The sequence below is a fragment of the Drosophila busckii genome, chromosome X (genome assembly GCF_011750605.1).
Source record: "Drosophila busckii strain San Diego stock center, stock number 13000-0081.31 chromosome X, ASM1175060v1, whole genome shotgun sequence".
NCBI lineage: Eukaryota > Metazoa > Arthropoda > Insecta > Diptera > Drosophilidae > Drosophila > Drosophila busckii.
The window spans coordinates 8,705,177-8,846,908 of record NC_046608.1 but is presented as its reverse complement, the minus strand read 5'-3'; the positions used below and the strand labels follow the sequence as shown (position 1 = coordinate 8,846,908).

The 141,732-nt window shown below is 40.0% G+C and overlaps 14 protein-coding genes across 20 annotated transcripts in view; 7 read left to right on the top strand and 7 right to left on the bottom strand.

The window, feature by feature from the left end:
• Positions 1-1,787, top strand: part of LOC108606449 (putative sodium-dependent multivitamin transporter) — a 2,282-nt gene extending 495 nt beyond the window's left edge. Inside the window, exon 1 of the mRNA XM_017996563.2 lies at positions 1-1,787. This exon is cut by the window's left edge and continues 495 nt beyond it. Within this exon, the coding sequence (XP_017852052.1) occupies positions 1-1,729 (1,729 nt within the window). The 3' untranslated portion in view covers positions 1,730-1,787.
• LOC108606448 (nuclear RNA export factor 1) overlaps positions 1-11,004 on the top strand; it is a 12,416-nt gene extending 1,412 nt beyond the window's left edge. The window contains exons 4-10 of the mRNA XM_017996562.2: positions 6,549-7,070; positions 7,128-7,237; positions 8,867-8,903; positions 8,976-9,205; positions 9,274-9,451; positions 9,511-9,986; positions 10,049-11,004. Coding sequence (XP_017852051.1) covers positions 6,549-7,070; positions 7,128-7,237; positions 8,867-8,903; positions 8,976-9,205; positions 9,274-9,451; positions 9,511-9,986; positions 10,049-10,148 — 1,653 coding nt within the window. The 3' untranslated portion in view covers positions 10,149-11,004. The remainder of the gene's footprint in view (positions 1-6,548; positions 7,071-7,127; positions 7,238-8,866; positions 8,904-8,975; positions 9,206-9,273; positions 9,452-9,510; positions 9,987-10,048) is intronic.
• LOC108606453 lies at positions 1,983-2,885 on the bottom strand. Its single transcript, XM_017996565.2, has one exon. The coding sequence runs from the start codon at positions 2,727-2,729 to the stop codon at positions 2,244-2,246; it is 486 nt and encodes a 161-aa protein (XP_017852054.1). The 5' UTR covers positions 2,730-2,885; the 3' UTR covers positions 1,983-2,243.
• On the bottom strand, positions 4,695-5,109 carry LOC108606454. Its single transcript, XM_017996566.2, has 2 exons — positions 4,943-5,109; positions 4,695-4,887 (listed from the first exon to the last, which is right to left on the bottom strand). The coding sequence occupies exons 1-2, from the start codon at positions 5,009-5,011 to the stop codon at positions 4,747-4,749; spliced, it is 210 nt and encodes a 69-aa protein (XP_017852055.1). The 5' UTR covers positions 5,012-5,109; the 3' UTR covers positions 4,695-4,746.
• Positions 11,005-21,885: 10,881 nt separating the features above from the next.
• Positions 21,886-44,700, top strand: LOC108606750 (insulin-like growth factor 2 mRNA-binding protein 1). 4 transcript variants are annotated; one of them, XR_004458929.1, is made up of 9 exons: positions 21,886-22,301; positions 28,684-28,796; positions 29,340-29,637; positions 41,355-41,528; positions 42,098-42,472; positions 42,556-43,264; positions 43,351-43,506; positions 43,588-44,191; positions 44,270-44,700. XR_004458929.1 is itself a non-coding variant. In XM_033294612.1 (8 exons), exons 3-8 carry the CDS (start codon positions 29,525-29,527, stop codon positions 43,975-43,977), a joined length of 1,917 nt encoding a protein of 638 aa, XP_033150503.1. In that variant the 5' UTR covers positions 21,886-22,301; positions 28,684-28,796; positions 29,340-29,524; the 3' UTR covers positions 43,978-44,700. The 4 variants fall into 4 exon arrangements, 3 of the variants coding, with proteins under 3 accessions (XP_033150503.1, XP_033150505.1, XP_033150504.1); XM_033294612.1 differs by having other exon boundaries at positions 43,588-44,700; XM_033294613.1 differs by lacking the exon at positions 21,886-22,301 and adding an exon at positions 26,924-27,014 and having other exon boundaries at positions 43,588-44,700.
• A 9,142-nt stretch (positions 44,701-53,842) lies between these two features.
• Positions 53,843-56,522, top strand: LOC108607281 (monocyte to macrophage differentiation factor). 2 transcript variants are annotated; one of them, XM_017997977.2, is made up of 4 exons: positions 53,843-53,949; positions 55,184-55,449; positions 55,514-55,704; positions 55,767-56,522. In XM_017997977.2, the coding sequence occupies exons 2-4, from the start codon at positions 55,279-55,281 to the stop codon at positions 56,260-56,262; spliced, it is 858 nt and encodes a 285-aa protein (XP_017853466.1). In that variant the 5' UTR covers positions 53,843-53,949; positions 55,184-55,278; the 3' UTR covers positions 56,263-56,522. The 2 variants fall into 2 exon arrangements, with proteins under 2 accessions (XP_017853466.1, XP_017853467.1); XM_017997978.2 differs by having other exon boundaries at positions 53,845-53,949; positions 55,188-55,449.
• An 886-nt stretch (positions 56,523-57,408) lies between these two features.
• On the top strand, positions 57,409-60,857 carry LOC108607152 (HEAT repeat-containing protein 6). Its single transcript, XM_017997797.1, has one exon. It carries the CDS (start codon positions 57,455-57,457, stop codon positions 60,809-60,811), a length of 3,357 nt encoding a protein of 1,118 aa, XP_017853286.1. The 5' UTR covers positions 57,409-57,454; the 3' UTR covers positions 60,812-60,857.
• A 1,779-nt stretch (positions 60,858-62,636) lies between these two features.
• Positions 62,637-66,413, bottom strand: LOC108607231 (retinoblastoma family protein). Its single transcript, XM_017997908.2, has 8 exons — positions 66,122-66,413; positions 65,859-65,998; positions 65,594-65,782; positions 65,187-65,526; positions 64,040-65,107; positions 63,777-63,980; positions 63,559-63,711; positions 62,637-63,485 (listed from the first exon to the last, which is right to left on the bottom strand). The coding sequence occupies exons 1-8, from the start codon at positions 66,311-66,313 to the stop codon at positions 63,372-63,374; spliced, it is 2,400 nt and encodes a 799-aa protein (XP_017853397.1). The 5' UTR covers positions 66,314-66,413; the 3' UTR covers positions 62,637-63,371.
• Positions 66,414-68,635: 2,222 nt separating this feature from the next.
• LOC108606787 (rho GTPase-activating protein 26) lies at positions 68,636-105,099 on the bottom strand. Of its 2 annotated transcripts, none has more exons than XM_017997227.2 (12): positions 104,868-105,099; positions 79,477-79,634; positions 79,246-79,419; positions 73,898-74,113; positions 73,765-73,836; positions 73,646-73,697; positions 72,367-72,680; positions 71,957-72,287; positions 71,201-71,306; positions 69,707-71,134; positions 69,551-69,630; positions 68,636-69,484 (listed from the first exon to the last, which is right to left on the bottom strand). In XM_017997227.2, exons 1-12 carry the CDS (start codon positions 105,043-105,045, stop codon positions 69,384-69,386), a joined length of 3,210 nt encoding a protein of 1,069 aa, XP_017852716.1. In that variant the 5' UTR covers positions 105,046-105,099; the 3' UTR covers positions 68,636-69,383. The 2 variants fall into 2 exon arrangements, with proteins under 2 accessions (XP_017852716.1, XP_017852717.1); XM_017997228.2 differs by having other exon boundaries at positions 72,367-72,653; positions 104,868-105,098.
• A 4,271-nt stretch (positions 105,100-109,370) lies between these two features.
• LOC108606615 (clathrin heavy chain) lies at positions 109,371-120,025 on the bottom strand. Of its 2 annotated transcripts, XM_017996886.2 has the most exons (8): positions 119,922-120,025; positions 118,323-118,755; positions 115,226-115,433; positions 110,618-114,919; positions 110,380-110,546; positions 110,234-110,320; positions 109,935-110,170; positions 109,371-109,503 (listed from the first exon to the last, which is right to left on the bottom strand). In XM_017996886.2, the coding sequence occupies exons 2-8, from the start codon at positions 118,362-118,364 to the stop codon at positions 109,488-109,490; spliced, it is 5,058 nt and encodes a 1,685-aa protein (XP_017852375.1). In that variant the 5' UTR covers positions 118,365-118,755; positions 119,922-120,025; the 3' UTR covers positions 109,371-109,487. The 2 variants fall into 2 exon arrangements, with proteins under 2 accessions (XP_017852375.1, XP_017852376.1); XM_017996887.2 differs by lacking the exon at positions 109,371-109,503 and having other exon boundaries at positions 109,834-110,170.
• A 487-nt stretch (positions 120,026-120,512) lies between these two features.
• LOC108605866 (40S ribosomal protein S14a) lies at positions 120,513-121,433 on the top strand. The gene is made up of 3 exons (XM_017995677.2): positions 120,513-120,588; positions 120,818-121,056; positions 121,139-121,433. The coding sequence occupies exons 2-3, from the start codon at positions 120,820-120,822 to the stop codon at positions 121,355-121,357; spliced, it is 456 nt and encodes a 151-aa protein (XP_017851166.1). The 5' UTR covers positions 120,513-120,588; positions 120,818-120,819; the 3' UTR covers positions 121,358-121,433.
• Positions 121,434-127,775: 6,342 nt separating this feature from the next.
• Positions 127,776-128,785, bottom strand: LOC108607080. Its single transcript, XM_017997702.1, has one exon. The coding sequence runs from the start codon at positions 128,532-128,534 to the stop codon at positions 127,941-127,943; it is 594 nt and encodes a 197-aa protein (XP_017853191.1). The 5' UTR covers positions 128,535-128,785; the 3' UTR covers positions 127,776-127,940.
• Positions 128,786-129,563: 778 nt separating this feature from the next.
• LOC108607078 lies at positions 129,564-131,448 on the top strand. Its single transcript, XM_017997700.1, has 2 exons — positions 129,564-130,320; positions 130,374-131,448. The coding sequence occupies exons 1-2, from the start codon at positions 129,606-129,608 to the stop codon at positions 131,393-131,395; spliced, it is 1,737 nt and encodes a 578-aa protein (XP_017853189.1). The 5' UTR covers positions 129,564-129,605; the 3' UTR covers positions 131,396-131,448.
• A 717-nt stretch (positions 131,449-132,165) lies between these two features.
• LOC108607079 (E3 ubiquitin-protein ligase MARCH5) lies at positions 132,166-133,211 on the bottom strand. The gene is made up of 2 exons (XM_033294395.1): positions 132,710-133,211; positions 132,166-132,641 (listed from the first exon to the last, which is right to left on the bottom strand). The coding sequence occupies exons 1-2, from the start codon at positions 133,209-133,211 to the stop codon at positions 132,166-132,168; spliced, it is 978 nt and encodes a 325-aa protein (XP_033150286.1).
• Between the last annotated feature and the right edge of the window lie 8,521 nt (positions 133,212-141,732).

The window sequence follows — 141,732 nt, the reverse complement described above, 5'->3', positions numbered from 1 at the left end:
TCGCTTTGTTGGCAGCAAGAAGAACACCACAACGGAATATTTGCTGGCGGATCGCTCCATGGGTGTAATGCCAGTGGCATTTAGTTTAATGGCCAGCTTCATGTCCGCGGTAACGATGCTGGGTGTGTCGATGGAAATCTATCAGTATGGCACCATGTTTGTGCTCATCAATCTGTCCTATTGCATTGGCACGCCCATTGCCGCCTACTTGATACTGCCCGTCTTCTATCGCTTGAAAACGGCCAGCGTCTATGAATACCTCGAGCTGCGCTTTGGCTATGCCACACGTCTGGTCGCCTCCATAGCGTTCTCCGTGCAAATGATACTCTACATGGGCATTGTTGTATATGCGCCCGCTCTGGCTCTGGAGGCTGTCACGGGCTTGAATCAAGTGTTTTCGATACTGATTGTGGGCGTGGTTTGCACCATTTACGCCACACTGGGCGGCATGAAGGCCGTGCTCATCACGGACATTTATCAATCGCTACTCATGTTTGCGGCCATCTTCAGTGTCATCATTTGTGCAGGCATCAAGGCTGGCAGCCTCGATAAGGTGTGGAAAGCAGCCGAGTCAGCGGGACGCATTGATTTCGGCAACTTTAGCGCTGATCCCACCATGCGACACACCTGGTTTACCCAAATTATTGGCGGCTTGGCCACATATCTCTCCATCTACGGCGTCAATCAAACTCAAGTGCAACGTCTGCTGGCTGTGCGCAATTTGCGCTCCGCACGCGCCGCTCTCTGGTGGAGTCTGCCCATATTGTGCCTGCTCAGCTTGAGCACCTGCTTCTCGGGCCTGTGCATCTATTGGTATTATCGCAATTGCGATCCCCTGCTGGAGGGTCGCATTAGTTCGCGTGACCAGATCATGCCGCTGTTCGTTGTCGACACCATGGGCGGCTATACGGGATTGGCGGGCCTCTTTGTCTCGGGCATCTTTTGCGCCAGTCTGTCCACCATTAGTTCCGCCATCAGCTCGCTGGCTGCCGTCACGGTGGAGGATTATCTGAAGCCACTTATGCGCGGCTGTGCTGGACGCACGCTCACCGATAATCAGACCTTATGGTACTCCAAGCTGCTCTCGGTCTTCTTTGGCGCCTTGTGCGTGGGCATGTCCTTCATGGCCGGCTCCATTGGCGGACTGCTGCAGGCGGCGCTCTCCATATTTGGCATCATTGGTGGACCACTTTTGGGGCTCTTCACGCTGGGCATGTATGTGACCAAGGCGAATCAGAAGGGCGCCATTGCAGGCTTGCTGCTCTCGCTGGCCTTCTCCTTCTGGATAGGCTTTGGTCAGCCCAAGCCGCCCATACCCAGCCTGGAAATAAACGCCAATGACTGTCCCATAACAAAAACCTATGCCCATGATATATTTCTCGCTCGCAATGAGTCAGAGTCGGAGCCGGAGCATTATTTTTATTTGTATCGCATTAGCTATGCTTGGTATGCCTCCTTGGGTTTCCTCGTCGCCTTCATTGGCGGCTGGCTCTGCTCCTGCTGCTTTGCCGCCTGCAAATGGGATAACAATCAACGCATCTACCAGGACGCTGAGAGCAAGCTAATCAAGCAGGATCTCTTTGCGCCGCCCATTGCGATGCGCCTGCAGCGCAAGCAAATGCCAACTCTGGTGGTGACCACCTCGAGCAGCAGCAACAATAGCACCACCGATGCCACAGCGCCCGAGATCAATTGGCAGCTGGACATTTCACCCAAGCCAGCGCGTTAACTATTGCAAACTGAGCTTAGTTAGTTGAATTTTTTTTTTAATAAATCTATGGTTAAACATATTAGAAGAACTTACCAAGTAGAAATTATTTTATTAGTGAGCAGCAACTTGTAAATTTATTTGGGTTTTTTTTAATTAATTAGTGAATTGAAAATATTTATTTTTAGAGCGAAGCTTAGTAGCTGAGAATAAGTTTTGAATTCAACTATAAAGCGCAAGATATTTGCTTTAGGAATTAGTAATTAAATTTACAACCGCACAGATTATATATATGTCATATATATTTGATTTATTCGTAGTATTGCTTCAAGTGCACCATAAATTCACAATATCATTTGCTTAAAACACAGAGTGTGTGTGTGTGTGTGAGTGTGTGTTATGCAACAATTGGTCAAAAGGTATGATGATTCAGCTGTCTGTGAGTCGCTTCTCCGAAATGGTTTGGTTATCAACAGATTTTTATCAATAATAATAATTTTTAATACGATTTGCGGCTTCGGTTTTTGGGGCCAACTTATCCGCTGCGTGGCTGCTTATTGGCAATGCTATTGGCCATGTTATCGGTAGTGCTAGCGTTAGCGTTATCTTTGGCCCGCTCTGCATTCTGATCGGCGTCATCTTTTATGGCGCGCATTGCCGGAGTCATCGGCTCATAGAAATTGCGACTCTGAGTCATGTGCCAAAGGGCCAAGAGATGGGTTAGCTCCTTGTAGGTGAGCGTCTGCAGTGGCTGCTTCTCCGAGGTCTGGACGCCAGCTTCGCGCAGCTGCTCGACAATGGTATCGAAAATATTCAAACGCGTCTTTTGCTGCTCTGCAGTTTCCTGCTGTGGCTTGGCTGCAATTTGCAGAATGTGCGCCTGTTGCTCGCGCGGCTTTGTGGGCAGCTGCTCCACAGATTCCAGCTCGACCAGCTGCTCGGCATCGTTGGTCATGGGCCGTGCATGGGCCACAGACATGAGCATGAGCATGCCGAGGCAAAGGCAAAGAGCGAACTTCATGGCTGCGCACAAAATGTAAAAATATGAATTCTTCTTGCTGATAGTTGAAGCTATGGGCTGGCACTGACGACGACGACGACGACAACAGAACGGATCGCAGTACAGTTTAGTTTATGATTCCGCACGGGCCAGAGAGAAAGAGAGAGCGATCAAGCGAGAGAGAGAGAGAGAGACCCCTAACGATCGCTTAGGGGCGTTGTTGGTGGCCAATTTCTGTATCTGTTCCAATTTCTGTTTTTTATCAAGCACCATGTTCTCGTCAATGAGTTTGCTTTGTAGCTTTGACTTTAGGGTCGGCCGCGCGCTGTTGTTCAAATTATTTTACCCATATGTCTATATACGATATATGTATATGTAAAAAGCGTTGTATATAAATGATTGTGTGACGTCTCCCTGATTTGCATTTGCTTTAATTGCTTTTTGCGCTGTTGTTGTTGCTGTTGCTTGATTTAATAAATACAATTTCTGTTTATGCACGGATTGGATTCAAAGTGCAGACAGACAGACTGGAAATACATATAGATTTGTGCTGCTGGGTTAGCTAATTTGTTTACATTTTCGTTTATGTTTTATTGCCACACACGCACTATCTTATCTTGTTAAAATACAATGTAGCTAAAGCTTTTGCTGCATGGTTACCGCAGTTTAAAATTAAATTGCTAAAGGTATAAATTTCAATTTGGCGCTTTAAAAATGTTTAGCATGCTTTTTAGCGCAAAGAATTCTTAATTCTATTGCATACTTTACACATTCAACTAAGCAAAACAAAACAACAAACATTTGCAGTTATAATTGTAATTGTAAAACAACTATACTATATTTAAACATATATTGATATAGGCCAGAGCTTGGCTGTCGATCTTAAACAATTATTAATTAAATAGCGTAGAGTGCACTGTATTTGTTATCATTGATTTGTTGTATGCCAAATGGCTTTTGTGATTAGCGCAAATCAAACTTTGATTTATTATGAATAGTTAAGTTTGTTAAAATATTCCATTGACTTGTTGAGCAGTTAGCCAAGGCTGCACACATGCTGTGTGCAATGAGAATATGAATAAAGATTGCTATTTTTATTAACTTATGATTATTGTTATTGCTGTGGCTTACAAGCAAAAGCTAATAAGGTGCCTTAGTCAGCTGCTATATGCGATCTATTTTGGCAGCCCAAAAAACCCAATGGGCGGCGGCACTGATAAAGCAGCGAGCGAGCGAGACAGACAGACAGACAAAGAACAACTGAGTCACATTATATAAATGTGTGTGTGTGTGTGTGTGTGTGTGTATGTGTGAGCAGCTCCTCGGCCTTCAAGTGATGCGCATATTCGCCAAGTGTATAAAATATGCGCTGTTTGCTTCCTGTGTAGCGTGGCTCTGTGACTGGGACGACTGTGCAGCGGGGATCACAGCACACGACTGATGTCATCACTCAGCAATGCGAATGCGTGCGCTGCTGCTGCTGCTGCTGCTGCGGCTGTGGGCAGAGCAAGAAAGAGAGCGAAAGCAAGAGAGCGCGAGCGCGAGCGCGTGCACTTGGCACTTGGCTCAGTTCTTATCGCGCCCGGCATATATCATCGTTAACTTCTGCTCTCTAACTGCTGTAGCGGGGGTGGGGTGGGGGTTGAATGAATGCTTACTTCGAGAAGTTTTGTTTATGCATTTATTTATTTATTGTTTTTTTTTTTTTCGCTTATTGCTGTTTTCGTTTTCGCTTACAGTAAACTATGATTTTCGCATTGAATTGCACTTGAGGTTTTCTTTGGAAAGCAACAATAACATTAATGTGTATTAAATTCAACAATAAATGTACACACAGAGCTTAGTCATTATTAAAATATGCACACACACACACACACACACATACACATACATTGTATTGCTTCTTTTTTTTTGCCAAGCAAACACACATGTCACAAATGTTTTGTTAACAAACAAAAAAAAAAACACAAAAAAAAAAAAGTTAAGAGTTGAGTAGGTAAAATATTTATCGTAGTTGCTATATAAAAAATGAATTTAATTAAATGGCATCCGCATCGTCTTTGGTTGTTGTTGTCGTTTTGGCTGTTGTTGTTGTTGTCGTTGTGGTGCGCGTTAAGGTGAAAACACCCGTATTACCCACATTATCTATGGGCTGTGCTATAATCGTCGAGGTGGTGCTCTAAAAACCAAAATTAGTTAGCTGGCAATTTGTTAAAAAACCAAAAGCAACTTACGCCATTTTTAGTTTCCTCGGGACTCCAGGAACGCTTATCGTCCAAATCCTTAGAGCAGCAGCTACCCATGTTGTTGCTTGGAATGTGTTTGGTCTGTTCTCACTAGCTGAGTGTATATTGTTGCTTTAAGCTCGCACGGCTGTCAACAGCATAATGCCGTCCCAATTGCCGGTGTGCGCTTGTTAGCCAGCCCCAGTTGGCGACGCAGCCGTTGCTGTTAACGTTGGCAGCGCAGCGTCGTCGTCGGCGTCATCATCATCATCACTCATATCAATTCTAGAAATGCTCGTGCCTGCCACAGTGCTGGTAATTCTCATTGCTGGATTTATATATATATATTATATAGACGTATGTGTATCTTCGCATTGCTGGAGCTTGTGCATTGTGTGTGCCTTAAAAATATTTAATTTAATAAAGCACACGCACTCGACTCAGTCGGCGGCGGCAGTCACGTAATCAAAGCCTGCATTAAAAAAAGGCAAAAGCAGTTAAGTCTTAGCCTTTAGTTTCAGTCCTAATGCCAGTACGAAATGAAATCAGCTGCTAACAATACAATTAAGCAGTTAAAAATAAACAGTTATTAATTGCAATTGCTATTTATAGTAGACAAATGCTATACTCTAATTTCAAAACCAGGATATATTTGGTGACGCTCCCATTGGGGCATGAGCTACAAATATTGTTGGTTTAGTTAGGTGCGGCTCTAGGCGGGGTGGGGTGGGCTTGTGTGCTAGTTCTGCTTGTGGCTTTTTATCTATTGAGGGCTGGCATCATCATCGCCCAATTTATAACAAATAACTATAAGCATAGTAAAAGCGCAAAAGCAGCAACAAAAGCTCCACTGATTTGTGCAAATGACACACGGTTATCTCTATTTTCTGTCTGTTGGTTCTGTCTATTGCTTATCAAAGCATTGAACAACAAATTCAATAGTGTATAGTGTAGCTCTCTAACAAATTATGTGGATTAAAATGTTAAACTTGCAATGCAATTAGCATTTGGGTATAGGGCATTATCTATGGCGAGTGGGTGCGTCATAATAACAATTAAAATTGTTTATAATTAAATCATAGACAGTTGGCAGATAAGCGCGCGCACACACACCCCGCAGGCCGCATATAATTAAATCATCAAGGCTGCGACTCACTCAGTCTATATACTATATATATACATATGCAAATATTGAGTAATTGCGATTATAGCACGTAATAAAAAGCAGCGAGGTACACAAAACTAATTGAAACTAAAACAAACGATACGAAATCTGGAGCAGCAAGACAGCGAAATTGTCGTTTGTATCTTTTTATTGTTTACTTTACTTTTCTTACTTTCAATGAGAACATTGGGGTCAGCCCAGTGGTGAATTAGCTCGCTCGTCTAATCATGTGCGGGTCGTGACCGATTAGACAATTATATATGATATAATGATAATTGAATTGTAGCCCAAGCGAAATGCCAAATGTGCAATTATTTCAAATTCAGTTTGCGCAGCTGCTACTGCTTTATCAATGGGTCAATTGAAATGCTTGTAATTGTTAAATTATATGTTATGTTTGGCTATTTTTATCGCACATTCGATTAATTGGCAACCATCGATTTCACGCAGATATACAATGGCCAGATCTATGACAAGGAGACGCTGCTGCGTGCCCTATTGGCGGCCATGTCGCCGCATGTCTTCATCCCGCAATATTGGCGCACGGAGCGCAACTGTGTGCTCTTCTTTACGGATGACTTTGAGGTGGCCGAGCGGCTGCAGCAGCTGGGGCGGCACGCACAATTGCCCGATGGCTTTCGCTTGAATCCGCGTGTGCGCAGCGGTGTGCCGCTGGTGACCATCGATGAGGAGCTCAAGACCAAAATGAAGCTGGTGATGGCCAAGCGTTATAATGTGCCGACCAAGGCGCTGGACTTGTCGCACTTTCACACCGATCAGGATCTGAAGCCGGTGTTTTGTCCATTGTTTCGCGTCAATGTCATGTCCGTGGCACTGGACATTATAAGCGAGAATATACCCGATCTGGTGGCAATCAATCTGAATGACAACAACATGTCCACCATGGAGGCATTCAAGGGCATCGAGAAGCGTCTGCCACAGCTGAAGATACTCTATCTAGGCGATAATAAGGTAAGTGCTGCTTTGCTAGTCCTTTTTTTATTTGCAACGATTTGTTTTTTATTGCAGCTGCCCTCGCTGGCGCATCTGTTGGTCTTTCGTAACTTGGCCATTGGGGAGCTGGTGCTGAAGAATAATCCGTTGCGTTCGCGCTATAAGGACTTCCAGCTATTTGTCAGGTATACTATAATATGATTTGCTCTAAGGGAGCAGCCAGCTGGCCAGATATCGATATCTCAACGTGGGAACCGGGCTTAAGAGTTGTTGTAATTGCCAAGGATAACAATTGTGTGGCATTTGTATATCCTTTGTCGACATAAGCCTTGTTCTTTTCTTTCTCTCACATATTTTAGCCCATTTGCCTCTCTACCAAGGCTGGAAACTTTGGCAAGAGCATTTGCGAGCCTGCTCAACCCAACAGACAGTGCCCCAATAACTACTTTTGAGCCAGCAAATGCACTAGCAATATTTTGACCAAACATATTTGTTCAACAGACAGCTGGCCAGAAGTTTAGAGCAGAGCAAAAAAAAAAAAACATGAAAAAAAAGAAAGAAAAACATGCAAAAAAAAAAAACGCAGTAAGAAAAAATAAACAAAAAAGCTAAAAAGCCCAGCGCCTGAACATGGACACACCGACAGTTTACATTCAATAATATGGCAACGCTATGATACTAACACACACACACACAAAGTTGACGAACGAACGCGGCAACATTTCCGGCAACTAAGCAAATATGCAGCACAAAAAAAAAAAGAAAACAAAATATTTGCAACACCCAAAGAAAAACGCACGCACGCACACACACACACAGACGCACGCGCGTCGCATTCGCACACACATACACATAAAGCACAGACGCAGGCGCGCATTCAAGTCTGAATTCCATTTTATATGGAACTGACTGCGCAACGATAACGATTTTTACTGCGCTGTGTTGTGTATTGCTTGTTGTTGCACTTGCGACGTCGGCGGCGGCGGCGGCAACAACTAATTTAATTAAACAACTTGCGGTGCGCGCGCCAAGCCTGACCCAACACTACAACAACAACAACAGCAAAAAATTCAAACGAAACTTACAACAACAACAACTAGAACTGAGCTACAATTACGACTCGAACTGCACTTGGCTGGCGCAGGCGGCCAATTAACTGCGATATTCACCACAGCGGTTGAATTGTTGCGTTCGGTGTGGGGTGTAAGCATATTTTGCCAGCGGAAATGTTACGCAGACAAACAGCGTTGCCAGATCGATTCGACAGCAGACAGACGAAACATGAACATGCCATAGCAACGAGCTTTTGCATGCGCGCCGGGCTTAAGCTGCTGCAGCTGAAAAAAGTAAAAACAAAATACAATAAAAAACAAATGCAATGAAAAAAAAAAAGAAATAAATACATGTACTTAAAAAAAAAAAACATGCTCAAAAAAAATGCATAAAAATTTGGCCACCTTGACTTTTAAGAATTGCGCAGCGCATATTTGTGCTAATTTGCAGTACGTCTGCTAATTCAAAAGACTTAAATAAAGAATGTAATTCTATTAAACAAAGCTGCAAATTGTCAGCTAAGCTAAGTAAATCTGTTGTGCTGCAGGCAGTACGCAAATTGCAACTGCAACAGTCGCCAGCACTTTATAATAACTCAAAGCAAAAAGAAAATACATAAATGCATATATTTAACATGCTCTAAAATAAGTATTATAAATACTCACTATATATGCATATATGTCAAAATTATCACAATTTAACTAATGTGCCATAACAAAATCCAAATGGTCGCCATATCCAAACTGCCAAACTATTTACAGTGAAGTTCGACGCAAGTTTCCCAAACTGGTAAAGCTGGTAAGTTGCCCTAAGCATACAACACATCCAATCCAATCCAATTCAATCCAATCGTTCTATCATTTGCTGCAGGATGGTGAAACGCTGCCGCCACTGGTGGAATTTGATATAGTCGATAATGCCGCATTGCCCACGGCCAAGGCGTCGTATCTATGCGACAGCGGTGGCGCTGAGGTTGTGCGTCAGTTCTTGGATCAATACTTCAACATATTCGATTCGGGCAATCGGCAACCTCTGCTGGATGCCTATCATGAGCATGCTATGCTCTCAACTACAATGCCCTCCGCCAGTCAAGCGGGCAGGTAAGTCGCTCACTGTTTGTTGTTGTTGTTGACGGCAATTGATTCGATATTGATTTATCTGGCAATAGATTAAACAAGTTCTGGAAATTCAATCGCAATCTGCGTCGCGTTGTGCCCAATGAGCGCGATGATTCGCGCATACGTTTGCTCAAGACCGGTCGACTGGGCTGCGTCTCCATGCTGGACGAATGGCCGCACACAGTGCACGAGCGTCGCACCTTCACCGTCGATCTGACGATATACAATGTATGATGCAAAATGTTTGTGTAAACTGTAAACTGCTAATTAATTCAATTTACTTGCAGCCACAAATGATAGTGTTTACTGTCACCGGCCTGTTCAAGGAGCTGAGTGGCGATGGCGATGGTCCAGCAGCCAGCTCGGTGCAGTCCTATGAGCTGCGTCACTTTATGCGCACCTATGTTGTGGTGCCTCAAAATACGGGCTTCTGCATTCGCAATGAGACGATATTTATAACCAGCGCCACCACCGAGCAGATGCGCGAGTTTAAGCGCTCGCAGCATCTGCCCGCTCCGGGCGCGGCCAGTGCTGCTGGCTCTAGCATACTCGCTGGCAGGGCGGCCAGCACAGGCAGCGGCACAGAGAACTCGCTGCAGAATCGCTTGCAACAGAATCAGAGCACACAGAGTACACAGGTTGCCATGCTGCCACCAGTAGCTGCGCCCGCTGCCGTCGCTGGTCCGCCCAGTGAGGCTACCAAAATGCAAATGATTCAGGCCATGAGCGCCCAAAGTCAAATGAATCTAGACTGGAGTCGCAAGTAAGTCAAGTGTTTGATTGCTCAAGCAATTTGCCATATGCTTACCTTTTGCTATTTTGCAGATGCTTGGAGGAAACCAATTGGGATTACAATCATGCTGCGTTCGTGTTTGAGAAACTCTTCAAGGAGAACAAGATACCGGCTGAAGCTTTTGTCAAATGATCCGAACTGAAACCTAAGCCCGAAATGGCGGATAAATGTGTTTGAATATTGATGATTCACTTTTTTTTTTTCTATTATTTTTATTATTATTATTATTATTTTCCTTAATAAGCAACGTGCAAATATGTTCATTGTCATATTTTCTTCTTCATTTCTAATGCACATGTTATATGATATGTGATGTGTAGGCCACAAGCGAATTAATTATTCAATTCTTAGTAAATTTAGCATGTAAGCAGCACAAAATTAGCTCGTAAGCTCAAGAAGTTTAATTTCAAGATTAAGTTTATACTATTTATTTCAATTAGGCACGCTGCGGCAATGTGTTGTTGTTTTTGGCCACACTTATTGTAATATAAGCTTGCATATAAATACAAATTATAAATATACACAACTTCTAGTGTATATTGTTTTAAAACAATGCATCGCCAGCACGTGTTACACTCACATACATAGCAAACCAACAGGGTTATTGTATATAGTAAATGACATCATCTTTGCAAATCAATAATTAACTGCAACAGTTTAAAATTAATATTAACGCCTTTGCTGTCAACTCAATCCGCTTTTGAAAATAAACTTAAATAGCAAAAGACTTGCATAATTCACAAATAGCAATATCAAATTGAAATCTATGTGCACTTTTTTTTTAATTGTTTAAACTGTTGTTAGTTCTTCGGCTAACAAATCATGTTTGCAGAACAGAAGTATAAATATAAGTATCGCTAAAGATATGGAATATAATATGAATACATATTAATACAGGCATATGTTTTAGTAAGGACAGACCATTAAGCTAGCAGTTCACAACTGACAATAGATTAACAAAATCAAATAAATCAATTTATTAAATATGCATACGAATGTAAACAATGCGTTGTTTTTTTATTCTTAGCAACAGCAGTTCAACAACAGTTCCTGCTACACAGTTATACTTGCAATTCCAAAAGGACATGCATTTCTGTACTCCTCCTGGGCAGCAACAGAAACAATGACAGGTCCAGGTCGTTCGGGAGATGATTTTGAGCACTTTTCTGGCGCATTGTGGCTGAAATTTAATGGATAATTATAGGATCCCATATTTTGTTGATGGCAATTGTTAGAGTTTTCTCCTGTCAGTGTCGCAATCGAAAAATTTACGAACGGATCCAGCCAAGTTATGTCCAATTTCCTCTGACGTATTGCGTTTGTATCAATATGAATTTTAATAAGCTCTAACTCGGCGAAAGGATGTCTGATTTCAGAGATTTAAGTCTTGTTATGCTCGTAAGACGCATCCTAAGCAAACTGTATTCAAATTTGAAAAATTAAAGATTGTAGAATTCAAAATGTAATGATGCAACTTTGTTTCCAGCATCATTACGAGCATAAAACAATAAACTGTTAAGCAATCGATTGATTATTGACCAAGTAACGACAAAAAAAAATGCAGCAGGCCTAAGTTCTGTTTAATTTGAAGCGCCACTTGCTCAATCCCCAAGAGTCCAAACACAACTGACAGACGTGACCTACGTGCGTTTTTATTTATTCAGCCTCCCACGCATGTGAGCGTCGCTGCTCTTCGCTGCAACGTCTATCGATCGTAAGCGCTCGATCGCTCAGCGCGGGTGAATTTGAGCAGCGTCGTTTCGTTGCTTAGAAAGCGCCGCTCAGAGCTGCTGCTGCGGCTCAATTTGATCGTCGCCGTTTTGTTGCTTAGGGAGATTCGCTCAGCGCTGCTGCTGCGGCTGAATTGAGCGTAGCTGTTTTCTTGCTTAGAGCGTCGCTCACTGTGCATCGTACGAAGAGCGTAAGTGTGCTTCGCTTTGACTATCGATGTATGCAGACTTGAGCTAAGCATCAACGGAGTTATTTTTCAACTTGCATAATAACTAATTGAACTGCAATTTCATTAAATTCATAAACAAAGGACCTCAGAGATATTGCATTATGCAAATTGCTGCAAAATCCCAAATATAATGATACATATAATGAACTAAAAAAATTCCAATTTAAATGTTTTATATCATTTTATAAGAGCGTAGCATAAACAATTCAAATTAATATAAAAATAAGACAGTTTACGATGAAATATTAAGCTTTGATAAGCTCTAGCTCAGCGTCTGATTTTAGAGTCTTATGCATTGTTAGAATCGTAAGATTAACAAAACTACATTCAAATCTAAGATTTTCGATATTTTTGCCAGCTATGCAATGTTATCCCTTACTTAAATTTCTAAAATGCGAAAAAAAAAATTAGAAAGTTGTAGAATTATGCAACTTTGTTTTTAGCAGCAATACGAGCATAACAAAAATCGGATAATTTTGAAGAAAGTTATGGCATTTTGCTTTTATCAAAAATAGAGTTACATCAATAACAGAAGGGTTAAAGGCATCCGGGTAAGTAAAGAAAGTATTTGACCATGATAAAATATAAATTTTTAAATGGCCAATAGCTTTTGCTTTAAGCTTAAGGAAAGTGTTTGACCAAAAGCCTGTGCTGCAAACTAATTTTAATTTAATTTTTAAGTTCATGAGACCCCAAATAAAGCAAAATAATAACTAAGCTTGAAAGCTTGAATTAAAAAAGAACTAAATTCATTTTGAATATTAATTCAATTTAAATTGGAGAAACTGACGACATCTATGGCGGATACAAAAGGTAAGTAAGCTAAGTATTTTCTTAAATTAATAATGTTGTCTTCGATGAAATAAAATAATTACTTTTGTTGTTGTTGTAGTCTCGCATTAATCAGCAGCACGCGGCACTTATAAAAATTCAAATTCAAATTCAAATGACAAACAAAATTTAATATTCTTTAAATTTTATTATATGGTATGAACATATGCAAACGATTCCCATGAAGGGGCGCTTTTGCCCAAAGTCAAACAAAAGAAAATCAAACAATGAGCTTTTCTAGTTTCCCAGACACACAAACACACATACACACACACACATACACAGCTGGCCATAGGACAGGCCGGCAGGCTGGTCAACCAGTTGGTTAACGGCTGCTCAAGTACTGGTCAGTCCAAGAGGCGGTCAGCTGCTGGGCTGGTCCTGGGCCTGGGTGTGAAGCGTCCAAGGCGCAGCATCCGGATTGCCGCAGCTGCTGAAATGATCTTGAAAGATCTTTAACAATGGACAATGGCCATGAGAATTGCTGACTGCAACAGTTTCCTAGGCCCAGCTGTAGACCGTTAGCCGGCGCTTTTGTTATTCATAATTAGTTCAAATCTCATTGTCACAGCTGCTCGCCACTCGAATTCGGACATAATGTTTATGCTATTTGTGGGATACAGGTTCGGAATTTCAGCTGCTTCAAAGCTTTTGGCGCTTCAATGAGCAAAACCAGTACGTACAGCTTGTCTTAGCCCACAGATGCGATGCGCTAAGCTTTTCAAAGCAACTTTTTAAATTCCTTTTAATGAAAAGTAACGTACACTTTGTATGCATGTGTGTGTGTGTGTGTGTATTTATATGCATGTATGCATAAGTACTTAGCATGTGTAAAGAAGGCGCTTCAATTTGCCGTCCAGCCAACCAAGAGTCGTTAAGCTGCACTCTCGCACACATACACTCACACCCACACCCACAGCTACGCTCTGGGCTCTCTTGCTCTGTCTCTTTCTCGCTGGCGCTTACAGTGAACTCGAATACAAAAGCCGGCTGGCAAAGCCAATGCACGTGCTTTTGCTTTTGATTTTGCTTTTTCTATATCATGCATGTGTGTGTGTGTGTTTGTGTGCGTGTGTTTGTCATGTTGCACTTTTGCCTATGAGCGTGTTGTTGTAAATGGCGGCACTTGTTTGCCGATTGGGCACTGTTGTTGTTGTTGTTTTTGTTGTTGCTGCTGCTGCTACAAAATGGCTGCAGCTGCTAGTAACAATGGACAGTACTAATAGTAGTAGTAGTAGTAGTAGTAGTAGTAGTAGTAGTAGTAGTAGCGCTGCCTTTGCAAAAAGTAGTAGTGCTAAAGAGCAGTAGGCAGCACGGGAGAGCGCGTCAGAGCAAAAGCTTTTGCTCACTCCCTCACTCTTAGTAGCTCTGCAGCCATCTCTCTCTTTTTCTCTTATGCGCTCTCTTAATCGTCCAATCGTTAGCCAGCGCTGCCCCCCAACCGACAATATACTTACAAATGATTTTTGTTGCTGACTCTTAATGAATTTCGCTTTGTGTTTTTATATTTTTTGATATTTTGACATTTAAATTTGTTGCGCATCTGCGGCTCCCACACACACACACACACACGCACATAGGCATAGAGACATACGCAGCTGCCTTTGGCTGATACGCCACACCGCCTTGTTCTTATGCGCGCAAGTGAGAGGGCAAGAGCCTCCATATGCGAAAAGCAAAAGCAAAACGCGTGTCAACGCTGCTGCTGCCGCTGCTGCTGACGCCGCTGTCGCTGCTGTTGGTAATCGCTGATTTTAGCGTTTGTGCAAATGAAATTATTGAAATTGCCAACAACAAAAACAATGTCGCCATTATTGAGGCGAAGAAATGTACAAATACATACATCAAACACAAATACATACATACATATGTATATATGTACATATTTATTTGAATACTAACGTCAAAAAGAACATTTAATGTATACAGCAGCGGCTCTCGCATCTTTGTTCCACAATATACACTGAGAAAAACGCATTAAATACTTTGAAAATCTAAAATTTGTATGCTGAGCTATATTTAATTTTATGCATTAGAAATAACTTTTGAATGTGTTGTTATTTTAGCACAAAAATTATAAACAATATTTTAAAAGCGTTTGTCATTTGATGTCAATAGGCAATGTTTGTTGATTTATTTCAATATTAGCTTTAAGAACTATTAATAATTAACACTAAGCCAGACCTGATTGGGTTGGGTCTGTTTAACACTCCCAATCAATAAGCTTAAAAACAAAAACATAATTTTTAAATACTTTAAATTTAATTTGAAATATGTTTTGTTATCATTTTCTTTTATCGTCGACTGTTCATAGTTGACATTAAATAAATAAATAAAAGAATACAACTCTACTATAAGCAACATTATTTGAATGACATATTAATTATATGTACATATGTAATTCTAGCTATGAGCTTAATATATATAAAAATGATTGTATATATAAAATCGCAAATTAGTGCATGGCAGTAATTAGTTGCTTAATATATACCCATGGTGAGTTAATCAACAATTAATTAAACACACTAATGAGCATTATTAGCTTCTTGGCCATAAAGAAATGAATATCAAATATATAAATAAATGAATGCAACAAAAATGTATTAAAAATTCGCTTAATCGCTTTAGGCAAAACTGAAATTGAAAAATATCAGACTTGGTTTTAATCTACGGTCTGAAACGAGCGCTTGCATACAAATGTGCAGTTAGTAGTTGCTTATCCTTTGGCAGGACACACACACACACACACACACACCCCGAGAGACAGACGGGAGGATGAGGAGGCATCGCCTGACAAAAGTCAATGATCGCACGGCTGTCGGAGCCGCAAATATGCGAACAGAACGAAATGGGAACACACGAATGGCAATGGCAATGGGACTGGGCATGGGTGTGGGCAGGGGGTACGTGAAATCGCAATTAAGCGCTAAGGATCAGAGCGCAGTGCAGTTTGGAGTGGGAGAGCGAGAGCGAGAGCGAACGAGAGGATTCGCTCGTTCGCTTGAAATATTTTCGGCAATTACCAACAAAAAATAAAGAAGCGAATTAATGCCTGACACACACACACTAATACAACTAGCGAAAGGAAGGGAGAGAGAGAGAGAGAGAGGGAGAGAAAGTGCAGACTCGGGACAGACGCTACAAAGGCACGAACGAGGTAAAAATTTTGCACCTGTCCCACAAAATGCTAACGAAACGGCAGGACAACAGCCGGAGCCAACAAAAACGCAACAACAACAACAACAGCAACAGCAGCAAAGAGTAAACGAAATTAAGGATAAGCAGTGCAAGCACAAGGATCAACGACAAGCCGCGCGTGCCAAATTCACACGAGCAAGGGTCAAGGAGCAGCAGCAGCAGCAGCAGCAACTGCATGTGGGGGGGGACACAAAATTCCGGCTTAATTTCACGAAAGGTGCATGCACCCCGCCCCGCCCCTCCCTGCTTGCCACACAGCTCGTGGGTGCATCGGCTCGGCCACTGCTCCTAACATTGTCTAAGCTTCGCGTGCCGGTTGCTTTTTGTTCGCTCTCTCATTGTTATGCATTTTAAATATGAATTTTTTATTGCCGCCACACATGCAACAACGCCACGATATTTATCCTGCGCCTGCGCCAGCCACTGCTGCAACGATCCTTGCAATCAACGAGCTGCGATCTCGCTCTTGTATTTTTATTTTTTTATTGTTATTTGCATTTTGATGTTGCAATTGTTGTTTTTGTGTCGCTGCTGTTAACTAAATGCTCGTTAATACGGCGGCGTTAATGAGCATAAGCGCCCCAAGGAGTGCAGCCAGACACTTGGGTGGGCCCAAGCCAATGGCTTATGCTCGCCGATCAGGCGATCCTCTGGCCGCAATTGTCATTAACGTTGCACAATTAAATTATTTGCTGCTTTGCCTCTAAATAGTCAATTAACTGTTGAATGTTTGCAACAATTGCAAGCGAACTAAATGAGGCAACAACAAATACAAAATGAGTTCAAATTCAAATTCAAATATTAGCCAGTAATGTTTCGACTTGCATCAAATGTAAATATTATTTGACTGCATTTCGCTGTGCAGTTCATATAATTATTTTAAGTATTTTGGCACTTCATAATAATTGCAACACATTGGCGAACGCTGCCCCATAATTGTGCAGTGGACAAAAAAGAAAGTCACGCCCCAGCAAACGATACTGTCAATGCTAATCAAGTTAGCAGCCAATGTAATGGCCATAATTACTTAATTGGGCACAATTTGCAGTTGCAAGTAGCAGTTGCAGTTGCAGTTTCAGTTTCAGTTTCAGTTTTCAGCTGACAAAGCGCTGCAAGTGGCAGCTGCAACCAACAGCAGCAGCAACAACAAGAACTGAGCCGATTATGCAATCACAACATATTAAGCACTGATTAAGACACTTTGGACAACAATAAAAGAAGCATGAAAGCGAGACGAGGCAAAAAGGAAACTAAAGCAGACGACGCTGGCTGGCAGATCAGATTGCATATTGCCGTCCTGCAGTCGCGCCACGCGTTGCCCAAGGAGGCTGCAGCCAGGGCCAGGGGTTGCCAAGGCACGCGCTATTGCACTTTTGCCAAATGCAATGTTGCTTGCTCTTTTGTTGCTGCTGCTGCTGCTGCTGCTGTTGATATGATAATTATGAGAGGCTGGCCGCAAGGGATCGAATTGCAAGGCGAGGGGCAACTGCTTGGAAGTCACTCGAGCTGTCGAGCATCAATGATAGTGCAGCGTATTTGTGGCACGTTGCCAGTTACCAGTTCGCGTTCGCGTTCGCATTCGCGTTACCGTTAACCGTTAACAGCGCCGCAAATAAGGGGCAGACAGACAGACAGATCGTGTGCAGCAGGTGCAGCTGACACTGGCCCGATGTTGTTGATAAGTGCGCCAAAGTCAAGACGCCAGGACAAAATACACAAACTGCGCAAATAAAATAAAAAAGGAGCAAACAAATACAAAGCCAACAAAGGCTACAACGACTAGCAAATGCGCTGTAATGAAAGTAATAATATGTAAATATAACTGAGTTTAGTTAGTGGCTGCAATTAAAAATAAACTTCTGCTCCTTTGCGCCCTTTTGCTGCCAGGACATGTTAAGTAGGTTGCATGCGGCACGCTTTCTTTCTTGGCAGCTTTCTCAAGCTTATTGCTGTTGCTGCTGTTGCTGTTGCATCTAACAGTTGCTGCTGCTGCTGCTGCTGCTGCTGCTTTCGCGTGAGATTGTCATCACTGATATTCATAACTTTAGCAGCAGCAGAACGCGCATATTGAGGTCAAGCAATTTACATACCAACTGCGCATATCGATAACTTGTTATCGACCCGAGCGCTAAGCGATCTTAAGCCAGAACCTGCCGCATGCTGACAACAGCAACAGTCGGCCCAATGTTTGCCAAACAATTCAAGCGCTGCTACTACGCAGCGCATCCTGCCACAGGACACACATACATACATACATATATATACGATATACGCACAGTTTGTAGCTTACAAATCGTGAGGGTTGCAATCTAATGAAATAATAATAATAATAATAAAAAGGCAAAGGCTCGACGACGACTACAATGCAAGCTGGGCTGGCATTCTTTTGTTGGGGGTTGGGGGTTGCTTGTTTGCGCGACCGTTTATCATCTGCAGTCGCTCTGATCCTGCCGCCTGCCGCCTGCCGCCAGCGTGCGAGACAGAGATGACAAATGCCAATAGCGCGTAACGGGACACTCGTTGCTGCTCCGGTGGTGCAGCCAGCAATCCAGGCGAGCTCTGCTAAAGCTAACAAACCGAAACTACGCACAATGCGTTCACCACGCGCTAAGGGTTGGGGGAGGCGCTCAGCTCAGCACAGCGAGTGCGAAAAGAGAGGGGGTGGCTTTGATTGTGGGCTGGCTGGCTGGCTGGCTGACTGGCTGGCGCATAGCCCAAGTGAGGGTTACAGCCCAGCAGCGTCTATGGACTATAGCGCATTAGTTTAGTTTAGAATAGGGTAGCGCCGGCTGTAACATTCTCTGCCCCGTGCCGTATTTTGGGGTTGAAAAACTACGCAAAAAAAAAAAAATTAAATGAAAAAAACAAAAAGTGCGCGACCGAAATTTGGAAACGGGACAACAACGCGACGCTCTAAAAATATATGCACATTAAGTAAGGGAACGTCTACACACACACACACATTCTTTCTCTCAATGTGTGTGGGTTGGCAACAAACAGTGTTAAATTACGGGGTGCACTTCACTGATTTCGCAACATCTTTTAGCCAGCCATAGCCAACGTTTCCACAAGGTCATGTGTGTATCCATTAGTAGCTGTATGTGTGTGTGTGTGTGTGTAAATTCCAGAAACTTGCCCACAGCTAAGGCGTTAATTAGTCTCATTACTGCAAGCACTTCAAAATCTGAAGCTCTATAGCATTTCAAATGAAATTCGCTTTTAGCTGAAGTGCACTTGATTAAGTTTGCTGCTGCAATTTGAATGAATACAACAATTTAAAAAAATTATATGCAATCAGTCAAGTATTTTGAGCGAATTCTGCAGTCAGCTAAGCTCTTAACTTGAATTGGCTTGCCAACTTTGCTTGAACTTCAAGCTTAGCCTTTAGTTTAGCCTACGCCGGCTTCGCTTGTTCGCAACCGCAGCTCGACTGCGAATCAAGTGAATTTTCATTGTTCGTAAGCCGAGAAGAATGTTGAGTGGTGCTTTGAGTCTCCTGGAGAGCGATTTAAGCAATTTCCGTTTAAAATCATAACAGTTTGCCAAAAGCAGACATAACTCCAGCTCAGCAGGATAGCTGACACACACACACACAGAGACACACAAATAGTAGACAGTAGAATTTTCCGCATATTCCGAGCTAAAACTCACAGCCTAACGGTCGACGCTGCAGCTGGCGTCGCGTCAACGTCGCTGCCTTTGGCTACCCTTGACGTCAACAGCTCAGAGTTTTCCTCGAGCTGTCTTTGACTTTTTATCTTGTTATTCTTATTTTTTTCGTTTTTTGTAATTTTTGCTTTGCTTTCGTGACAAACATGTAATGAAAATTCGCTTTTCTCGCGCGCGCTCACTCGCTCGCACACTCTCTTGCTCTTGCTCTTGCTCTTGCTGAGGGCAGCGACGCGCGCGCTGCGCTCTCTCGCAGCTGGCTCGACAGCAGCGCCGCAGTTGGCGTTGCGGCCAGCGTCGCTGCCCAGCCATTCACATGGAAAATATTCGTTTATCCGTTTGCGAGCATTTGCGGCCAACGATTTTCATTCCAAATTTATTTTTATGTAGGAGGTACAGGTCAACAATGCCAAGGCGCAAACAGTGCCGGTGAAAAGTATGCAGACTAGAAGGCTAGAAGCGTTAAAGCGAAGGCGCACTTAAAATTAATTAAGTTTAGCAATACAAATACAAATACAAATACAAATGCGAGTGGCTGGGGCGGGGGTGTAAGCAAACTATTTGTAGGCAGTATGTTGTGTCCTAACGCTCGCTCGGGACAGCAGACGGTGCGGATAAATTCTGCCGGATAGACGCCGCTCACACACACACACACGCATTTAAACGCATACGCATGTCAGCCATTTTGGTTTGACGCCGCTGCCGCTGCGACAACAACAACGAGAACGTCAGCAGCAGCAGCGACTAGCTGATGAAGAAGAAGAATAGGAAGCAAAAGAACAATACGCACAACTTTCACTGTTTGTTGTGTATATGAGGAAAAATGCTAAGGCCGTGGCCGTTTGCTGCCAGCGCTGACCGCGCTGCTGTCGTCGCTGCCGCTGCCGCTGCTGCTGCTGGCAGTTCTGCTTCTGGGTGGATTTTCCACACACACACACATTTTCATTGAAACGTTTGAGCGCTGTTGCCAGTTTGCCAGTTTACTCGTCGCCGTGCCGTACGTTTGTTCGTTCGTTCGACTACTACACTCAGCTCAAAGAATCCGCAGACAGACACACACACACAAGTAAAGTCAATACCAAAAAAAGAAAAAAAAAATATATATATATATATATATATATAGTTAGAGAGATAGAGGTAGATATTTGGAAGAAAGACGTTACGAAAAAAAATAGTAAATCCGTTTGCTGCCGCCCTGTCAACGCTGCCATATGTATTACTATTAATAATTTTTTTTTTGTCTGTAATCTGTGAAAAATTCAAGTGAAAAGTGATAATAGCTACAACGATAGCGATACCGATACCGATAATCCCAAGCAGCTGTAGCCAACAATAGCAACAACAACAATAATAATAACAACAACAACAACAACAATAACAACAAAAACAACAACAAGCGCAGAAGAACGGTAAAAATAGTGAATCTTCTGCAATTTGCTGTTCTGTTATGCATCCAAATTAAAGAGTTTCTGTATTCCTAAACATTGTAAGCAAAAGAACAAGAATCTGAAGACGAATCTGACAGCAGCAGTAGCAGCAGCAGCAGCAGCAGCAGCAGAAGAGGAAGAGAGATTTAATATACATTTTCCAGCTTTCTTTAAGCAGCAAGCAATGCTGCTGCTGCTGCTGCTGCTGCCGTCGCTGCTGCCGTCGGCGTCTTACGCACTTATACACGCAACTGCTGCAGCTGCTATCTCGCTTGCACTCACACACACGCACTCAGCCCAGAGGCGCAAAAGAGCGGCGCTCTCTTTCTTAATTTCGATACTTACACCACTTACCAACTCACATTCGCCGTCTGATTCAGTTTTCCACTTATGACATGCCGCTTACTCCAAGTCCAAGTCCAACCAACACTCCATGTCCATGTCCATGTCTGTCACCTACACAAAAATCAATAAGCTGCTTCACATATACGAATTCTGTTGTTTTTTGGCATAAAATCAATCAAATTAAAGATTTGTGTCGCTCTCTCACACTCACACGTGCGCTTTACAACACTGCGCGCCTTACAATACTGTATTAATTTGTGAGGGAGTGAGAGCGAGTGAGAGCGAGCAAGCCGAACTTAGACAGCGTTTACTAAGCTGTTTGTTTTGTTCTCTCTGTCTGTCTATCTCTCTCTCTCTCTCTCTCTATGTTAATTTTGTTTTGTAAGAAAATCTCATCACATTTCACTCTTCAGTCTCAATTTTTCTCCATCAACAACAAAAATTATCCAAAATAAAAAATCCAAAAACGTTGAAAACACACACACACACACACAATACTAAATCCAAAACCAAACCAAACTCTTTGTGATGGTTGTACCCAAACCCTTTTCGGCTATATAATTATAAACATAATATCAAATACACATATAGAGTATATAGATACATACGTGCGATAGCGTTAGCTGCATTACGATCCAAGTCCAAGCAAATCAACCGGGAGCTAAGCCGTACTACAGACTAACTAAAGTTAAAGCCACTGCTCCACGTTTCTCAGCTTAGCTAACGCCACTGATCAAAAAAGTAAAAGTAAACAGAAGATTTTGTCCAATAGCCAAACTAGCTGCAAAATCAAACAGTCGATCAATCGATCAAGCGAATCGCCAGCGCCTCAGTCAAACAAATGGCAACGAGCCTGTAAGTATAAGCAACTCACATAAAAGGACTCTCTCTCTCTCTCTCTCTCTCTATAATATATACTTTGGCATAGCCAAAGCCAATGAACCTTAAATTGGAATGTGGCATTTCGTGTGCCTTGGGCTCCAATCCTCGTCATTGTTGACGCAGCTTTTGGGTAAAAATATATTTTTAAAACGATATCGTTTAAAATTGAACTGCACTTGTGACTAATGTCTATTGTTACATAGCCAGGAATGTCCTGCTGCTTTGGCAAAACAATTTGCTGTCATTTTTTTTGTTCAATTCGGCGAAAAATATGTAAACAAGCTGGGCCAATGATTCTGCAATTGCTGCAGCAAAATTTGCTGCCTGGCTGGCTGATTGGCATATAAAATACAGAAACAGCAGCCACATGTATTTTTATATTTACATATGTATGTGTGTGTGCTGTTGCTATTTTTTGCGTAATAGCTTACATTTTAAATGCCGAAGTGTTGGTGGGAGGGGGTGTGTGTGCAAAAGGGCGGGAGAGCATGCAAAAGACGCTTGAATGAATGAACTGTTGTCTGGCAGCTCATGCCTTGATGCCTTCATGCCCCTTGGCCCCCCCCCCGTCGTCGTCTTGTGTGGCGTCTGTGCGGCATGAGCTAAATTTAATGCATTCTCAAGTGAGAGCGAAATCAATTTAAAGTTCAACAGCCGCAACAGCAACGCGAGAGCGAGCGCGCCAAAATTAGATTAAGCATTTGGATTTGTTTTTTGTGTTTTTTTTTGCGCACAGACACGGAAATGAACAAGCGAGTTTAGTGGGTGAGCAGGCAGCGCCACGCGCCACGCCCCACGCCCCGTTTCGTTTGCTGATCAAGCAGCAAGCAAAAAGACAAAAGCTTATTTGCAGCTGGCGCGTAACTGTACCCGAAATACCTTAAGCTAGTGTCCTTGAGCCAGACGTGTTCGCGTAATAAGCTCAAGCTGTCTTGCTCACACAGCAAGCAGTTATATAATAAGCGTCTATGTGTGTGTGTGTGTGTGTGTCATGCTAGTTCCAACAGGCTGCAGGACCTTTGGCCCGCACTGAGCTACAGCCTGAGCTGCTTATTGAATTGCTTTTGTGTCTGTTCATATTCAATTGTTTAATGTCCTGTTTTTGCTCTATGTACGCTGTCTGTGAAGAACGAGTCCTGCGACTGAAACTGCCTGCCAGGCCACGCACAATAAATAGACAGCGCAAGCAGCTTTTGCAGCTTCGTTTCGTTTCGTTTCGTTTCGCTTATTCGTTTTATTTCAATTCACACGCAACTTTGCGCTGATCTGGCGCTTGCTTTTGCGCCACCATTTTGTTTCACTCTGTGTGTGTGTGTGTGTGTGTGGGCTGCATGTGCATTTGCAGGCCTATGAAATGTACGCGCGCACACACAGATAAACACAAACACACACACATACACACAGACAAACAAATGTATGCAAAGCGCTGCTGCTGCTGCTGCTTCAGCTGCTTTGTTTTTCATTGCATACTTTGCAGGGTTGCTGCTGCACTTGCTGCGCGCGCCATTTTCGTATTGCACTTGTTGTATGTGGCAGGCAGACAGACGCATTAACCCTTCAACTGCAGCAGTTGCAGCAGCAGCAGCAGCAACAGGCAACAGGAGTTTGCCAATTCGCTCGCTTAAGCTCTCTCGCTCTGTCTCGCTCTTCGCGTTCAACCAATAAGACGCTGACGCTTTGTCCACCCACTGGGCATAGGTTTTTTGCAAAGCCTTGCAGCGCTGACTGCAAGTGGCAGACAAAGTGACCAAATCATATACCAGTGTCTGTGTGTGTGTGTGTGCAACCCTTGTTGCTGTATGACCGTTGAACCCCTAACCCTTTAACCCCAGTGCGGCGGCCTGGGCTTTTGTGCGTCAAGGATGCACTTTTTGTGCGTGCGCTGAATTTATTGGCAAATAAAGAGGCATGAAAAGCTTTCGACTCTTAATTGGCTTGTCGCAGAGCGCTGCTGCAATCAAACTAACTAGCGACAGTGCGCTCTCGCTCGCACACTTCATTATGTGTATGTGTGTGTGTGTGAACACCCCTCGTCAGCCTTGCATGCCCATTAAACGTCAATTAATGTCACCTTCAACAACTGCAATTGCAATTGCGGCAACAACAACAATAACAATTATGTTGGCAACCCCTGCAAGGATCAACTCTGCACTTTTTGCTGCTGCTACCTTTGCTGATTTTTGTTTTGATTGCGACGCGTGCCACACAACAACAACAACAACAACAACAACAGCAGCAGCGCAACCTGCAGCCTGCAACAACAAGTGTGTGCCCAATTCTTCAATAAATAAATACGTGTTGCTTTGATTGAGTGCCAAGTGCACTTGTATAAAGCTCAACAGCTGCATGTATGTATCTGTATCTCCAACTGTCTGTGTCTGTGGCTGTGTCTCTGTGTGTTTGTATTTTATTTTTTGCGCAGCAACAGTTTGTTCTGTAATTAGAGCTTAAATGATGTCCTTGAGCTGCATGTAAATACGCAATACACATACACATGCAAATAATTATAACGCAAGCTTTTCACTTTTCTATAGCTACATACATACATGTGTAGTTAGTATTATAAATAAACTTAGATACATATACATATATGTATATTTGTGTTTGTGTGTGTTCTGTGTTCTTCTTCTTCTTCTTCGAAAAAGCTTTAATCGCTCTGTTGTAAGCTAAGGCGACATAAGTTGAACAAATGCGTTCAAAGCAGCTTATTACTCTTATTTATACAAAGTAAAAAAGCGCAATTAGTTAGTCGTTTTTTTTTTTTTTGCTTGTATATCAACAAGTCCTTTTTAGCTCAAACTAAGCTTTAGCCAAATTGGCTTGCCTTTTATTCTTTGCTCTTAGCATTTGTACTTATTATCTAACTTATCAATTACCGCTGTTGCTGCGTTCCTTATGTACATACTTATACATAATATATATGCATATATATATATATACATATATTTATGTATATATGTGCAATTCAAATGCTTATATTCAAGTTAAAGTTGCCTCCTGTGCTTGCTTTTGGTTTGTCTTCCCTTTCGGTTTCATTTTTTGGCTTCATTGTTGTTTTTTTTTTCTTTTTCTTTCTTAGAACTAACTGCTCTACATGTATATGTGTGTTTGTGTTTCTGTGTGTGTGTGTGAGAGTTTGAGCCTGTGCTCACACGGCTGGCTCCGCAGTTCACTTCCTTTGCTGCTTCCTTTTCCTTTTAACGCCTAAGCGCCGCCGCCGCCGCAGTCGCAGCCGCAGCCGCTTACGTCGCAATACACACATACATATATTTTTGTCTGTATGTATAATTTTTTGGCAACGCCAACGTGGCGTCGACAGCGACGCGTCGCAATATTATCCTGGCATCTGCTCTCACACAATTAAACTCACTCACACACACACACAGACGCGCGCTTATTCCCTACGCTGTTCTGCTGGTAACCGTGGCCAAAGCTCCCGTTTCAAGTTCCAGGCAACGCGTGTGCGCCTCACAGCTCAAATTCGGCTCTGAGTTTCATGTTTGAGCTAAAGTTTTTTTTTCTTTCTTCTCTTTTTTTTTGGCAATTTGAGTTTAATTTTGCTTCCAGGTGTGCTGCTGCTGCTTTTGGAGCCGCGCAGCTTTGATCTTAGAAACAGATTTTGACAATCGAACAAGCTTTACTTAAATTCAATTTAACATACATATGCATGAGTTACGATAAAGAATGTTAAGCTTTTATTTTATGCCTAAAGCAAAAGTCACTCTATTTGGCGCTCATTCATTTTCATTACGCTCATACCCGTTAAAATTCGGCAAAAGCCCAAAAACAACACACACATGCACACATACACACACACACACACATGCTAAGAGCGAGAGAGAGAGAGGCATTTACGAAAACATCGCACATTGCTTTTGTATTTGCGGTGTCTTTCGCAGTCGCTGTCAGCGCTGCTGCTGCCGGCTGTTGTGAGCGTATGTATCTGTGTGCGTATCTTTGCATGCGAGCGAGCATAGGAATTTCAGCTAAGACACAGTCAAAGAGAAGCGCGTCGGCGTCCAAAAAATATTTGAGTGAAACTGTTAAGTGATAAATTTACGCACTCACAGCTACAGCTACAGCTCTGCCACTGCCTCTGCCTCTGCTGCCGCGCTAAGCTCTCTGCCCTGTGCTTTGCTGCTTGTTCGCTCTTTCGCTCTTTGGCTGTTGCTGCCTTGCTGCCGCTGCTCTGCCGCTGCCGTCGTTGCCGTTGCCAAAATGCCGCATGCACGTCGTCGTCGTCGCTCACTTTTTGTATTTGGAAACACAATTTCGTTCCTTCATTTGTATTTGGAACGCCGCAGCAGCAAGAAGGTCGAAAGCAAAACTTAAAATTTTTTTGGGCAGCATATTTTCGGCAAAAAGCTAACACAAAAAACAATAAAAAAAAAAATTGAAACCGCAAAGCAAAGTTTAAAATATGCGTTAAAACGTGTCGTCGTCGTTGTTTTCGTTCATTGTTTTTTTCTCTGTTGAGTGTTTGTTTGTAAACAGTTTTGTTTTGCTGTTTGTTGCAACGACTGCAAAAGATATCAATTTGTTAAAGCAAAAATATAAATACAAATTTACAAAAAAACAAAAGCAAATATTTTAAGAAACCACAAAGTGATCTTGATCTGCTGCTGCTTCTTCTACGTTAGTTCGTACATTCGCTTGATCGTCGTCCGTTCGTTTCTAAAGCAAAACGTAAGCAAAAAGAGCGCGCACTAAACGCAAAAAAAAAATACATAAGAAAGAAAAAAAAAACTAAACGAAATCTAACACAAAATAGAAAAGTAAAATCATTCACAGCATAGCATAACATTTATGTATGCATGCACACACACATGTACATACATTTATGTAAGTGTGTGTATGTGTGTGTGTGTGTGTAATGCGAATTAATGAAATAAGCAAACTACCGTTAAATTCGTACTTACTTCTTGTGACAACAATACTATAACATCAAATAGTCGTGTTGGCGCTCTCTCAGCGCTTGTAAGCGGCGGAGGGGGCAGGGGGGACAGCTTATGCGTACGTTGCGTGCGTGTTGGGGCATGGGAGAGAGGAAGAGCGCAGCAAGCAGCAGCTTTTACTTTTCAGTGTGTCTTTTAACTTTTAACAGTCTTACATTCTTTTTGTTTGTGTGCCCAAGTGTGCGTGTGTTTGTGTGTGTGTGTAAAATTTATATTTAGCATTTTTTTTTTACTTTTTGTTTTAGTTTGTGTTTGACTTACCGTTTATTTGTACGCATGCATGTACACTTATCGATCTTTGTCTTGCTAAGCATAAAAGAAAACAAAGAAATTCTTATTTATGCTTTTTACATAATTTCTTGAACAACAAAAATACAATTACAACAAAGCAGCAGAAATCTTAAAGCAAAAGCAAAAACACGCGCACTGCAAAATCAAACAAAAACAAAAAGTAAACGCAAAGCAAAAACAAACGCAATTTGTTTTTTAAAAGCGCTCTGACATCATCTGCGCCAAAAAAAAAAAAAAAAAAAAAATAACAAAATCGACTTGTTATAATCTACATAAGATGACAATTTTAATTTTATCGACCAATTGGTATATTAAGAAGTAAATATGAAATGCATAAGAGGGTTATAGGCAATGTTAAAATCAATAAAAAAACACGAAAAAATTTTTATTTTTATTTTTTCTTTTGTTTATTTTATTTTTTTTATGTATTTTTGTTTGCATAGCTCTGCTGCTTGTGTGTGTGTGAAGCGCTGTGCTTTTTGCATTTCGCCTTACTTATTCACCACACATACAAAAAAAAATGCCAACAACAACATTAGCAATTGCCGAAAAAGCAACACCAACGCACGCACGCACGCATACAGGCACACGAACCTGGCCCAAGATCAAAGTCAACATGACAGCGTCGGCGGCGTCGGTGGCGGCGACGTCGACAGCAAGCAACAGAGAGCAGAAGAGAAAGAGCTCACTCAATCGCATACATAAATCTCTTCTAATGCTGCGCGTGGTTTGCTCTCTCACTCTCTCTCTCTATCTTGCTCATGCGTTGACGCCAACTGTGCGCGCGCCCACTCAGTTAAATATTGGAAGCTTTGGCAGCATATATTGATTGCTAAGCAACATGTTGCTATGCCTGCGAGCGCGAGCGCTCTCGGGGCAGTGATCGCAACAGCTGTTGCTGCTGCTGCTGGTGCTGGCGTCGACGTCGTCGCAGCAGCAGCAGCAGTCGAGACCGACTGCAAAAGGCGTTTTGAGGGTTTGTGGGCTGCTAAGTGAGACTTTGTAATTGTATTTGAAGCACTAAATATTGCTATAGGGCTATTTTTATTATTATTATCAAGCGTTTGAACTTTGTCACTAATTTCTGTTTGTTTCTGCTCACATTACAGGTTTTCTTTCTAAGTACATTTGGCCAAAATTGATACAAATTTAATTTCGTTTCGAATCGGACATTTTGCGGCCATAACAACAACAACAATAAAGTTTTGCGTTCGCGAAAACGGTAATTAATTCAAAACTTAATTCAATTACAAGCAATGCACTACAACAACAACTACAACTACTACTACGACAGCAACAACAATAATAATAATAATAATAACAATCATACAAATATTATTGATAATTATAACAGCAATTGCAACTAAATTAAAAGTTAGCTCTCTCGAATCGCAAAATAAAAAAAAAACATAGTACGCTAATTTAGGAAGGAGGCAAACACACGCCAAGGACATGAATAAAAGTTAAAAATAAATAAAAAAAAAAATACTGAGCGCCAAAATTCAAACTCTGCAAAACGTCCTAACTTTTTTTTCCAAGCATTCCACGACTAAAACAGAAACATTCGGCACTAACGAAATTCTAAAAAAACAAAAAAAAAAAGTGTTCTAAAAACCCAAAGTTCGAATAATTATTTTTAAAATCCAATACACAAAGAAAGAGAAAAAACAAGCACAAATAATAATAACTATTATTATTATTATTATTAAACGTATACATATATAACTATATATATACATATATATTTTTTTTGCACGAAATCAAGCCAAAATCCTGCTAATCCTTTAAAACGTAAACGAAAACGAAAAGTGTGCCCAACAAAACGCAAGAAACCAAATAAGCGAAAGTTCAACAAAGCAAACAAAACGCAACGCGCAACAACAACAAATTCAAAGTTTAAACATTTCGTTAATAATCATTGAAGCCCAAAGCTTAATACTGAACGACGAGATGGCTTCCGAACTGGATCAATTCGCCGATTTGGAATTATCAAAAGAGGATCGTGAGCAAATCTTCGATCCGCCATTGGATCGGCAGCAATTGGAAGGTGCTGGCACCTCAAGGTATTTATGCAATAAATTAAATTATTATTAAATACGCATATGCAAGAAAAATATGAAACAAATAGACATGAAACAAAATATATAACTAACTCATCTATGCATAAAAACCAAAAACCCCAAGATCCTTTCTCCAGCACCAAAACCCACAGAACAGCAAGCGACGCTGTTACTGTCTCCCCCCCAGCCCACTACTCACTCTCACACTCTCTCTCTCTCTCTCTCTCTCACTCACTCACTCTAACTCTAATGTATGCATGTAATTTACAGGATATTAAGTAGTTTGAGTTTGTGCGCTGTAGTTGCTTAAAATCGAAACAAACAAACGCTCAACGCTTTTTAGTTAAAACTAAAGCTGCCCCCCCACCCCAAAACCAAACTAAACTATATTTTGATATAAAAAAAAAGGCAGCAATCTTGTTATTTCTGCTATTTAGCGTGTGCTTTTTTTTTCATTGCCATTTTCTTGAGCAGGATGTGCAATCCACAATTGCACAAATTATCACGCCAAATAACAGAAGACTTGCCTCTTCTTGTGGCACACCCTGAGATCCAGCTGACTGACTGACTGACTATGTGTGTGTGTGTGTGTTGTGGCCTAGCTAAAGGCTATTTTGGGCTAACTGCCTCCCCTGCTTCTGCTTCAGCCCCTAACCCCTTTTGAATATACAACGCTGCTAAATAGCAGCTAATTTCCTGTGATAAATTGGGCATATCACAAGAAAAAGCAGCAAAGCTACAAAAAAAAAAAAAAAAAGTGGCTCTCATCAGAAGAAGAACCCAAGGCTCTAGCCAAGCGTATGTTACCCAAGCTGCCGCCGCTGCTGACCCTTATCAAGCGTTCGCGCCGAGTTAAGCTCAAGTGGTGTAAGTAAACACTGAGCTAGGCAGCCAGAGCAGAACTCTAGTTATTATCATTGTCACATGTACAGCATCCCTAGTTCCCTCCCTCCCTGCCTGCCTACTAAGCAGCTCGTTGCTCCCCCCCCCCTTACTACTTCCATGTATACACGATATATTATGCGTGTGATCTGCCTGCTACTCTATATGCGATATATATAGTGCGTACTAACGGGGGAGGAGAGCGGCGCGCGGGCTGCAGCAGAACTCGTTAGGGCAATTTGATATTGCGCATACGCACTGTATGTTAAACAGCATTTTAAACACGTTGCTTTGTCTGTCTTGTCTGTTGTAGATCTTTTTGTATCTGTAGCAGCTTCAGCTTTAATCCGCAAAAGAAAACATGCCGCCGCCGGCGCTGCTCTCAGCTCTCAGTTTAGAAACCCATAAAGAATAAAAATGAAATAAAAATAAAAATTGAAAGGGTGCACACACTTTGAAGAAATCAGAATCAGGTTTCACGCGCCCCTAGCGCATTTTTCCTCATTTCCTTAGATTTTTTGCTTTTTTTTTTTTTGTGCTTTCTGTTGGGCAAATTGCCAAACGAGTTTCTCACATTTCCGTGCTCTCTGGCTCCCCCGTGTCCTTTTTGAGCTGTCAAAATTCTATGCAAGCAGCAAAAAAATGCAATTTTTTTTCCATTTTTAATTATAGAATATCCTTGCTGCTGCTGTGAGCATCTTCTAATGTTTGTTCACTTTGCTCTTGACCAATTTGTCTTTCACCCCATTGCCGCTGCTGCCGTTGCTGCTGCTGCTGATCTGCATGCTTAGATCTAAGGATCTAATCGCAGCAGCAGCCCCTCGAGCAAAGTGTGTGAGTTCGCTTTGTATCCTTGGCTGTGAGCTTTTTGCTTTTGCACTCTAATCTGCAGCGCAGCAATCAGTTGTAGTTAGGTTGTCAGGCTTTTTTTTCATCTGTATGTGTATTGCCTTCTATTTGATTCCCATCGATTAACAAATGCTGTGAGGTCCTTTGCCTGTTGCCTGCTCCCTATTGCGCTTTGATTGACAGTCAAATTAGTTGGCGTTTGAAACGAGCGACTGAGCAGGCAACAGGCAGCAGCAGCAGCAGCAGGAAGTCTAATAAACATGCTTACCCTTCGACTCAGCGAACGGCTGCGAGCGTTACGCATACGCCATGTGGCGTGGCTGGCAGCTGACCTTGATAGATACGAGAGCAAGTCTGCAAACGTGTTTAATGCGCGAAATCAAATCAAATGTTGTGTGTGTGCGCGGGGGGGCGGGGGGCTTTACCTACATTTTCTGCTGTTGCTGCGGGGGCGTCAAGGGCGTGGCTGTTGTTGCTGTTGCCCAGCGGAAGAGCAGAAGGACGCCGAGTTTTAAGCTTGTTTGCTTTTTATCCCACATACTTTTTGCTGTTTTTTTTTTTAATTTTTACTTTCAAATGCGAAACAGGATGCAAATTTAAGGCTCAGGTAGCACAGCCAGCGTTAGCTATGTGTGTGTGTGTGTGTGTGTGTGTGAATGGCAGGTAATCCTTTGCTTTTGCTTGCTTGCTCGCCTGCTGAGCTTGTCAACTTACACTGCCCTGCCCTAACCGCATTTTAAAGCTGTGTGTGTGTGCGTGTGTGTGGGTGGTAGGCGCTGCTTACAGCTACACACACATACATTTGTAGCTGCGCTGCAGCTGCGCTGCCTCGTTGTCTGCTGCTGCTCAGCTTAGCTGCAAAACTAAAAAAAAAATACAAAACACATGCAAAACTCAAAGAGCGACAAACACACACACGCACACATGCATGCATGATCTGTTGTGCATGTGTGTATTTTTATTTGTGGCTTACTTGATTCTCACGTTCCGCTTGTTTGTACTCATTTAGCGTTGTGTGCGTTTGATCCACATTATTTCGGTTTCATTTTTGTTGCTGCCGCTGCTTCTGCTGCTGCCGCTGCTCTGCAGCATTTTTGTGTGCTCCTTTTTGTGTTTGTGTTCATTAGAAATTTCCAAGAATTTGACGACACACACACACACACAGATACAGCTACAAACATACGCTGAGATTCGTGTTACTGCTGGCTTAGTTTTTCAAGAATTCCTGCCGCTATATAAAGAGCCCAAAGCAGCAGCAGCAGCAGCTATACGAGAAGAGTTTTGAAATCCGTAGCAGCAACAAAAAAGAAAAAAATAATAAAGGAAGCGTTAGGCAAAGCGCTGAGCTGAGCAACAACAATGCAAACTGAAGCGAGCTGAATGCTGCCCCCCCCCCCCCCATGCCCTCTTAGGCATGTAAATAACATGAATTTTATATGCATACGATATTTAATTGTATGCTTATCAAAAATACAGTTAAAAGCGTTTGCAGCGACTCAAATTTTTGTTGTAGCTTAAATCGAAATCAATTGTTTGCTTTAGTGTTTCAAAAACTTATTTAAATATGACTTAAATGCAAATGAAACTGAACTGCCAACTGTACACTTAAATTAAAAAACATATGTGTGTGTGTGTGTGTGTGTGTATCCTTCATTTGTATGTATATCCTTACCCACCCTCAACAGCGCGCATTATTTACATTTCATTTTGGCCAACTGTTGTGCGCGACACGTGCAACAATCGCCGCCGCCTGCTGATCACGATCATATTTTATTATTGTTGCTTGGTTGGCAAATTCCTTTGGCTTGCTTGCTACTTTCTTCAACCGTTATTTCACCGGTTGAGCACACACTTTCTTTTAGTCCTTGCAGCAGCTGCATTCGCAACCCTTCCCTTGATCCTTGCGTTCGACACGCACCAGCACAAACGTGTCCTGCTGCGCTTGTAAACTAAAAGTTATCTGACCATTGTTTGCTCTCGAAGCCAGAGCCACTGATAAGACAATAATACGTTTAGCACAAAAGGGAAGAAAGCCTTTCCCTGGCGAAATTAGTTAGCAGGGTTGTTGTGCCGCCGTCGCCTGCAGGGATCAGTTAGCTAATTTGCACAGTTCCTGCCTCGAACAGCTGCCAGACAAACTAAAGTGTAACTGACTGACTTACACTCACTCTCACTGCTTTCTAATGCCGGCCATAGACTTCTTAGCTTGGCTTGCTTTGAGCCAACTAAATCCCATTGTTTGCACTTAAACAAATTGAGCAACTCTCTTATGTAAATACATTGTAAATTTAAAGCATATTGTTATTGTTTTGCGTTTACGCTAGTTAAACAGCTAATCTATTTAAGCAGCTTTAAGCACGCGCCGCCTGCTTTAGCTCTCTCTCTCTCTCTCTCTCTGTCTCGCCCTCTGCCGCTGAATTTTTGGCAACGCTTCGCTACGCTGCGCGCTCTTCAACTTGCTGCTGCTGCTGCTGCTGCTGCTGCTGCGCGTTATCAGCAGTTCTCGATCAAGCCAAAGCCAAAGCTGAGCTAACCAGGGCGGCTGACCAGCAAGCCGGCCGGCCGGCTGTTGGCCTGGCTCTAAGCTTGCTACTTGCTGCTCTTGCTGTTTTTTTTATTGAGGCCATTGAACTACCGAAAATAAAGTTGAAATACATATGTACTATGTAGTTCTTTATTAAACTTAAGCTCTTGTTGTTTTTACCGTTTTTCTTTTATTTATTTAGTTGGCCGGCTTATATTATTTTTGCGGCCAACATATGTTGCAATACATATGTATGTATGTACATATGTATGTAATTATGTTACTGGTTATGTCAGTGTTGGCAAACGTGCCGGCAAATTGGCCAACGCCAACGTCACAAAACAATAAATGACCGGAAATAACTAACAGTTGATGCGCTGCCGGCGTCACCGAAAATTGAGCCAAAGCAGCAACAACACAACACGCATACATACATACACACATACACATGCATGAGCGCAAATCATACAAATGCGTGACGTAATCAAAAGCAAGCAGCTAGTACAATTGTTGCACTTCTCTCGCACAACAACAACAACAGAAAAAACGAAAACAACGTAATGAAAACGAAAGAGCGCATCAATACACAAATAACAACCTGCCCTATAAGAGAACTGCACATGTACGTATGTATGTATGTATGTACGTACATACATCAGCTTGAGTGAGCGAAGAGAGACGATCTGATCTGTATTTTTGTCGCGACTACAATTTATATGTTCGCAGGGTTGTCGAGTTTATTTTGCATATTTTATAGAACATTATTAATATATGCATATATTATATATACATGTACATTTGCATATAATTTGATATGTATTAACAGCTGTGTAATGTAAATCTCACAATAGTATCTGCTACGTATCAGTAGCGCTACCAGATACACCCAAGTTGTAGCTCTGCAATCTGGCAACACCATTATCACGTAAACGTAACGTGCATTGGAATTTCTCCTACATTTTGGTTGACGTTGCTGTTTCTTTCTTGCCATTTTCCCTTTTTTTCGCAAGTGTTGCGCTCGCTAATCATATGAACCTTTGCTCACCAACACACACGCACATAGCCACAAGAAGAGTATACAACAACAACAACAACAACAACTATCAAAGTGACGACTTTGGCGTTTTCATATGTGTGTGTATACATGCATGCATACATGTATGTACATATGTGCACACATAGCCGGCTAGCTAGTGGGCCGCTCTCTCCATCTCTCGCTTGCGCTCTCTGCCTCTCAGCTTTTGAACGGTGCTCCAAAGCGCGCTGCCGCTGCGTTTTATTTCTTTCTTTTTTTTTTTTTTTGTCTTATACTTTGTCGTCCCGTCCCGTCGATGCCCGCTTATGTTGGAATTGGAATTGCCGCCGCTGTCGCTGTTGCGCTTTGCTCTTTGTCGTGCCAGTTTTAGTTTTCAGTAGTTAAATGCTCTTTGCATTTTGCGGTCGTCTTTTTCGGAAATACACGACGTAGTTGCACAACAACAACGACAAGCACACGCCACAACAACAGCAGCAGCAGCAACAGTCATAATAATAATAATAAAAATAATAACAACAAATGTATAACAAGAGCAACAAACAGTAATTCAACTACTCGGCAAAGCAAAAGCAAAAATTATAAAATATTTTACGCCTCTGTGCCTGTGTTTGTGCGTGCGTTGTTTTTACACACTATTTTTTGCTGTTTTTTTTTATTTTCAATATTCAGTCGCTGGCCGTCGTGGGCGCAAAAACAAAATTGTGTTCGCCTTAACTTAGCTTGAAGCTTTAAGTGATATTTACATACTTATTTTATATTAGAACTGCAATAACAGTAATTCAAAGAAAACAAAATCAACAACAACAAATTAAAATACGCTGTGTAAAGTGAGTGTTATTAGCAGACCGCAACAGAAAAAAAGAGGGGGAGAGAAAAAGAGAGACCGAAAGAATAAAAAAGAAAAAAATGCTTGACGTTAGACGGCAAAAAAAAATATATACATATATAGTGTCGTATCGTCGTTGTCGGCGTTTGGCGTAGTTTTTTGCAAGTCAACGATTTCGGGTTTTTTTTTCATCGTTTCCTTTATCTAAGCAAATACATACAGACGCGGCTTTGCTTGTGTGTGTGTGTGTGTACACATACATGCTTACATATGTTATAGATAGGCAAACAAACTAAGCAAAAACTACATACATACATATATGTATGTATGTATGTACATATGAATGTGCATATGTTTGTACCGTTATGATGACTATGACAAACCGGCGTCAGAGATTGTACATGTTGAGTGTGTTTGTGTGTGTGTGACAGTTGTTGCTCTCTGTGTTTAGTCAGTTGTTCTTTTAAAAATACACACATATGCAGTAAATTCAAGATTGGCAAAAACCAAACGCATGACAATGAAAATCAATTTAACTAATTCACAATTTATATGCATACATATACATACGTATGTATGTATGTATGAATTTAGACGCGCAAAAGCAACAAGCAAGTAAACTGACCTACTTCGCTTTACTCTGACTTGCGTGTGTGTGTGTGTAGTTGTTGATCGGATTCTGTGCTCTCTTCTCACCTTCAAATACAAGAGCGCGAGAGCGATCACAGCATGCCTGGCTGCCTGCCTGCCTTGTTGTTGTTGTATTACATACATATGTACATACATATGTATGTATGTAACATGTGCAGCGCGTTCGTGTGTACTCTCGCCTGTCTGGGCCAAAGTTTTTAGCGCTGCCTAACGACATTCTTTGCTCGATCATCAATGTTGTCCATGTGTGTATGTGTGGAAAATGGGCGGCATTAGTGCCTTACGTGCTTTTCCACTGCGTTTCGTGCTAATAAGTCAGACACGTACACGTATCACGTTAAAAACTGTTTGTGTTTATGCACCCACCCACCTACCTACCACCTAAAGTAGTTCAATCATATTTTGGCACACACACACGCGTGCATTCTATAGATAGTCGATAACTTTTTTGCGCTTTTCGTTTGCGAACATGCATGTTGAGTCATCATACATACATACATACATATTTACATTTGTACATAACCTCGTTGTGCCATTGCTACTGTAAATCAAAGCTCATAAGGTACGCGTGACTGATAGAAAAACAAAAATGTAGAAGAAGCATTGCTAAGCGATGTATGTACGTTAAAAAAATTCATAATCATATCAGTATTAAATTCTGCGTTTGTGATTAACAAATTGAGCGACCGCCACTACTCTCGCGCGCGCACACACACAAACATACATATGCATATGTATATGGCCAGTGCTTAAAAGTCGCTGACATCAACATTTCTACATACAAACATACATACATATATGTACGTCATAATGACGCCAAAGTGTTTTTCGTTGTATTAGTGCGAACCACGCGCGCTCTTTTTCTTCTGTTTCACGCTCTTTAGTTAATTTCTTGATATTTTTTTTTTGTCGCCGCCGCGCTCTTAAAGGTCTGCAGCAGTTCAATTTTTTTAAGCTGAAACAACACAAAACTCAAAACCCTTGTATAAAAAAGTTGAAGCCGCGCAACAGTGCAACTATTATTTAACATAGTAGTGTAATTATTGCTTGCAATAAACAGAAACACAAAAGTTAATTAACGAGAACCAGACAAAATAAAATCAGAAATAAAAATGCATAGCAGCAACAGCAATTACCCTCAAAGCCACAGCAACAACAATAGTATCCACAGAATTACAACCAACAACAACAGTAATAATCACTATTATCACCAACAACACATACAACAACAACAACAACACCACCAACAACAGCAACAACCACAGCAACAGCCGCAGCAGCAGCAGCAACACCTTCATCAACAACAACAACTACAACCACAAAATACGAAAATACCACGTTTCTATGATCGGTGAGTGTCTGTGTTCTGTTCTCGATAATAAAACACAAATATCAAAGCCTCTCATTTGAAAGTCGCCAGATTGAGAGAGAGACTGGCAATGTGAGACTGTGAAAGAGATAACGTTTCCGATTTCGCCATTAATAGGCGGAAGTCAGTCGTCTGTTTATGCATATGTATTTGTATGTACATATGTGTATTTTAGCAGTGATGTTAATGACACCACACGCTAAATATGAAATGCGATCTCAAATGCGATTCTTCAATTTGCGGGGGATTCACAATATCTGACTTTTATTATGGTCATAAACTTTTTGCAACTTTTTTAATATTGCAATATTTGCAAAGCTTAGACATTTATCAATTTTGCTCATAATTTAGGTCAGCGCTTCACCAACTGCATATTTGCACATACGACCAACAGCACACACACATCTATATTTATGGGTAGCGATATAACATATAAAAATACATACGTGGTCGTCTGAAATAGACACATTCCAGTTCATAGATAACATCAAAAGAGGGGGCCCCAAGCAAGGGTGTGTGTGTGTGTGTGTGAGCGTTGAAGGGGGCGGGGATCCGAGGCGTTGCCGGCGATAGATAAGCGCAACAAATGAACTGCAGAAAGAAATGAAGAAAAGTTTATTAGCAGAGAGAGAGGTAGAGAAAGTGTAGAGACAGCAACAGGCATTCAAGCGCTAACGGTAAATTGCAATACCCATACGCGAAATTGAGCAGAAAACTAACTTGTGGAATGTCATGGAAATAGAACGTACACTCATACGCATACGCCTTGCCTCTTTAAGCACAGCAGACTCTCTTACGCTCTTATACATGTGTAAAACTGCATGCATACATATGTGTGTGTGTGTGTGTGTGCCTATATGTATGTGCTTGTATAAACATAAAAATACAAATGCAATCGAACGCAACAGATTTCTTACTTTTTCATTCATAAAAATATCAAAAATACAACGGAAACGAAACGTACACACACATGCATACAAGCATACATACACACATGCCTTGATAAAAGCGAGAAACGCAAAAGAAAGCGATGCAACATGCAATGCATCTGTGTGTGTGTGTGTGTCATATGTGGTATTTGCATGTGTGTGCGTGTTAGCTAAGCTCATGTACCTTACACTTGTATTTGTGTAACATGATAAGAGAACAAATAATACCAAAGGCAAAAACGTTTAGCGTGCGTGTTGTTATTGATTGCGTGGCTTTATACTTGTGTGAGTGTGTGTGTGTGTGTGTGTGTAACGTGTGCATTGCAAACAAAACCAAAAGAATTCACTCAGGTGCTGGAATTTATTTATATACACATGTATAAGAATACTTCTGTGTGTGTGTGTCTGTGTGCGACAAGCAGAGGTCATTGCTTAGCTGAGGCGCCAGCAGCGTCAGTCACATGTCAAATAAAATAAAAACGCAGCGTGCGCTCCCTTGTTTGTTGTTGCTTTTGCTTTGCTGCTGCTGCTGTTGTTGCTGCTGTTGTTCTGTCTGCGGACTTACAGACTTGGCTAATGCTGCCGCCCATATCTCCCTCTCTCAGTTGTTCATCTCTGTTTTTGTTTTTGTTTGCATGTTGTTGTTTTATTTTTAAAATGAGTGCAAATTTCTCATTGGTAGTACAACGGCGTCAACGAACTGCAACCGCCGACATTTGCATGTTGGCGTTGTTGAGGCTGGACATGGGTGGAAAGTGAGACACACACACACACACGCCCCCTTACCCCTTAGACATTCCACCAACCAACACTATTGCCCTGCTCTCAATTATTTTTTTATTTTTTGTTATTTGTTCACTTGCTGCACACATTGTGTTGGGTGTGACGCTTGCGCGTTTGCTGCTCGAACTGTACGCAACAGTTGCAAGCAGTTGTGTTTACAGTTGCAGAGCCAGTGCTGCTGCAACTGTGCTCGCATCTTTGAAATACACATGCCAAGACAAGCGGCAAGCAGCAGAACAACAGTCTAAAGACGAGAAAAGAAAAGAGCAGCGGCAGCAAATTTTGCGTTGTCGTTTCGACTTCAATTCCTGGAAAAGGCGCAAACAGCAAGAATAACAAAAAATAAAAAACAAATAAATCCAGACACAAACAAATATGGCATAAAGTGCAGCAGCATAAAGATCAAAAGCAACATCAGCTCAGTAGTGAGAGAGCAAGCGAGTGAGACAGAGACAGACGAAATGGAATGGAATGTTGTACATAAGCATGTGTGTGTGTGTGTGTGTGTTGATGCTGTGTGTGTGTGCAGGAGTGGGAGTGAAGCTTAAACGCAACGATTATACGCTCAATGTTTACGCTCTCTTAGTCACACATGCGGACAGGCTCTCTCACTCTCTTACGCTTTGTGCTCTCTTGTAATGCACGCGCGCAAAGTTTTGATTTCATTCATAAAGTAAAGTGTAGGCTACACTACTACACATAATGCGTTTATTTATTGATTATTAAATGACAGCAACTATCAAAGCATAACAATATTAAAGAGAGAGAGAGCGAAGAGAGTGCATTAAAGCTGCTCAATACTATATTTTGTTACTTTTGCCGACTTTAAGTTCGAATTGCAGGGCAGTACATACATGCATAAATAAATATGTATGTGTGTATGTATATATGCATATGCATAAGCTGGATTAGGCTAACGGACGAGTGGCGAAGGCATCGACGTAGTTCGGCTCTTTGCATTGAATCTGCTTTTTGGCGTTTTTGACGTTCGGCAAAGGCAAATGCCGGCCCGGCCCGGCCGGAGTGAAATTACTTCCAAGAAATATAAACACGATATTAAATGTGCAACATTCCAGTGGCGGCGGCAACAGATTGAGATTTTTTTCACTTTGCAGCAAGCTCGTTTCTCGATCCTCGGCCTGCCACTGCCACTGCCACTGTGTGTTGTGTTTCACTTGCTGCTGCTGCTGCTGCTTTTGTTGTTGCGCCAAAAAGTAGCACGCAGCAAAATTGCTTTTTTTCTCACAATTTGTTTTTTATTGCTGTTGTTGTTGATTAGTGTGTTTGTTGTGCCGTTATGGCAACAGGATGCTAACAGCTTTGGCTCTATGTAGATTTCTTAAGCTCTCTGCAAAAGTATAAAATGTAAGGCCTCAGACTTTATCTTTGATTTGCGGACTTAGCCTCGCTCATAGTTTTGTCATCTTAGTTGTGTACGCTCTCTCAATTTCTCAATATCATAATATACACCGCCCCTCATATTTTCCCCCCGCCTCCTTCCATACGAACGCTATCTCTCTCTCTCTCTCTCTCTCTCTCTCTCTCTCTATACTTCTCTAGATGTTTGTTGCACTGTTGAGATTCCTTTACTGACATACTGCTCTCTTTCTTTATTTTCATTCATTTCTTATTAATTTTCTTTTGTTTTTAAATATATTAAATTTTAATTGCTTATCATTTGTGTATTTTAATTTTGTTTACTTGCTCATTTCACATCTTAATTTTTTCATTTGTTTTGCTGCTGTTATTATTTTTTATACCCTACAACTTTCGTTTGTTTATTTGTTTTTCTTTTTTTCTCACTTTTTGTTTTGCTTCTTTTTTGCGTTTTTTTTCTTTGTGTGTGTGTTCTTACGCTATTTTCTTCACAGTGTTACAACATCAAAAATCTTAATAAGCGGCATACCGCTGCAAACACGTTTCGAAGACATCGAACCGCTCCTGAAGCCCTATGGCATCGTCAAACAATGTGAGGCTATTTCTAGTAAGGATCAAAACTCTCAGACAGTACATATAACATTCGAAAATACTGAGCAGGCGCAAAGGTATATACAACTAAAATATACAAAAATCCAATTTTAATCATAATTTACTATTAGTAGTAGCATTAAAGACAAAATACCAAAAATTTTGTATAGTGTAAAGTTAACTGTACTTGCCAGCAGTGAAAGATCTCTTGTGTTTACAGTTATATATATATACATACAATGCATATACATACATACATACCAGAAAGCAAACAGCAGGCATATCGATAAGTATCGATCGTAGCTAAAACGATTTATTATCGAAACACTGCGCAAACTTTATATATAAACATATTGTAAATAAAGTTCAGCTTCCAGTCTCCCAGTCTCCCAGTCTCCCAGTCTTGTGTGTGAATTAGGGAGTGTGCAAAGGGGGGGCGGCTTGTTGTTGTTTTAACTGCTCATCAACTACAATCGATAAATCGTTATCGCTATCATACACGCATAAACATTTCATATAATTCCCAAGTGTTTCTTATACAGCATGCAACCTCATGTATCTATTTGCTATCTTTGTTTCAATTCGCTTGCCTTAATATTTACCCTTCGATTTTCCTTTTTCTTTTTTTTTTTTGTGGTGCCTGCAGAGCTGCTAGTGGTCTGAACGGTGTCGAGTTTGAGGGCAGTAAACTGCACGCAGAGCAACTGGATAAGAATCAGCGGCGCAGCCAACGGAATCAGCGCAATCCGTATCCGGGCATGCCGGGTCCCGGACGCCAGGCGGACTTTCCGCTGCGCATTTTGGTGCAAAGCGAGATGGTGGGCGCCATCATTGGACGCCAAGGCAGCACCATTCGCACCATTACACAACAGAGTCGGGCGCGCGTTGATGTCCATCGCAAGGAGAATGTTGGCTCGGTGGAGAAATCCATAACGATTTATGGCAATCCGGAGAACTGCACCAATGCATGCAAACGCATATTGGAGGTTATGCAACAGGAAGCGCTATCCACGAATAAGGGGTGAGTGCCAAACGAGAGAAATCTATTTCCATTTCGATTTCCATTTCTATTTCCATTTCTATTTCTGTTTTGCCGTTTTGCAGCGAGATCTGCTTGAAGATTCTTGCCCACAACAATCTAATTGGCCGCATTATTGGCAAGAGCGGCAACACGATTAAACGCATTATGCAGGATACGGACACGAAGATTACTGTTAGTTCGATCAACGACATCAATAGCTTCAATCTGGAACGCATCATCACTGTCAAGGGCTTGATTGAGAATATGTCGCGTGCCGAGAATCAGATCAGCACCAAGCTGCGCCAGAGCTACGAGAACGATCTGCAGGCGATGGCGCCGCAGAGTCTCATGTTCCCCGGTCTACATCCCATGGCAATGATGTCGACACCGGGCAACGGCATGGTCTTTAACACGAGCATGCCGTTCCCCTCGTGTCAAAGCTTTGCCATGTCCAAGACACCGGCCAGCGTGGTGCCGCCGGCCTTCCCCAACGATATGCAGGAGACGACATATCTATTCATACCGAATAACGCTGTTGGCGCCATCATCGGCACCAAGGGCTCTCACATCCGCAGCATCATGCGCTTCTCGAGCGCATCCCTCAAAATTGCGCCCCTCGACGCCGACAAGCCGCTGGACCAACAAACGGAGCGCAAGGTCACGATTGTTGGCACACCGGAGGGTCAGTGGAAGGCGCAGTATATGATATTTGAAAAGATGCGCGAGGAGGGCTTCATGTGTGGCACCGATGATGTTCGTCTCACTGTCGAACTGCTAGTTGCAAGCTCTCAGGTGAGTAGCCAGCCAAGCCCCAAGCCCCAAAACCAACTCAACCAATCTATTGCAAATCTAATACGCTCTCTCTCTCTCTCTGCCAGGTTGGACGCATAATTGGCAAGGGCGGACAGAATGTGCGTGAGCTGCAACGTGTTACAGGTAGCGTCATTAAGCTGCCAGAGCATGCGCTGGCGCCACCTTCTGGCGGCGATGAGGAGACACCTGTGCACATCATCGGCCCATTCTATAGTGTACAGGTAAGTGCAGCCCCCACCCACCAATATATAAGCATACGAGTTCATAATACACATTCGATCTCCATCTCGATCTCTTTGCAGTCCGCACAGCGCCGAATACGCGCCATGATGCTATCGACGAATCCGCCACCAGTGACCAAAAAACAAAAAGCTGCCAAAGAACAACAATTACAACAGCAACAACAGAACCTAGCCATCGCCGCGCCAAGTGGGACTCAGCAACAACAACAACAGCAGCAGCAGCAGCAGCAATTGTCGCCGACGCAGCAGCAGCAGCCGCTGCCGCCGCAATCGCATCACCAATCACCGGTAGCGTCGTCTACGGCGCCACCTGCACATCATCAGCAGCAGCAGGCGTCGTCGACAGCGTCCTCCCATCAATTGCAGCAGCAGCAGCCGTCGCCGCCTCCCGGCAATGCCGCTCCGGCCGCCAATCAGCAGCAGCAGCAGCTGGCGAGCTCACAGCAGTAAACATTTGCTGCAGCTCTGGAGCGTATTTGGGGATGGAGGGAGGGGCATGAAACACCACAAACAAACAACAGCAAGAACAACAACAAAAATATCAATAGATAGCCCCACACTCACGATAAGGATGCGTTAGGACTTCAATACAATCGAACCACTTTGACTACTTGGAGTTGGAGGAGAGCCCCTAAGAGAGCGCGGGCAACCACAGCCAAGAGAAGTAATAGCAGTAACATAAACAGGATAATCAACAAGGAGCTCACTCTCTCTCTCTCTCTCTATCTCTCCCGTATAACAGTTGCAAATGCCGTTAAGGTCGTATATAACTTTTGAAATTCATGCGAGATAAATACTGTAAACCGTAAAATAAAAAAAAACAATCAAACAAAAACGAAACTAAACACAAAGGCCTATAACGGTAACTGTTCAACTGCATTGTAATTGCAACAACAACATCAACATCAGCAGCAGCAGCAGCAGCAGCAGCAGCAACATCAGCAGCAGCAGCAGCAGCAATTATCATAACAAAAACACTAAAAATTCTACTAAAACAGCGCCCCCCTCCCCTGCAGCCAATAAATACACAAAGAAAACAAAAGAGAAAATTAACATTAACAACAACAAACAAAAACAAAAGAAATTTAAGTTTACAAAGTGAAAAGAGAAGTGTTGTTGCAGCGCAAAAACAACCACAAGAAAACAAAAAAACAAAAACAAACCTAAACACAAGAAAACAAACAAAAATTTAACATCAAATCCAACAAGTTGAGAAGTCGTAACAGCAGCAACATGCGTTTTATATAAAACTAAATTTTTTTATGAATTATTTTATTATTATATATATTTTTTTTTAATCACCTAATAGGCGTACTTTAAGTGAAGCAAAGCAAAGCAAAATGCAAAAAGAGAAACATAAGGAGCGAAAACGAAAAAGAACCAAGCTAAACAATTGGTTTGTGTGTGTGTTAAATTTTTGTCTTAAAGCAAAATTTCCTTTCTTAAATTAATTAATTGTATGCATAAAAAGAAAACAAAAACAAAAACGAAAAAAAAAAACAAAAAACAGAAAACATTTTATAAGTTCTCAAAATTGGCTTAAAGCAACAGCAAAATTTTTTGAAAAATTAAAGCTATGTTATTTTTTTATTTTTAATATTTTTCTTCTTTTTTCTAATTTTAATAATGCATTTGAATTTGAAATTTGACATAAAAGAGCTCACAAAGAATGGAATACCAACCAAAATTTCTTCAAATTTAACACTAAACACAAGAGGTGTTCAATTTTACAGTGGGGCAGGGGTAGATGGCAGACTTTTGTTCAAACATAAATCGTATATATAAACACAATATATAGAAAACAAAAACTGAATGTAAACTTAGCTTATGTGTAACAGAGTCAGCATACATTAATTATTATATATAGCGTAAATACATTTAGCATGCCAACACACACACACACATATATATACATATAACTACAATCCTATATATACACACACACATAGATATAGTTAAGCTGTGTCTTTTTACACCAATCAAATCAAGCAATGTTATAATGTGTACAGAGCTGTATAGTAGTTGTTTCAAATGTTGTTAAAACAGCGCAAGCGATTTGAGTATGAGAAAGTTAATTGTTGTTTATATTTTGTTTGAGATGTTTGTAGAGAGAGAGAGAGAGAGAGCGAACTACTCTTAGTTAGAGGCGAGAAGAGCAGAGGGGAGCGAGCGATTGTTGTAATTTGCTTGCCTTGAAGCAAAAAGAGACAAAACGAAACTTAAACAAATAATAACGGTGCTGAAATGTTAATTTTATATACGCGACAAGTGTCACACATAAAGTGTTATAAATTGAGAAACAATAATAGCAACTAAACGAAAACTGTTATACACTTTGATGGGCAATGGCCGTTAGATTGCCCCCCATAGTTTATACGAATAATTCTCATGTATACACTTAACGAAAGCAAAGCTAGTGCGAGTGTGTATAACAGTTTAGACTCTACCCTACCTACCAACACACCCACCCACCAACACACCCACACACACACACACACACAGCTACTGCTATATAAACTGTAACTAATGTAACTGAATCAGAGCAACTAACAATCAAACGTAAAGCAAGACAATAGCCCAATTTTGTTGAAACTATTTTATTTCTTTACTTACATACATAGTATAACATATTTTTTGTTTTATACATATTACATTACATTACATTACATACTTACATACATAGTTGCATACGCATATTAAAACAACCAACAAACTTTGCATATTCTCTTGTTTTGTTTATTTTTTTTTTTTTATTATTATTTTGTAACTTAAGCGTTAGGACTTAGGACACATAGATCAGTCTCAGTTGAATTTGTATAACCCCACAAAACTGTTATAAATGTGAGCACATTTAGACAAACCCAAAATCAACATTTCGGCCAAAACATATTTGTTTTTCGTACAAGCAAAATTAGCAAACAATTGAAAGAACATTTACTCTCAGAATTAAACAAAAACAGCAACAACAACAACAACATGCATACATTTAACAACAAATAGCGAGTATACAAGCTTTTAGGGTAGAATTTTTTGACGAAAAAACCATAAAAGAAAAATCGATTGATGAAGATTGAAAAAGAAATTAAAATACCTCAATGTAAGTGCATTATCTTCTACGACAAAAAAGAAAAAACAAAACTAAAAAAAAAATAAAAACTATAAATGTAATACAAATAAATCAAACGTTACAAGTCTAAAGTAAAAAAGAAAAAAAAAACTAAAACTAACTAATATGTGAGCGAAACGAGAGAACATCTGAAAACCTAAACAAAGCAAAACAAAAATTAAAATGAATATATTTTAATGCTAAAATAACAAATATGTTACTTATTTAAGCGATGAATACAAGAAACAATAAGAAAACATAATAAACATTGATGGACACACACAGAACAACAACAAATAACAACAAACACAAAAACAACAACACTAACAGCTAAAGAAACATTAAAGGCATATCAGCAAATCAAGCAGGGAAATTAATTTCCCAACATTTGGAACGCAGCAAAATAATCAGCAGTTTGCCTTATGCCAGATCCAAATCCAAATCACAAGACAAAGGCCAGACGCACACAGATCCTGAACAGAAACAGAAAACCCGAAACATAACAGAACAGAACAGGAAACAGAACCAGAGAGAGACCCAATACGGTATGAACAAAGTGAAATTGTTAAAGATTTGGTTTGCTTCATTTTTCTATTTATTTCTAATTTAAAATTGTTTTTTTTTTTTTTTGAGAGACCTATGCATAATTACTATTTGTATAGCCTGAGACAATTTAAGTTACTTAGGGTAGGGCGGGTGTTTTGTGATTGTGAGTTGTATATATATATATATATACATATACGAAAGAAATGATGAAAAACAAAAGGGATGAGATGATAATTGGAACACACAGAAAATATATATATTTATATATATATGTGTATATGTTGATGCGTAAGGAAACTTTGTTTTGTTATAATTGAGAATGTTTTCTTTTTTTTTTTTAATAATGATAATACTTAACGATATACATATAAATATATACATATATATATAATTAATTGATTATTTTTGTGGCGTCTTGAAGTTTGCGTAGCGCATAGGAAAAAAATGTCCAAAGTTGTCAATACAAAGAGCATATATTAGTATTTCCCATATGCAAGCAAATATTTTTTTTTTTCTGTCTTTATGCATTCGTCAGCAGTAATGATATCTATAGATTTGCATGCTTGGTGGATAAGCCTAAGCATTTTATTTATACATAATACATACATACATACATACATATGATATGTATATGCATTAGTATGTGTGCATACTACCAAACTATAACGAAAAACAAAAAAAATCGTAAAACGAATTTTTATAAAAAATTCCAAAAAAGTAAACTAGAAAACGACAAAAAAATTTTTAAATTTTATACATAATTCCAGTTGCTGAGGCGGGAGACGGACGAACGGACAGATGAACGAATGAAGTAAAAGAGAGGAAGAGATCGTAAGCGTATAAGAGTTAGCGAGAGAGAGAGAGAGAGAGAGAGAGAGAGAGAGAAAGTGAGCAAATTGGTTGAGTAAACTAGCTAAGAATGCTCTGCTTAAACGGGGGAATTACCAAAACGAATAAAATTTAATAATAATTACTATACGGATTATGCAAAGTGCATAATTGATAAAGACAAGTGCGCGTTGAAAATGAGAACGAGATGTTTAGAGAGAGGGAGAGAACGAAAGAGAGGAAGAGAGAGATAGAGCAGCAGCATGCAAAGAAATTATTTTTTAGTATTTAGAGGCTATTTTATATCGTTATTAAAGCAGGCAAAGGAAAGCAGTTAAGAACTCTAGTAGAGACAGAGAGAAAGAGAGCGAGAAAGAGAGAGTTGGAGGGCGTTGTAGAGAAATAGCGGGAGATAATTGAATGTCGCCAATGTGGTTTAAAAGAAAAAGAGTTGAATGAAGATTAAATTTTAACTTGCAAAGTTGAAGAGAAAAACTCAAGAACAGCTGGAGCAGCCATAAATCGAGCATGGCAACCCTATTTGGCAGGTACAGTCGGTAACAGTAACAGTGAAACAAAAAATAGAGTTGGCTTATAAAGAATTCCTTCAACATGATTCGTTGCCTTCTGCTCCATTCAACTAATTAATGCTTTGTGTTTTTTATTTTTTGAGTAAACTTTTCAATATGTTTACCCTCTTACCACCCACAAACAAACAAACACAAACAAACACACACACTCACACACAGACATGAACACAAGGGCGAAGATTTCCACTAGGCCCAGCAGGTTTTTCTTTTCAACACGCGCTAAAAACAAGAAAACTTCTATCCAAGAGTTGAAAGTTAAAATTTAATTTAATTCTGAAAGTACTTTTTTGTGTTGTAAGTTGTGCCAAGTACTGATAACGTTTAAGGTGTGATAAACTCGTTTTTAAAATTTAACAACTATTTTAACTACTACTAAAACAAAACGAAAAAAATTTCAAATGAAACTAAAAAAAAAATTAATTATTTTTTATTTTTATAAAATGCTTTTGATGTACATTTTTACACACAAACATTCATACATACATACACACACTCACACACACACACACACATATATATATATATACAACACGCCCAGACTTCAAAAGTACTTTGACATTTCATTTGACAACAACAACAGCAGCAGCAAGAGCAAGAAGAAGAGCGCAACAAACATAACAACAAGTTGCTTTGCTATTACCTTAAACAATTTAATTTATGCGTAATTCCTTTAATATATAATTTCTTAACGTAATCCTTAAAAGTTTGTACACCTTGACGAAAACTTAAGAATCGTTTGAAAAAAAAAAAAAAAATTATGAAAATGCTAAAAAAAAACTTAAAAAATGAAAAGAATTTGAAAAGAAAAGTTAAGAGCATACTTTATGCGCTAAAGGGCATATTTTTTTATATACATATATTTACATATTTACATAAAGTTTTTAGCGGTACAAACATCGTGAGTACAAATCAATATAATTTCTTGTTTGTTTTCCCCCTCTTATTATAAAAACGTTTTTTAGGGACTTTCTTAAACACACGAAAGAGCATTTGTTTTCAATTGTTAGGCGAGTGAGAGAAAGTTAGCAAAGGGGGACGGAACAATTTTTTATACAAAGATTTAAAAATGATAACGATATAAAGCGAGTTTTTAAAAAATGAAATGTAGGCTTAACAACAATCAGCCCGTTAGCCAGGAAGCCAGTAAGCCAGAAAGCAAGCAAGTTAACACCGAGCAAAGCAGCAAATAGCCCAAAACGCCATCAATAATAACAACAGTCGATAGATAGATAGGAAGAATACGAAGGAACGCGAAATACTAAAGAAAAATTATATTATTTAAAAGATCTAACAAATAGTAAAACTCTAAACAACGCGCAAGAATGTTAAGCATAAACAGCAGCGAGAAAAGTACGAGCATAACATAATAAGCAAAGAAAATGAATATTAAATAAAATAAAATAAATTCGGGGGTACAATTTGTTTCATAGAAATAGAAAACAAACTAATTTTGATTTTAGCTTACCAAAAGAGCAAGATTAGGAAATTTGGACGCAAAACAAAAGCAAGACGAAAACTGAAACAACAGATTCAAGAACTACTCGGATGCGACACAACTGTACTACAAAAGCATATAAAACAAAATATGAAACGTAATGCATTGGAACAAGAAAAGAATAAACAAAAACAAAAATTTGAATTAACTGAAATTCTACATACACACAACAACAATTACAAATATTTTTAAAATATAAGCAAACAAAAAAAAAAAAAAAAGAAAAGAGTGACAACCGTAAACTCAAACACTTACACATAACTGAAACTAATTGTCAGCCATAAGCGTTAATATGCATACAACAACAAAAAGTTGCATACTAAAATACATTTATAACATATACACACACACACACACACACAAAAATATATATACAAATGAAAAAACAAGCATACATACATATATTTGAAGCGATCCCTACATTTATTGTCTATGTATTCAAAATGGAAAAAAATCAATATACAAGCTACATACATATATGTATAAACATAACCTCTAAAACAATATAATATAACGAAAATACAAACATTTAAAACTATATATATATATGTATTGCATTATAATAATAATTTCCATAAAATGAAAATTCGAAAATAGTGTGCATCGAAACGAAATGGAAAGTGAAACACGTTGGACCAAGAGAACCAAAACAAGTTTTATGTTTTTATAATTCAATTTAATCTTTGTCAATTTGTTTATAATTTTGTATATCTATAGTTTTTGCAAGCATTTTATGGAATCAGCTTCCATTTCAAAAATGTATTTAATAATCTTATTTTTAAATTGTAATATTTCATACGGTAATCAACTGGAGACTGAGCTACAACATATATTTAGTTACCGTTATGTTTATTGCATTTGAAAACAACAAAAATATATATAAAAACAAAAAAAGAAACAAACTATAATCAAAGTAAATAAACTAAGTTAGTCAAGTGGCCAGTTAAACACACACATACACTCACCAACACTCACACACACATGCAAGTCAATCAACACACACACACACACACACACACACAAATATATTATCTACTTAATCATTACAAAATCTGCGCCACTTTATTTTTATTATCATAATTATTATAATTTTTTTTATTATTTTCTAATTGGTTTGCTTAAAAACATATTCCTTAAAATGCAAAATTCATTTAATGTACATTTCACCATCACCCAAATCCCCAAGTCCAGCTACATAGTATATCCCCACAAAGTGTTTACATATATATTTATATATATAATTCTAATACATCCAGCGAAACGGTTTGCCTGTGTGATAGTAGTTTATAATTTAAGCCGTTCGCTGGACTCGCCACAGCATCCAACGTATATCCCACATCCCATTCGACAATCTGTCAATCAATCAATCCATTTTCGCATAGCATTTTAAAGGAAACCCATCAAATTATCTACAACAAAAAAAAAAGAAAGAAATTATTAACACGAGAAACAGCAACAAAAACATTTAAAACATTAACATTTTCAACTTATTTTTACTTTAAAGTAATGTTTAATGTACCTATCCTGTAGGTTAAAGTTTTTTTTTGTCGTCGTCGTTTACAGTTACAAACTTAAGTTTATTAATCTACATAAATAATTTATCTACATGCTAATGTAGACATTGTAAATTATATCTACATTACAGAGGTAACTCTATATATATATATATATAAATATTATAATTTTAACAAAACAACAAAAAAAAAAACAGTAAAATATTATTAAAAAAACCAAAAAAAATATACCGAACGTGTTGATTTTTTTTTTATTCGATTTATTTCGATTTTTGTTTACTTTTGCTTTTTGTCTTACAGTTTACGGTTCTATTCCATTAACTTTCGATAATCTGCTTATAGACGAAATGTATAACGGACCCAAAGCTTTTAATATATGTAATAATCCATGTCTATAGCTACCCAACGTGTATGTATGTGCTACTCTACTATCCCCACGAAACTCATGTCGAAGCTTCAAAATGAAGCTTAATCAACTAATTATGAATTTAATGTAAAAGAACAAGAAAAAAAGAGGAAAACGAAAAGTGTCCGAAAAGTGTGTGTAAGTATTTATAGACACGTACATATATATAAAAATATATATACAAAAACACCTACAAATATTGAATAATATATACTAAAAAAATTTAAAGAAAAGAGAATTAACTACCTCAGATTTGAATATTTCTATAGAAATGTTATTAAATGTATTTGAATGGCAACAAAACTAATGGAAAAAATATGAAAAAAAAAATAAAATAAAAGTGTAAGGAGAAGAAAACCGAAATCAAAGCGTCATACAAGTTTTAGAGCTGCATTTATATATTAGCACGAGTAAATACAATACTATATTTATACTATTAAGTGTACGTTTTGCATATTCCTATATAGTTAAATAAACCTAAAAGCAAAATGTCTCATTAAACAAAATACTATACAAATGTATGTATACATAAAAACGAAAGAAAATATATATACTTACATATATAAAATAATAATAACAAATAACAATAATTTTGCGTCCATTTTTGTTGTTTCCTATACAAGAAAAGAAAACAAAAAAAAGCGTACAAAAAAAATTAAACGAAGCAAGCAAACTATTAAATGTATAATTGTTTTAATTGTGAATGTAATCAATATACTAGCTGGCATACATGCAAATACATACCTACACACACACACATACACATACATACATACGAAGCTCTAACACATACTTACTAAATTAATTATACTCAACTCGATGTATGTTTTGCAACAACAATTGGATATGCAAATTATTATTACTAACACCATAAACAAGCAAAAAGTATCTAACTAATAATTCAATAAGAAAGCTTTCTCGGTGTCAGTTATGTCATAGTTTAGATTCAAAACCAAAACTCAAAAAAAAAGTCACAAAAAAATTATAAACAAAATTATGAAACATTCAATAATGAATGCATATGAATTATTTACATACATACTACTAGAATATGCCAGACCCATCGTGTAAAACTGTGCATTCAGTGCCAAGTAGTCGCATGTCCTTATATTATGATGATTCAATTTCAATTTCAATATTCGAAGCGTTTGCTTGCCATTTCAAATGCATTCGTTAAAGTATATACATTCGTTATATTGTGGTCAGTCCTATGGCGAATAATAAAATTGAATATAAATGCATATTTATGTTCTTTATTCAACTAGGCTTATACTTTTTGGTGTAATTAAATGTTAAACGCTTGCGCCCAATACATAAACTATATGAAAAACTTTACTGCATTTACTGGAATGTTATGCATATATTAATTGGAAAATTACAATACAATAACAACACGCAGCATTCTAAATACCACAGGGCTAAATTCAACATTAAACAAAACTAAAAAAGTCAAAAAAACAAAAACAATTCGAAAACCAACTAAAAATTTGTGTAAAATGTGTGAAAAAAAACAAAAAGAAACCGAAATGAATTTACTCAATAAATGAAATTTCGTATACACAGTGAGCTTTTTCTTCCCAAGTCTCCAACAGCTAATGTCCTTATAGGAAATAGCTTTTTCCCAGTTCCATAATAATTTAGCTTTTGATGACAAAATCAAATCCACAGTGCTGTAAAGTCACTTGTTGCTAAGCAAAGTTCTGAACCTTTCGTATCAGCTGCAACGATATATCGATGAACAAGCAGCTCAAATTCACGCACGCTGGTCACACCTTTTGAGAACGGAGGGGAAACAGTGTTAAGCATCGTCTTCGAGTGCAACTTACAATATAATAACAATAAGTGTGTATATAAATACAAAATACTCGGAAATGTTGAAGCCGCAAGCAATTAAACCGTATGAAACATTAATATAAAGCATTTGCAGCTGACTGTGTGTGAGTACCGGAGTTTTGTGTAATTTTTGTTAAGGGTAACGCTAATGTTACAATGTAAACAAATATGTGTGAACATGAATTATGAATTAAAAATGGTCAGCTACCAAGAAATTTACGCTGATATAGTTGCATATGTGCATGTGGTTGCGTGTTGATGCAATATAAATTGATTTTGCAATCGAACTGGGCAAAAACCCAATCAAAAGCAGCTATACAGGTGCACACATACATGCAAACGGCGACACGGGGATGTAAACATGTGTATGTATACACACACAGACACAGCTAATTCATTTTAAAAAGACAAATTACAAAAACAACTTCTCATAATGCTGACCACCCCCAACTGAATGGGCACGTGGGTGTATGGCATGTGGGTGTGAGTGTATAATTGCTGGCAGGTGGCCGCTGTCAGCGACTGACCTTGGACTCAGTGTCCAATCGGGTAGCTATATTTAGATTGGATCTGGCCACCCCAATAGACTTAAGCTCATGTCTTAGCCATTGAATTGGACTTTGCGCTCGTTCGAAATTCCATAGCATGCCTGAGTTTCTTTATACTTAGCTAGCTGGCATGATAAGCTGCAGACATACATACATATACATATGTTTGTATGTATGTATGTATGTTTGTATGTATGCGCATATATGTATGCATGTTATGTTGGTGTATTTGTAAGTAAAGATGCTTTAAAAGTGCGCACCAAATGCGTTATGCAAATCAGAAGCTTTTTCGATTGACAGCGGGTGGCACCAATAGCGCGGTATGGGTCGAGGGGAGGGAGAGCACATTAAGGTGTTTTGTTAAGCCAATTACATAAATTAGCCGCCCAGACAGATTTTGTAAATTGTTTATAGTATATGGGGATACACATTGCATTTACTACAAACATTCGTAGTATGCGGCGCATGTAACATAAGCTAGCATCAATATCAATAATCCGCATCGGACAGCTTGAATTGCGCGCCGCCGCGACATTGGGCTCGCCGATAAGTCTTTATAATTTTAGCGACAGCGGCAGTGGCAGCGGTAGCGGCAGCAACAAAAACATAAAACAATAGAAGAACAGTGATAAACAGAGTAGGCAATCGGCAAGTCATCATAAATTTTGTACTGTGTGTCTGGGTTGCTTAATGACCGATTCGATTCGGTGGCAAATTTAAGCTCTTTACTGTATTAATCGCTTCACTAATCAATTTAACAACATACTCATTGGATTGTACTCGACGCTAGACAGCGGCAAATGACATTGGAGCTCACTTGCTGAAACCACTTGTGGCAGAACTGATTCGCGGTTTAGTAAGTGCCCTTGGGCCAGCGGAAGTGCGATGAATACGCTGGTGCAGGACATTAAAAACAAATACTCCTTTTTGGATAATCTCTTCAGTCACGTATGGAAGTCTATTATTAAATCGAATTTAAAGCTCAAGCAACAACTGCGCAGCATACACTGGAAGAACGCCAAAGCTAAGCCTGGCTGTGCCTATCAGCCCACTGAGGTGACTTTCTCAATCTTTTACACATCAATTGTGTGAACCCAATCTGAAACTCTTTGTCTTACAGATCGAGCAGCTTGCCAATGTGATTACGCATGGAATTTGGATAGTGCCTGCCCTATTTGCGGCCATCAAGCTCTTTGAGCGTTCCTATAACTCTAGCCAGTATTTGGTGGCTTGGATCTATGGCAGTGCTCTCTGCATGCTCTTCACAGTGTCCACCTTCTTTCACTGCTCTTGCTACTGCTGCGAACACAAGTGAGTCGAGTGTTAGCCTAACCCTATTGCCAAGCCTTTAGTTAACGCTTTTCTCTTTTTAGGCCGCCAGCCAACTACAAGTCTTGGCCACCATTCAGCTGGCAGACCCACCGGGGATTGAAAAATGTGCTGCATAGGTGTGACCGTGCCATGATCTATGTCTTCATAGCGGGCTCATACTTTCCCTGGCTGACGCTGGAGAACACCAATCACTCGGCCCTACTCTTTTGTATGGAATGGATAATTTGGCTAATGGCCGCCGTTGGCATTGCCTACCAGCAGCTTTACCACGAGCGCTACAAGTGCTTGGAGACGTTCTTTTATGTTCTCATGGGCCTGGGTCCTGCGCTCGTTGTTATGTCCAGCGGACACCACTTCAATGGCATGGTCCAGCTCAAGTACGGCGGAGCCTTCTATATACTCGGTATTCTCTTTTTCAAATCGGATGGCTTAATACCAATGGCGCATGCCATTTGGCATCTGTTTGTGGTACTCGCGGCTGGCTGTCATTATTATGCAATATTAGTACACCTGTATCCAAATGATTCCAATACTTAAACTTGCCCGGGTGCAAGTGTAGAGTCACATATGTAGTTCACATTTACAACGTTTTGAATGTTATATATGATTTTATCTTTAAGTTTTTTGGCTTAAGGTGTTTTAACATCTAAAACGAATTCCTTCCTACCATCCCACAACATACATAAGTTACTACTCCGATTTTAGCCAAATTTTCTCAAATCATATAATATTATGTATACAAGTTGATTTGTCGAATTTATTTTTTTCCTTATGTCAATGTTTCTTTACGGATTTATATTTATATATACATATATATGTATACATATACATATATAAACATTGTAGCTATTAGAAAATTTGTATGAGTAAGTTAGTAACAGATTCTTGTGATCAATATCTGCGGTTTTGCCAAAGATACAAAAAAGAAAAGAATAAGGAAGGAAAGCATGAACAACAACAGCAACAAACAAATTCTCAGCTTATATTTTTAATGTACACATATGTATACATAACGGTCTTCGATTTATACAGACCAATTGATATATTCTATATGCGCTCATCACAACTATTATATACGTATATTGAATTAGCTTTAGATATGATATATTATATAATATTGTGTTTGAACATGAACTTATACAAAACTAACATAACACATGAACGTTTACTTCTACGCCTTTCATACACTTTAAGCCCGCCTAGATATATATACATACTTAGATACTTATACATACTTATTGAAATATCTTTACACAATATGCATATAAATATTTATATTGGCAAAGCTAATCACGAACCAATACTTGTGACTTGGTCGGCATTCAGGCTCAGTGTGCAATTGCTCAGGGATCACGCTGGTCAGTTGGGTCAAGCGGTTAAGGATAAGTTAAAAAGAATGGTAGTATTTTGATTACCAGTGTATTGACTCATGATTAGTTTGCAAAATTATTATTGTACTGCTGCTTGTGGATTCTTATACAATAAACTCATTTCGTGGTAGCAAAACTTTTCGAATCGCCTTTTAAAACAAAATGAAATGCGCCAATTTTTAACAGCGAGCATTTAGCAGAAACTGTTAATTATTTGCAACAGTGTGGTATAGTACCATACAGTAATGTGGCGGCATGGCGACATACATCCATCGCTGTATAATCGACATTTACATTAGGCATGGTCAGCAAATTGGTTTCACATTTACTTTAAAACAAATGTTTGCCTTTTTATATTAATGGAAAAAGTGGGAAGAGCCTATGAGGCACTTATATATAATATAAATGAACGCGCGCGTAATGCAAACCCCGCACAACAAGCGCATTATCAACGACAGCTGCAGTTTCTGCGCAGCGTCGAAAGTCAGACTGTAGCACGACCATATGGTGTTAAGCTAGCGGCGCAGCTAGCGCAGCTGCTTGACGAGGAGGTGCAACAATCAAATGTGAGTACAGATGAGCCATTGAATCTTAATGCATGGCTTACCTGGTTAAACGAGCTGTTGCTGAGTCGCAAGCTGGAGAATGCGCAGCCGCTGCTCGAGTGGATGCTGCGGTCTGTCGCAGAGAAGCAGACTCCTGATACACTGTGCTGCCTGTTGTCGCTGCTTAAGCCACTTACAGCGTCACAGGCACGCATGTGTTGGGCACAGTTGGCGCCAATAAAGCCGCCTGGCACAGTGGAGACGGCACTGTTGTTGGTTCTCTGCCAGGAGACAGTGTTTGCTGCTCTATGTCTAGGAGAGACACCACTGGAGAAACATGAAATGGAACTGAGTGCGCAGCTGGCGACTGCGCTGCTGGATTCGCACTACGAAGGATGCTGGGCGAGAATGCAGACGCCGACGGCACTCGAGGAGGAGCAGCTGACATTGCTGTTAACGCATACGCTGCAGCTACTGCAGCAGATTGCAGCGCATCATGAGGAACTGGCGCTGGAGCAAGCACCCGAGTTATTAGGACTCGCCTTGGCCAATTTGCGATTCGGAGCGGGTGTCGAAGTTGGAACAGCGACAATCAAACCACAGCTACCACATCGAGTGCAGCCTGCACAGCAGTCAGCAGCTTATGACCAGGAGGAGGAGGGCAACGCGAGTACTCAAAACACTGCAACGACAGGGCGACGCGTTAAGTCGCGCAAGATGCGTTCCTTGGCTAAGCACCGCGCCAACAATAACAACAGCAGCAACAGCAACACCAGCAACAACAACATGCCTGACAACAGCCATTCCGTAGCTGGCCCAGCTGGCGGGGATCGACTTCTGCAGCTGCTGCTGCACAACAGTGACTACGGCAGCAAGACGCCTAGCGGTGATTCCGACTGCAGCGCCACTGCGCAGCTGGTGGGACAGAAGCAGCAACGTCAGTGCCAGGTGAAGGTGCGCATGGCCGCGCTACAACTCCTCGGTGTTGTCACCAAGCAGCTGCCCCGACGCCAGCTCTATGGCTACTGGCATGCACTATTTCCCAGCGTTTCTGGTGTCACGACTGTACCTGCCGGCGGCTGTGAGGCAAAGGATCAGCTACTGTTCATTGGACTCTCGGATACCAATGTGCGCTGTCGCGCGCTGGCACTGCAGCTGGCGGCACAGCTTCTGTATGGGTCAAGGACGTACCTGGGACAAGCGAGCAGCGCTGTTGCCCCAAGCAACTATACACCGTTCTCAGTGAGCCTGGCAAGCAGCGTGCTGGAGGCGTACCGTCTGCTGACGGCCATATTGGTGCGGGAGTATGCAACGCCAGTGCTGACGCAGTGTCTCAGGTGCTTGGCGGTGCTGGTGCAGGCGACGCCGTTCGAACAGCTGGAGATGGGCTTTGTGTATGAGTTTGTGCCGCTGGTGAAGAAGCTGGCGGGTCATGCGGACACCAATGTTAAGGTATCGGCGTTGCTGGTGATGGAAATGCTTGTGGCAACGCCACGGCTTACGCAGGAGATTGCTTGTGCCATTGGACTGCCGCTTAATGAGCGTGGTCGAAGCGTGGCCAAAGTGAGAAATGCTGTTCAGCAACAAGCGATGGAGCAACAGGTTCTAGAGCAGCAGTTCGAACAGCTCTGTCACTCTGACGACGAGGAGGAGGAAGTAGAAGTAGAAGCTGATGAGCAGCAGGAGCAAGAAGAGCAGGAGGCGCATCAGGACACGGAACAGTCGGCATGCTGGCCACGCATACCACGCAACTCCTGGCTACTACGTCTTGTGCTACGATATTTGGACTGCCCCTCTAGCCCAGCGCCGCTGCGCATCGAATGCCTCCAGGTGCTGCTGGCCATGGCCACGCACTTTGCGCTGCTGCGTGAGCATTTGACGCGCTTGGCCACGTTACTCAGTGCCGCTTTCGAGGATGCCTCGCTGGATGTGCGTCTCTACGCTGCCCGCTGCCTAGACGCCTTGGGCTATCAACTGGCGCGCCAAGAGCTGCAGCCAGCAACACAGCAACAGCAGCAGCAGCAGCTGAACTTCTGGCTACGCATGCTGCCCTCCATCTATGCCGCCTACACGGGCGCAGCAACGGCGACGCTCAAGTGTGCGCTCTGCGATGCACTGGCCAACATTGGTGCCAGCAACTTTGAACGCTTGCCGCAGCCGCAACGCAATGGGCTGCTGGCGTTTCTCTGCGGCTGCAGCAGCGACGATGCCGCTGAGCGTCTGGTGCGCGCGGCAGCGCTGCGTGCGTTGGCTGTCTACGTCATGCTGCCTACGCTGCGCGGGGATCTGGTGTTTGTGGAGCATGCCGCTGAGTTGGCGCTACGCCTGAGCGCGGATCAGCAGCTGGCGGTGCGCATCAAGGCTGCCTGGGCGCTGGGCAACATTAGTGATGCCTTGGTGGCGCCCAGTCAACAACAGGAGGAGCGCATCTCGCAGTCGCTGCTGACTCAACTGATTGAGGCCGCCATTGCGGGTTGCTGCGATCATGATAAGGTGCGCGCTAATGCAGTGCGCTCCTTGGGCAATCTCTTGCGTCTGCTGCCTGGTGAGCAGCAGGCGTTGCTGCAGCGCGGCATGTCCAAGCTGCTGGATTGTGTGCGTGCGGCGGGCAGCGCCAAGGTCAAGTGGAATGCCTGCTACGCCATTGGCAATTTGGTACGCAATCGTGCGCTCTTTGCCGCCAGCGCTGGATCTGCGTCAACGCTCTTCACCGCGCTCAGCCAACTGATCGTGCAGCATGCAAACTTTAAGGTGCGCATCAATGCCACCGCCGTGCTGCTGCAGATCGAGCAGCGTGCGGACTTTGGCACACACTTTGCGGCCGTATGGCGCTCACTCATGGCCGCCGTCGAGCGCTCCAATGCACTGGACACCTTTGAGGAGTACAATCATCGCGATGGCTTGCAGCAGCAACTCTGCCTGGCCATGGCCCATTTGCTGGAGCGTGTGCGTCCAGATGATTTGTGTGCTTGCGGGAGTGCGCTGGAGGCTCACCTGGATGTGGTCAGCAGCACATGGCGCCGTGTAGCGTATCGCATTGTGCCGGAGCAGGCGACACCTTTGTTCACCTGCAGTCTGCTCCTGCAGCAGCGTCTCAGCGGCGGCACCCTGAACAGCGAGCAGCGCAATGCCCTCACATTCCTCGCCAGCACTCTGCGCCTGGAGAGCTAACAATCAAATGATATTTATACTAAGATCAATAAACTGTATTTATGCAAGGATGTGCATATAATTTTTCAAAATGACAGACCACGAACTTGCAAAGTTTTATCCAGCAAGTTCGTCCGTTATCCTTCCGTTTCAAAAAGGACACGCACTTTCATTCTCCTTGGCATCGAATCTATCTAACTGCATACCAGGATATTCAGAATTGAAATTTAAAAAAAATTTCTGAAAAATTCAGGGGGGTTTGTCGTGCAAAAAGTGACCGAAAAACACAAAATGTCCTTTTACTCGAAAACTACAAGGACTACAAGGATGTTCTTTGGTGTCCAGATATTGCTCCTTGAAAGCTTTCAGAATATACTACTCAAAGGACGAAAGTCCTTACAGGAGCGGAGAAAAACAGCTTTTTCTGTATACAGAAAATACGCCATATCTCCCGAATCCTTGCAAGGATCAGGACGAAATCAGTGCCAAACGATTCCTTTTTAAAAGGACTATCAGCTGGGTGAATGACATCCGGATTGTCCTTGTAGTTCCGGTGGAAACAAGGATTTTGTGTTTTTGGCCACTTCACTCGCGCCCTGAGGCTGAAAAATTCTAAGTTGATGGACAATATGATGACATCTTACTTTTTTGATGCAGGTCGATGCAGTCTCGTCCTGTGAGTGCCGGGAACTTAGAATTTTGGAAATGCGGCCTGATCCTGCGAGATATGGCCACTTTTTTTTCTAGGGTTGGCCAGTGCTGCCAGTGTTGCATACTATAAGCTGGACAATAGCGGAGACAAAGCAATACTGCCACATTTATTTTTTTTTTTTTATTTAAGAAATTATATCAAGGATATGTGCACTGTTACCTAATTGGGCAACTTAAACAAATCAGAATAATAATAATAATAACAAAGGAATAGTTATGAACAAACATAATAGATATAAACTGAATATAAATTGAGGATATTAGTGCCTAGGATATAAGCGGATATGAGATCATTAGGTCAAGACCCGAGCCAGCAGGTCTTGAGGGTGGTGTCGTTTTAATCTTCTCCTGACTGTTGTGCGATGACTCGGCGTTAGGCGTCTAGCTAGGCTGTTCGGATGAGCTCCAAGTCGCTCCGTATATTTTTTGGCAATTGCTTGGATTCTGTCGCCAATTTTTGGTACTTTGAGGTCGCGCTCGATGTCCGCGGTTCTCATGTACCATGGAGCTCCTGTGATCCTCCTCAATCCTAAATTCTAAGTTCCCGGCACTCACAGGATGAGACTCTATCGAACTGCATCAAACATATATGGGGTCATCTAATTGTCCATCAACTTGGAAAATTTCAGTCTGAGGGCGCGAGTGAAGTTGCCAAAAACACAAAATCCGTATTTTCTCCGGAATCTACAAGGAACTATCCGGATGTCCTTTCACCCAGCTGATAGTCCTTTTAAAAAGGAATCGCTTGGCACTAATTTCGTCCTGATCCTGGCAAGGATTCGGGAGATACAGACGTATTTTCTGTATACGGAAAAAAGCTAATTTTACTCGGCTCCTGTAAGGACATTCGTCCTTTGAGTAGTATATTCTGAAAGCTTTCAAGGAGCACTATCTGGACACCAAAGAACATCCTTGTAGTCATTGTAGTTTTCGAGTAAAAGGACATTTTGTGTTTTTCGGTCACTTTTTGCGACAAACCCCCTGCAAATTTTTTCAAGAAATTTTTTTATGCAATTCTGAATATCCTGGTATGCAGTTAGATAGATTCGATGCCCAGGATCACGAAAATGTGTGTCCTTTTTGAAACGGAAGGATAACAAAGGAGCAGGACGAACTTTTTGTTGAATAAAGAACACAACTGCGCCCTGTTAAAAAACTTGTTTTTTTTGTAAATTTTATTGAATGTATGTATGTGTATACATAAGTTACATAGCAACGTTTGTATGCATACAAATGCCATGTAGAATGGTGTTTATGTTTAGATTTTTACACTTAAATTTTACTTTTCACTAATGTTCTTTACTCTTCAGTTGTTATGCCAACAATTTGTTTAAAGTCAAATCAGTATGCATCATCTTTGTATATATTATGTATATATGTAAACAGTGTGCTATATATCATGTTTATATGAATGCTTGTATCGTATGTATGTATGCATATGTTTGGCTGTCTATAAAAAAATTATTTAAGTGTTTATAAGAAGATGCAGTTACTGTGTTAAATTAAAATGGCAGGCTAAACATTACACGAAAAAAAATAATAAATTTAAAATTAATTGTTATAATGTAGTGTGTACGAGTAGGAGATAGTTAAGATAAAAATAAAATTTAATCAAGGTGAAATTAAAACAAAATATAAAATGATAAGCGCTCGCCGCTGTCAATTAAAATAAGATTGCATATGCCACGTGGCAGTTGCCATGCCGCTCGCTTACATGCCTCTCTTTGCCACCAAAGCCTGCAGCGTAGCATCAGCATACCCCCGCCCTCGTCTGCGCCTAACATTTACCCCTATCCCCCAACTCCCTATTTCCCTCTCTCAGCTTATGCATCAGCTACAACTATCAGCGGCAACGTTTACTTAATATGACCTAGGAGCGACGACGCTTGATTTCAGCAGTAGTGGTTACAATTCCGGTCTCGTCGCCAAAGCGCAGCATGCGCTTACCATTGCCCAGCACCTTTTTGTTCATATCCTCCAGTTTCTGTGCAGGGGACAAACAAATATTTATCATAAATAAATTTATTTCATCTAAATCTAACTATTCACCGTCTCACCTTGGCCGGACTGGAATTAATAACGTAGACGAGCTCGTCGGGCGAGCGTTGAATCTCATTTTTAGGCATTTGTGTGACAAAGAGTGAGTTCGTCAGCTTCTTGGCCACCACAGCACGCTCGGTAGGATGCGGCGATAACAGCAGATTCACCCTCTGTAATATCAAAACAATAATTACATATAGGAAGCGGCTTTTGTTGCAGTTGCAGCGTCACTTACGCCATCCTGTTCGTTGAGATTTGTAATACAAAAGTCGGTCATGACTCGCACATATATGTTATTATAAAAGTGTATAATATCTTTGTACTTGGGCTCGCCCTGCTCGTTGACGCAGAGCACCTCACGGTAAACACTGTTCACTGCCTGCGGTTGGTTGCGATAGGCGCGCATAATGTCACTAAATTTGGTTTCCATTTTGGTCACCTACAAAAGGAATAATTAATACCATAAATAATCAGATTGGAGTAGAGTGGCGTGCCTACCCTAACGTAAATATATATTGCACACATTATGATTTGGTCGAGATGGCGATCTTGCATCAAGTGGATTTGGTTTGTTATCGTATGCTCGAATATGCTCCAGATTTTGTCAGGCTTCTTCTCCTTCTCGCATATGTTGAGCTCGGAACAGAGCTTCGAGATGCGCAGCCAGCCCAGTCGATAGACTTTGCGTAGAAATATCTGAAGTGGACCCGCTGCCTCGCCCTCGTTTACCTCCTTGTAGGTGGGCAGTGGCGTCGGTGCATTGGTAATCATTTCCCAGATTTGCGTTTTGTGCTCCCAGACTAGGCGCTCCAGGCAGGTTTCCTCAATCGAATTGAGATGCTTGATGAGACTGCGCGTCAGGCAGCCCTCGTGCTTGCCGTGACGCACCACAATCTCAATAATCTTATGAAATTCAAAGGCGCTAATACTGCAACATTTCAGAATCCAGGGGAACTTAAGGTCCGTGTTGTAGGCCTCGAGCACCAGCTCAATGCAGCAAGCCATGAGCGTGTCATTGAAGATGTCCAATGAGATCTTGTGCATTATCTGCGGCTTGTTCTTAATCTCGGCGCGCAATATCTTATCCAACAGATAATAGAACAGCGACTTGGCCAGGCGGAAGCGATTCTTTGCCTCGCTGCGCATTGGATAAGCCGAAGTAAACTTGCTCTCTATTTGCTCAACGCTGTTGGTCATCTTGGCGATTCCCTCCTCCATCGCTTTCTTCACAAACTCGGTGGGCTCCGTAATGCAGCTAATCATGGAACTGAGCTTCTTAACGTTGTTTGTAGCATTCGTCACAGGCTCAAACTTTTGCTCGGACATCACAGATTGTGCGGGCAAATCTTGCTTGCGTGTCAGCGGCGTGCCTGGCGGGCGTAACGCTTGCTCGGTTAGATTGTTATGCTCGTTGGCGTCCAGCTGGTAGACAGTTAAGATGCGCTCATCAAACTCGCCCACGCACAGCACGTACTGCTCGTAACTAAAGTTCAGCGATTTAAGATTGCGCTCAAAGTTCTCATTGGCGACCAGGCCCAGCAACGTATCCTTGTTGCCAAATATAGTCTGACAGAGATAGAGAAAGGGTTAGTAGTTGTTTAGTGAGTTTAGTTTTTTGGGTATTCTAGCGAACGCGCTCGCTCACCTTTGCTTGGAAGAAACTTTGCATGATTTTGTTAAATACAGTGGCCTTCATGGTCTTGGCATCCTCCACCATATCGCAGAAGTACTTGAGTATGCAATGATTACGCGCGTGCGTCTCGTCAAAGTCCGGCGAATTCCAGTTCGCTGGCAGTCCCTTGAATTTCGGATTGATGAGATCGGTGCGCTTCTCGGCCAGCACATTGGAGTAGATGAGATTAATACAGCACATCATTAGATTGAACGATGTGACAAGATCAAGAGTCGTTGTAGGCTTTTGGTTCTTGGCGCAAAGAAACAGACGCCAGCAGATATCGTCTAGCTTAATATATGAACATTTCATACTGTAAACAAAGAAAATTACATTATTAAATAAATATCTGTGTGGTGTATGCTTATGCTGTAACCCACTTGGACTTTGAGTGCTTCTTTTCATTGGGTGGACAGAGGAAGACTTGATCAAAGATGACGCGAAACTGTTTGTAGATGGTGAATGTGATGCTAAACTTGCGCTCCAGCTCCTCGATCTGTTTTATAAAATCATGCGACAGATTGGCCATGTCGCACCACAGCTTTATCTTGATCTTAAAGTTGTAGATGCTAAGAAAGCAAAGGCAATATTAGTTACAGTTGCTGTAATCGGAATCTGTGGTAAGTCTGATGATGCCCAACTCACCTCATTTGACAGCTGCGCAGCAGATTGTTTAATGGCACACAGTTGCCCATGACAACTGCATCTTGTCCACCGACCGTGGGCGTGGTTGATTGGCGACAGGCTGCGAAGAGAGCGCAGCAGAACCAATGCAAGATCTCGCCCTGCATGGTAAAGAAAATGTAATTTGTATTTTCACATAGACCACGTACACCTGCATACACTCGCACACATGTACATATGTACATGCATGTGTGCATGTGCCTGTGATTGCATTACGCACTCACCTCAAGCGAATAATGCTGCAGCACTTTTTTGAGCATCCGATAGGCCTCGTCCTCGGTGGGGCGATCCATGTTGAGATCACGGCACAAGTTCTCAAATTTACAACGCATGCTCTCCTCGCTCTCGTCCATGGAGGCAGTTGTTCTTGCTACCACCTCGGCGCCGAGCTCCTGCTCCTGCACATCGTTGCTCATTGTTACCGCTTTGCAATTTTAACCTGTCCGCAATGCAATTTTCACCAATTGTTTCTATAAAAATATAAGTGGCTGCTGACGGCAGCGACAGCAGCACCTACAGCAGCAGCAGGAGCAGCAGCGCGCGCTTTTAGTTTGTTAAATGAGCAACAATAAAAAAATACAAAAAAAAAGAGAACCGAAACGTCAACGATGAAACTTGTGGGTTAAGCACAGTGGTTGCATTGAATTTTCTTGGGATTTCGCTGATGCGTTACACTTTCTGTTGTTAACTGCGTTTTGCTTTTAGTTGTTAGCGATTTGTTGTTGTATTTGCTGCACGCACCGCCTAGACTTGCGACGTATTAATTAAGAATTGTGTCAATTTTTTTCTCTCAACAAAAAGGCGCGAATCACGGTTGCCAGACAGTTGCAAAATTGTTTTGCGTAAAAAAAAATATTTTGGCGCCAAATTTATTCTAGGTCCCAGAACATTGCAATAAATGTTGAAATATAAGAAATAAATTAGATATTACTTTTTAGCAAACACTTCACCAATTATGCAGGCTATAAGCTACATTTGGTATTTATATTTGACGTAAAACTGTCAGCTATCTGGCAACACTGCGATAGGCATTCACAGATGTGCGCTGAACAGCTGTTCGATGTTCGATTAGCCGGGAAAACGAGCGCGAACTGTGCATTTTAACTCAACATTTATACAGACTGACCAAATATGTTTAGCACATGCAATTTAAGTTAACATTACGACATTGCTTTGGTTATTAACAGACACAATTTACTATTCTTTTAGTTAATACGTATATATTAATTTTGAATTGGTCAATGTAAATTTTAAAATTGCGTCATTTACATTTAGAAAATGGCGTCTGGAAATATCCTTTGTAAATGGAGTCTTTTAACTTCCCCTTCTTCTCTAAGCATATGTATGTACGTATACATATTTTGTATTTAAATATATACACATGTTTGCAACATACATATGCATTTGCTTAATTACAGTATTTTGTTAAAAGAAATTCAGGATTTTATTTAATAATTATGGGTTTTTATTATATATTAATATTTTGTTGTTTTCTTATTTTTTGCAGGCTGTTTATTCAATTTTTGGCAACATGTTAACAAAAATATTTTGTTTACATATACATAGACATAGGCATAAAGGTATTATGTATGTAGTATATGTTTAGTTAATATTATTAAAGTGCTTGCGTTTGTGTAAGTGTGGGTGTGTGTGTATAGGTGTGTTGGTGCTGGGTGGAATGCTTGGGTTATGTACAACAAATACAAACACACAATAGAATGCATCTAATATTTGTTTAAATATGCATTTTCATTCTGGTGGGTTACAATTATAATGCGGGCGTTTAATTATGCCATATATAGATAGTAAATAGTTTATATATGTTAGTCTGAGTCTGTTGCTAATATATTTTATCGTTGTGCATTTGATATGGTTAGTCCGGCTTCATTAACCTGTTTGGATTGGGAACATTGCATATATGCACATACATACTACATATGTACGTACAATATAAATAGTCTATATATGTATATATATATGGATATTGCCAGTGGAATGTAGAATCTGTGTATACATAGACTATATGTATGTATGAAGATTGGCGGGGCTGTGCGGTGCTTTCAGCGGGTAAATGGACTCTGCGTACTACTTAATGTATTTAAGTATGTATATATCTTATATGCTGCTATAAAAGTCAACGAAATTTGTTTATACTTTTTACTAGTATATATGTATGTATGTATGTATGTATGCGTGTAGTTCAGCTGCATCTCGAACTGTATGGAATTTTAATGTTTCTTGCTGATATTTTAGTTGAATTCTTTGTTTTTATTATTCTCTTTTTACAAAAGATTTGTAAATGCAAGTGCTTTTGATTTATGTATATACAAAATGTTTTGTATTTCATTTTTATTTGTGTACAAAATGGTATTTTTCTTTCTTTTATATGTATGTGTGTGTGTGGTGTGTGTGTGTGTGTGTAGTGTATAGTATGTTAATTTTTTTTCTGGAAATTTGCAACTGTGTACATTGTACAGTTTAAATATATATGCATATTTGTTTAATGCTTTCATTTCATTAATTAATTAATTAGTTTATATACATTAAGTGGTATACAAATAAAAAAAAAATGAGTTTGTTTATAATTAAGCAACAAATACAAGCGTACAACAATAAATTATTAACCTTTTGCCGTTTACTTGAGTTTTCTTTCTTAACTTCTGCTTTACTTCAATGTGTGTGTGTGTGTGTGTTTTTATAATATAATGCATGTACTATATATGTAGCTGTATGTATATGTAAATGTGGTAAAGTATATATGGTATATATATATATATAGTATGTATGTATAGTTGTATATAAATTACATTAAAGTTTGCCGCTTTATGTGCGTCTCGAACTTGAAATTTGTTCCTTTCAAATAAAACAATAAATAAGAAAATAGTATAACTGCTTCATCGGTTTGTAAACAATTAACAAATGTGTGTGTGTGTGTGGCTATAGCTTTAGTTATGATTGGTAATACAATTTTGTAGTTGTTGCTGTTTGTTTTTGTTTGTGTTGATTGGTTGTAATACATTGCTAAAGTAAACTGGTGGCTTTTATGGCTTAGACTTAACACTCCACATTAAGTTTTAAGTTTTACAACTACGTTTAAGACTAAAATTAATTATTTCTTTCCTTCGTTCTCTTTCTGTTTATATACTTTACAAATGTATATATATGATATATATATATGCATGTGTGTATGTATGTATGTATGGGTGCCTCAAACAAAACATCTCTCGCTTGCTGGCTTGCTTGTGGTTTATACAATTTTACAGTTGCGATTTTGGATGGCGCTCTTAACAAGTAGAGCCTTAGGCTAATACGACTTATGGTGCTACTAGTACTAGGTTAAACGCAACTAACAATGCGTGTGCGCGATCGAGATACAGCTAAGGTTACTATATAGTGCGAAGGCGTGAAAAAGACAGAGATAGATAGATAGATAGATCGATAGGTAGAGAGTGAGCGAAAGAGAGAGAGAGAGACAGAGTACATAATCTAATGGTATGGCTTAAGGTGCTCCACGTAGTTCTCTGGTATGAGGCCCGTCTTGCCGTTCAGCGTGCCCTGCAGCCAGCCAGGCTCATGTGAGAAACGCACTGAAACGAAAGCAAGTGGAGCAAGTGTAAGTGAAGTGAGGAGATCGAGCGTCAGTTGGTGCTTACCATTGGTTATGATCTGATTTGGCTCAAAGGACAGCTCGCCCTCGCTCTCTCCCATACAAGCATAAAGCGTGCGTACGCGCCTATAAAGAAATTCAGAGAGTGACAGACAGTTAACAGCTGTTAATTAACAGCGCGCTGCTAAGTGCTTCAACTTACGCTGTGCCTGCGGATAGATCACGCTTAATTTGGTTCAAGTCGCGATTGCGATGCATTTTGGTTGGCGCATAGTCGGCGCTCTCGTTGGTGGAGCCGCTGCCACTGAGACTGCTCAGTCCGGCGCCGCCTATCATCGAGGGAGCGGCAGTGGCTGTGACTATATCATCGCAGGTGGAGCCGAGCAGCGTGGAGAGCGACGAGGCTTGCGACGTAATTGGATAGTCAATGGAGCTGCGCGGATTGAGCAGACGCGTTACATTGGCGCTGCTGCCGCCACCGCCGCCGCCACCGCCACCGGCAAGTAAACCAGTGCCAGCAATGACGCCGCCTGAGCCGCCAATGACGCCGCCGCCGCCGCCGCCACCAATGCCCCCATTGTTGGATGAAAGCGAATCGCAGACGCTCTCATTGGAGCTGGAGGTGGAGGCGGCGGCCACAGGCGAATAATGCTTGCCCTGGCCATAGCCAAAGTGGCTGCGCTGCACGGGCGGATGCTGCTGCGGTCCAATGGCAACGATGGCACTGCTGCTGCCCGAGCTCTGCAGCAGACGCTCCTTGCGCATGGCGGCCGTGGGCGGGGATACGTTGTTCATGCTCAGACGATTGCTGCCGGCATTGGCGTTCGTATAGATGTGGCTGCTGGACGCCGACTGGGCCACTGGCGTGGCCGTGGCCATCAGATAGTCCGCATGCCGCAGATTGCCGCTGGTCGCTGTCGCCGGCGTGGCATGATGCGCCTGCAGTCCAATGCCGCCGTTGGTGCTGCCAGCTCCAGCGCCCAGTATGCCGTAGACGGCGACCGCTGCATCTGTGCCGGAGCCGCTGCGTCGTCCGCTGATGTCGCTTTGCGTCATCGCATGCAGATTCTTCATGCTGCCCATTTGTGCCGGACGTGCTCCGTTGGTGTTGGCAACAACGGAGGCGCCGCCGCCACCGCCACCTCCATTGCTTGGTGGGGTGCTGCTGCTGCCTACGCTGGGCGGGCCATGGGCGTAGATCATGCCATTTGGAATATTCTGCAGGCTGGAGGACATGGTGGGTTCCGTGTAATTGGATTTGGTCACCACGCGGTAAACCTTTTGCTGCGGCGAGTACATGGAATTGCGGCCAACGCTGCCGCCGCCGCCGCCAGTGGATGCGGCTTTGCCCACCTGGGAGGCGCGTGGCATGCGGGTGGGCGGACTGCTGCTGCTCGGATGCAGACTGGCCGCTGTGCGATCAGCGGTGACCGCTGTGGTCACCCCGCTGCTGGGATCGTTCTTGAAGATGCGATCGTAGTTCTCAATGAGTATATTGATGACAATGTTGTTGAACTTGATGTCCAAAATGGCAGCCACCGTCTCCTCCATGGGACGCAGCAGTGTCGGCCCAAACACCACGCCCAGATTGAACACCGACATTTTGTTCTTCTCGTACTTGCGCGCCACTCTGCGCAAAAGCAAAGCAAAAAACGGTTAGAAATAGTAGTTAACAGTTAGAAAATGAAATACGCACTGAGTTAAATGCTTGATGACCATGTCGAGCATCTCAAAGTTTGGCTGTGGCAATTTGTAGACCAGCTTGTGGACTTCGTTCACGCGCTGACTTAGGCTCTCTTTTTCTGCAGATAGTGAGGGAGAGAGAGAGAAAGAGAGAGAGTTGGGATTAAACTTATTAGTTGGATTTAGAGCAAGCTAATAAAATGTTAACAACAATTAAACTTGAATACAAAATATAACAAATATATTCAAATTTGATTGATTGAGAGGTTTTTAAGCCAATTTCGATATTAATAATAAGCCATAATGCAATGTTGTAAGATCTTTCTAATAAAGTTGGCTACACTCATTTCAATTTGATTATCATTGTGTCTAATCTAATTTGAATAAGGGCATTAACTTAATAATTTATACAGATATGTAACAAATATATTCAAATTTGATTGATTGAGAGCCAATTTCGATATTAATAATACAATGTTGTAAGATCTTGCTAATAAAGTTGCTTACACTCATTTAAATTTAATCAATCTGTCCAGTCTAACTTGAGTAAGTGCCATTATCTTAGTAACTTAGTTAAACTAGTTTACACATACTTCATTAATTCAGTAGTATGCACACAATATAAACATTTTACGATTGATTGAGCAGCAATTCGAACTCACAAATAAATTGCGGCTTACATTTTGCTAGCAACTCTCGCTAAACAAAGTGACAAATGCTTATTAATTATTGTAACTTATATATATATATATAGATTGGTAACTCTTACTGGCTGCCTCGATGAAGCCGCTGTGGTAGTGATAGGTCATGAGCGGCTCGTGCAGATTGCGCAGATACATTTTGAGGGCGCTCGCTATGGTGTTGCTCTCCATGAGATCGCGGTACTTGTCATCGCTGAATACGTCCTCCGTCTCCTTGCGCTCCATGCCCAGGGACAGCAGCTTGTTGATTTTGGTGCCGACGCCGCTCTTGCGATAAATGCCCTCGTCCTCGAGCCCACGACTCTCCAGCACTTGAATGCAGCGGCGCACAAACATAAACCCGGTCTCGTCCAGCTGATACGCCTCGCTGGCCTTCATCTTGCCGGGCGCCAAGTAAGTCTAAATGGATAGAATAGAGAGTGCATGAGTAAATGGCAATGGGAAATGAATGAATGAATGAATGGGAAGTGCTGCTTACTGGCTCCGTGCCGTCCATGGCGCTTAGCCAGGAGCGATGATCCTTTTCGCTGAGCGCCTGAAACGTATAAACGATGCCTGGCTTCTCCTTGAAGGTCAGATCGAAGCAGAAGCGTTTCTCGAACTCCGAAGCGCGACGCTGGCAGCTGAACAGTGTCAGCTTCTCGTCCTCACGCGCCTCCGGACGGGTGAAGCTGTGATTCATCTGGTTGAACTGCAGCATTGTGAACTCGCGCTTCTGCTTCTTGAATGTGCAATAGTATTTCGTCCATGTTGCTTTGAATGGCTCTAAAAGTGAGATTTTCAGAAGGGAACCTAAGAAACGTTTTGCAGTTGACAAATTTGTGGTTGTGTTTGTGTGTGTGTGTGTGTTTTGTTTGTATGTGTGTGTGTGTTTTTGTTGGTTGCGTAGTCACAGTTGCAGTTGATACCAAAAGCACAAGAGTTGGAGTTGGAGAGTTGGAGTTTCGGGTATACGAGATATATATATATATATATATATAGAGAGAGAGAGAGATAGAGAGAGATAAAGTAAACAACAAGAAAGAACACACAATCAAAAAATTATATTGAAACCCAGAGTATTGAAAAACAAAATTGGCAATATGAAAAGTATATTAATGCAATAGTGTGTGTGGGTGTGTTTGTTGTGTGTGTTTGTTTGTGTGTGTATGAACATGAAAAGAGCAAACAATAATCGTTAGTTATGTTAGACAAACAAGCAAAAAAGATATAACATCAATTATAAGCCTTGGCAATGAGTTCGATTTGGCAACAAATTTGAAATTTTCAAAGTGTAAGTAGAGTTAGTAGCATTCCAAATTCGTTTGGAAATTCGCGCAAATAATTTGACAATATTTTAAGCTTAAGCACTGAGAACTGGAATTGTCATAAATCAATTTTACTTGTACAAAAAAACAATAAAATGAGCAACACAAAACCAAATTTCACTTTAATTCTAGCAACGACAGCTCATATTTGACTAACACAACATTTTCTAGGAACACAGCTCATATTTTCATTTTAAATTTTGCGGCATAATTAGTTTTAGCTCTGATGAATTTCATAGCGAGTCAACGAATAAAACCGCAGCCGATTTGATTTCAACTTGAGTATTTGCACAAAAGTATGCTATGGTAAATATGAAATGCACTTGCTTAGCTCAGTCGATATTATTTATAAACAAATGCAAGGCAATGCACAATGCAATTAATTGCTCTCTCACTCATTGCCAATCATCACAATTATATTAAGCACACAAATTAGAACAGAGAACTTACTCTTTTCCATTAAAAACAAATAGCCGCGTTTGGTGAAAATCTCCTCGGACTTCTGTGAATTAATTGTTTAAATTTTAGCTTAATAAATTAAATGTAATGTAATGCAACCTGCAACTTACTGTACGCTTTTCCATGTACTTGGTTTTTAGTTCGGTGACTTTTTCGCGTGCTTCCTCGAAATTTTCACGCGTCTGTCAATGAAAACAAATAAATACACAAAAAATAAATAAAAGCTTGCGCGCCGCCGCTTACCTTTTGGACTTTGTGTCGCAGATCCTGCAAGTAATCACTGTGATCCTCGGCCTGCTCGTGAGCGGTGTGATAGAACACAAGCCAGCCGGATATGAAGGCTAAGAGAATTTCGACAAACTCGAATTTGATGCGCTCCTGCACCTCCTGAATGCGCAGTACATAGCTCAGCGACTCCTGTATGTATTCGCGCTCATGCATGCCCAGACTGGCATCGGCCTGAAATCAAATAGCAGCACAGCACATATGTTAATGTAATCTATGTGTGTGTATGTGCATATATGTGTATTTGATAATTGCAGTGCCCAGTGGGCAATTCGCACTTTGACCTTTATGCCAATCGTAGGTGCAAACGCCCTACAGAGCAGCAGTAAATTGCTATAGCTGTCTGCTATCAAAATTAGTGCGTCAGCCTTTATCAAATGACATTTAACATTTCGGATTGGAGCTGCTGCTGCTGCTGCAGATGCTGATTTATCATTTACGCATATGCGCTGAACTTTGAACTTTTTTGTTTGCTAACTAGGCATAAATGCAATTGTGTGCTGCTGCTGCTTAAGGTCAACATGCCACTGAACTTTAGCCAAAATTAGTTTGGCTAGCATAGCAACATAACAAAAAGTAAAAGTAAATAAGCTAAACTGCATTTTTTTTAGCGGCGTTTTTAATTAACATTAAAGCAATTGTTAAATTAGCGCACTCCCCCCTTGGCAGTAAATGTAAACTGCAGTTCAAACACCTGTTAATACACGCATACTAATGCAATTGTGTACTTGATAAGTTGGCTGCTTAGCTAAGACACTCACCATAAATGCAAACAGCTGCCGCGCGCTGCATTTTGACAAACGTAAAGCGCATTCGCTAAAAGTTTTGCATTGTTTTTGTTTCAACAACAAAATAAGCAGCACATAAAAATGCCACACAATTGCCTAAATATGGCTTGTTATAAATAAACTTGTTTCTTTTTTCTTTTGCTCACTCTCTTGCTTTGAGGCGAATATTTTTCTTGCCAAATGGGTACACAAATAGTTTTACATATTGCACGCACTTGTTTGGCAGTTTAGTTGAGCTTTGCGCATATTGTTCTTTTATATTTTAACTGTACTTATGTTGTATTAAATGCTTGAGCTACTGTTTGTTTGTATAGCAAACGTTTTGATTTAATTTGCAGTTGTTTTAGTTTTGCTAACAATTTGCTACGCACACGCATACACAGACATAAACACGCATTACGCACACAAATACAAGCGCAGCTGTGTTATGTATGCGTATATATGCATACAAATACAATTGGCAGCTGGCACGTGTGATGCGCACACCAAAATGCTGCGCAAAATTTTACATGTATGTGTGTCAAATTTGTTGTTGTTTGCCAAAAAAAGCAAAACTGTTAAAGCAGCAGCAGCGTTAACAGCGACAAGCTGCAGCTTTTAACTCGCGGCTGCTGCTGCTGTTAATGTTAAGCTTAATGTTAATGTTAAGGCTGCTGTTATTTTACAGCTGTGCGTGGGTTGGCGCCTGCGCTTAATGCTGTTAAGCAGCTAAGCGGCAATTTTAATGCCCTAAATGGGCTGCACATAAATAAAATATAAACAATAAAGTGGCTGCTGGCCACTTTGAATTACATGCAGCACACAGCTTCAAGTGCGTTAAGACGATTGCAAGCAGGCAAAGCACTTTGCTCAAGTGGCAAATTATATTACAAGTTGCAGCAGGCACTGTGACATTTAAGTGGCACACACACATGCACACAAAAGAAGTAAAGCCAGCGTAGCATACTTTTGCATACACGGTGACTGCTCTCAGTGACAAAAGAGCGAGGGGGGGCAACTCTCTCGCACTTCGATAACTTATCGTTCGAATGTTAACAAGCTGCACTTGCTTTTGAAAAACTAATTCGAATGCTAAGTTCGCTGCTCAACAGCTTTAAAGCTCAGCTGGCACTCACTCTCTCGCTCTCGCTCTCGCTCTCTCTCTCGCTTTATGCTGCGTGGGCGTTCTATGCGACGCCTACATAAGGCGGCCGGCATTTGCGCTTGTTACTAAATATAGCCCAAAAAAAAAAATCAAATAGCTATGTATACAGTTACGAATTCGCACAGCTAAGATACATAACATGGAGCTGAGACGCTGCCTGGAAGCCATCAGCTGTAAATAAGCTGCAACAGCAGCGCGTTTTTATTTTGGCGCGTGTTAAAATTAGCCAACGCGCCACGAACGTCAGCCCTGACATTTTGCGTGTGGATGCTGCATGTGTGTGTGTGCGTGTGTGTGTGTATGCGTAGGCGTATTCAACGTGGGCAACTTTCTTTTGCGCAACCATTTCCATTTAATTACGTTTTATTGGCAAAACGGAAATTGTGCTCAGCAAACTGAAGAACACTTCGCTTGATGCTGCAGCTGCTGCTGCAGATACTGCCACCCCTGAGCGGAGGCGACACCAAACCACCCACCCACCCACTCAGCACATAAGACGCATTTTCACACCCTTCAAAGCTGACAGCTTAACAAAAGAAACTGCCAACTGCAGCATATGATAAGGCACAGCGGCTGAGGCAGCGAGGGTGGCATGTGGCATGTGGCACGTTGCTTGGCATTATCTTAACGAGCTGGCAGCTGGGCTGGCTGGCTGCAACTTTCATTTTAGCCAAAGTCAAATGCTGCTTTAATTTTAAGCTCAAATTTATACTGCAATTACTTTTTTTTTACATAGAGACGCTACTAAAAACTAATATGCAACAAAGTTTGCTCATAAATAGACAAACAGCTCAGCTCAGCAGACAGTAATAGGCTTAGCGAAGCCAGGGCAAAGCGCATTAGCAACATAGCAGAGCAGAAAACAAAGAGTATGGAGCATAGAGTATATGAGAGCATAAATGCAAAACAATGAGCCAAAGGGCAGCACACAAAGTGAAGTTAAAGATGCTTAGAGCAGCAGCAGCAACCCTCAAATGCAGGCGCTGCCACCCACTGGGCCCCGCGACGCCGCCCACAGTTGCCGACGCGTGACTGATAACAAATTGTGTGGCTTATGGCCCGGCAGAGCGACCGACCGGCCGGCCGGCAAAGCCGTCTGCAGCAGACTTGGCAAATTATGTGGCGCAGGATACAACAAAACAGGTACGCGCGCTCTCGCTCTCGCTCTCGCTCTTTGCGCTACGCAAGGTGTGAGGCCGCTTTACGTGACACGCATGCCGAAGCGGAAAATCAATACGACAATTGCTTGCATTGCTACAGATAAACCCATTAGAAAGAGAGAAAGAGAGAGTGAGAGAGCGAGAGAGTTGCAACTTCAATTGTGTGTTTGCTAACAAATGTTAGCAATCAAGTTGCCGCCGCCCTACGCAAGCTCAAAATACATTTTGATTGATTTCTCGGCTTATGCTCTGACCCATTAAGCCCCAACTCTAATATGTATATAGGCCTTGCTACCACTAAAAACGCAAGGCTTATTAATATTTAATGACCATTGGGCCGGCTGCCTTTGCTTCAATTAACTTTATGGCCCGCCCAACTCAAAGCGCAGCGCACATTGCATTCAAAATCAAAAGCAATTTGAAATTGTATTAGAATTTAGTTGGCTCAAACTCAATTCAAGAACTTTTAGCTTCGAATTTGTTTGCTTCAGCAAAATACGCACCAAGTTTCGTTGCGACCCAATTGCGAAAAGTGCATCTGGCTATTGATTCCGCAGAATTCGTGCCAATTGCCAGGCAATTACACATGTTCAATATGCAATTAGACAGATTGGTCAGCAACGTTAGCAACTTCATGCCACATGTGGCAGCAGTGGCAGCAGTGGCAGCAGCTATCTGGGCTGGGTACGTTGCAGTTCGATTTGCGATTTGGCTGCATCATTAGTTTACATAGAGAGCGACGAACAGAGGCTGGAGGCCGGAGGCTGCGACTGCCAACTGAGCATTGCTGACTGTTTATATTGGCCGCATTTGCTGTGCTAAAATTTTAACTGTGTTTACACAGTCGCTGCAAGCAGTTTGCTGACTGACTGACTGACTGACTGTGAAGTTTATTGGCCCTTAAATCGAGGCCAAATGACAATTACATTTGCAACTATAAAATGTAATGCTCATTTAAATTTTTAAACATTTGCTCGCATTAATAATTTGGCGCTGACCGGAAATGCCTTTGGCCACAAAATGAAATTACACTGCGCGCATGTCTGTGGCAACACAGTATATAACGTATATATATGTATACAGTTATGTACATAACTGAATTTCAGACAGGATCTAGCGCAGGTCAAATTGCAAGCGCAAGCTTTTGCCTTTTTTTATTCCCATTAATATGCAAGTAGCTAAACTAACACACACACACACACACGCATACATAGAGAGCAGTAAAGTTGGCAGTAAAGTTGCAACGTTGCACGCCACATTATGTGGCATATACATATATATTAGCTGAGCTTATGTATTTGGCCCACACTGCTCGTTGCATCGTTGCCAAAGTTAAAGCTTTGAGCTCAACAAAAGTTTTGGCAAAAAGTGCATATTTCAATTTTAGCTATTTACACTAATTATGCATTTGAATTGCTTTAATTCTGTAATTCTAAACATATTAAAGTGTATGCTATAGTCAAGCAGCAATATATGAATTTTAACTGTTTACACTATTTATGAATTTAAATTGCTTTTTACTGTTTGATCAATGCTAATTATTAAGTCTAATTCTACAAATATAAAAGTGTATGCTATAGTCGAGCAGCATGTTATATTATTAAATAATATAGCAATATTTTAATGTGAGCTTTAGCGTTATTTTTGGCTGAATACATAAAATTTACTTATGAATAAAAAATTTGTTTTGAATTAAAATGCAGCTATTTAAAATTTTAAAGTGTGTACTTTAGTTTCAACTTTTAAATAACTGCATTTAAATTCAAAAAAGTGTATACTTTAGTTAGACATATATTTTTTATTGTGCATTGCAATAATTTTCAAGTGCTTTATAAATTCTGTAAAGTGTATACTTTGGTCAGACACGCTGCTGCACACATAGAAACCGTTATATAGTTGCACTGTGGGCGTTTATATACAAAATGCCAACTAAATATTGATGTAGCTTGTCGTAGGTCATGGAACTCTTGCCTTTGTATGTATTTTTTTGAAAACTGTGCTACATGCACACACACACACACACACATGTAGACATTATGTGCATGTGTGTGTGTGTGGCAAGCATTGGAATTGCAAAAACTACTACTACAAGCATTTAAGTTTGTGTGTACGCTCGGGGTTAGCTCTAAGGGTTGACTGACAATATATATGTATATATATATATCAATATCAAGTGCAGAGGCTACAGTTTGAAATTAAAGTCTAAGCACTCACCTCTTGTATCGTATTTTCGGGCTTTTTGGTTGACATATTTAGAAAACGCTCCTGCGACTGACAGAACTTTTCAGTCTTCTTATCAAACTTCTTTTTGTTCTCCTTAACGCCGCCGATTTGTTTCTTGCGAAAATCCTCCAGCGACTCTATAATATGCTTGTCGGCAAGCGTAAGCTGCAAATATGTTGGGTAAATATAAAGAAATACATAGTTAAAAGTCAGTTAACTTGCCATTTTATCGCGTTCATCCTCAATGGTGCCGATGATGTTGCCAAAGCGCTTGAGGCTCTCGCAGATGACATTCTCGTCATCGGTCTGAGCAGTGCCGATGCACTCAAAGTTGAAGTCGTTGAGTAGAATGGCCAATTGTTTCATTCGTGTGGACAGCACTGTAAACAGGAGAGTTGCAAATGCAAAGTTAAAATGCAATCAAATCAAAGCGCCATTGTTATCAGACTCTGTAGTAAAGTGTGCGGCGCACAAAGGTTTCATAGTTCGCTTATATATAGACGCTATAGCTGTCGACTGTGCCTTGTCCTTTGTGTGCTTTCTCTTCACAACAGCAATTCAGAGCTTTTGGCACTTTCTTTTCGCATGAGCATTTATTCCAGGATCTTCAGCCTTTAAGTTATCACACCTATCGCTCTCTCACTCTTAGTCGCAATTACAAGCCCAAAATAAAAACTAAAGCATAAATTCTACGCCAGTCCAGCCTACCAAGTTGCCTTGTCAGATTTTTTCTTCTGATGAGCCATATAGCAGTTTTTAATAGCGTCGTCGTCGTTTTGATTAAAAACCATAAAAAAAAAGTTTAATAAGCCATAAACCAAATGACGGGGGCCGCCCAGACGGCCCAGACTATTTAGCTGCTGGTTTTTGTTTCTTGCCTTGTCTTTTATTATTTCTTTCTTTCATTCGTAGCTGCTGCTGCCGCATTTAAAAAACTTCTAAACTTTCTTTGCTGTCTTTGATTGGAATTCATTTCGATTCCAATTTGTAGGTGAAAGTTTTATAGTTTTATATAATATACACTTTGCTTTCTAGTCAGTCAGCCAGCCGATCAGGCAGGCCAGCGCTTTATTATTCTAATTCGTAATTATTGTTGTTATTGTTTTTAGTTGCTTTTGTTGTCATGTAAATAAATTCAAGGTCGCAGTTTGTGGCATTGTTAAAACGCAAATATGGCAATAAAAGCAAACACAATGCATACCCTATAAACAGCAACAATTAAAAAGAACTTAGCGCAATGCGTAATTGTTTAATATCTAACAACTGGGTAACTGCAAGTCGAGCATTTTATTTTTATTATTGCATAAGTCTCTAATGTGCATCCATGCGTAGCTGTTGAGAGATCTACATACGAGACTCCAACTATATATGTAGTTAAATAAATTGTTAAAACACGCAACGCATTTGTTATTGTTTTACATTTTTGCTGTTGTTACGTTACGTTACAAACGCTTAACCGAATTTGTCTCTGTCTTATGCAGCTACTAATTTGTTAATAACGTTTTACATATGCGTAATCATTTTATGATTTGATAATTATTCGCTTCACATGCGTGTGTTAATTTAATTTAATAGCCATTTTGCCACTTAACACAATTTACGCTTTTTACTTGACTTTAAAAATTCCCAACAACTTGCGGTGAAATTAGCCAAAAAAGAAACTTATGCATTAAAGTTTAAACGAAAAAAAACAGCAACTTGTTTTCAGCAGCAGCGTTATCTAAAGTTCTTTTGTATGTGTGTGTGTGTGTGTGTACTATGGGTGATTTGCGCAATTACTCTGCTTCATATTTATAAAAAGCTATAAATGATAAAAGAAATAATCATATTGATTGATTCAGTTTCGTTGCAGTTGTGAAAAGCTAATTATGCCAATAATAATAGCGCATAAGCATCATTTATTATGGACTAACTTGCTTAAACTAGCTGCATCGATTAATTGCTAGTAAATATATATATATTTATTATGCTGGCGGACAGTCATTCCCACTGCTTGCTTAACCTGCCGACAGTTCAGACACAACTGACCTGCCAGTGGCCTCGCTTAGCATCAGCCTCACAACTCACACACACATTTGAATGCAAGAATAGAAGCTGAGAGCGCAAGCCACGCAGAACTCAGAGAGCGAGAGCGACAATTGCTTCTAATCAGCCCACGCGTAAGCAGCGCTGCTCTGCTGCTCGCGTCGCGATCGAGAGTAAAGCGTCGCTGCTGCTGCTTTGCATTGTACGTTGGGGTTGGGAGCTTCGTTTTGACTGCAGTTAGACTGCGCTGCCGCGCTCACTCTCTCTCTCTCTCTCTCGCTCTCTAACAGCATTGAAGCTACGCGCATGTTTGCATTGATTATTGCCTTTAGCTAATTTATTTATTTGCAGTGCATAAATTAGTAGCACGCCTAATCGATATTAAAGCATAAATTCTATAGTGCATTTAACTGTAAATCAAAATCAAAGCGTAGAAGAGACAAGCTGGGCCAATTAGCACGCATGCTTGAATGGCTTTCAATTGGCTTTGTAATTAGTTAACTGAGTTACAAGCTAATGAATCCTGAAGTATGTCAGCTCATCACTGACTGCACTGGACTTGAATTGAATTGAAATGCCAAAAGTCCCACATACAACAGATTTAAATATAGGTCAACGCACAGAATTTTTAGCATACGCAGCCCAAGAGTAACAACAAATAAAAACGAGGCGTATACAAGAGTTGCATACCCTGTAAAGTTTGAAATAAAAGCAAGCTTAGCAAATAGCTAAATGAATAAAGTAATAAATTCAACAATTTGTAATTTAAGCAATGCATATACCCGACTTGCAACATTTTGTGGCTGCCACACACACACACGCGCGCCACAAATTACTGCGTCTTTGACTTTCAGCTTATTCTGTTTCCTTTTCTGTTGCGCATGCGCAGCCGCCGCCGCCGCCGTCGCTGCTGCTGCTGCTGCTGGCGTTGGCGTCTTTGGTCTTTGGTCGCCCCAACAGCTTTTAGCGCTCTTGGGCTCTTTATTTTTGCTTCATTTTTATTTTGCTTTCTGACTCTTTTTATTCGCCTTTTTTTGTTGTTTTGCTGCTGAACAAATCTTTCGACATGGCTAAGGTCATTTCTCTTATTTTGGCCTACATTTAGCTTATGTGCTTTTTTTTTCTTTCTGCCTGTGCGTCCGTCCGTCTGTCCGTGTGTGTGTTTTGTTGCACGCTTTTGGCAAATGTAGCCCCAGCTACATTTATGGCAGCTTTTATTTCATTTTTTTTTTTATGACATCAGAGAGATTCTGTGCTCGAGACTTGAGCGTTGATTAATTGCATAATTTCAGTTTAAATTACACAAATCATAAAGTAAAATTATTTATTTAAGCATACGCCCCATCAAGTAAATGCAATATTTCGCTCTCTCTCTCTCTATGTCTATCTCTTTCAGCTTAATATGGGCACCAAGCCCATTAATTTCAGCGCATTTATCGCAATCACGCACACAGACGCAGAAATTAATGTCCAGAGTCCAAGAGCAAATGGAAATTGAAGCATTGTGGGGATTTTTTGCTTAATCAGAGCGCTCGATTAGGTTTTATCAATGCTAAAGCATTGCAAATAATTCTAATTATAATGCGATTTGTTTAGCAACAAATAGCAGGCAGATAAATGTAATAAAAGAGCTAATAATTGATAACAGAACAAGCGCACGGTCGCTCTTCTAAGCGATTCTCACAAAGTTAAGCATAATAAAAAATGTTTTTAAATTGTTATTTAAATAGAATTTCAATTGCTTTAACTGCTTTTGCCAAACCAAACTATAGCATAAACTGTTATGTTATATAATTCTAAATTGCTACAATATTATAGCAGCTTTAATTATAATTCATGCAAATTGTGCGCATAATTTAAATGGCAAATTGCTGTGCATAATACGCATTTATTTATAATAAATGCAATTTTAATTGTAATTTTCTTTAATTTGATTGCATGTCGTTCGAAAATTGATGTTGGCCAACGCCCCCCAGCCCCCACGCCACTGGCAGAGCGACAGAGAGAGAGAGAGAGAGAGAGAGAGAGAGAGAGAGAGCAGCAATTCGTTATGTTTCGAGTGCATTATGCGCATTTTGTTTATTTGTTGTGATTTTCATTCGCAGTTAGTCGCGTGTTTTCTTTTGCGGCTGCGCTTAACGCATCGCTGCGTTGTCTTCTGCTTCTTCTTCTTCCTCTTGTTCATTGTTGTTGTCAACGCTGTCTGATAAACCGTTAGCCGCTTTCTTAGCTGCTGCTATGTTTTTAACGCCGTCGCCGTCGCAGTCGCCAACAGCTCCACACCCTACTCGACGCGCTGCTCTCAGCTGTCCCTGGGGGCTGGCAGTCAGTCAGTCAGTCTGTCCGTCTGTCAGTTTGTCAGTCTGGCAGGCAGGCAGGCAGACCCAACTTTCTGCAACGCCAGCCAAGTCCAACGTCAACGTCATTGTAATTTGTCAAACGCCATGCGGCGTTTTATGGAATGCACACACACTAACACACACACACACACACACGCACACACACACTAGTGTGTGCCTCAAGCCGCAGCAGCAGCACTAAAACAAAAACGAAGCAAACCTTGCAATAAAGCAAAAAGAAAAACAACAACAATAAGTTTAGCGGTACCTTAATGCAAAAAGGGGCGTTGCCGCGCTGCCAAAGTGATTATGAAAAATGCACAACACGCGCAGCATCAACAACAACAACAACAACAATGCAACAACATAAATTAGCCCGCAAAAGAAACGAAGAGCTGAGCAAAGTCGAAGGCGCAAGGGTTTTGAGCTTGGGTTTGGGTTTGGGTTCGGGTTAAATATCCTTATGATCGATACGCAGTTGAATTTTGTGGCGCAGACGTCAATACAAATTACTTTTCAAATTATTCAAAATTAGCAAAGGGGTATATATATGTATTAAATTCAAATTAATACAGCTTAGCAAAGTTGAATTTCTGCAGCACTTTAAAAAGCGCGTGAGTCTGAAATTTCAATTTGCTAAATTGCAGTAACTAAATTCAATTCAATTAGCCCATGCTTAAGCAATTATTTATATATTCAATTGCTTAAATAATATCAAATATATTAAGAGTTATAACAATAGCTTACAAATTTAATCGTTTCAAAAAAAAAAAATACTGTCATTTATTGCTATAAATTCATTTAAATACAATTCGCGCACTCATAATTATGAGGCTCAAGTAATATACAGGCCCCTCCCACCCACACACACTTGAAATAATTCTATGCGAGGCATGTTGACAGTAGCAACAACAAAAGCAACAACAACAACAATCATAGACAAGCCAATGGACAATTGTAAAGTTTCATTGAACTTCTGTTTTAAGTTATTTCGCTCGTAATGTTTGCGGTCAAACGCAAAGACTATCTTTAGCTTTACCGCTAGCCCGAACGGCATATACATATATATAAGTATCTATGTGTGTGTGTGTAAATCACAAGTGCACAACATGTCAAAATAATAAACGAAAATAACTTGTCACTTCTTTTGCTGCCTGCCTAGGCGCAGAGTGAAAAGAGCGACAGTTAGACAAATAGACAAATGGACAGCCAGCTAGGCAGATAGATGAATTGGGCAAACAGACAGACAGACAGACAGACAAACAGTGGGCGTCAGCAAAGGGGTGGGGTGTGGGGCTGCCCGCATGATGTTCAATATGTCATTGCTCCCAATCTCTCTCGCTCTTGTTCTTGCTCTCTCTCTCTCTCTCTCTCTTACGCTTTAGCTGGCGCTTGTAAAATTGTAGCCTATATTTGATTTGTTGTTGTTCTTTGTTTATTTGTTGCGTTTGATTGACGCGCGTGTAACTTGACACTCAAAAAATAGAAAATAAAAAATTACAGATTATGCTTTGGTGTTTGTCATAAAAATGCTCAATATTTGTTTAATAATCATAAGCGCGCCACTAATGAATGAAAAGCTAACGGTGCTGCTGTAATCTACTTACATTATTGCTCATTTTCCACTCACACACACACACACACACACACACGAAAAGTAGAAGCAGCGAAAGAAGAAGAAATAAAACTAGTAAAAAACACGAAAAAAATTTAATGAACTTTTCATTTTGTGCTTAAGAACTTTTAATTGGATTTACCTATAAAACGTCAGAGAGCTCGAGCCGTGTACAATTGATGAAAATTGTTGTTGTTGTTGTCGTTGTTGTTGTTGTTGGAGAGCTCGCTTGCTCTAATTGGTTACGTCTACCTGCGATTTGAGGCCAAGCGAAAGAGCAAACATGTTGGCTGGGGAGGGGGGCATAGCTAATTAGGCGCAATTAACTGTAGCTCAGCCCACAAGAACTTGCAAGCGACAAAGGTCAAATCAACGAGCAGCAGCCGCAGTCGCAGCCGCAGCCGCAGCCAGCGCAATTGTTAGATTCAAGATAAACGCAGCCAAATCAGCCGTATAATTAGATCGGCAAGTCTAATTAACATTGCCAGCTTAGATTAATTACTGCAGATGCATCTGCGATGCGAGTTGGAAATTGAAAATAAAAAGTAGCACACAATATATAAAAATTGCGCTAGTGCAAAATAGGGACATATATATAAATAATATGCAGTGAGAGGGGGCGCAGGGGGAGGCCTGTGTGTTGGTTCAGTGCGAATCAATGGGGCGTATGCTTGTTATATTTATTGGTTCCGTATAAATACATTGCGCTCAACTTGTTGGCTACTTAATTTTTATAATTGCCGCACACTTGGCTCATGACGACAGCAGCTCGATCTACATTTGCGCTGCTGCTGCTGCTGCTGCTGCTGATGGGTAGCAACTCATCATCAGTGTCAGTTGCGAGTGACGCGAGAAGACATAGACACAATAGTGGGCGTGGGCGTGGGCCTTGCAGCAATTGTGGGTGGAAAGTGTTGGGCTGTCACTGAATTGTCAAGCACTGACAGCAGAGTCAGCTAAAGATACCCAAAGCAATTGCAAACAAACAAGCAGAGGCAAGCGAAAGTGCGAGAGCAGCGAAGAGAGAGAGAGAGAGAGAGAGATTTATGTTAAATAATTGTACGCATAGTGTACTGTACAGTAAACACACGCTTTATACAATTGTTTATTAATCAAACTCTGCGTAAATTTTGAATTCGAATTGGAATTCGAATTTGCGAGCTCTTACTGTAGCTACATCTCTTTTTGTATCTGCAAGATATCTGGCACATTGTATATATTATCATTGTCTGACTGTTTCCGTTATGTGCGCCCCCAAACGCTTTTGAACTAAGCTGAACTGAAGGTTGAAGGTGTGGGCAGCAGCAAAGAATGAGAGCAGAGCCAGTTGATTGAATGAAATGGGCGGCGACTCTTGGGGGGGTGCAACGAGTACAATAATAAATGTTGCCTTAAGTATAAGTGCACTGCTAAATGCTTATTAGTAACTGTATAATATATAAGCGGGGCACACACCTTCGACTTCTTTAGCTCTGCTGTGCAGTTGCCACACTCAACTCAATTAAAATGTGTCATGCTGACTCTCTTGGTTCGGTGGGGTGTGGTGGGGTGTGGTGGGGTGGGGTGGGGTGTGCTGCTGCTGCTGACAACTATGCAAACTATAATGAAGTGCAGCTGATTAGGTCATGCATGATGGCAAAATGGCCAACGACTCTGCCAACAATTTGCGCTGCCAATGACCCAAGTCGGGCAACGAACGCAGCAACCAACAACAACAACAACAACAACAGCAACAGCAAACAATTCCATTGAGCAACTGCCATTGACATTGCCCGGCGCATTGCGTAAAATTGCAAAACTGCAAAGCGAAATCAAATCAGGCGCTGCCAACGTCGCAGTCGCAGTCGCTGCCGCTGCCGCCGCAAGCTGCATTTTTATTTTGCAAGCGAATGTCAAAGCCACCACAGCGAACTGCACTGCACTGCACTCAACTCCCCACTCCCCACCACACACAGCCTAGACACAAACCTGCAGGCAAACGAGTCGTCAAGCCATTGAAGCGGCCAGTTTTGTTAGTTTAGACACTGCCCCCCACACCCCCCTAAAATACACCACACCCCACACACTGTGGGGGCTTTAATACTTATGTTAGTTTCAAATGCGTCAATGTGGAAAATCGTTTTCGATTACAAAGCGATCAGCATAACGCGCGAGAGTGAGATAGCAATAGCGGCAGTAATTTTATATATTTCACATGCTTTTGTAGTTCAGCGTAAATCAAATTTTAAGCAATATGCTGCTTTGCTTTAGTAAAATTAGACTTAACATTTGAACTGCTGTCTAAAATTTATAGCTGTGTCTATATATTAATTATATTTACAACTAAACGCTTTGTTAAATCAATTTGCATAATTTTGCTACAAATTATTGTTAAATATATTTGTTTATAAATATATGTGCAAGCGTATGGTACATAGAAACTTGTAAGCAAATAAAAGTGAAAATAGTTAAGTTATCAACTAATTGTTGTTGTTGTTGTTAACGCTTAATTTGAATATTTAACAAAAGAGACAAGAAAAACACACACAACAAGCAAATAAAAAGTCAAATAAAAAAAAAACAACAAATTAAGCATATAAATGTGTGTGTGTGTGTGTGTGTGTGTGTGTGTGTGTGTGTGTGTGCAACGCATAAAATTAACTTGCGCTTTTTATTCACCCATTTGCTTTCTCAAACTCTTGAGGCATGCCACGCTTGTAGTAGCTGGAGGGGGGCGGAAGGGGGGAACGGGCGCTGCTGCTGCTGCAGACCGAAGACGACGCTGTGGCCTCCATTGACGGGTTGCGCGCCACTTTGACATTTGCACACATGACCGCACTGAACTGTTGACTGTCGTTGTTGCCGCTGCCGCTGCCGCTGCCGCTGCCTCCGTTTACCGTTAGCTTTTGTATCTTGTAAGTTGCAAAAAGTATTTGCATTTGCGCTTTGTTTGCACAACTCCCAACTGACTGACTCATTGTCCGTTTTGTTAATAATAAAAAGTATGCTAAGCTAACATTAACTCTGCTTCAATATAAATAAAACAAATAATAAAACAAACTCTGCTAGCAAAATCAAAACTTTGCGCAGGCTTCAATTTAAATATAAGCAAATTTATATAAAAATATAAAATAACTTTGGCAGGCTTCAATTTAAATATAAATAATTATTGCAAAATTCAATCAAAGCCAAAACTTTGGCAAGCTGCAATTTAAATATAAATAAATTTATATAATTTTTTTTTTGCATTGTGTTTGCTTTAGCGCTTTTTGCTTTTTACTTTGCATTTGCCATTTCATTTCAGTTTTTGCAATTAGACGGCCATTTTCATTCATAATTGCCACATGACACGCATAAGTGGCTCGATCTCTGTCTTTGCACAGACTGCGGGGGCAACAGGGAGGGGAGGGGGCAACGCCAACTGTAGCTCATCATTGGCCAAAACCTTATTATGATCATTAGCAGCGGCGTCTGCTCGTCCGTCCGTCCGTTCGTCTGTCTGTCTAACTTTAAGTGAGCGCAAATTAGTTTGTAGCTGTAGCTTTTGAATTCGCAGCGTTCTAACTTATTAATTATAATTATTACGATTGCATTTGCTTTGCTTTAATTGAATAAAATTATATATATTTATTGTTTGTTGTTGTTGTTGTTGTTGCTGTTTATTTGTTTACAGCCCCAATAGTGTCGGCAGCGCTGAACTGAACTGAAGGCTGTGGATGGCTCAATTAGAGCGTCTCTATTCAAAGGAAGTTCCAGCGCATAGAAAATTGAGTTTTTTATAGCCTTTTGGCCAAGGCTGAGCGAGCGAGCGAGCGAGCGAGGCCAGGCCAATTCCCAAGCGTTTGATGGGGGCTAATGATGAAGCCACGCAGGCAGGTCCATGGCCAAAGCCAAAGACAAGACAAGTTGCAAAAATTAATTGCGAATAAGGCAACAACAATAAGCAGGTGAAGTGCCACTTGTTGAAGCTTTTGGGGGAGGGGGGTGGTTGGCAGTTGCATGAGTTATATTGCATATCAAAACATACACTGCAAGAAAATAAAGCGCTTAGATTTTTGTATTTGCTTAAAGCAAAATTGTTGTATTGTTAGCAATATATTATAAACAAATGTGTATACGGTATATATTAAGCTATTTATATTTTGTTAAACTAACTGCATAAATTATATAACTCATAGTTTAATAAATACTTGTTACTGCAATTAAATTTAATTAAATGAAATACGCATTTGCATTTTGCGCAGTGTGCGTTTCTCTCAGTGCTTATGCGACCCTCTGGCCGCCCTTTTATTGGCGTCGTGGTGGGAAACTGAAATCCAAGACACTAGTCCAATGTTTTCTATTGTTTAAAGTTGTTGCGACTTTGCTGCATGTTAATTAACAATTGCAACTCACACGACATACAAAACACACACACACACAGACACACACATAGACAAAGCGCAACACACTTAAAAGCCACACAACGCAGTTTTGTTGTTTTGTACATTGAACTTTAAATTGGCCGCCATACAAACAAAATAAGAAAAGAAAAAAAAAAAACAATTTGAACGCACGTCGCTTGTAGCCAAATGTTGCAGCCTGACTGTGGCAACTTGCAACACATGCTGACTAGCCAGACATGAAACATTCGCAACGCTTTTACGTATTTCGTAAAAAGCAGCAACAACAACAACAACAACAACAAAAGAAATTGTTGTAAGTGGCAAGTGGTAAAATGTAAGTGAAAATTAGCTTGTAATTTTCGAAAAGCAGGAAAACAAACAAAATCAATTAAAAAATATAAAAAACAACAACAACAATTGCGTAAAAAACAATTCGAACGAACAGACAGCAAAACTGAAATTCAAAACTGCAACTAATGATGGCAACGCATTTGAAATGCATTTGAAACAAAGCAAACAGGCTTTAAAATATTTCAAACTATATAGTAGTAGTATATAGCATATTATATAGTAGAGTATATAGTAGTATTAATTGTTTGTTAGCTCAGCTAAATTATAATTTGAACTATTGCTCACTTTTGCTGTTAAAAGTTAGAGCTATGAACAAGTTTATATTATTAGCAAATATGACTCACAATATTTAAGCCAAAAATTGGCAAACAAATTGCCATAAATGAAGCTAAAGCTGTAGCTAATATTTGTCAAACTAATTTAATTAATTCAGCATATTTTATGTTAACGAACAAAGCTTGAGTTTGATTTTGAATTTAAATAGAATTTGCGCACTTCTATATATATTTACTTATATTTTATTAAATGTATATATATTATATCGCTTAGAAAATTGCGCAACGCAATTATTTGACATTAAAACAAACGTTGCTGTCAAAATTTAATTATGCATTTCAACTATTTGGACTTTCACTTTTTGATACAAAGCTGCTGCCGCTTAGAAGTCGTTTCTATATAGCTGCATATATAGCTTATATAGCAAGCTGAGATCAGCGTCAATTTATTGCATATAATGCTATATATGTCTGTCTGTCTGTCTGTCGCTTTCAAGTGAGCGAGAGACTCAGAGACTGAAATGAAATGAAGACGCGCCGCATCATTTGCATGCAAACGGCGTGCAAAATGTCTGGAATTTCTTGAATTGTCTGCATATATACACCATATATATAAATAAATATATATGTGCTAGTGCCTAGTGCATTGACTTGGCCAATAAAGCGTCAATGCGTTTTTTAGCTAACAAGTTTGCTAGAGAGCGAGCGAGCGAGTTGAGCGTCTGTTTTATTTATCTTACATATGTTTTCTAGTTTCTATAGCTTATCAGCTGAATTCTTGTCAGCCGACTTAGTCATTATATATAGACATGTGTGTGTATATATTTTATTATTATGTTTAGCATTTGTGTTTGCTTATCAGCAGCGGCAGCGGCAGCGGCAGCGGCAGCGTCTGGCTCTGACTCAAAGTTAAGATACGCATAAAAAGCAGAAAATATTAATAACAAAAGAAATTACTGGCAGCTTAGCATGCGCCTGCCATATGTTTGCAACAAAAGCAAATTGTTATTGTTATTGTTATTGTTGCTTAAAAACAAATTCATTTTTACTTCAATTCATTGTAATTCATTTTTCGCATACCGAAATAACAAAATGCCAAGAACAGTTTCAAGTTTTAAAGTTTCAGATTTTTTACATAATTCTTTTTTATTTTTTTTTGCCTTGAGTTTTTAGCCTTTTTTCTTATAAATAGCAAATGTTTATGCGATTAATGTGGATTTAATTGCGTATTGTAATATAGCAAGTAAACAAATAAACAGAGAGGGAGAGCGCGAGAGCGAGAGAGCGAGCACTGTAGCCAATTTCGCTTTTTTCCCGTCAAATCTGGCTGTTTTCGAAGCTTCAGCTGCAGCTAAATTTTCTAAATTCTAGGATTTTAAAATATGTGTTTGGATTTTGTTCGCTTTTTTTTATTTTAGCAAGTTTCAAATTTTTTTATAACCTTTCTGAAATTTCGGTTTGATGACTAAGCAACGAATTTTTCTCAGGTTCCCCATTCCCCATTTATTCACTTAAATCACCAGCAGCTTTTTAACTTTTTTTCGCCTAGGGCTTCGTTTTTTTTTTACGTTTCTTCAAGTCAAAATTAGCTTTTTTTTTCCTAATCAAAAGTTGGCAACACTGAGCGCGAGGGCCAAAAAACTGGCGACAATGTGAGGCGAGCGGGCGGATTGGCGGGGGCATGGCTGACAACCTGTTGATCTCTTGTTGTTTTTTACTTAGCAAACAAATAAATACACACACACACACACACGCAGCTTAGGCGCACATGTGGCATGCTAATTATTTTGTTGTTATTGCCATTTGCAAATGACTAAAATGTCAAGAGAGAAGCGAAACAAACAAAAGTTTCAATTGGTACAAAATATTTAAATAAATGCCAGACGCTTAAAGTTATAAACAAATTACTTTAAATATACTTGCTGTGAATTAAACAAACCGTCAAATTGCTTACCTGCAATGAAAGAAGAAAATAATATAATTAATAATTTATTTTTATAAATAAATGAGTAGCTAATTTATAACAAAATGCAACAAACGCATTTCAAGTGCTAACTATGACTCAATAAACGTTAATTTCTCACTCTCTCTCTCGCTATCTCGCTCTCTCACTCACTGCTAAGCAAAACGACCTTGACAATGCCGTATTTACAATAAATACTTAAAGCAATTTCAAAAACGGCAACAATTTATTTTATTTTATATACATTTTGTTTTTGCTCTGTTGATAATTGCAAACAAAATAAATAAAAAGCAACAACAATTGATATGCCTTATATGCATAATAGTGTGTGCATGTGTGTGTGTGTGCAAGTTGTTTGTCTGCGTCACCGGATGTTCAAACAAAATGAAAACAAACAACAACAACAAAATTGCCAAGTGCCAACTGCTGATATTGATGCCCATAAAAAAAAAAAATACAGCAAACAAAACACAAATTTGTGAGCTACATTTATGGCCAACAGCCGCCGCCGCCGCTGCCGCCGTTAAGCAGAATTTTGTTAACAAGCCAAGTGTGCTTATCTCTAAGCAGTTATCCTGCTCTGTCCCGCTCTCTCGCTCTCGCTCTCACTCGAGCGTGTAGCAAGTGAAAGATAATACAAAAAGGAAACCTGCCTTGAAGCAGCAACAACAACAACAGCAACAGCTGCTGCTGCTGCTGCTGCAACTGCTGCTTAAAATATTCTTTGTATGTTGCCCCATCAGTTTGGCAAGTTTATTGTTTAAGCAACAAGTAAACAAAATCAGCAGCAGCCGTTTCGAAAGAAAGTAAGAAATTGTCGAAAATGAAGCAACAAGTGTGCAACACCAACTTTAATATACACTTTGACTTATCAGCAAAAGTGAATTAATTACTAAGTTATGCATTAATCTAAGTTTACTCAACTTAGGTGTAATTTATTTTACATTTTTTTTGTGTAATGAGTAAAAAAAAATTTTAAAAAAAATAAGCAAATTGCTTTGAGCTTTGGATAACAAATTTGCTTGCTCTAGTGTGTCTATGTCAACTCCCTGATCAGCAATATATATGGCTACACATATTTGCACAACTTCTTAAGAGAGGAGACCTAAAAAATCGAATATTTTTGCTTTAAATTGTTCCTCAAATATTCAAGAATGACAACAAAAAGTTTCCCGAATATTTATTCTGAAAACAAAAACTTTGAAGCGCATTTTCTCCGCTTGCATTTTTTACATTTTTACTGAATTTGCGTACACGATTAAAAAAAACTACAACATTTTGAAATGGATTTTAACTCAATTTGTAGAAAATTTATTAATCTTTCATAAAAACCTACAAAATTTCAGAAAAAATAAAATTTTTTCTTTCAAGCTGCACAACTTTTGCAATTTTTGAAAATTTTTAAATTTTATAGGTTCATATAGAAGAAGCACAAATTTCTATTAATAATGCAATATCATTTCGTGTGCGCATTCAATACAATAATATAAAAAAAAAATAGGTTGAGCTAACTTAATTTTTTTCCATTTTTAGGCCTTCTAATTAGGACTCCCCCCAATGCGCTTTGCCATTTTGTCAAAGTGTATAAAAGCAAAAAGTGAGTAGCAAACAAAATGCAGCCGCTTGAGTTTGTTTGCATGTATTTGTTTGTTTGTGTGTGTGTGTGTGTTTGCATTAGAGATCGATTGCCATGAGTCATGAACAACAATTGCAGTCAGGCTATTAAAAATGCATTAAAACATTTTTTTTTTTTCAGCTACTGCAATTAAAATTTAAGCAAAAAGCAGTTTTTTATCTTTAAGTTTATATAAAAGCTGCACTAACTACAGCGTCTACTTTAGTCGTTTATGCTTTGTATTTTTTTGTTGTTTTTTTTACTGTTCGCTTGATCAACCTTTGCAAATGACCCAAATTTAGCGCAATATTCGTTTCGTTTCGATTTCGTTTTCTTGATTTCGACTTTGACTTGATTTTTTTTTGTTTCGATTTCATTTTCAACTTGGGCGCACTTGTCGTCGCTGCAATTGTTTTTGTTTTTGTTTTTGTTTTTATTATTGTTGGTTCTGTTACAGTTTTTCACTTCTTGTAACTAATTGAAAGTTAATTTATGCATTAATGCAACTGTGAAATCTAAAGAAATGCAAAATAAATGCGCTTTGAATTTTAAATTGTTCGCGGCGGTTTTTTCGGTACTTTTACTTTTATGTATTTCAATTTCATTTGCAATTATTTATGTTTGGTCAAGCTGCCCTTCAATTTGCGGTTATGCACCTGCAATTTCAGTTGCTGGTTCAGGCCAGATTTCACCTGAAATGCTGCATTTGGATAATAAACAAAAGCGAATTGTTTAACAACAAGCAAAGGCAAAGTTTCAAAAGTTGCCATAAAACTGTAACGAACTTTTTTTTTTGTGTTTGAGCGCTCATAAAATTTAAACTAATAAAGCTAATGTAATAATATTTTTAATATAAATAAATTTATGTAATTGCAAATAAAGCAAAAATGAAAAATAAATAAAACAACAACAATTATATTCATTTAAACATACAAAAAAAATGCATATAATATTATTTTATATGTAGTTACTAAATTATTAGTTCAATTTTGACTATTTATTTTCAAATATGCAATTTAGCTATTTTTAAATTTGTTAGTGCTTAGCTTAATTAAATTTAAGCTTTATATGGACAAGTTTGACTAAATCAGTTGACATTACAGACAGACTTAACTATATATATATAATATATAAGCTTTAGCTTTATATAGTGCTGACCAAACAAACAACGCCCATACACAAATATTGTAGCTGTGTGTGTGTGTGTGTGTGTTTGCAACAAATGGCCAAGGATTTATCCAAGTGTGTGTGTGTGTGTGTGTGTGGCAAACAGATAAACATTAATCTTAATGCTTAGGCCAAGTGCAGCAGCAAAGTTTTGACTGCCAATTGTTATTATTTTTAACAATTGATTGTTATAATCTCTCATACGTAAAGTCATGGGCATTATTATTTTTTTTTTTCGCTATACGCCGTGACATCAGCCGCGTTGTCCATTGCCCAAACTAGGGCAAACCCAAAACGACTTTGCTGATCAACAATAACAACAAAACTTTAATGTGTGTGTGCAGTCGAGCACCAAACGTAGTAATGTTAACCAAAAAAAAAAAAACAAAAAATATATATAGACAGCACATAGTTGAGCTCATATATATATAAATTTATTAGTCAGTGAGTTTGTTACTAGCGCCAAATGAGATCATTAACTATAAAGTTATAAAACTGAAGTTCAAAAACACACGAAAAGAATGCAGCAGTAGTCTCTGTATATATATTCACTATATATATTTTTATTTTGGCACAATGTGATGAAAAGAATGCCGCCCCACTAAAAGCAATCTAAGTATAAAGAAAGCAGCAACAGACACTCGACTCGACTCGACTCGCTCGCATATTGGAAAAAATTTCAAAACAAAAGCAAAAGCGCTCAAGATGCTGAAAAAAGAATTTCCGCAGCGTCTAAAACGAAAAAAACCATTTGGTCAACGAGCTGCTGCTGCTGCTGCTGCACAGTGGTTGAAAAATGTATTAAAATAATGTAAACAAATAATTTTTTTTGAAGTTTAAGTTTGTTAGTAAAGCATTTATTGAGCTGCTTTGTATGAGCAGCAATAGCAAATATATAAAATTAATTTTTGACAATTTTTTGTACCACTGTGCGCTGCTGCTGCTGATAGCTCTGCACACGCCCTATGGGGCAGCTACGAATACTACTGAGGGGCTGGCTAAGTTGCGTGCCTCGTGCTTTGATTCAGTTGCTACTGATACTTCTGCTGCTTCTTCTTCTGCTGCTTGCCACTCACACATTTTGCGCCAAATTTTAGTTGCAGCAGCGTCGCATCTTTTTAATATAGTTTTCAGTTTTTGCTTTTATAGCCACTTTATACCCTAGAAAACGCAGCAAAAAAAATCAAAAGGGTATGCAGCACTAATTTAAGCAATTTATTTATTTTAATTTGTAGCTTATCATTGAAAATTCATTTGTATTGCTCTAATATTTATAAACATAAAAACTATTTATAACTTGGACTGCAAATTAATTAATTTGAACGCGCCCACTCTTAAATTTTGATGTTTTGAAATTCCTAACTAAGCCGCTTTTAATCTCAGTGTATTTGGTAAACATAACATATCAACATTTGATATATGTAGCTATTAAAAATGATTTCAATTTGAGTTGAATTTTGAGCTTTAAGTACGCCAAAGAAAACAAAAAAAAAAAAAATGGCACAAAGAAAAAAATTTGTTGCTAAAGCTAAAAATGTTTATGTTTTTTTATTGTGCGGAAATTTGGCCAGCTAAATTTTTGTGTGTTTAGGTTTGCTGCGCTTGTGTGTGTGTGTGTGTGTTTGTTATAATTTTTTGAAGGCCGCAAGTTTAGCAAACGTTGCGTTACTTAAATTAAGTGCTAATTGTTAAGGCACTAAAATTAAATTTATATTGTTTTATTTGTGCGCATTAGCGCACCAAAAATAAAAAATACAAAAAAGCCAAAAATGACGTCAATTAGCCAATTGCAACTTTAAGCAACTTTGAAACTTGTGCTGTTGCCTCCTATTAGAAAACATGTGTATTGTTTAAACTTTGTGCCCCGTTAGTTGACTCAAGGCAGTTGTTGATAAGCTGCGATATATACATATATATATGCCATATATATATGATAAATTGCATGAATCATGCAACTGCGTTTCCATCTATAAAGCCACCAACTATGTAGCAAGACTTATAAATTAATAAAGAAATCCACTTTAGCTGCAGATAAGACAACCAACCAACACACACACACACATATATAATTATTATAGATAATGCTATATATATGTACTGCTTTTTATACAGAAATAGTTGCTGATAAATCCGCAACACGCATGCAGCAGCAGCAGCAAATAAAAAACACAAAGACAAAACATAAATACTCGAAATGAAATGAAACAACAACAACAAAAAAATGTGAAAACTTTGCATTTTGTGCAGCGGCACGTTTTGAGATAAAAAGCAGTAAATACAACAATAAGAAAGTTGGGCAGGGGCGCGGGCGTGTTGCACCCACTGTAAGATGCTGCATGTATGTGCGATTATCACACACACACACACACACACACATACATATATGAAATTTCTAAGCTTGTATGTGTGCGTAGTTCGTGATGAAAAACATGCTGAGCAATAAATAAGAAAAATAAAATACAGACGTTGCTTTTATATAAAAGTTGAGCAGCAATTTCTTATTATATAAATAAAATAAATAAAGAAATAAATTGTATAAATAATGTATTTAATAATAAATACAAAATAGTATTTTTAGTAATGAAATGTTCTGCTAAAAAGCAAAAAGTTTATATAAACTCATATAGTTGGCATCTAGTCTTACCTGTCGATAATATATCGATAAATCTAACTAAAAACACTGCAGTTTACCTTAGTACAACGCCTTAGCTATCGATAACATATCGATAAATTCAATCTAAGCACTACTGCTTAGCTTATCAATCAATTGACACTTCAGCTCAGCATTGCCAACAATCCAATCGTACTCATCAATCAATATATCATTCAAAAATTCATCAATTAGCGCAGCTAACTGTGCTCAAAGCTATATTACTGTTATAATTTCCAATTTTCAATTGTTCATTTTTGTTGCTAAAAATTGTGATTTATTTATAAGTTTAGAGATTTGATTGCATTTGCGTCAGCGAGCAAAGCGTCGCGCCCTTTATCGGCATATTTCAAAATTCAAAATTCAAGTTTGTTTGCTTATACTATTATATACATATATATATTGTATTGTATTGTATTGTATTGTTGTTTTTATTTTTGATATTGTTTTCAATTTGCCAAGTGCTGAAACATTCATTCATTGGCACGAACTGCACGCATCTGTTGTTTGCCTTAAGAGCAAGCAGCTGAGGGGGGTGGGGGCAGGGGGCGTGGCTATATCATAAGTATTTACCATTGTATTCATAATTAATAAAAATATTTCCATACCAAAAACTGCTACAAATTTAGAAATTTGTGAAGCCAACAAAAGCACAAAGTGTGCGAGTGAGACAGCGCTATAGTTAAAAGTATTTAGCTTACAACATGTGAAGTTGTAAAGAGATTCCCAGAGATTTCTGATTTAGCTGCATGTGATTGTGTCTGTGTGTGTGTGCGGAAATGTTTTTAGTTATGTTTACAAGCAAATTGTTTTAACATTTTTTTGGGTTTGTCAAAAATTTAAGTTTCAAATGCAGCAAAAGTTACAACTTTACTTTAAGTCTACGGCGACTATTGTTTAAAACCTTTGTTCAACAATTTTCTGCGAATTGAGTTAGCTTCATTCACATGTCATAATTAGTAATTGTAACAACAACAACAACAACAATAACAATAATAATATGTCACTGCAATTTTTGTGCAATAAATTCAACTTAATTGTTTAATTCAATGCACACGCATGGCGCTTTTATTTATTTGTTTATGGCCACGCCTCTAAACGATTAACAAATATTTTATGCGTTTTAATTGCAACAAATCGGCTTAAGCGCTCGACGTCGCATGCCACACGGACAGTTATTTTGGGTGTGCCCCAAGCCAAGGACAAGCCAAAGCCAAAGGGTTTTCAGCCGATGTCAATGACATTAAAGCTGAGAGCAATAAAAATATATAAAGAAAAAAAAAGGGTTTATCATTGAAACTAACACAGAAACTGAAGCTGTCTGCGCATTGTTTGCTGCAAGGCGTGGGGGGGGGAGGGGTGCGGGGGGAACAACAGGTCGTCGCTTGTTATTTAGCTTTTAATATTTATGAGCCAATGCGGCGCTTTTTGGCTGCTGCCAATGCTTGTTGGATATTGTATGACGACGATGACTAAGACAAGAGCTGAGCCACAATGATGAAGAAGAAGAAGAAGCAGAAGATGCTGCTGCTGCTGCTGTTGATGATCATCAGCTTTTCATCACGTAGTTGTTGCTGCTTTTGGCAGGTGAAGGCGACTCTAGGCTCATCTCTCTCTCTCTCTCTTTCGCTCTTTGTTTTGCTGCTTTCTTAAGCTTTGTTTGCCGCTTGTTCGTCTGTCTGTCCAAAGTATTTGTCACTTTCACATTAAGCGCTTTTGTTGTTGTTGTTGCTGTTGCATTGCAGCTCTCGATTTCGATTTGTTGCATTTGCTTTTTTTTTTTTTTAGTTTTTTTCGTACAGTTGCATTTAATTAGAAAATCTTTAATAAGCTATTTAAATTTTGAAATCGTTTTCACTTTCGTATTTTTCACTTGCAGCAATTGTTGGATTTAGAATGTAAAGAAAGTTGAGACATGTCTCAAAATAATAAACTTAACTTTCAAATAAAACAAAACAGCGCTAACAACATTAACGACTCGTCATATATGTAGTTTATATATTCAACAATGTAATTGTAATTTTAAGACATTGCAGCAATTTTGCATAGTGCAGAATTTTTAGTTTGCTCAGGTCATTCAACTTTTAAAGCTGCAGACATCAGCAATTAATGCTTAGAATCAAAGTCAAATAGCAATCAACTTTGCTCTAGCAAGTAAAATAGTAGTAAAGCATAAAATAGTAGTAGTAAAAATAGTAGCAACGCATAAAAAGCAATTAATACAATTTTTTACTGCATTTTGCATTAAATTAAATCTAATGCTTGTTGCTTTAAACTTTGCATGAAAGAAAGTGTGCAAACAATTCGTTTTATTTAAATAAGAACTACGCTTTATATTGATTCGCATTCATTTGGCGTCTTTTGGCTTTTGGTTTACAATTGCTGTTAACGCAATTTGTGTTGGCCAACTTCAACAAAGTGACTGCTGGTCGACGACAACAACAAAATATATAAATTACTTTACTTTTCAGTAGTCTGCGAAATTTGCGCTGTTTTTTTTTCTAACTTAAGATTATACAATCTTATCTTAAAATACATATACATATATTTATTTAGCTTGGGCACTAACAATAAGTGCGACAGTTTTTTAGTCATATGAGTAAAGCGTTGAATTCTTTGTTGTTGTTGTTGCTGGTTTTTTGTTATTAGAATCATAAATAATGCTGCCGTAAGGCAAATGAAACTTTAAGCTTTCAGAAATTCGATAAGTGCAAAAATTAAATACGCTCAAGTATTTGCAAACATATATGTATGTGTGTGTGTGTGTGTCTACAAATCGTTTGAGCAAATATTTAAATTGACTTTTGTAGCAACAGAATATTTTGCATTTTTTTTTTTTGCGATAACAACAGCTTTTGAAGACTGAAGACTGCAGCCAGCGGTAGACTGCGATAAGTCGCTACACACACACACACATACAATAAGTGCTTTAGTGTGTGTGTGTGTGTGTGAGATGATCAAGTGCTTATTGAGCAGACGTCAAACAAAATTCGCAAGTGAATCCCAAGGCGGCGGCACTTGTAAGCCGCTGAGCGATTGATAATAATACCCTCATTGAGCGATTGTGTTATCGATGGGCAACGATAAGTTAACGATATTAATCAGTTTATGAGTTGGCTGTTTACTGATATTAATTGGGCTGGGTTTTACAATAGGCTGGGGTGGGGGCTATTAAAAAAGTTGATATATTGATATTTAGTCTGCGCTTTTATCGAAAACGATTGCGGCTCAAAACGCTTGTCATGCATATTAATTGTTATCGATAACAGTTTATTTGCATTATTTAACTTTCTTTTGAGCAGCAGCAGCACAAAATAAACTTCTTCATGTACTCGCTCTCTCTCTCTCTCTCTCTCTTTCTTTCTCTTTTGCACACATGTGAAAAAAATGAAGCAATTTTGAAAGCCAGCAAGACTTTTAAGCAAATAAACAAAATCAGCTTTGCGTGTCTGTCGTGCACTTTAAATAGCTGCTCCCAAAAAATTAAAAAAAAAAAAGAAGCCACATACAAATAAAATAAAAAGTAAAGGGAGCGTGTGGGGGGGGGCACAACAATTTTAAAAAGCAAGCAGGCGTGGGCAATAAAAGCGCAGAAATAAATCTGGCATAAATTGCTAAATGGTTAAAAGTTAAAATACACTTGCATATAAACAACAAAAAAAAAAAAGCATAACAAACAAACATAAAGAACAATATTCAAGTGTTTACAATGGCGAGAGCTTGTTGTCAAGTTTTTTTTTTCCAAGAACTGGGTTTCTATGCTAGCGAGCCACAAAACGAAATGAAAAGCTGGGAAACACACACACACACACACATGCAACTAGTTAAAAGCTAAATGCCTGATTAGCTTTTCAAAAATTATGCGTTGCATTTTTACACTAAGCTCAAGTATTAGTTAACATTATTAGTAGTTGCTAGAACTCAAGCTGATCGCTTTTCAAAAACCACAAACAAAACCAATTTGTTGGGCTGCCGCGCCGTCAGCAAATGCAAATGCCAGGGGCTGCGGCTGCGAAGGGGGCGACGGCGCTTTGTTAAAAAGGGCGTTTTGCTTGTCAATCAACATGCAACGCCACTTCTATGGCTTATCTAAAGCAGCTAACGCGCCGCTAATCGATCACTGTGTGTGTGTGTCTCAGTGTTTACGCGTGTGTGTGTTTGTGTGTAGTGCTGACAGACTTAAAAGAGAAAGAGCGCGCTAGCGAGAGAGTGAGAGTAATGAAGCATGTGCTTTACTCTCTGCCTGATAAGCCGCAGCATTTTTTTTTTTTCAAGAAACAGGTTTTTGACCATGCGGGGAGGGCAGCGCATAGGGCGGGCGGCAAACGATTTCTCAAAAAAGTCAGCAGCAGCAGCTGAAGAAGAAGAAGAAGCAGAAAATCAAATGATTCATAGCAAATTCAAACGTAAAAACGATGCGTTGTTTAGTTCAGCTTCAACAGCAATACGCCGGATACACACACACACACACACACATACTTTTAAACAAAATACACAGCAAGATTGATCGCATTTGAAGCAAAGCAGGCGATCACACTCACACTAATGCCGCAAAGCGCCGTTAACGCTTTTGTATATATGTATGTACATATATTTAAAGCAATACAAAAAAATTTAATGTTTATATTGCAAGCGCGCGCGCGCTCAGCATTTTTAAGTTTTCTATAAACAGTTTGCATTGATTTTCAACGCTCATTGCAACTTTAACAATTCGTTAGTTATTAAAAGAAATAAAATTGATATTATTATGCTATATTTTAGTTTGATTTGCTGTCAATTCGTTGCCTTTGTTCTTTATGCAAAACTAGAACAGACCGAACTTGTTTAAATAGTCTCAACGCCTGTTTAGCTAGTTTAGAACTAAACGTTCAGTTTCAGTTTCAGTTTTGAAGGTCGCAATATTTGCATTTGTTTGTTGTCTCTATAACTGTTATTGTTATTGTTGCTGCTTCAATCAAAACTGTCACATTGACCCATATTCAAAGTTTGCGAGCGTTAAACAAAGCAATTTACTTAAGAAAATGCCTAGCAAATTATTTACCAAGTTGTGTGCATTGTTTGATTGATTAAAATCCAAGCAAAATAAAATAAATCGTTTATAGTTTTAGATTAAGTTTATGCTTGGCTAAATACATAACACACACACACACACACACACGACTACGTATGTGTGTTTGTTTTGAAGTCTATTTGGCCTTCTGTTTGCTCGGCATACAAACATGGAAAGGCGACAAGCCTTATGAAGCTAATGAAGCTAACAAAGCCAAAAAAAAAAAAAAAAACAAATGGAAATACGAAAAAAATACACACACATATAAATTAAACTGAGCTGCAACTCGAGTGCCGAGTGATTTTGAATTGTGACCACAAACTGTGATTTGGACAGTGACAAGGTTCACACTTCGGTTGCTTCAATGGCATTCGAATGCGACTAACCCCACGACCCAATCTGGAAGCCCTCAGGCATTGCTTTATCAGCAGAACTTTTTTAACAGCAGCTGCCACTGTTGTCGCCTTTTTCCCGTCAAATCTGACTGTTTTCGAAATTCAGCTGCAGATAAAGCGGGAATTCTTGATTTTGAAAATGTGTTTGGATTTTTTTTCTTTTGATTTTGGCATATTTTAAATTTTTTGTTGGAAATTAAGCATTTCTTAACTTTTTTCGACTAGGATTCTGCCTTTTTTTAAACTTCCTTTAAGCTTTTTCCCTGAACAAAAGTTCGCAGCACTGGCAGCTGCAATGTTCAATCATTAGATCGTTAATTAGAGTGAGAGAGTGTGTGTGTGTGAGAGTGATAGCGAGAGAGGGGCGGCTATTTATGGGCTTATCGATTCGCTTGCTTGCCTTATTTGCTAAAATGGAAATCGTGCTCACCCCAGCCCGAACCCAAACTGCTTTTAGTTGATCAGCTGTGCTTACATAATTAGTTAACAAGGTTAGCTAGCCAACTGATCAAGTGCCTTATATATATATACACACTTTATAATGGCGTCTGTTCGATGCCGTTGATAAGCAAACAACAACAACAACAGCAGCAGCAGCAAAATTAATAAAAAACGAAACTGAATAGACGATAAGACTACGCCAAGTTTTTGTTGTTGTTAATCAACTTGAACTTGACTTGGGTGTGGTCAGTGGGCCAGACAATTGTTGTTTAGAATATGCACAAGTTAAACATAACATGAGTTTAAGCTGAACGCACTCGCTAATTAATAAAAATATTACATATTACATACTTAAATTGCAAGTCTGCATTAAGTTTGAATAGATATTTTTCATATTTATGTACTTTCATTAAAGTTAACAGCTGCGCTAACTAAAATTTGAAAAACATTTCCCTAAACGTTTCACTCACATTTTCGCTTTTGTTTTTATTTTCAGTTTTAGCTGCAGCAGCTATAAAAACGTTTTGTAATAAATCGTTTTTGTACATAACATTGTTATTAACAAATACTTACACCTGGCCATAACTGCACAAACCTGTTGCGCACTCAGAGCGAGAGCGAAAGAGAGAGAGAGAGAGAGAGAGCGCCTAACAAATTGTGCAATTGATTCTTGATTAATAAATTGCCAATGAATATTTATTGCACATGACTTACATACAAATTTATTTAAGCGTTAACTAAAGAAGATTTTCAATTTGGCTTTGAGCCAGTGTTGAAACATTGAAAATGAAATCTGTATGCGTTATTTCAATGAACATAAAAGCATCTTTTTTATTCAATTTATACGATTGTGCATTTATTTTCAATCCAAGTGGGAATTTTGAAATCAAATAAAACTCAAATCAAGCTAAAATTATATACAAACTAGCATTATTTCATATTTTTGGCTGGAAAGTTGCGAGCTAGCTTATTTTTTAAGCAGAATTTAGTTCATCTGGCAACACTGGCAACAAAATGTTCTTGAATTCAATAAGCAATAAAAATCTTGCGTTTAATTCCTATTCAAAGCAATGTTTGTTAAGCATAAATATTTGCATAAATATAAATGTAAATCTATTAGCTATTTGCTCTGGCAAATTCTCTGGTTCTCGCTCTCTCTCTCTCTCTCTCTCACCCTAAGCTGAAAACTCGTGCATTGTTTGCTGCTTGGTTTGCTTTGATTCGCGCTACTGGTTGACCTTGACAAGCGGCCGAGACTGAATCACACACACACACCACTAAACAAACAAAGGGTGCCAGAGCGAGAGCGAAAGAGAGTGAGCGAGAGAGTCTGTCAGTCAGTAGTAAAAAGTCAAGCACTCACCTTTAGCGGCACTCATTAGATCTTTAACCTCTTTGATAATGCGCTTGATCTGATGACTAGTATGATCCAATTCCTTTTCGTGACGATTGAGATTATCACGAAATTCGGGACTATCGACAATGCATTCCTCAAATTCCAACGGCTCCAGGCCGCGACGAATATCTTTGCCGCCGCCCATTTTGTTGTTGTTGTTGTTGTGGTTGGTGAATTTGTTTATTTGTATTCTTTTTGTTTTTGTTTTGTTATTATCTGTGCTGCAATTTGTTTTATGCTTAATTTTAATATTTGTATTATTATTATTATTATTACTGTTGTTGTTGTTGTTGTTTTGCGAGACGTTTGAATTGTTGCGCCGAAAGCGACGACGCACAAAATAAATATGTTTATTTTTCAATTTGTTTTTAGCTGCAGCTGCTATTGTTGTTGCTGCCGCTGCCGCTGTTGTTGTTGTATTTGTTGCTGCTGCGGTTTCGTTGTAACTTTGCTGCTGTTGCTGTTGTTGTTGTTGTTTGTTAGTAGTAGTGTTATTATGTTTCTTTTTATTAATATTTGCATTTGCATTTGTATTGTAATTAATATTATTAGTATTGTTGTTATTATATTTTTGTTGTGTCTGCTTCATAATTTCAATGCGAAACAAAAAACAGCAAATAAAATTAATTTAACTTAAATTATTCGTTTCTTTTAGCACTGTTTTTTTTTATTAAACAACAAAAAAAATGCAACAAATTATGTGTATGCATACAGAAAACATAATTATTGTTTATGCGGCACTGCAAAAATAAAATTATAATTTCATAATTAATAAACACACATAAAAACATAGAGTGAGGCAAAATAACAATTAATTATAAACATATTAAAGCATGTGAACATAATGAGCTTGCAGCTTATATAAATGAATTAAAAGAAAAACACGCACAACTAAAAACACACACACACAAGCAAAGGCGCAGGAATGAAAGCAACAATTTAATTTGTGGTATCGATACCAAGCCAGACTTATTAACAAACAAAATGCCATAAACAAAAGCAATGTAAATGCATAAAATATTTGCAATTTAATAACGCGTACTAACTTTTCAAATGCATTCGCTGTCTGTCTCTCTCTCTCTCTCTCTTTTTCTGTCTGTCTGTCTTACCACAGCAGCAGCAAAAGAGCAAAAAAAAAAATAAAATAAAAGAGTGGGAGAGCGACCGCGCAAAGAGCAAAGAGAAGCTCAAGCGTTTACGCTCACAGCAGCAGCAGCAGCAGCAGCAGCTGCGCTGCATCCATTGTAAGCGTCAAGTGCATGTCATGAAATTGTTTTCGCTCATATTACGATATTCAAATCAATGTAAAAATTACAATACTGTAATCTGTTTTTAGTTACTTTTTGCATATAATAGCTATTTGCAATCTACTTTTTGTTACATACACACAGAATACATTTGCATCTGTGTGTGTGTGTGTATGTGTATGCGCAACGAATATTAAATTCGCAAAGTTTTGTGCACAAACGTTTTAATATTCAAATTCAAATGGTGGCGTCTTGACTATTACTGCCGCTGCGGTTGTTGTTGTTGTTTGCCTTCTGTCTCTTGTTTTATTGTTTATTGTTGTAGTTTTTGTTTTAACATTTTCTTTCTGCTGTTGCTTGCAATTTGACTTTGGTTTGCAGTTACTTTTTGGTTTTCCATTTGCTGCAACTAATTTCATTTGCTAAAAAATCAAATTTCGCTCACAAACACACACACATCCACACAATCTGACACTCGCATACAAACACTCACACACACACACAGGCACATGCGGACGCCGTCGTTTTTAGCAGAAACTTGTTGAATATGTACGTAAAAAAAACTGGTTGTGCGACAAATACAAGTACAAAAGGCGCGCACACAGAGGCACAGGCACAAAACTAAAACTGCACACTGCATATTTGAGTTGTTTATATTTATACTTTTATTGTAATTTTGAACGCCTTTTTCCAAAAGTTTTTGCTTTTCGCACACGCAGACATACTCAGCCATACAAACGCACACACACACACACACACGCTCACACAAATCTTTCACATATTCAATCGCATTCCTTGCGACGTGATCTTAAAAAATTCTCACAAAAAGAAAAAGAACTATTAAATGCCAGATAAATAACACACTTCATTGCATAATTTCAGCTGCTGTGGCGGCTGCTGATGCTGCCATTTTTCCTACGCGCGATCACCAAGTAAACACACGCGTATTTCAAACGCACACACGAAAAAAAAACAAACAAAATGCAATTCGGCCGTCCACCAAGCGTACACACGACCCGCACCTTCAACGTTTAAGATTACAGTAAAAAAGTTTGTTGTTGTGCTAGAGATGTACAATAGCTAAAAGCGTCAACCATCGATGTTTTTTGACGATGTTTTTGCTTATATCGATGTTGAGTTATGTTAAACCAAAAAATGTTATGTTAAACATCAGTTTAATTTCGCTGTTCATATTTCTTAACATTAAAATTACAATCGATTTTAATTTGCATTTAAATACAAGCAGGACGAAACGCTAACGTAAACAAACCACAGCTGTCCTTCCTCCCCGCTGAGACTCTCAAACCTATTTCTTCCCTTCCGGCTCTGACTGTCAAACTGTGCGCGCGCGATATGCCACTTTCCCCTCGCTGCTAATTGCCTAACGCGATAACGACAATAGTGCTATGCTCCTGTTAGTTGTTCAATTTAACATTACAGTGCTCACTTTCTGCTCCACATGGAGCACATGCACTTTTAATTTGCGGGTCATATGAATTCAAATTATATTCGACGAAGCAGTGCAGTGTGATATTGTTGCTATCGAAAGAGTTATTAATCTTTTATTCTCTTGGTTCGCTGTTACTGTTTCCCCGCTGTTTTAACATTATAATTAACATTTTACAATTTGCCTCCCGAGGCATTGCGGGCTGTGTCTTTGCTAACATTTCCGAATAGCTAAGGAAATTCGTCAATATGGGTTGTGTCTTGGCCATATATCGATGATTAATTATATTAGTCGATCGTACCGATAAGAATCACTTGACATGTATCATCCACAAAAATAAATCCGTTGAGCTGAAGTATGTTATGTTTTTATACGTAGAACTGACTTAGGCAACGAACTTGCTGGTCATGGCAAGTTCATTTACGTGAAAGCCTTCATACAGGGTGATAAAAATCTATTGATCTTTTATTTTTTAATTTGAAATCCATTTGCGTAGAATAAAACAGCGCAAGAATTAAATGTAATTTATATTTTGTATATTTTCAATATGTATATAATAATAGCAATTACACAAAATAATTTTAATAGACAATAAAAATAATCATAATAGTACAATAATGATCGGTATATATTTATTTATATAATCATTATATGTCGCTTTTCTCGACGATAGCAATATAAAATCATACAACATTCTTTTAAGCTTATCAACGTGAGGTGTTACGCAAAAAAAAAAAAAATAATATAATAATAAGAATACGTATTTTTGTAAACAATAATTATAGTTTTGATTTGAAATATTAGTGAGTTACACAACAAGTTAGCAATAGCAAAATATAGGTTTACGTATGATTTTGGTAGTAGACCCACAATAAGAGATACGGGGAGCAGCTTCCAAAAGCAATTTGAGTGAGAGACGCATTTAGAGAAATAATAATACATAAAGAAATAAGAAGATTAATAGTAAATACATACATATAAATTATAAAGTATGCTTGCACAGTTGCATGTTTTGAATATTTGCTATATATATGAATCATATATACCATTAGCATATAATAATAGTTAGAATTGAATTTTTTTCTTCAATACGTGTTGTTGTTGATTTTTTTTTTTTGGATTCGTTATGCGAATTGGAAAGTTCTCTAGTGTGTGTTGGATCGTGGATCATGTTTGTGGAACGCAAAAAAATTTCTAAACCTAAAAATTAATTGTTAACACGTTGCATTTATATATTTATAATATATATGTACTTTTTGTAATGTTTTTTTTTTTGTTTTTTTTTTTAACGTGCTACGTTTATATTTCGTTTTTATTTGCTTTTGTTTTATCAATGTAATTTTTGTTTTCTTCTTCACGTAAATTTAATTTAATTGTGTTTTTTTTTTTTAAGTTTAAAATCATTACTTTAAATGTTAGAATGTTTCGTGCATGTGTATTTTAAGCATTTCTTTTTATACAAACAATTTGAAATTTCACTTTTAATAATTTGGTTGCAATGTTTTTAGGATAGACAATGAGAAATTAGAGCAAGTTGATTCGAATCAACAGATATTATTTATAATTCTCTTTTCCTTAGCGAAAAAAATGTTGTTTTTTTATGATAGTACGTTTTAATGTGTTTTATTAATAAATTTAATTTATTTACTTTGTGTTTTTATATATTTATATATACGTGTATGTAATTCCTTTTTTTTTTGTATTATTTGCAATTATTTTCGTTTAGGTTTCGCTTAAAATATAATAATTTTTTAATAATAATAATAAACTACGACCGTTTTTGTTGAACACTAGAGTTGTTGCTTAAGCTGGTTCATGTAGTGGAGCTGTTGTTTTTGTTGTTGTTATTGTTGAGTACACACTGCTGTTGTTGTTGTTGTTGGAGGAATTCGCTTAATTGCTTTTGTAGCTGTTTGTATGAAAAGTAGAAAGAGAGAGAAAGAGAGAGAGAGAACGTACATGAGAAAGAGATGGCAGGTTTGTTTGATATTTAGGTTTTATAAATTTTATATAGCAAGCAAACTAACCGAATTAATTACAATTTGTTTAATGCAAGTAAATTTTGTTTTTCTTTATGACTCAACAAATAAACTAAAAATTTTTGTGTCGGTGTTGTTGTTGTTGTAATAGTTAAATTGGTCGTTTTTGGCGCTCATGCATAATTATAGCGTTTTGATTTGTTGTTCTTGTTGTTGTTGTTGCTGCTGCTGTTGCAGATGGAACTTGTTGTTCTTGTTGTTACAGCTACTGTGGTTATTTTTTGTTGTTGTTGTTGTGGTGGTGGTGGTGGTGTTGTTGTTGTGGAGTTGGCTGTGTTGCATGCAAGTGCAAGTGGCCTACATGTAGGGATAGCCCATGTTGCGTCCCGCCGCAGCAGCTGCTGCCGCCGCTGCTGATGCGCCAGGCGGGTAATTTGTTGCATATTGTGGAGGAATGCCCATGGTTGGGCCAGCTGTTATCATTAGCTGTGGCTCCATTTGTATTATATTTTTATGCTCCGTGGTATCATCCTCCTTCTCACGCTGCGCCTCATTCAACTCCAGTTTATCCACCTTGGTGGTATATTCACGCAGCACCTGCAAAGCAAAGCAAATCATTAAGTATCATTATACAAAGCTATAGATATATATAGCACGCACCTGTATCAAGTAGGGCATGGCAAAGTCCATGATTTTGTGTTTCCATGCCAGCTCCAGTATGACATCGGGACGCAGCAAATCGTAGCACTGAAAACGAATTAAATTATATATTTGCTTGAGGCTAATCCGAGACGACTAATCCTTACCTGATATAGACATGCAGCGAAGCAATCGTGCGCACTGCGTTCCAGGAACCATCCCAAGAGCTCCTCGGCAATCTCTTGCTTGCCCGACTCGGCAGCATACTCCATAGCATCCTTGTAGAGTTTGTCCTTTTTGCACAGCTCGACGCTCTGTTTCCAGCGGTTGTTGCCTGTGACAAACAGAAATCAATGAGTTTAAGACTTTAACTGTGTGTGTGTGTGTATATAGATTTCGATTTACCCTTGTAGAGATAGGCGGCGATGCGACGGAATTCGGTGAGCTCGTGCTTCTCGAGCTTCTGTGCCAGCGCAATGGTGTCAAAGTTGTCGAAGCCATCGATCGAGTTGCGCAATCCCTGATAGTCCTCCTCGTCGATAAGCAGACCGTTGAGCGCCTCGTTGATGGCCTTGTTGTTGAGAGACTGCACGGAGCGCAGATAGGGCTTGACCAGTGGCAAGTAGCCGGTCTTGGAGAAGTAGCTGACGGCACGGGTGTGATCCATGCGCGGTGCCAGTACCAGCAGCATGTCGTTCAGCAGCAGCGGCTTGAACTCCAAATAGAATTCAATGGCCTTGTAGTAGAGCTCAATGTTGGCCACCTTGGTGATAATGTCCTTGAAGTGGCCCTCACGCCAGGCCTCTGTGGGATGCGCCATCATGGCGAGCACAGCGTTATCATATTCCTCATACTTGTCATAGAGGAACACCAGCTCGGACCATAGATGCGCCGACTCTGCGGCACGCAGCACCTTGGGTATATTAACACGTGACCAGAACAATTCCAAATGCTCACGCATCTTGGAGGGCTTGAATTTGGAATACAAAATGGCCAGCTCGCTGAACATGCCCATGTGTGCGCGCTCCAGACCCAGCGCTGATTCAAGCAGGGCAATAAGCTCCTCAAAGTAGCCACGATTCTGATAGTAGTTGATCAAATCCTCCAGCTCATCGGCATGCACCACAATATGCAGGCCGCACATCTGCGCCAGGCGGAACTCCTCCGCATCGACGCAGGCAAAGCAGACCTCCTTCCAGGTGCGCGTCGAGTTGGCCTTGCGTGCCGAGTCGACGGCGCCTTGGAATTCCTTGAGATACACCAGCGTGATGGCCAGGCGCGCAAAGTTGCTCACATTGTTGTACAGCAGCTTGGCGGCATCGTACATGCCGTCGCTGAAGCAGCGGTCGCCAATCTTCTGTATGTCCGCATGGTTGGGACCCGAGATGAACTCCTCGAGATCGGCGAGGCGACCGGTGCGCGCGTAGGCGTAAATCAGTTCGCTCTCAATGTACGACTCGCGCGCCTTCTTGCGCGCCATTTGCAGATAGCGCACCAGATCGTCCCACGACTCCACCTTGCTGGCCACATCGACCACGTCCATGTAGGCGCTGGGATCGTCTGCCTTGATATACGAATCGATGGCCTCCTTCACCAGGCCCTGCTGCAGCTGCGCCTTGGCCAGCTGCGACCAGACCGCCGGCTCGTTGCAGCGCTCGGCAAACTCATTGGCGCGCTCCAGATTGTTCACCTGATCGATCAGCACCTGTATGGCCGAGGTGTTGACATCGAACTTTTTGAATATGGCGAACGCCTCCTCGTACAGTTGATTGCTTATAGCGATGTTGGCTATATCGGGTGCATCGTAGTTGTCCAGCCGATTGATGTAGTCCATGACGCGTGTGCGGTCTGCCTTGATGGCCGTGAGGATAAGCAGATTCTGTAGATTGCGATGATCGCTGAAGACGGAAGAGTCCAAAATGATTTTCTCCAGCAGCTCAATCAACTCATTTGGCAAATCGGCAGTCATGAAGGCCTTGACAGTGACGGATATATCATCGGGATCCTGCGTCTCAGACAGCGCTGTCTGCACCACCTGATCGATGAGCTGACGCTTGTAGGGATTGGCTTCGGACAACACCTCAGCCCAGAGCTCGGCATCGCGACGTGCCACCAGATAACGCGCCTCGCTCTTGAACAGCGAGTTCTCATTGCAGACCGCAATCAATTCGCGATCGCACTGGCCGCGCTCGTAGGCAACACAAGCCAGATGGGGATCACGCTTTTCACAATAGCGACCCACGACGCGACTGTCGTAGTATTGGTTCTCCTTGAGGAAACGCTCGGGATTGTTGTTCGAGTCAATGTAGATCTTGGCCAGCGCATTGTGTGTCGCCGGCTCGACGCAGCCCTCGTGGACGCGCGACTCCAGCCAGGGCAGCAGCAGCTTCAAACGATTACGCTTCTCCACCTCCTCGACCAGCTCGTCCGTGGAGAACTGTCCCTTGACCACCAGTATTAGATTCTTGATAATATCCTCGCTGCAGTCCACATCGAGCAGACCGCCGACGACGACGGGCAGACGTGAAGGGTTCACCTTTTGCACATAGATCTCAATGTACTTTTGCAAATTGTTGCGATACAAATAGAGCACGAGATCGTGGACAAAGTCAAAGCGATCACAGACTATGATAAGCGGCAGTTGATCCGTCAGCTTGGCCTCCTTCAGGAAGTTCTTCACGCGGTCCGGACTGTAGCAGTTGGACTCGCGGCAGATGCGCTCCACCTCCTTGATCTGATTGGTTTTGCAAGCGGCTTGGATATACTTGAAGTGCACCTCGGGATCCTGCGAGAAGTTGACAATGCTGCTCAAGAAATAGAAGAGACCATCGTAGCTCTTAAAGCTTTCGAACAGATCAATCAGCGCCTTGGTCGTCAGCTGCTCATGATATTTGGTCGCAATCTGCACGCAAATCTGCAAATTCTGGCGCAGATTAGCCGTCAGCATGGCCTTCAGGCACTCCAGCGAATCCTCCACCGACAGCGTGCCGAAGAAGCTCACCAGCCACTCGGCGTTCAGCATATGCGTGTGGACCACCGCACGCTTGATGTCATACAGATCCGTATAGTGCTCCAGGGCGCGCTGCAGCAGTCCGGCCTTCTCGCAGAGCTGCGCTATGTGGGCGCGATCGTAGTGCGTGAACATGGCGTTGCCCAGAATGGCGTCCGCCACTTGCGGTGCCGACAGTAGATTCATCTCGAGCAGACGCGTCTGCAGCGCTCCCTCGGCCGCACGATTGTGCTTGAGTGCGTCCAACAGAAACGCCGTGCATTGCTGCACCATCGAATGCTCCATAAAGATGTCCACAATCTGATTAATATCCGCCAGCGGCTCCTCCTCGGCCACCAGCATGGAGGCGAAGCCAGCGCCCTGCTCGGGACTGCTGCGCATCACGGAGCGCAAGAGGAATATATAGTCGGGCGTATAGTTAACTTTCTTGGCGTAGAGCACAATCTTCTGGAACTGCCCGGTTTCGGCAAAGCATTGGATCACCTTGTTGGGCACATTGGCGCGCAGGTAAATGGACAGCGCCAGTGTTAGGTCCGAGGTCTTGACCAGATCGCCCAGCTCCTCGCTGCACTCGAGCTTCTCCTCCTTGAGCCACTTTTCGCACAGCTGCTTCTTGCCCTGCAGCAGCACGGGACGGCAAAGTTCCAGCGACTCGAACTTATTCAGCTTGCCCTGGTCCAGCAATATGCCAAAGTATTGCAGCAGTGGCGGCGTCGTCGAGCCCGCCGGCGTCTGCACCTGCTGGAAACGCTGTATGGTCTGCGGAGTGCGCAGTATGCCCTTGGGCGCCAGTGCAGCCACCTTGGCCGCCTCGGCGTACTGGCCGGCAGTGAAAAGTTTATTGAACTTGCGGACGAACAACTCCTCGGCGCCCGCCAGATTGTTGCGCACTGCCATGCGCAGAGCCAGATCGGGATTCTGTAGCACAGTGTTGATGTAGGGTATGATCTGCTCCTCGTCGACAGTCACCGAGAGCACCTGACCCTTGCGATTGACGCCAATGATGCCGCCGCTGGCCTCGTGCGGTGCGGTCACAAAAATCGTATCGGCCGATATGCGATTCATGTAAATGCACGTGGCCGTCTCCATGTCGTACAGATGTATGTAGCCATATTTGGTTATCAAATAGATGGTATCGTACTTGGCAGAGACCTGCATTGCGACGGGGAAATCGTTTTGTGCCTCCGGGGGGAAGAATACGTCGACGGCCTTTTTGGGAAACGGCTGGTTGCCATTTGGCGGTGTGCCCACCTCAATGATGTGCAGCTTGCCACCCGTGGCAGTGCGCACAGCGAAGCAGAACAGCGTGGTCGGCTCCTTGTTGCCCTCGATCTTGAAGCTGGCAAAGCTAGCGGCATGTCCCTCAATCGCCTGCGACACCTTCCGCTCCACCGAATACAGCTGCATGGCGCCGGCCACGCGACTCGGCAGCGCTGAGATGCCGACGAGCAGCAGCCACTGCTGTGACGCATTGCAGCGATAGTTGATGATCTGGCAGCCGTTCAGCGAGGAGTGTCTATCGAACATTTTCTGTGGCATCGAATCGCCCTCCATGGACCAATGGAAGACGCTCGTCTCGGTCACCAGCGCCAGCGTGTTGAGCGATATCCATTTCCAGAAAACCACATCCTCGTTCATCGTGTGCGCCTTCATTTTCGATTTCATCTCAATGTTGAAGATTTGCAACGTCTTTTGCGCTGCAATTAAAAGAGGTCAACAAAATCATTAGTATTTATTTATTTACATTTATTTTTGAATTTTTTATAAGAAATTTAATGCATTCTTTAAATTAATTGCTAGTTTTTGAATTTTCATTTTTATATCGTTTGCATTTTATATTGAAAGTTTCAATTTTAGATATTAGAATTAATATTTTTATTGAAAATTCCTGATTTCCTGCATATGCCAAGTATTCTCTTATTTTTTATAACTTTAACTCTATTTTGTGCGTTTTGTTTGTATTTGGACATGCTTAATTTTTGTTGATTTATTGATTTAATTACCTTTGAGCGCAATAACCTTGCTGGCCGGATTCATAATGGCCGAATCGGCTGATATGGGACGACGAGTCGGATTCGCCGAATCGTTCATATCAATGATGACCACTTGGGCGGTGTCATTCGACTTCTCCCGCACGCAAATGAACTTGTCCGACTCCATTGTGAGCGTGCTGAACGAAAAGGAATTGGGATTGATGCCGACATTTGTGAGCTGCAAAATAAAGTTGCAATTATAATTACAGAAAATGTTTAGGATTCAAAGCATATGCGCTCATAAGTTTAATTACGTTCTAATATAATAATGTAGTTTATCATGAGGTCACGTGTCTAGACAAACAGCAATTGAGCCGCTGAGTAACGGTAATCAGTAGATCATCTTAATGCCCATATACATACATATGCATGTTAAAATGTAATTCTAATTTAAAAACCCTTTAATTCAATTCAAATTGTTGATCGTTTGCTTAAAAATTTAGCGTAAACAAGCGCATGTGAGCGGGAGAGAGAGAGAGCCATAAAAACAACAACAAAATATCAAAAGTTCAAGGTTTTCCGATCGAACAAATACTCTCTATCTCTATCTCCCTCTCGCACTTTCTCTCTTTTGCTAGCTTGCCTGCTCTGAAATTCTTTTTTGGGCATTAATACATATGTATACTATAAACATATATACATTTGTTTAAATGCAAATGCACTTGAACAAAGAAAATGTCCATGCGAGAGTTATAAAAGTATTCTTTCTTTTCCTTTTGTTCTTAAAGCGACATTTTCATTAAATGATATTATTATGATATCAGACATTAACGGGCGGGCCACTGACATTTTAAATAGTGATAAGCATAACAGCAACAAAAGTTAAATTATTGCAAATGGCTAATGTCTTCTTTGGATTACTTAAAAAATATTGCAAAATATTAATAATAAGTGCATATAAATTAAATAAATTATTTACGGTTTGCAGTAATACAAAAATATTATTCTTAATGCTATGCTCTCTTTCTCTCTCTCTCTCTCTCTCTGCTTATCAACATAAAAGAAATGTATATAATTTCATATATATCTGTTATTTGCTTGCTGAAGCTGGTGACTGGTACACCCCATATATTAACAAGATAACATATATATATATGTTATACATAGATATATGTACATATATATAGAGGCGTTTGTCGTTTAAAATCTTTGCTTTATTGCGGAAACGGAAATTCACATTTACAAATTCAAAACAAAGAGGTTTATTTTAAAAAAGAAATACTTTTATTTTCTTATACGTACATAAATATTTTAAATGCTTTGTAATCGCTATTATTGCCTTATCAGCAGGTAAACATTATCAATGAAAACAAAAAGAACTGAAAGCTATAGAGCAAGCCAGCACGTAAAATAAATTTAAGTTAAAGCATTTTTTTAAATTTTATATAAAGGCAGAATTAACGCGATAAATGTTTAGGCAATAACCTGAAATCTCGTTTTATATTATTTATGTCAATTACAAATTAACATATGGCTGAGATAAGTAAGGTGCAATGCAAAAAGCAAGAAAGTGTGAAAGAGAGCAAAAGAGAAATGCGAGCATTCTCTGTCGTCTCTCTATACGCCCCCTCTGCTTGCCATTAGAGACAGTCAAGCGAGCATATGGGCCACTTTTTTATTGCATAGGGTGTTTCAGTTACAAAACAAAAAAAACTAACAAAAACTGGATCATTTATTATTTTCGATGTTTAAAAAAATACGCAGAGCTTTTAGCAGCCTACACCATTAATTCAACTGACGATAAGATAAAAAACAAACAATAAATGAAATTTAGAAAAAATAAAAAAAACAGCTGAACAGCAAGTGAAACGCCCTAATGCCTTACCCTGACATGGATACTAGTGGAATTATCAATGATGCTAACCTAATGACATATGTACAGACATACAATGCATACATTTAAATTCATATGCGTTGCTTCAATGAGAAGAAAGAGAAAAATAAAGAATCTGATTTATTTAATCAAAGCGACAACAACGCCATAAGCAATGAAAGCAGCTTTAAGTTACAACATGCCAAGTTATGGTGAATTACGAGCGAGTGTATGTGTGTGTGTAGCACATTGTGTACTAAGGTTAATTCACCACAGCGCTATAAGAAAACACACACACACACTTGCAGCAGCGTAATGGCAAAAGTCGAAAAGTGATTTTTTTTGGGTGGAATTGCTTTACCATATTGAACCCACACAAATGTAACTTAGCCTGACAGACAAGTAGGAAGAGTAAATGCATAAAAGAGTTGAGCTAAGCCGGAGCCTGTAAATCAAAAATAAACGCACTTCCGTTTGCACAACAACAACTGCAAGAGGAAGAGAGAGAAGAAAACCTGCCAGCTCAAGCTTGTCATTACAGCGGAACCGGTTTACACACACACACACCAACAGAAAGTCTATTCAACACATTTGCCTGCATTTGTGTGCGTGTGCGTTTGTGTGAGCCGGCATTTGTCACGGGCATCAAATGCAATTTACATTATATCAAATTTAAATAACAGTTGCATTTGGCACACTTTTAACTGTAATGCCGATGACAAAACTTCAAAGTATAAGTGTGTCTTTGTGTGTGTGTGTGTGTGTTAGTTTCACTAGCATTATCAGTAACATACACATGCATTAGTAAGGCGTAAGGGAAAGAGTGCCGTGTGGTCGTCACATTGAGAGTGTGAGAGTAAAGCAAAAGAGGCGGCTACCTACCGGTGCGGCTCGATTCGGCTCAGTGCTGTGACTCATTCGACAGCACATAGCCAAAACTTCGACCAGTTAGTTAGTCACAATGCTACCAATAATATGCATGCATACAAGGCTAATCAATAAGACCAGCTTTTACGCATATTTGCCGCCCATCAAATTATTTTATCACTGTGCATAGTTATTTTTTCAACAAGGCTCAATGTTGGGTCAACAAGTGGTTGCTCACACACACACACACACACACACACACACACTCACACTTGTACATGCGCATGTTGCAGCCTAGCCATAAATAATAACTTCAAAATGTTATTTATTGTCGCGGCTTTCAACTTTCTTTATCGCCGCCCCACTGTAAGTAAAGCTTAAACTCACCTGTAAGTGCTCTTGAAAGCGTATGGGCAGCGGTTGCGTCATCGTGGCTGTCTATTGTGGAATTCTTTCTCTGCTTTCTGGATCAGTTGTGTTGTTTTGTTTTTTGGTTATTTATTCTTTCAAGTTTTTGCTGTTTCTGTTGTTGTTGTTGTTTATTATTGGTGCTTGAGACACACGCACTATTTATGTTTAATTTTCGTTATTGATGTTTGAATGTTTATAAGCGCGTGAGAGAGAATGCAAAAATACTGTTTTATGCGTCAATATTGACGCCGACTCTATTTGTTGTTGTTCTTAATTTATATGCTGCTGGTTAATTTCGCTTTTCTTTTTAGGGTCGTTCGTTGTTGTTGTTGTTGGTTTTGACTCGCTTTAAATTTTTATTAGCAATTTCGTTGTTTCGGTTTTGCTTGTGAGAAGATACACCAAAAAACTTTTAAAAAATAGAGAGAAAAGTTGGCTTTTGTTAAATTTTTATGCAATGAAAATACATTTAAACATTTGTGCACTCTAATTTGTTGCTATTATTGTTAGAAAGCAAGCGTCACCGCCTCTTAAAACATGTACCACAAAAAAAGAGAAAAAAAAAGAGGCCGCAAAGCAAAGCAGCAAACACTTTTTATGCATTACAACTTAGTAATACTTTTTAATTCTTCTCAGTACTGTATTTAAATAACTGTTTTTTGTTGAAAGACGCTTCGTTTTAACAGCACTTGCCCAAAAAAAAATACAAGTTTAAATAAAATGAAAATAATGAATCAACATGGGCGACAACACTGACACACACACGGCATTAAGTACAAGAGAGTTAGTGATAGAGCAGTCCCCTGTGGTGGGTTACAACGAAACCCAACACAGCTGCTACTTGCTTTGCGTCGGTATTGGTGAATGACTGTGTTAAATGCTGAAAATGTCAATATGTTATGTGCTGTGCCAGTGTGAGCGCATTTATTGAATATTAAAAGTTGCTGCCTAAAACTTTAGCAATAATAAACTAAGGACTATTTTATTTAATAAAAATGCAGTAAACATTCAAATGAATGATAAGCGATACTGTCTTGATAGCTTACAAAGCTCACCACACAGTGTCAGCCATGTTGAGTTGCGCTCCGACACACACACACACACACACTCGCACATTTAGACTTGCATACATACGTATGTATGTGAACTGTGGAAAAATCTGCTTTGCTAAATACACTTTTGCATTGATTTTTGCCACGCAGCAACATTTACAATAGCTTAAAATGTTGAATTAATGCAATATTAATTCTGATACCCCTACCCTATATCAGCAAATGCGCGCACATCGGCACCTATGCGTTGAACACGTATGCCACATAAACAAAAAATATGTTAGCAGGAAAAAAAAACACCGCCCACTAAAAGCATTGTCATAGACCACAGCACACAAATTGCAATCTTTTTCTTTCTTTCTCTTGCTTTACGTGTGTGGTTCGGTGCATAAGTTTGTTTGTGCAACCGCCTACTTTCTATTGTTATAAATTACGTCGGATTTTCTATTGTAAAATTACACACAACAGGACGACGACGGTAAAAAGTTGCGTATCTCCTTTTATAAGGAAATTAAAAGCGTACCAGTTTATTGCTGTTAATTAACAATTATACGTCTGCACGAACACACGACGATTACGATTCACATTGAATTCTTAACACATTATTCTTATTCGTTAAAAAACACACGAAAGAGCGAAAATTACATTGAAAAAAAAAGTTATGAATGAGACAACTGCAAATAGGGATGCACGGAAAATGCATATCGATATCGACAGTTTACTGGCATCGCATGTAAAGTGAGTTAACAGAATTGCTCCTCCATGTCACAGATAATTTCTTATTAACATTTTGGTCTATTTGCTACATATAAATTTTTAAATAACATAGTGTTTTGAAATAAGAATATCGGTACATTAAATCGGTCTAGCTGTCTTAGCAGTGATAACATAACACAAAATTAACAGCCGATGACAAACGTTCGATGACGATTGGTTGGTTGGTCAAGTGGTTGTAGCTTGATATTAAGCTGAATTGCATAATTTTACTAAATTAACAATAAACTGTAAGTGAAAAACATGCGAAATATTTTTCTCAAATTAGCTAAAACAACTGACATGTTGTATAAGGAATTGATTAGCTGCGCTGATTCGTTCACAAAAGCGTTCAACTGAACTTGTTCTGAGCGAAACATAACAGCTGTAAACAACATCCCTGTTTCTTTCTTTTTGATATCCGGTTCAAGCAATTGGTTCGTTTCGCGATTTTCTCTTTAAATAATTTTTGCTAAATATAATATTTCTAAACAATAAACATATAAACGTATAAATCAAACGAGTGCCATACATATGTGACTTGAATGAAATTCAATTTGTTTTTGATAAAGTGCTCAAATGGCTTCGATGCAAGAGAATTTTTTTTTGTTTTTGTTGTGTGTTTTTTGTATTGGTGTTAATGAAATGCTGTGTTTAATTTTACAGTCATGGCACCCAGAAAGGCTAAAGTGCAAAAGGAGGAAGTCCAGGTCCAGTTGGGTCCTCAAGTACGTGATGGCGAGAATGTTTTTGGCGTTGCCCACATCTATGCCAGTTTTAACGATACTTTCGTGCACGTCACTGACTTGTCCGGACGTGAAACCATCGCTCGCGTCACTGGTGGCATGAAGGTGAAGGCTGATCGTGATGAAGCTTCCCCCTACGCCGCTATGTTGGCTGCACAGGTGAGCGAAAGAGAGATTGATCTAAAAGTGAACCATATTTAATACAAATCTCTTTGTGGTCGCATTTTTTGTGGCTTTTTAGGATGTTGCTGAGCGTTGTAAGGTTCTTGGCATCACCGCCTTGCACATCAAATTGCGCGCCACTGGTGGCAACAAGACCAAGACCCCTGGACCTGGCGCCCAGTCGGCTCTTCGTGCTCTGGCTCGTTCATCCATGAAGATTGGTCGCATTGAGGATGTTACTCCTATCCCATCGGATTCTACCCGCAGGAAGGGCGGTCGTCGTGGTCGTCGTCTGTAAAGCGCTCATAATTTTATATTGTTTTTGTTGTGCATATGAACGAAAAAATATATAAAAGGCGCTAATGTTTACATAAAATAAAATATATGTAGTGTAATAAACAAAATTAACGATGACTGTAATAATCAGTTCATAGTCCCGGGGGAGGCAGTATAGGATTTTTAAATTTGAGCGCGTAGAAATTATTACTAAGCAAACGATCAAATAACGAGCTTTATGATACAACCGATAGGTTTTGGTAAATGCTCAATATTTATTTAAATATTAAATGGAAACAAATTCAACTTAAAATATATTTTACAAATGTTTATAAAATTTACAATTCAATTTATAAATAATTTAAATATACGACGCCTACACAGGATGACACTGTGTGGATGCTTGGATGACACGCTGTTGTAGCCCTGTTGCTATTTGCTCGATTGCTAATGTATTGCAGCGCTGTACTACTTAGCTCTGATGGTCTCGAAATTGAGCTGTGCTCTTGATATCGATAAGAACTAACCTACACATTTAGAGTGTCATCCTCACATACAAAAGCAAACGCAAACGAAATCGACAAAGTAAAACACCAGTAAATTATGGGAGCTCATGGTCTTGTTAAGCTACGCGTCAGATTCATGACGACGTTGAACAGCTGCCAGTTGGAGGATATTTGGCAAGAGGGTATGGTGCTGCCGAAGTAATCATTGTTGCACAACTGGCTGTTCAGATGGATGATCTTGCACATGTCGATCATGGACATGCAGGAGTTGACAATGGCATATCCTTGGGCACCTGCGTGCCACAAGTGTCAATGGCGTCCAGATATTTAGTGCAGGCGTTTAGTAGCTTAGCGACCTTCCTGGCGATGCCTTCTTCAGCACCTTGCGCACACAGCCAATGAAGCTGTAGCTCTCAAAGTCCAACCAGCTCCGCCTTCAACTGCTGCAGTACTTCTGCTTCTCCACATTCCTGCTGGCTTGCTGCTTAAACCAATTAATTAAGTAAGTTTGTTTACTGATCCAATACATCTTACGCTCGAGCTGACAGACAGCTGCCCGATAGCAGCACCAAGAGTATTGCATTCTAAATTACGGTTCTCTGTATTTATATTGAACGATCGGTCGACTGCTTAGCTTATTAGTTTATTTTCTATATGATTATACAAATTTATTTATCTAATCGAATGTTTTATTTTACAGCTTACTGTACAATGCGCTTATCCCTTAAGGGAACGCAGGACATACACGAAACCTGGCTACCGCAGTTGGATCTACATTCTGGAGAGTTACCGGAGTTAACTAAGGACTACAACATTAGCATCATCTGTTCTAACAACAACATTTATGTGATAACATTTATGTTTGCTATATGTAATGTTTTAAATTTTAGCTGCAAGGCTTAGCTGCTAATTTGCAGTAGTATTAAGAAAAAGCTTTGACAATAAATAAACAATTATTATACACGACAATCAAACTGCACACCAGGATTTCCAGGATTCCACAAAAAAAAATGTAGAGCAAGTTGCAAGTTTATTTTTGTTTACATTTTGTATAGAAAATTACTATTGAAAACGGTCGTTGCTTAGCTCCAACACCTTCGTTATCCTTCTAATCCAAAAAGGACATGCATTTTCGTGATCCTGGGCATCGAATCTATCGAACTGCATACCAGGATTGCACAAAAAAAATTCTTGAAAAAATTTGCAGTCGCAAAAAGTGGCCCAAAAACACAAAATGTGTTATTTACAACTACAAGGATGTTATTTGGTGTCCAGGTAGTGCTCCTTGTAAGCTTTTAGAATATACCACTCAAAGGATGAAAGTCCTTACAGGAGCTGAGAAAATGGCCAATTTCCGTATACTGAAAATAGGCTATAACTTCCGAATCCTTGCAAGGATCAGGACGAAATTAGTGTCAAACAATTTCATTTGGAAAGCACTATCGTCCTGCAAAAGGACATCCGTATTGTCCTTGTAGTTTTGGAGAAATTGGGCATTTTGTGTTTGTTGGCAACTTCCCTCGCGCCTGAGGCTTGAAAAATTTCTAAGTTGATGGACAATTAGATGAGTCTATACTTTTTTGATGCCAATCGATAGAGTCTCGTCCTGCGAGTGCCGGGAACTTAGAATTTTAAAAATGCGGCCTGATCCTGCCGAGATATGGGTACCTTTTTTCAGGGGATTATCGGCGCTTGTCAGCTCTTAAAAGTATGCAATGGATTTTAACGTTGGGTGCAATGTTATTGTACATGGTCTGGTTGTTGTCTCTGCTAATTCTAACAGCTGAAAAGTATGCAACACTTTTTTGCATTTCAATAGTTTGTGCAGAAAGTGCTGCATACCACCAAAGGGCTGCCAAGCACTGGCAATCCTCTAGAGAAAAGGTGCCATATCTAGGCAGGATCAGGTCGTATTTCCAAAATTTTTGGTTTGCGACACTGACAGGACGAAACTCTATCGATCTGCATCAAATCTGCAAATTTTTTCAAAAAATTTTTTTGTGCAATCCGGGATATCCTGGTATGCAGTTCGATAGATTCGATGCCCAGGATCACGAAAATGCATGTCCTTTTTGGATTAGAAGGATAACGAAGGTGTTGGAGCTAAGCAACGACCGTTTTCAATAGTAATTTTCTATACAAAATGTAAACAAAAATAAACTTGCAACTTGCTCTACATTTTTTTTTGTGGAATCCTGGAAATCCTGGTGTGCAGTTTGATTGTCGTGTATAATAATTGTTTATTTATTGTCAAAGCTTTTTCTTAATACTACTGCAAATTAGCAGCTAAGCCTTGCAGCTAAAATTTAAAACATTACATATAGCAAACATAAATGTTATCACATAAATGTTGTTGTTAGAACAGATGATGCTAATGTTGTAGTCCTTAGTTAACTCCGGTAACTCTCCAGAATGTAGATCCAACTGCGGTAGCCAGGTTTCGTGTATGTCCTGCGTTCCCTTAAGGGATAAGCGCATTGTACAGTAAGCTGTAAAATAAAACATTTGATTAGAAAAAAAAATTTGTATAAACATAGAAAATAATATACCTTGGCTCCGCCGTTAACACCAAACATGATGTCAGCCTGGAGATCAAGCGAAGAATCACACTTGCCAATAGATGTTACTTTGGGCTAAGTAAGCAAGAGTGTAGCAGAGCCCTCTCTCGACAGGCAAAAATAAAACTCTACAAGACGCTCGTTCTTTGCATTGCGCAGAAGCATGAGTGATGTCGCAGACGGATGCAGCCGCTCTTGGAGTGTTTGAGAGGAAAAATTCTTCCGCAAGATCTTCGGTCCCGTTCGTGTTGGGGACGACTTTCGCATTCGTATGAACATCGAGCTGTACGGCGACATCGTCAGCTCGAGCGTAAGTTGTCTATAGTATTTGATCAGTCAAGAAACTTACTTAGCAGATCCGCACGAATGTGGAGAGGCAGAAGCTTGACGACAGCCTAGAGTACTGCAGCAGTTGAAGACGCAGCTGGATGCACTTTGAGAGCTACAGCTTCATTGGCTGTGTGCGCAAGGCGCTGAGGAAGGAATCGCCAGGAAGGTCACTGGGCTACTAAACGCCTGCACCAAATATGTGGACGCCATTGACGCTTGTAGCACGCAGGTGCCCAAGGATGTGCTCGCCATTGTCAACTCCTGCAAGTCCATGCAATGATCACTATGAGAAGGCCACAGACTCTGGCAAGAAGTGCAGCTGGCAGCTAAAAAAGATTCAATCCAGATATTTTATGTTAGCGTTGAAAGCAAAATTGAAATAAATAAATAAAATGAAGCACAATTATAATTGCAATGCAAATAGTAAACAAACCAGAACATTTATTGTGAAATATCAATATTTGATAAGCTCTAACTTATTTAAATTTAACAAAAAACACGAATAATTTGAAAGTTGTAAAATCGTAAATGAAATGTTGCCAATTTGTTTTTAACATAAATACATATATTACCCGCTAGATCTTTAAGGCGACTATGTCGGCAAGGGTTTGCAAAAACAATTGGACGTCGATGAGGCTATCCTCATAGGTTAGCTTAAAATACATTCTCAAACTGTGATGTTCTGGTAAACTTCATTTCATAAATATCTTTAAAAAAAATACAAAGACGAGAAAGCTTCAGAATCGCATAAATTTTGACAAAGTGAAAAGCAACGTTGCAGCGCTGCTTTTTGTTTAATCGATAGCTTGTTGCTGTGCGATTAATCGTTGTAGACAGCCCTGACAGACAGCTTATTTCAGAGCAACTCTGCGCTAATATTATTGAAAATCAATTTGAATTTATTAAAAAGTGAACTATAATGCAAATAAATGATCCAGCGGCGAGTGTTTTGGTTATAGACATGACGCAGGAGCTGCATGAATCGCGGGATGCCAAGCTCCAGAAAGTGTGGAAGCTTCAAGTGATCTTGGGAGCATCACACCAGCTAGGCTTGTGGACTCTGGTAGATGTGATACGTCTGGAAATTGACAAGGAATTGCAAGGACCGCAGAAGCAGCAACTATGGCGAGACTTTAAGCCTATTGCTGAACTGGGTGACTAGCTACGCCCAATGCTGAAGCTCAGCTCATTATTAAACAACATGAGCAGGAACATGGTGAATGACCAATGTCACTGTCGAGCAATCGCAGTCGAAAGTGCGATCTAGTGAATTCAACTGGTTCCTAATCACAATTAATAACTAAAGCGAAACTTATATTTTCTAGATCAGATGCGGATCAGTTTAAAGGCGTATTGATGAAACTGCTGAGCTGCATCATCAACATATCAATTCTAAATATATTACATTTTGCAATGGCAGTTGCTGTATTAATTAATATAAGTATAAATTTTGTATATTTAAAGAAAAGTGTAAAGCTAAGAACAAAATACTTGTAATTGTTAAGCTCAAACGAGAAAGTTAGCAGCATATAAATTGAATACAATAAGCATAATTTATTAAACAATTGTAAGCAGTTTAAAGTGTTGCTCAGCTAACAATTTAATTGCATATTGAAGACAAAGTATTGATTATTGATTGTGAAAAGTATAAGTTAACAACGAAAGATATAGTAGACTGGTCGCGATTTGAAAGCTGAGCAAAATTAAAAAACTATGCAAAATGCTAAAAGCAATTTGTTTTATATATAGATATATAGCATAAGAATAAAAATATGTACATGTATGAATATAGTAAATGCTATGGACTCAGCTATTGATATGTTGATATATATAATTATGTTAATCTTACGTTAAAGTCCTATGTTATCAAATGATGTATAATTTATAGTAATCAACAGCAGCACCAATCAGTCGCTCAGTTCCAAACCAACAGACTATATAATAGAAAATAGCTTATCGCTTAAATGTGTAAGCATGGGCGGTACATTTGTGGGCAGGTACTGTGTTTCGGGAGCCCGCCTGGACCAGTGCTTTGGGCTGACCACCTCCAGGGCAGGACTGACTAACATAAGCTGTCGAGCGAGGACTGCGAAAGATTTGGCGCGAAGCTGACTGTCCACGTTATTAATTATTGTAACTTTGACTGTACGGCGGATAGTTCAAAAAGCAGTTTCCATCAAGAGCACTTGCGGCCAATTGCGCGTGTGCACAATGAGCGTGTGAATAAGTCTACGAGAGTATGAATAGCTCTAACTACGATTGTGTGTGTGTGTGTGTGTGTGTGTGTACAGTGGGTGTTTTTTGTTCATTTGGCTTTGAAGTGTATTCAAATTCAACTAATCATCTTGCTGGCCAGCAGCGGCAGCAATAAATCTAATTTATATACAAAAGCATGACTACTCGATGGTTGCTGGAGAGTGTAGAACGCAGAATAGAAGACCAAGGAGTTCAATAAACGACCCCAATAGCTGCGCAACTTGCTCTGCAGCACTTCAGAGAGTTAGCCGGATGTGAAGCGAGAGAGAGAGTGAAGTGAAGTGAAGTGAGGCAGTTAAATCAATGTCAAATGGCTTTGGCTGCAGATGACTTCATCGACACGTAACCAATCTTTAAGCCTTTTAGCGCATGGCTCAGACTTATAGGGCCAACTAAAAAATGGAAGCTGCTGCTGCTGCTGGTGCTGCTGCTGTTGGGCTCGAGCCAAAACAATGACGGCCAATTACTTACGATAATAGCTAACCAGTTCTCGATTTTAAAGCATTTCGTCAGTCAGACGTATCAAAGTTGCTCAACTAGAGCTACCAAAGTCATAAAAATAACAATAAACAATGAACAAGCAAGCAAGACAACATTGTTTTTTGTCATGGTCATTGAGCACGTTGCTCTTAATACGACGTGAGGGGGGTGGGGCGAGTGTGGGCTTGAAGTTGGTCGCGAGACATTTGTTGACATAATGTCTTAAAATTTATTAGTTCTTACTTTGTCATGTCATTACAGCCTAACTAACAAGCTACCCCCCACCCGCCCACTGAACTGATAACAGCAGTTTTAAGCTCATTCAATCATCGTATTCATATATTAATAATATTCAGAGACAGATTCGGGAGGAGGGGGGTTTAATCACATTGCCAGTTCATTCCGTTTATGTTTTGAGTCCTTGCCGAGAGAGAGAGAGAGAGAGAGAGTTGCATTTCAATTGTGTGCCTTGGGTTTACTTCTCGCCGCCAACGGCCATGGTGGCCAGGAAGAAGAACGCCGACCAGCTTATATAGGTTATGGGCTGGCCACTGCCCTCGGACACTTCCGATTCGCAGAACTCGGCGCCGTATTTGGCCATGAAGGCCAGGAAGGCCATGCCGCCCAGCAGCCAGCTGCTCTCGTTCACCGCCAGGTAGCAGAGCGAGGTGATGTTGCCCAATATGGTCATCAGCTTGATGGTGTCGTACGCCTCGCTGACCTCCTCGCCGCTGTTCTTGCAGAGAGCCACCAGACAGGAGATCGCCAGCGGCACTATGAACAGCCCATGGCCCAGTCCAATGTTGTTGCTCTCGCCGCCAAAGAAGAGCTCCACATTGACCAGCGGCAGCGGCACAATCTCCATCAGCGCCGTCGTCATGTCCTTGCACTTCTTTGCGTTCTCATCGCTCGTCAGGCAATCGATGAGCCCCACCAGGCCATGGCAGAGCCCAATGACGCAGGCAGAGAAGGCGTACGGATGTGCCACGCCCACTGTATAGCAGCCGTAGCCGGTGGCGCCACAGAGCAGCAGGTTGAGCACACTGTTGATCGCAACGTTGTCCGACATTGTTAAGCGTTAATTTTGAGATCGAGAATTGGAATATATACGTTTCGTTTAACTAAGAGAGACAGTCACAAACTAAACAGAGACAAAGCGAAAGTTGTGTGAAAGAGAAAGATATAGAGAGTGTGTAGCGCGTAATTGAAATTAGTGCAAACTAAAAGTAAATTTGTTTTTTGGGCTTTGACGAATATTTGAATTTTACAATATTTTGTTTGTCTCTCAATATGTGTCGACCGAATTGTTGAACGTGCTGTGTGCGTATGAGAAAATGTTTCAATATTAAGCGCAAAGGTTACTGCGAGCCACACAAATTGCCACAGAGCCCAAGGCCTATTACAATTAATATATACTAAAGCTAAAGCAGCGAGTTTAGATTGAAATTGAGTCACAATTGTGTTTTAGTCAGCGACATCAATTCCGCAATATTTTAGCTATTTATATATGAATTTGAATATGAAATTCTAAGCTCTTAAGCCATAGCTGTGTACATTTCAAAAAAGTGCTGCAAAACTTTGCATTTTCATAATTTTCCAACACTTCTTTTGTTTAGTCTACAAATTTGGCGCATACAAATTGCAGCAAATAGTTTATGCTAATTAACTAATTGTTTCAAAATAAAATAAAAGCAGTTAATATTACTGCTGTAATTTATGCTTTCAACTTTGGAGGTTGTTTTTTTCTTGCGTTTGCCTACACTACTTTTAAGTGTTAAAGCTTAAAATATGTTCGAATTGAATTTATAAAAAATTCACTTAATGCTGATAAATAAATAAATTGAGGTATGTATAAGCAAATTAGTTTTGGCTTGCACAAAATGGCTGCCTGTATAAAATAGTCGCTCTCACTCACACTTGCATGCTCTAGCTGTTGCTGTCTCTGTCTACGTTTATGCTTGTAATTGAATATTTTAGAGGTTATGTTTTTTAGCACATGTTCAATTTGGTATAAATAAATGTTAAATAACAGCTGCTCAACTGTTAAAGCTACAAGTATTATCGAATTTGCTTTGCTTTATCGATCGTTTGAATTTATTGCAGCCCTAGTTTGATTTTGTTACTGCAATATGCAAACATAATGTCTAGTAGTTGGATTTCCAGTGATTCAACTAGCTTAGCTAGTGATTGTTCAACTGAAACGGAAACGGAGACGGAAACGGAGACTGAAACGGAGACTGAAACGGAGTTCGAGACTGAAACGGAGTACGAGACTGAAACGGACACAAGCGTTTCGCTTATATCCGATGACTTATCGGATGACTCTGCGCACATGGAGCCGCTGCTGGTGACAGATGCGCTGCTGCTGGTGCCGCTGAACTGGCTGCTGGACTTTCAGCAGACTGGCTCGTACCCGGAGGAGCTGCACGCGCGTGTCAATGCGCTGCTCAGACAGCAAGCGGCACAGCTGTTGGTCACTCGACAGTCGGAGCAGGAGCTGTGGCAAAGTCTGCTTGCGGATACGCGCCAAGTGCTGGAGGCCAGCGAGCAGCAGCTGGAGGCGGAGGCGGAGGCGGAGGAGCTGCCTGAGCTGAATGACTCGCCAGCGCAGCAGCTGGAAATGTGGTTGGATCACATGAGTGCGCGTCATCAGTTTGCTGCGCCGCTCAAGCTGCTAACGCGCCAACAAATATTTGCAGCCGAGCAGGAGCCGACAGCAGCCCCAGAGCTGCAGCTACTGGCGCCACATTTTGCCATGCGCCGCTGGTTCCCACAAAGCAATCCAGAGCTTGCTGCAGATCGCAACGTAACGCTGGCCAAGTATATGAAGGAGCTGCAGCCGGAGCTATATGCAGGTGAGTAAGCGAGCAAGCCAAGCAATCCCCACTGGCCCCCACTTCTCGTTTAGATCCCACGCAGCTGCTGCTGCTCTGTCTGTCCAGGCAGTGGTTTGCCAATCTGGAGCTGTGTGTGGGCAACACGCTGCTGCATGTGGATCGCTACATCTTCAACTATCATGCCAAGCTGCTGGCCAAGAATCCCTCGAGCATGGTGGAGCTGCCTGGCAACTTTGTCTGCAGCTGGCAGCTGCGCGAGCTCTATCAATGGATGCTCAATGGACGCCACAAGCTGCTCACGGATCAGCACTACTTGCCGCTGCTGGCGCAGGTCAAGTTCCTGCAAATGCCGCATTTGATTGACGCCTTTTGGTTTTGCTTGTGCCAGCGCCGCTCGTCGCTGTTTCATGAAATTGGCGCCTTTCGCGGCTGCCAAATCTCGCAGTCGCTCCAATGTGGCAACTTCTGGGCGTGCTTCTATTCGCGGCTGCGTCGCTGCTTTCTGCCGCTTGTGGCCAGCAGCGAGTTCCTGCAGCTGCCGCCCAACGAGCTGCAGCTGCTGCTCAGCTCGGACTTTGTCTGCGTCAATGGCGAGGACGAAATCTTCTTTGCTCTGCTGCGCTGGCTCGAGCACGAGTGGCCCAAGCGCGCGCGCCACCTGCCGCAGCTGCTGCCCACACTGCGTCTGCCGTTCATGTCGCCCTGGCTGCAGCGCTCCATACTCGTCACACCCGAGCACTGGCTCATCGCGTATCTGGGCCAGACGTCGCTGCTGCAGCAGCTGCTCTGGACCAACTCGCTGCTGATGCAGCGCAATCTGCTGCTGCCGCAGCCGCTGCTGCCAATGGAACGCAACTGGATCTACTGCCCCCAGGTGCCGCATCATCACTCGCTGCACTGTCCCGAGCATCGGCCACTCACCTATGCCACCTTCAAATTGTTTCTCGCCCAGCTGCAGCAGCACGCGCAGCTCTTCATGTCCAGTCTGCGGCACGTGCCGCAAAAGCTGCGCCACAGCTACAACTGCTGCAGCTCCAAGCGCTACAGGCCACGCCCAGTGCGCCCTTTTTTCTATGAAATGCGCCTAAGCTAAATAGTCACAGGTCAAATATAAAATGTATTGAACGTAAACTTCTTAGCAAGCTAAACCGCTAAATATTTGTTGCAGCTTTTAATTAATTAAGTTTTATAACTTTGGATTAAGCCAAAATATCAATTAGCTTTATCTGTATTATTTGTTTTGCATTTTTTAAGATTTTTTGTCTTTTAAATTTTATTCCAAATAGTTTGAATCAGCTAGTTATGCATTTTTGAAGTTTCTCTTGTATTTTTCCAAATAATTTGAATCAGCTCAGTTCTGAGTTATCGTTCAGTCCAGTATTTGTTTAAATTGTAATTAGTTTTAATATTAAGTTTTATATTTATTACTGTATCTGAGATTTTTCTTGTATTTTTTAATTTATATTCCAAATAATTTGAATCAGCTCAGTTATGAGTTTGAAATAAATATCGCTTGAAATGCATTCGTTGTTATCGAATTATATCGATATATTTGAGTCTGCAGTTAATTGTCGAATGCGAGAACGAGAAGACGCTCTGCTTGCCAAAGAGCGACAGAGACGGCAATAGGTTTGACAAATTTCCACTGCTGGGCAGCACTGAAGTCGGTCACGGGATTGAGCAAAGCGCGCAGAACTTTCCGAGCAGCGTTACTTGGAGTATTTATGAACCTAAATTAAATTTACTGTTTGGGCTTCGATAGTTCGATCAATTTAATTAAAACAAAAAGAAAGTTAAACACAAAATAATTTAGTAGAGTTTGTCGCTTGTTCGTTGTTGTTTGGTTTTTTTTTTAGGGGGTTTTTAGCTTATTAGCAGTGTATAGGGACAATCTGGCACACTGACCACCAGTTGCTGACGCACATCCTCTGCATCCTGCGTGGGCGTCAGCGTCTCCGTAGCTACTGCTGCTACTGCTGCTTCCTGCTCATCTCGTCCTGCAAATTGACGCGATGCTTGTGTCGAGGGCGTGGCTGGGGGCGCATACTGACGCACATTCTCCTCGGTGTAGTCGACAATGTGGCGCCGGCTCTTGTGTAGATATTGGCGCTGGCGCATATAGATCTTGAGGATGCCCTTGAGAGCGATGAAGGTGAAGCCGCCGAGAAGCGTGCGCTGGAGCGGACTGGCGGCCTTCTTGCTGTACAGCAGATTGCCGACGAGCATGGAAATGCTGGGCAGCAATATGGCGCCACAGAAGATGCGGGCAAAGTCCGCCGGTCGTCGGCACCAGCGGCTGGAGAGATAACAATGCGGCGGCCGGGCGGGCGGGCTTGGGCCTGCGAGCTGAAGAGCCAATTGATGAGCGGCAGCTTGCGCGCAATGTTGTGGCGATTGTGCCAGAGACGCAGCAGCGCCTCCTCCCAGCGTATGAGGCGGCTTAGGATGAGGCCGACGGGTATGAAGGGCAGGCCGACGAGCAGAAAGAACGGATCGCCGCGCTCGATCAGCTCCATGCCGCGCTGCTGGCCAAGCACCTGGAGCACCGTTATGCCACCAAAAGTCACCGCCGTCCAGTAGATGGAGCCGAGAAAGGCGCTGGCGGCAACAAACGGACTGCACTGCCGTATCACATCCTGCGCCCGCTCCAGCAGCATAGTGAACGCACCTGCCTGCGGGAATATGATGAGGTACTCCACCCGGCATTGCATGCAAGTGACTTTCATGCGGGAATTGCCGTTCTGCTTCTCATCGATCCAGCGATAGAGGCAACTCTCGTGCACCCACTTGGTGCTGCCGCGGCACTGGCACGGATGTCGCCAGACGGCCAAACGGTTCTCCGACTCCGTGGCAAAGCAGATCCAGCAGGTGCGCTCCGATTCGCGGTGACCACTTGTGGCCTCGGCCATGACTCCTCAACTCCGAAATGTAACAAACTATTGATTCTCATAAAAATATGTGCACACACATATGCACATGTATATGTAGATGTATTGAAATGTAAATGTGAAACACACACACGTGTATGCTCAGTTGCGACAAATGAGAAAAAAAACGTAACACAAAACGTAACGTAACAAGTCGTCGCGCAACGTAACGCGGCAGGCTGAGACTAAATTTTCACTTTTCAAAAGCATAAACTTATAAAGGGGCGTGGCTATATACATATATAAAATTAATAACGTAACGCAATAGGCTGAGACTAAATTTTCATTTCTCAGCAAGCAAAATTCAAATTAATGAATTAAGAATTAAAGCAAAGTTTATAGCATTAATATAAATAGTTGTGTGGCTATCTACACACACACACACACACATATGCACATGTATATGTAAATTTAAGTGTAGACAAATAAACGTTACGTAAGCCAAACGCAACGTAACGCGCCAGGACTTCAACGTTTAGCGTCACTTTAGCAACAAAACAAAATCAAAGCTAGTTTATAATTTATAGTTAAGATCGATTTGTTGCGCTATTTATATAAATGAACTAAAAGCTATGAATTTAAAACCAAGTCTTAGCTTCAGATTTCAATTCAAACTTCAATTTAATAAAATCATAGCAAGCTGCTATTTGATATATTAAATAAAATTTTAAATTGAAGCGCATTTATGGCTGTAATTTTTATAATGCTAGTCATTTCATAATATACAATTGATATATGCAACTAACTAATTAAATTATGAATTTGATTCAAACATTTTGCTTAGCAAAGTTATGCACCACTTGCTGCGAAATATGAAACTTTGCTAAGCTGCAACTTGGCAAAGTGTCTGAAATTTGAAAACTTTTGCTGATTTGTATACTAATTGATTATAGTTTTTAATATATATGCTAAAAAATTTTATTTTATTTATTTATATTATAGATTATAGTTTAGTTTTTAGCGCTGCCAAATTTAGCAAGTAAATACTACAAATAAAAATGAATTGCAGCAAAATAATAAACTTACCCGCTTTAAATATTTTAAACATATTTTCAGTTGCCTTTTGTTTGAATGAAAATTGTGCGCACAGCTGAAATGAATAGAGCAATCAATAATCAGTGTAAATAGTTCGATAATCTGTGTTAAGCAGAGTTTTCAATTTCTCAGCGTTTATCAAGTGCGTGCAGCTTATCAAAATTATCAGTTGGCGTTGCCTTTGCTGCTGCTGTCAACGTACTCTTGAGCAACTTATCTATGAACACACACACACACACACATAGACATAGGCGCGAAGTGTGGTCAGGTCATCAGGTAGAGCAATTGAAAGAGTAAACCAAAGTCAACTGCATTTAATCTCGTTTGCTCTCTCACTCTCTCTCTTTCTCTCTCTACTTAGTTTTTTTATTTTTACTGCCAGGCCATATAGTTATATATGTATATATCGTATCGTTGCTTATCAGCCATGCTCTAGTTACAGGCTCCAAGCTCGACGTCTCAGTTTCAGTCGCATTTCAATTTCATTTTCAATATCAATTTCAATTTTGATGATTACGCGCAAAGTAAAAAAAGTGAAAAAAAAAAATCATGCAAGAAAATCGATAGAAAATTAATTGTAAATATGCTTAGTTGTGGGCGTGGCAAGGGCGCAGGTTGGAGTTGCACTCGCACTCGAGTTTTAATCAAATTGAGAGCTGAGCGCGGGCAACTTTTAATAATTAATTTGTGCCATCGATTCGGACGATCAATATACCACACAGCATAGCAATAATTAATGCTGTCCGTGCATACACTGAGCGAAAAATGTTAAAACATTTTTGGCTACACTTTAAAACATTAAACTGCGTTTTAATTTATGTTAAAGATCATCAATAGCTAAAAAATATGCATATAACTGCATAATTATATTTAATTTTTTTATATTATTAAGTTAATTAATGTTAATATTTATTTTACACTTTTTATATTTATTTATTGCATTTTTATACACATTAATTAATTAAGGTTTGTTACTATTTTTTGTTAATATTTGAAAAATATTTAATTTTAGCATTATTTTAAATTAGTATAAATTAATTTGTAGCTGGCTTGGCTTAATTTTTATTGCAGCTGCTCATTGCTTGGCCTTTTTCGCTCAGTGTATTGGCTCGCTTATGGAGAGTGACACAGGCTTTGGCTTACGATTTGGCATTAACATTCAGGCAGGCATTCCGGTTTGCTGCCCCGGGACGCAAAGAATGCCAGCGATGACCCACAACAAAACCCACTCTCAGTCTATCTCGCTCTCGCACGCTCTCTCTCTACCTCTCTCTCTCTCGCTCCCTCTCTTTCATTCGTTTTTTTGTCGCTCTGCGGCTGCGAAGCTTCGACTCTTCGCAGCTCATAAAATACTTTGACAAAAGCGCAAGAATGCGAATGCTGAAAACTTTTTGGAATTAGAATGTAAAGTGAAAGGAGTTCTACAGGTTCTACAACAACAACAACAACAACATTCATGTCTGCGCAGAATTCTTCAACAGCTAAATATTGTTATTGGCAACATTTAAAGTTAAGGTCTTGCAATTCGCTACAATGTTAGTTAAGTTTATTTCATTTTAAATTATTACAGCAATAAGAATTCTACAACAATAAATTTACAACAACAATTCTACAACAATTTTACAACAATAACAATTTTAAAACAATAACAATTTTACAACAATAACAATTTGACAGCAACAATAATTTTACAACAAAAACAATTCTACAACAACAACAATTATACAACAACAAGAACAATTCTACAACAACAATATTTCTACAACAATAATTTTTACAACAACAACAATTCTTCATATTGCAACTTTCAGACAGTTAAAGCTTCTCAATTTCGTTGGGGCACAATGTTGCGCTTTTTGCATAAATTGCTTTTAATTTATATATTCATTATTCATAATATTTGATTTGCTTGCAACGTGCAACTTATGCCTGTGCCTCGCTTTGTGGCACGCCACAGTCAGCAAAAAACTGTCGACGTTTTTAATGCATGAGCAATGGAAAATTGTCTGCACACGAATGTGGCAAGTGGCAAGTCCAACGAGCCGCAGCCGCAGCCGCAACTTGGCTAAAAGCAAACAAACGTTGCATATTCATAGACAAACAATGAGGATGTGTGGACTCAACTCGAGTTGAGTCGAGTCGAGTCGCGTCTTGTTAGAATTAAATATTGCCTTAATTATTAAATTCAACTTGAATTTAAACTGCTGCATTTACTTGCGCTGACTCCAGAGCGGGCTTGATCTTAAGTCGATCTGACAGCCATGGCATGAGGCAAATGTGGCATGTGAGGCATGTGGGGCATCCGCTTGCGGAAGCGGATTATTAACACCCAAAATAGTTTTCTGTGTAGGATTAGTGACAAATATTTTTCATTTCGGGGTAACACACACAAATTTCTAGACAGCGACAGTCGCTCTCAGTCTCAGTCGAGTGGGCGGGCGGCCTGGCAACAACACACGGACGGACGAACGGACGAACGGACGGGCGAGCATCATCAGCGTCGTCGTCGTCGTCTTCATCTTCCGCATGTCTGCGCTATTTTTAAGCAACTAATCGCCTAGAACAAGACGCCAGCAGCGACGCCAACGACATTGCTGACATCCCCATCAGGACGGGCAGTTTGGGCAGTGGGTGTGTCGCCTAACAACGCTTATGCTAGTGGGCAGTGGGTGGGGAGGTGGGCCGACTTGCTACCTGAATAGCGATCTACATTTTAAAACATATATAGCCATTTGAGTTGTGCTCTTGTGGATTTTGGGGCATGCACAAATTGTTAGTCAATTGGTAACGCTCAAAGTTTAGAGCATAAAGTGTATGAAAATATTAAATGAAATATTTTTATTTTTTATAAAATAATAAGTTTATTAAATTAAATAATAAATTGTTCTTTAAAAAAATTTAAAGCTTTTTGTATTAAACAAAATTAATTTAAGCCATGTAAAATTATTATTAACTTAATTTTGAATATTATAAATTTGCCTAAGCTGTGCAATATTTATATTAAAATGCATGCCAAATATTTGAAGTAAATTAATTACTTTAAGCAATTTTCATGCTTTTATAAAAATAAATTTGAGCTTTGAATTAAAAAATAAAAACATAAAAAGTTACTTAAGTTGTTTAAAATTTAAAATATAAAAATTATGTGGTTTTATTTTAAAATTTTGCAATAGTCAAAAAATTTGTGTAATTTTATTTTTTTTTGCAATTGGTTAAATATTTTTTAAATTATCAGCGCAGCTTTAAATTAATTTTGTTAACTTTTTATTTATGCATAAAATACAAATAATTCTTTTTAAACTTTTCTAAATCTTAATTCTTTTTTTAGGTATTTTTTGTTAGTGAAACTTTACATGTTGCCACAAATAAATTAATTGCATTTTATGGCTACAATTTGACAATTTTCCACAAGCTTCTGTAGCTTGGCTGATGATGATGATGATGCTCGGAAAATTCCAAAAAGCCATATGCATGCCATTGTTCCCATGTGTGTGCGTGTGCGTGTGCGTGTGTGTGTATTTTATTTTTAAGCTGGAATGGCATGGAATTTGTATTTGTCAACGCACAGCGGCGGCGGCGGCATTCACGTAAGTATATCGGTCTAGTATATAGTAAATTTCCATGGCTTCTATTTTATTTGTATACAACAAATATTTGTACGAAAACGGGGCTAAATTTTCCACACACACACATACAGTGTATAAATAGTAGACAACAAGACTTGGCAACAAATGAACATTAAGTATATAAATATAGACTAAACTATAGCTAGATAAATGTATTGTATACTATAAAATGATTAAATATACAAAAAGGGGTGTGTTTGTTTAAAAATAAAAGCGCATAAATATTTCACAACATTTTGCAAATATTTCTGCCTTGCTGGCCAGTGTTGAAAAGCGATGATTATTTAATAAGCGTTGTGAATTTTCAACTTCAGGCCAAGCGACGTGACTTCCGCTGCAAGAGCCACCATCAACTCAGCCCCACCCAACCAACTTCTGCCCACTGTCAGTCAATTTAGCTGTAGGCCAACTTTTCTCTCTCTCACTCTCACACTCTAGCGCTCTCTCTCTCTGTTGTCAACAGGATATGTCTGAGTTGTTGTTGCTGGCATAATTAATGCCAAATACTTTTGCTTTGCTGCTCTTTTTATTTATTTTTGTCAACAACAACACAAGCGTTTTCCGCTTTTCCGCTTTTCCAACTGCAACTTTGATTGACAGCAACAAAGAAAATGTAAACAGCAATTTTAAGAGCAACACTTGATAGCAGCTACTTTGTCTAAAGATCTAAAGCTGCAGCAGCTAGAAAAATTGTATTGCTGCTTTCTCATTTGCTGTTGCCTGCCCCCCGCGCCCGCACCCGCACCCGCACCCAAGTTGCAAGCTCGTCATGTTTATCAATTGAGTGATTGTTGAAAGTAAAAACTATGCGCTAAACCAGTTTGCAACTAACTGAATGAGCAAACTTGGCCCAAAGGCCGCCGTTACCGGTTTGCTCTCTTAGACTGCAAGACTAGGCGAGAGGATTGCAGACAAAGCTGCTGCCATCAGATAAGTTAATTGGCCACTTTTTGGCCCCAAAGGGAAACAGCCAAACAGTTGGCCTGGCATAGTTATTGTTGTTGTTGTTGTTGCATTATCTAGTCATTTGTTCTGCTCGCTGTTGCAAGAGGCGCGGCAACATTGTTGGCCGCAACGTTGAACAATGCACATGACGCCAGCGTCGACGTCGACGCCAACGCCACTGACACAGTTTCTGGATTGGGTTTTTTTTTTTTTTGCTAAATTTAATGCATTTGTCAGCGATTTCGTTTGAAATGTCAGCAATTCAACTCGCAAAAGTAGACTATCAATTATTTGCTTATCGATAACAGCATTAGCAATTAAGCTTATCGATATTTTGCGCATTCAGCTCAATGTCGCACTTAATTCAATTAAGCGCAGTTGACAAAACTTAATTATAATAAAAATTGTCATGCAATAGAAATAATTTCAATAATCGCTGCAAGCACAAAAATCAAACAATGGCAGATTTGTTGCTGTTGGGCGTAAATTAATTGGCGCATGCAACGAACGTCATGGAAGCGTATCAATTAATTGGATAAAGCTAAGCGAGCGAGCAAACACACAGCAGAGATTTTCATTTTCATTTTCATTCATAAAAGCGCAGCCTAATGTCAAATTGCAAGCGCCGCTTTACATGCCCCACAAGCAGCCACAGCCACAGCCACAGGAAGTGACGTAATAGTTACTCAGTGAGTGGGTGGCAGGGGGCGCGCTGCAGTTTACACGCATCGCTGAACGCCGCTTTGGGGTTTGTGTCCAAAGTCTTTCGTTTTGTACGCTGCTGACCTCGTGCTGCATTTGAAAGCGAATTCTATTGCATTGATGTTGCAACTGCAACCAATGACAATATTCCCAAAGCCATTCACAAAAGCAGCGAGAGAAGCAAAATACAAAGAGAGCGCATTTAAGAGCGCGCAACAATTTGCATGTTGCATATGCTTGTCACGACTGTGGAATGTCTGGCATAAATAACTCAAGTTAAGTTAGCAACAGTTGCAATGGATTTGCTATGCAAATGCGCTAGCGTGAATCCCCCTTTATATATACATACATATATATATGTATAGTTGCTAGTTAATAAGCTTGCTTAGGTTAACTGACAACTGTTAGCTTATAGCAGCAAACGCTAAAAATCCCAGCGCGCATTCTATTAGCTTAGCAACATGCTTAGCAACAATGTTGCAGCAACATGCGCGCCAGGGCACATTCAACTCAAAGGCAAACGCACAAAAACGCTCACGCTCAACTCAAAGAGCGCGCCACTTGCGCTCTCACGCTCTCGCACTCGAACTATGACTCAATGCAAACAAATTTAACTTGCGCACATGTGTGCGTGTGTATGTGTGTGGCAGTAAATTTGCAAGAAATTGCCAAATTGAACAAAAATATTTGACAAATGCCGGTGTCCAGAAGCAGAAGCAGCAGCAAAATAACTCAAAGAGCGAACGCGCGCTAGGCGCTCTCACTTCGCTGCGTTCTCTCTCTCTCTCTCTCTCTGTGTTGATAAGGCGCGCGTGCAAGCGAGATAGCAATAGGCATGCTTGCGTATGCTTTTTAGATTTAGCGAATTTCACAATTTGTGCTTTTGGCGTAATGGACTTGAGTAAGGTAAGGGTGACGGCGGCGGCGGCAATAAATACTGCGAATTTCTAATGCTCTCTCTCTGTGTGTGTGTGTGTGTGTGTGTTATCGCAAGTTTGCGCGCCCCGTTCTATAGTCGTAGTATTTATATATATGAACGTTCTAAAATGTGCAAAAGTAAATATAAACACACAGACGCACACACACACACACACACACACACACATACGTAACGTATACAATGAAGCTTTTTGCGCGGCGCCCATTAGACGTCGTGTGCAGTCGCTGTCGACGTCGCTGCTGTTGTCTGCGGCATTTGTTGGTTGCCCCCGTGGCGTGGGTGAGGGTCACAGACGCCAGCTTCCCAACAGAGCGAGCAAGAGAAAGAGAAAGAGAGAGCTTTACTCTTCTGCTTGCGTACTTACATGCATGTCTATGTGTGTGTGTGTGCGTGTGTGCGAAAGCAAAAGTGAGAATAAGCTGCTATTATAAATTGCTTATTAAATACGTCTTGTCCGCTGTTTCTAGCTCTGTCGCTCAGCTGGCTTTAGTCAGCTGTTTTAACTATGAACTAGTTTTATATTTTATTTCAGTTTCATTTTCAATATAAATCTTACACCCACACAGACAAACACACACAGCGTTAGAGCAAGACATAAAAATTGCCAACGCCAGTTGACTAAATTTATAATTTGACATTTATGCATTTTTTATGATAATTTATTACGTTAATTTTTGATTAAAACTGGCCACGCACCCCTTTCTAGCTGCCACGCTCTCGCTCTCGCTCTCGCTCTTCACTCATTTATTGCTGTATGTTTTTTGTTAATAACTTAATTGATGTGCGACATTTTTTATTGCCTGTCTGCCGAAGTTTGCTGAACTTGACTGCAAACTTTGCATCCTTTTGAATTTGGAAATGTCGATCGCTCAGTCTGGGGCTCTTGTTATTTTTGTTAAACTTTTGTTTAGCTTTCGTTTGCTGCTATTTTTGGTGCTGCTGTTTATTATAAACAAATAGTATTTACAATGTGTATGTTTTGACTATTTGCATTGTTTTATTTTTAGCTTGACTATGAATCTAAGCAAAGCGTATTTTGTAGTTGAGCTTGCTTGTTTACGTTTTACGTAATTGCATTTACTTCGGCGTAGTTGCTGCTGCTGCTGCTGCTGCTGCTTTTGACGGCTTGTACTTTGCACTGCGCCGCTCTCTCATATATGTATAAATAACCCCCACCCTGGCTTTGCCCACCCCACCGCATCCTCCCCCCCACAACAGTCACTTGCTGTCGTTTCTTATCTAAAGCGTTCACAAA

Coding starts and splice junctions, on each gene's coding strand:
- LOC108605866 (XM_017995677.2), top strand. CDS start 120,820: ATGGCACCCAGAAAGGCTAAAGTGCAAAAGGAGGAAGTCCAGGTCCAG. Junction 121,057..121,138: donor CCGCTATGTTGGCTGCACAG/GTGAGCGAAAGA, acceptor GTGGCTTTTTAG/GATGTTGCTGAGCGTTGTAA.
- LOC108606615 (XM_017996886.2), bottom strand. CDS start 118,364: ATGACGCAACCGCTGCCCATACGCTTTCAAGAGCACTTACAG. Junction 110,321..110,379: donor TCGCTGCATGTCTATATCAG/GTAAGGATTAGT, acceptor ATTCGTTTTCAG/TGCTACGATTTGCTGCGTCC. Junction 110,171..110,233: donor CCATGCCCTACTTGATACAG/GTGCGTGCTATA, acceptor TTTGCTTTGCAG/GTGCTGCGTGAATATACCAC.
- LOC108606787 (XM_017997227.2), bottom strand. CDS start 105,045: ATGGGCGGCGGCAAAGATATTCGTCGCGGCCTGGAGCCGTTGGAATTT. Junction 73,837..73,897: donor TGCGACACAAAGTCCAAAAG/GTAAGCGGCGGC, acceptor TTTCATTGACAG/ACGCGTGAAAATTTCGAGGA. Junction 71,307..71,956: donor CGGCTTCATCGAGGCAGCCA/GTAAGAGTTACC, acceptor CACTATCTGCAG/AAAAAGAGAGCCTAAGTCAG.
- LOC108607281 (XM_017997977.2), top strand. CDS start 55,279: ATGAATACGCTGGTGCAGGACATTAAAAACAAATACTCCTTTTTGGAT. Junction 55,450..55,513: donor GTGCCTATCAGCCCACTGAG/GTGACTTTCTCA, acceptor TTTGTCTTACAG/ATCGAGCAGCTTGCCAATGT. Junction 55,705..55,766: donor TGCTACTGCTGCGAACACAA/GTGAGTCGAGTG, acceptor TTCTCTTTTTAG/GCCGCCAGCCAACTACAAGT.
- LOC108607079 (XM_033294395.1), bottom strand. CDS start 133,211: ATGGCCGAGGCCACAAGTGGTCACCGCGAATCGGAGCGCACCTGCTGG. Junction 132,642..132,709: donor CTGGGAGGAGGCGCTGCTGC/GTCTCTGGCACA, acceptor TTCAGCTCGCAG/GCCCAAGCCCGCCCGCCCGG.
- LOC108607231 (XM_017997908.2), bottom strand. CDS start 66,313: ATGAGCAACGATGTGCAGGAGCAGGAGCTCGGCGCCGAGGTGGTAGCA. Junction 63,981..64,039: donor CAATATATATTTACGTTAGG/GTAGGCACGCCA, acceptor TTCCTTTTGTAG/GTGACCAAAATGGAAACCAA. Junction 63,712..63,776: donor ATCTCAACGAACAGGATGGC/GTAAGTGACGCT, acceptor TTGATATTACAG/AGGGTGAATCTGCTGTTATC.
- LOC108607080 (XM_017997702.1), bottom strand. CDS start 128,534: ATGTCGGACAACGTTGCGATCAACAGTGTGCTCAACCTGCTGCTCTGT.
- LOC108607078 (XM_017997700.1), top strand. CDS start 129,606: ATGTCTAGTAGTTGGATTTCCAGTGATTCAACTAGCTTAGCTAGTGAT. Junction 130,321..130,373: donor GCAGCCGGAGCTATATGCAG/GTGAGTAAGCGA, acceptor CTTCTCGTTTAG/ATCCCACGCAGCTGCTGCTG.
- LOC108606750 (XM_033294612.1), top strand. CDS start 29,525: ATGGCTTCCGAACTGGATCAATTCGCCGATTTGGAATTATCAAAAGAG. Junction 41,529..42,097: donor AATACTGAGCAGGCGCAAAG/GTATATACAACT, acceptor TGGTGCCTGCAG/AGCTGCTAGTGGTCTGAACG. Junction 43,265..43,350: donor TGCTAGTTGCAAGCTCTCAG/GTGAGTAGCCAG, acceptor TCTCTCTGCCAG/GTTGGACGCATAATTGGCAA.
- LOC108606453 (XM_017996565.2), bottom strand. CDS start 2,729: ATGAAGTTCGCTCTTTGCCTTTGCCTCGGCATGCTCATGCTCATGTCT.
- LOC108606454 (XM_017996566.2), bottom strand. CDS start 5,011: ATGGGTAGCTGCTGCTCTAAGGATTTGGACGATAAGCGTTCCTGGAGT. Junction 4,888..4,942: donor CCGAGGAAACTAAAAATGGC/GTAAGTTGCTTT, acceptor TTTGGTTTTTAG/AGCACCACCTCGACGATTAT.
- LOC108607152 (XM_017997797.1), top strand. CDS start 57,455: ATGGAAAAAGTGGGAAGAGCCTATGAGGCACTTATATATAATATAAAT.